We start from the raw sequence: 144,179 nt of genomic DNA, 5'->3' as shown, positions 1-144,179 counted from the left end.
ATTCCCCTGATTATGTACAACATTTGTTTTTGTACTTCCACATCATGGCTCTGTCTACCGTCTAAATCAAAAGAAAAGAATGTGTTCATGAAATTGAAAACAAGCGCACACACACACACACACACACACACACACACACACACACACACACACACACACACACACACACACACACACACACACACACACACACACACACACACACACACACACACACACAATAGTCAACCAAGTTTTGATTGGATGGTTGATTGCAGGGACCAAAAAAAATAATAAATCAAGCTCCACAGGAAGTGATGGCACAACTATTGTTTACATGGCTGCTCTCTGTGGTCATTAGTATTCACATGTCGGGTATGAAATCCAAAGTGTGGGTGCATTTCTAAAGGTTATGAACCAAAGACGATGACATTCAATCTCTGCAGGCAAACAGCCGCCTATCATTCATCAACCTTATTCAGACATTAGCCACTTAGCATGACTGCTCCCTCTAGCATTAGATAGTCTAGATTAATGTGCTATACGGCTCAGGCTCATAAGGGTCATATGTGAACTTTTAACAGTTGTTCTCAGCCCTGCGACTCAAAACATTTTCTGATGTCTCTCAAAAATATATATTTAAATGATGAAATTAATATCAAACGGGTGACGTCTTTGACCAATGTCTTGAACTAAAGACTATTAGTCGACTTGGAAAATCTTTGGTAAGCCGCGCACACACACACACACACACACACACACACACACACACACACTCACACTCACACTCACACTCACACAAACTACACAGGGCATAAAATGAATTTCACAAAAGGGAACAGTAACCCAGTTACAGAGTTAGGCAGCCGATTCTCAGTCCCACACATTAATCTTCATTTAGTATGATTCCACCTTTAAATCCAGTAGCTCATCACTGCCTGTGCTGCCTATCAGAGCTCTGCACTGTTGCCATAGCAGTGACTGAGCTCTTCAGCTCTCTCCTCTTCCCAAAATGAATCCGGTTTTATTCATTCTTTTTTGTTGTTGTTTGATGTTCACATTATTTATGTTGAGTGCGTGTAAAGCTTGATTTACTCCACTTGAGGCCATTTTCACAACAGATGCTATGACTTGTCACTGCATGAAAAGCACACGTTACTATTAACCTGGACCAAAATAGGTGAATTAAAATTTCACGTGGTTGCATTTGTGTGAGTGCATGATAATCATCAGACCGATCGCCTGATTTGAAAACCACGTAATACATTATAAATGATATGCTGGGTGCACGGAGATGTGTGGTAGATGTAGGTTACTGTAAAGTCCTGAAATGCAGATTAGATTAGGACCTTGAAACGCCAGGGTGTGCATTTGTGTGTGACAGAGCAGCTGGTGGAGAGGGAGACCCGACGAGAGGTCCTGACTCAAACAACAGATGATGAGAGAGCAGGGTCCAGGGAGAGATGGTGAAGAAGAAAAAGTTAAACTTTCAACCACAATGCATCACGTAGTACCCACGGTTGCAGTACAAGGGGGATGCTATGCCATCCGTGTATTATAGGAAATGTATTTTGCAGATTGTAGAAACATAAACAAATGAAAAAGAACCAAACTAGCCTACATCCAATGACATGCATGCCGTTATGATTTTATTTTATTTAATAACTAATTATACGAGTTTGCATGTTCTCTCCGTGTCTGCGTAGGTTTTCTCCTGGTTTCCTCCCACTGTCATAAAACATGCAGTTTAGCATAATTGGAGACTATAAAATTCCCCGTAGGTGTGTGCATGGATATTTGTTTGTGTTTCCGTATTTCAGCTCTGTTTTGTCCAGGTTTGTGTGCCCTGTCTCTGTCAGATGGGATAAGCTCCAGTCCCCTGCCACCATCAAAAGATAAACTGTATAGATTATTGATCAAGGGATATTTGCTCGATTTTCTTTTCATATTATTTTATTCTATTTATTTTATTCTATTCTGCTCTTCAGATTGAAATGTGATGACTTAGCGTCACTGAATGTTATCATTACATTCATCTCTCTGGTGTGAAAGGTCCTTTATGCATTTTATAAGGGCTCTTAATATGTTTTCTATCTCTCAACAGAGAGAGTCTCATCCTTAGGTGCTCATTGAGAGTTAACCAATTCTCCCATGTCCTTTGTGTAAACTAAATCTTACCCTGTACCTTCCACTTTTGGCTTAATGAGAAATGATGTCAACTCCACCATCTGTGCCAGTTTGTAACATCTGTATTCCTAAACAAAGAAAGTGGGTGGGGACTTTTGGATCAGTTGCAACACTTGCGCTGCAGCTAAATCGGGAGAGTGAAGCAGCAGAGGAAAGTAGGTAAGGACAAAATGTGCTCTTGCTGGTAATCAGTGGCTTAACTGCTAATCAGGACTCAACTGATTTATAGCGTTGCTCAATGTGCTCCCGTCGCCACTCAATCACACCAACCCAACACAATACAGTAGAGCAGTTGTTAAGACAAACATCCCATCCCTCCATTAGTTCAACAAGAGTTATTCATTTATTTATTTATCTGGGCACTCACAGGAGCAAGGCCATGGAGATACAGCGGAGGGAGCTTTTTAATCAAGCCCCAGCTCCCAACCGGCTGACTGATGTGCAGCGACGCGTGTTTGTTTATCAAGGGTGCAGCTGCCAGAGGGCAAGGTGATGAGGGAAATTCTCCCTCACTCCCCGTTCCTCTCCTCCCTACACATTGAGAACAGTTCTGGGAGAAAGAAAAAACAAAAAAGGCAAGGAGGATCTTGAACTTTTTCTAACCAGATATATAGCACTGAGTGTAATTAGAAGCTGTCGGGAATGAGGACAATTAAGTGTGGTTTTGGTGTCCCCCAGGGTTCTCTCAATGGGCCAAATTATAAAACGGGTGCAAAAAGATTGATGAGTTCAATGTTTTCCAAATGAGCAGCCTTATACACATAATTACACCACGGAAATGAAGGGATCATCACGATACAAACTCAGGCGAGGGTATGCTAATTGCTCATCAAATGGGAAGGCTGCGGTGTCAGCTACACAACCGCAGTATTCAGAGTAAAAAAGAAGGGCTGGGGAGGGGGCTCTGCTGCTCAGATTAATGTGATCCATCTTCCTTTTGTCTATGTTCATTATTCTATATTCACACCCTAACCCCGGTTATCTAGTCCTGCACTCCGCAGCAGTCGGATGCACAAGGACGTTGAAACAGCGCCGTAACATGTCTGCTATTCATCGCTGCTTCAGTGTGAGGCAGGATTTTTCTGCCGACTACATTTGGCATGTTCTGGATTTTGGGGGAGAAATTGGAAATTACACATCAGTATAAGTGTTGTTGGAGTAGATTTGCTGATTTGTCTGACAGTATTTTTATGCATCTCACTCCTGTGTGCAAAGTTAACATTCAGATTAACTTTCCCCTGGGTTGGCAATGTCACAGTGCAGAGGAGGACATTTTGTCACCAACTAGACATCAGTAAGTAATATTTAGTGGAGTGATCTTGGGGATAATGACATGACTAATTTGAATAAATCCCTCCTCTTCGGTATGGGGGTTGCAATTATCATTAGAGGTTATAGGACGTCAGAAGCAGCTGCCAGAATGCCTGTTAAATTGGTGGAAATGGTCCAAATGTAACTTGGATTTAAAATGTGAGAAAGTTAGACCTTTGATCATACAGTTCTGATTTTGATTTTTAGCATCCACACTTTTTTCTTCTTCTTTATTTGACCGTGGCGAGCACAGTGGAAAATATTCTGCATCGTCTTGGCTTCGGTCCTCGCTTGACCCTGTGTAATTTAAATGAGGAATTATAGTTCTTTTTTGATTTAGTACTCGAATTCAAAACAAATGTAAAATTCTCACTGCCATCAGACCTTTGATATCCTTGTTCTAAGCCGGAGGTGTCAGTGTTACGGGCGACATGTAGGCAGTGGTCTACTTATCAAATCCACAGGAATGGATGGCAAATCCCTTTTTCCCTGACCTTATCTGATATCTGTCCTGCAAACCTTTCAGCTCACTCCTCCTGCATTACATTAGAACATATAGCCTTCAGCTTACCAGGCCGGCGTGTATCCTTCCAGTCTTCCTCCCACATCCCCACATGAATAAGTGAGTGGCCAAGGAAGGGTTGTCTAGATCTCTTTAGATTTCCTCTGGGATGCCCAGTCCTGCCTCGTGGAACACTGTCCATTTAGAGATGCTTGCAAAGGCAGGACTCACATTGCACAGGGTTCGTATGAAAAATTTCATGCAGATTCAACTGCATATTTAATTAGTTTTTCTATGGTTCAAAAGATATGCAAAGGCACTGAAACACATGAACTGCAGCTACATAAGAGCAGTGTTTAAATTCGTGACTAGCGCTGGAGGAAGCTGATTTTAAATGTTACAACAAAATGCTTTTTAATGTGAAACTGAGCTGACGCAATGTGAAACTGAGCTGACGCAAAGCTGTAATGTGAACGAGTGATTCCGAATAGAAAATGAACAACATACAATAAAGCAACAAAGCGGAACATTCACTGGCAACTACAGCGCCAGCTAACAAATATTTTGATTGAATAATGTAATACAATTTTGTGGTCTATAAAATGTCGAACAGCAAAAATAATTCATCCCCAGGTTCAGTTGTTCAAAGAAAGGTTTAAATTTCTTTTTTTGTTGTTTCAACAATTTAAAACTGTTAACAATTATAATATGAAAAACAAAAAAACTGAACTTTACAATTAAAGCTTAAAAATTGCTTAAACAATAAATCAATCCAAATTGTTTCCAGGTAATAGTGTATTGATAACCAAATTGGTCAACCTCAGCTTTATAGGTATATATCTTAATAATCTTTTCAGTCATTACTCCAAGCAAAGATGCAAAACTTTAACTCAATTTTGATTTGCAGTTCTTCAGTTAAACATAAATGTAAAATTAAAATTTTCGGTTTTGGACTGACAGACTATCTCAGGCTTCTTAATAAGTTTCTCCTTGATCCAATAGTTATATCAGATCAAGTAAGGGTATTGTAGCAAAACCCTCAAATTTATTAAATTGAGAATGAAGATTTCTTATTAAATAGAGAGTAGTGTAATTTTCTCTTTATATACACAAGATTTAAAAAATTAATTTCAAAGCCAACTCTCAGTGAGGGTTGTTATCCGAGCCCCTGTGTCCTCCCTCTGAGGCCGCTGGCCTTCCCCATGTTTATAGAGCTTGATGGCTCCAGCTCTGTCCAGCAGTGAAGTAAACATGACACCCAAGTGGACAAACTAATTTTCCTTTTTTTACCCTGTGACGTCCTTCAGAGCACACAGCCCTGTAAAAACCTGTCCCCTGCCCACCACAGTGCCGTTAACCCAGAAATACTGCAGTTACGCATTATTTTTGGCTGGACTGCAACAGCATGATCGGCTCTATAAAAGCCAATGTCCATGACTGAGAAAGAGTGAGCAGACTTTGTGATATAGTTACACAATTAATCAGCCAAATACTACATGAATGTGGTGAGGAGTTTCCCCAACTGGCCGTTGCTCTTTCCAAATGAATTGGCACAAGCAGCTCCAACCACATCAGGGGAAATTTTACCGGCAGCGTTGCCAGATAAACCGACATTTAAGATCCCTTTAGTGATTTTATTTCCAATAAGAACCAAGGAGCAAATCTAGCAGTTGCAAAAACCTCATATATGGGCAAAGCCACTTTTCATAGAAGAGAGCCACCAGTATTGCTCTGCAAGTACGTGCTCAGGCTTTCCCTCTGCATGCATACCTTTCTATGTGTCTCATTCAGTTGACCAGGCAGCAGTTGACACACAATATAAATGAGCTTCTAACTTTCTCCCTGGGTGATCATTTCTCAACTAAATATAGAAGAAATCACAGCACAGCCGTCGTCCTCAATTTAAGTGAAGTGATTTTGTCAGGCGATGTCATGGTTGTAAAATCACAATTTTAGCTGTGCAAGGCTGCAGTGTGGTAATGGCATGTGACTGCTGGTTAACGTGTAGTCATAATGTGCTGCTGTTACAATCACTAACTCATGCGTGTTCCACTGTCAGAGAGACATTGAATGAGATCAGATTTATTGGGAATTCAGCTCAATTGAAATTCTGTATATGTGAACGGTGACAGTAGGAGATAAGCGATAACAACACTCAATGACATCAGTTCCACAACAGTTTCAATACGCCCTCCATTATGTACATTAACTGAACTAGGACCAGCCATATACTACACAGAGCACTTCATGGCCATGTTTACAATACTGGCCAGGTTATTTCCTTGAATAAAAGAAGGGCTATGTACTCAACTAAATGCCAGGACTCTACGATATAAAGCGATGCATCTGTCAGTACTGTATTGACAATAAAAAACCTTATTCAAACAATGGAGCATGGAGCACACAGTGAAAATCTGGTGAGACACCTAGTCTCTAGAAAAGCAGCGCAGCTCACACGTGTGAGATGCACCTGAGACGCGTGGCTAACGTGGGCAGTGTGGCTAACCTGATAACATGGGCGACGCACTGGTGCCACTCACCCATCCAGCACGTCCTGGGCAGAACACCCATAGACTGTACAAGCAACACCTTGCTGAGAACACAAAGGAAGGGGGGGTTTGTGGGCAAAATATCATGCATTTTAGTTCAAGATGCTGGTGTTGGTGTCACATCTAAAAGGCAGTAAATATCAGATATATAGCCTTAAATTAATCTGTCTTTTGTTATATTTCTAGCAACTCAAATGTTCCTTCACTGTTTCTACACTACATTATTTCCTTCATTCATTTAAATGTTCATGAAATGTTTTTCTTTTATGCAGAAAGTTATGAGGAAAGTTAAGAGAGGACTGCTCTTTGTCACTTGGAGTATCATCGGTGAAATAGTGGCCGTCGTACAAGTGGAGTCCAGTTTGAAGTGAAGGAGCAGAACGGGGTAAGAAGAGCATGAAAAACACACTGAGTTCTAAGGTCAGACGTGTCACACTTGGACCCAGGGGTACTCTCCGACTTATCTGCCAGCTGTCACATTCACACTGAAAATCCTGGATTAAATTTAGATATATGTAGGGCTCCATTAATTAGTTTAATTAGTGTGTGTGTGTGTGTGTGTGTGTGTGTGTGTGTGTGTGTGTGTGTGTGTGTGTGTGTGTGTGTGTGCTTGAGACAGAGTCAAAGGAAAAGGGAGAATTGGAGAGGAGGAGAATGAGTGTATTGGCATTAATGTTTTTTCCCTCGCAGTATTTGTCAGTCAGGACCATGGACAGCGCCACAGAGAAATTCTAGCCAAACTTTAATTGAGTATAATCCACACTCTTATGATGGAGGATGAAACCAAATTAAAATGTACCCCTGGCAGCACACTGGCATCTTGAAAAGTATAATTTGCACGTGTATTTATGTGCGTCAGACAGAGCTTTTCAGAGACCTTCAGCGAACTACACTGACATCCATTCGATGCAGGATTTTAACAACAACAAGAGGGTTGTGACTAATAGTTTGGACACATGTGCTTTAGCTCGTGACAACTGAGCTCCAGTGTTAATCATGTCTGGGTTTAAATCTCAAATGAATGAAAATTTCCTTTGTTTAATTCTGGCCTTCAGTATAGAAAATTAGAGACTGGGAAGACATAAGCTGTTGGAAGGAGGATAATCTCTCACACCTGCAGGATGACACATTCTCTAAGTCCCTTTAACAAATATGTCCACAAATCTCTTCACTTCTCTTTAAATTGAGGACAGTCTGAAAGATTCTCTGAGTGGAAATGGAGGAGTGACAAAAATATGTAGAAAATAAGAACACAAATTTGTATAGTACTTTTCAATACCAAGTGGTTGACAACAAACAGACTTTAAAAATAATAAAGATACAGATAAAAAAGTAAAAGACATCATACGATGAAAGCTTTTTTATAGATTCATGTCCTAAGAAGGGAGATAAGACAGGTAATCGATTCTGCTAGTCTAATTTCTTCTGGCAGATTGTTCCAAAGTGTAGGGGCCCTCACGGCAAAGGCTCCATCTCCTTTGGTTTTCAGCCTTGATTTTGGAATAGCTAGCAACCAGAGGTACCAGAGGATCTTAGACTGTGTCCTGGCTCGTAGGGCAATAAAAGGTCTGAAATAAAGGGAGGGGCCAGCCCATGTCTAGCTTTATGCTTAATTAAAATAATTTAATAATAAAATAAACAGGCAGCCAGTGCAGGGATGCTTAAACAGGGGTGATAGGGTTACATGTTTTGGATTGTGTTAAAAGTCGTATATAAATGGAAAATAGAATGGGTCCTAGGATTGAACCCTGCAGGCTACCATACCACATGTTTGAGGGGGATGAGATTGTCAGAGTCACTGAGAAACATTGGTTGGAAAGGTATGACCTGAACCAGGTTAAGGGCATGTGGGTGATTCCTGCCTACTTCTCCAGTCTCTCAATGAGTATGTGGTGGTCTACAGTATCGAAAGCAGCGCTGGGATCCAAAGGAACAAGGATGGAGGATTTATTTATTTATCTTTAGTCAACAATAGGTCATTGCAGACTTTTAAAAGAGCGTTTTTTGTGGAGGGTCTGAAGACCAGATTAGAATGTTTCAAATAAGTTAAGTAGATAAAGGCTACATCCAAACTACTGCATTTTTGTTTCAAAATGCATCAACCTTGTTACAGCCTGGCATCCACACTACTCCAGAGTCTTAGAGTTTGGCCCTGTTTTAGTTTGAAAACTGAGACACGCACAACCGCTTGTAGCCTTTGCCGATTCGTCAGGCTCCTTTCACATGACCCCCTTCTGTAAAAAAAAATGTCACACTTTGCAATGACACTAGGAGATGACAAATTATTCAAGCAAGATGCAACAAATCCTGTGTGTGTACTCAGGCACATGCATTCCCAGTGTACGCGAGTGGTCACGTGATATGCATTTTAAGTCGCGTTAGAATGGACAGGGATTTAAACTGATACAGAGCCAAAGTGCACAGAGATTCTTTTAGTTTGAAATCCCTGTTTGGATGGAGCCATAGAGACATAAACAAGACGGACAGAAACAAACAGGAAGGATTGGGCTGTGCGCCCCTTCCTAACCTCCATGCTTCGAGGGCTGTGCATTGGTCAGGTTAACCTACCAGCTGTCTCAAGGCAGCTCTTCAACTCAATGCCCAAATGCTGGTGTCTGCCTCTGAGCTTATCAGGCTTTCCCAGATGGTGATTTGAGCGCATGGAGGGACTGAGAGGCGCACTGAAAGGGAAAGGGGAGTGGAGGTGAGTTTTCGAAGATGAAACAGACTCTACACTTGGGGTCAAAAAATGTGACTCCTTCTTTTTTTTCACTCCTGCACTCTTAAAGAAGGAAATGGAAAAAAGTGGGGGAAAGGAGCTATGATGTTTCAAAGTATTTAAAGTAAGGCAGGGGGCATCGGTAATGTTCTTTTAAGAGAACAAAAATTTGTCTCCAAGCTTTTGAGAAAACAGTTCACTACAAGTGAAGGGCAAGATATTGTGCATCCACTGAGGTGTTATAATCAAATCTTCCCCCCAACACTGTCAAAGTATTAAGTTATGTTCAGTCTGCTGCTCATAAGATTTTTAAATGACATTTAAAACATGCTCTACCATTTTCAGGGATCATTTTAAAGCTGGCAACAGTTCGATTTCTTGATTTACCCATTATCCCAAAATTATTTTATAACCACATTTTACCCTAAATATTTCCTATGAACATAAATCTGAATAATTTGTTTACAGAATGTTACACATGTTTGTGACAGCGAAACAGCAAAGTGTCATCACGATCAGCGGGGGTTCAAGTGTTGTGTTACCAAATGTGGTGCTACAGGAGGCATCCATGCACGCTTAAGAGCTAATTGACTGTAATGTAATTTTATCTGCTTCAGCAGGTTATTGACAGCAACATCCCAGATGCCTGTTCATCCTTCTGTCAGCTCGTAAGCATGGGAGACGCCATTATCATCTCATTACGGCTCACGCTTTCATATAATCCTGACATTTCCTCTCGCTCTCTCCGAGCTTTGGGAGCTGCAACACTTGGCTGTATTGCAGTGTGTTGTAATGGTGGAATGCAGTCTGTGTGTGTGTGTGTGTGTGTGTGTGTGCGTGTGGAAGAGGATGAGAGGTAATAAAGACAGTTTGAATTTCCTGGAGCCACTCAGACAGTCCTTATCCATCTGCTTCTTCTGTCTAAGAACCTCGCAGCCTTTAAATCTCCACATTCTTGTACTTCAGCATAAAAGAAAAACTGCATGCTTTAATACAACATAAATGCTGAATCCACACCAACTATTTAAAAAGAGTTGGCAGTGTTGTTTGTGGAAAGTGGATCCTCGAATGATGCCTAGTTATTACGGAAATGACCATTGTACACTCGGAGAAGAAAAGGTCACCGACAGACATGAGGGATGGGAGGTGCGTTGGGCCGATGGGAGGAACTCAAGAGTCGTGTGTCCGGGATTAATCTTTTCTTCCCAGAGTCACCTGGGGAATTAGAACATGCTTCATGCTGAGAGCAGAAGAAAATCCACAGAAAACAACAAAAAAGAACAATCACATGTGATTGTGTGTCTTTGAAGAAAGAAAATGTATCTGCCCACACAGAGTTAGCCGTTTCCCCATGTGAGGCAGTGATCACATGGTCTTTTAAAGGTGCGCAGGGTCTACAGACGACCTTCTCTCTGAACCGTGTTTCTTTTCATCTGCTGTTTCCAGCGACTCGCCGCTGTGCCCCTTATTAATCTTCCATGGAAAAAAACACTCAGTTTCATCCGAACGCCGGGTGCAGAGGGATATCAGCGCAATCGATGCGAGGAGTTTCTGTGAAGGAAGCAGCAGCGGGTGCCGGTGATGTGGGCGAAGGTGAGAATCTCAGTATGAATCTACAATTCATCCTGTACAGGCTGCAGAGAGAACAGAGGGAGAAGTTCCATATTTCCACTTCAGCAGCCATCAATAGCTCGCAGGCCGTCTCCCACAGCACTGCTCCATGATTGCAGCTGTCATAGGATTGTTAGGTGGACGTCAGGCGAAACTGAGGCAGGTCCCGATCAATGAGCAAACATGGGAAATACAAGCTACTGTAAGTTGTATTGTATGATAGTGTTTGAGAGATATTTTACCCTCAGCGATAACGGATGAAATAAATTGAAATTAGATTACATTTCTGAATATTTAAGTTATTGCATTTTGCATGTATAATAATATGTGACCATTTATTAATCTTGACAGGGAAATAATCAGACACTGCAGGGGATTGCCAAGCGTCTTGCTCAAGGGCACTTCAATAGAGTTGAAGTCTCTTGCATGAAAATCGATAAAATTACAGCTGTGAGCAGCAATACAGCAGAAATACAGCATTTTATAGGAATTGATTCACACGTACAAAGTTAAGAGTGAATTAAATTGTTCAGTGTGTTGAAGTTGAACGGGATCTATTGGCAGAAAATGAATACAATCAATGTATTAATACAAGATAATTTCAGTGATGTTGTCACGAGTGTGTAATCATCTAAATTGTAAGAATTGTGTTCTTTACCCTAGAATGGGCCCTTTATATTTAAATACTTTATATTTACATCAGGAGCGGGTCCTCTTTACAGAGGCTGCCATGTTTTTTTACAGTAGCCCAGACTGGACAAACTAAACACCTTTTGAGTGTTTATGACAACTGAAGGCTACCACAGGTTCTCTTTGTGGAAGGGGAGGGTGAGAACGATAGCGACCAAAAGCATCCTGAGCAGACAACCAGAGCATCTGAGTAGCAGTGTGTGGAAGTATTTGGGTTCTACATTGTAAACGGCACAGTAACAATCAAAGGTGAGGCTCTTTGTCGTCTTTGTATCATGCAACTACCTTATACCAAATCTGTGGGCTCACCTGTGTAGCAGCAGGCACCACAGACGAGCGGAGCAAGTATTCAGCCTTGTCTGACTGCAGCACTTGTGTGTCATCTCAAATTTGTTCGAAATTGATTTTTGGAAAATGTCCACAATGTGGATCTGGAGTGGCAGACTCACTTCATGACCAGCATGATTGTGGTTAGTTAGATGTGTTATAATTTGCAGTACTACTGATACCTCTCAAAACATTGGCTTTCCAGATTGTAAGTAGCCACAGAACTTGTTGGAGGTGGACAGCTTAAAATACCTCCAAACTGTTGACGCTTATTTGAAGCAATGATAGATTTCTTCCAATCAGAATATACAGAGCAGCAAAAGTAGTTTTTGACAGCGGGTATATGCATATCTGGAGCAAACATACATAATCCATCAAAAGTGGATCATTTGGATTGGATTGGTACAACCCTATAATAATCGATAATAACGGCATAAGAGATTAATGTAACATCAGGGCAAAAATGAACTCTGAAATCTATTTGCTTCTGCTCCTGGGAGTCTTTGCACGCCACAGCTCATGTCACGGAAATCACACATTTTATACATAACATTCAAAGTGAGACTTTCCATCATTCAGATGGGAGCTTATCATGTTTGCCATATGCTTGCATCTGCATGGCCCAACTCAAAAGCAGAGCATTTTAGTATGAATACATATGTGTCTACCTGCACGGCTTCATAAATATTCTTGACTTCACTATTTCAAATCAGCAGACTAGAACTGAACTGATAGATGCACTGAAACAGATCAGCATAACGTGTCTGCCGGAGGAATATATTATTCTTCATATCTGACAGTTATGAGTACATGGATTTGTGCTTCATACTTGCCTGCTCGGGAGTACATTCTATTGATCTCTCAGACTAACGCTCCTAAAACCTTGCAGGACAGAAAGACTTCAGACACAATCCATATGCAAGAGACAGGATCACACAGTACACGTTAGTTGGGCTTAGCTCAGAGATACACTGATATGATTCGAGTGTGAGAGCATGCACCATGATGCTGATGACATTCTCAGATTCCTGCTGCAGAATTACATTTCCATCTTCCTACTTTACCGGGTTTAATGGCAAAATGAAAATATTGGGACATTATTAATTTTTCTGCTCGCACACACTGATTATTTCTTTCAGCGGCAATACCAACGTTCAAAGCATCACAAATGTTTATGCACTCCAATTTATTTAAATTGTGACACACCAATGACAAATCGAAGAGAAAAAGAAACTCCCTGTACAAAATGTGCGACAGCTTGCTTTAAATTCACATCGGATAAATTGGACCAATTATTCTCCTCCCGTCATGAATAAATGGCCCATTCGGTTGACTCCGAGCCTATGCATAGCTACTGCTGTTGTTTGTACTGCTATTCTAATGTGCCACCACAGGGCTGTGTACTACAGATGTGCCAGAAAAGCCAGGAAAGCTCAGTTAGCTGGCTCCATCCCATCAGGAATACCAAGTACATGTTCAGACTACTCGGGGGATGTGAATACAGATGCCTGTGTTCAGCCTCAGCTCGCTGGCTGGAGGCAGAATGCCACCATATTACAAAAAACAAAGTCTAATCGTCTGACTGTGGTGCTCATCAGAGGAAACATGATTCCTCTTGTTCTGCAGAGCTGCAGCTTGCTTTAGCAGCACGGTGCCTCCGTATGCATTTAAACACGGACTGAACACACTCATGTGGACACAGACACACAGGCTAACATACAGTAGATACACACACACACAATGTGCAGTCATTATTGTATTCCTGAGGCGGTGGAGAGGGCAGCGTGCCCCTGCTGTCGTACATGAGTTAACATGAGTGATATGGCTCCGTGCCTCCGGCCTGGGTTGTCACTCTGCTAAATTGTTGTAATTTTCTTCTTCTGGCCTGGCCTGCAGATGTGCAACATTTTATATTTCACCTCCCCACTGTCCTTAGGTCAGAGAGGCTTTAAAAAACTGCAGCCTAATCCGTCTAATATGGACAAGAGTGTCAAAGGTCGCCTTGGAAAAAAAAGATTTAGCTTTTTAATTTGTTAACCTCTATTCTTCAGATGATATATAATCATACACTGTTCAAAGACACCCAATTGAAGAAATTGCAATTCAATAGGGCATCATGTCAAGCTGATGCTTCCCCTCCCCCTCATTTATTCAAGCCTGCATGCAGTCTTTGCCCCCCTCTGCAGTTATCTCTGGTGCAAAGTGTCATACAGAGAAACATAAGGATTCATCCCAAACTGTTCCACTGCTCACCACTTCTGTTCTGATCTGACTAGAGGTGATGGAGTTTTTTTATTTTTTAAGTATTATTTGAAAACAGACGTCTGAAACATGAGGATTTTCTGAAAAAGTTATTTCTTGGCCTCTAAAACAGATAGAAAGAGAAAACATTTAGCTTTTATTGCAAATCAATGCATTTTCCTTGGAAAACTGAATATGAAACAATCTGCACATTTGTCAACATATTTTCTTCAGTTCAATTGTTTTATCAGGGTTCAAGCCCCTAGGGGCACAATGGAGCAGAAGTTTTAGTTCATTATGAAACCGCCACAGTCTATTGGTAGTTATTGGGAAAGACTGTGTAGCCCTGTTGGTTTATTTTATTCCATTTTCACAGCAGCACAGTAGGTGTGTGAATTCACAATTTCTGTTTGCACATGTAGAACTGAAATTTAATCAGTATTTTTTGAGCTACAGAAACTCATTCTGAAAAGAACATTTTATTCTTGTTGATTACTGCTAGTGGTCAGTTATTGATAATCGGTAATTGCTAAAGAAAAAAACTTACATTCCTTACAAGGTAGAAGCTTGAATACATCACATACAGTCTTAATGAAAACCCTGAGTCTGAAAACTCTGTTTGCTTATCCATGCTCACTGCAGAAGACTAAACAGAGCGGCCCATGGCTCAAAAGATCTATCTCGGCTTATTTCAGCAAAATTACTGGAAGTAGAAGTAAGCGGCATGTTGTGAAGTCTTCTTTGCCCATTTCCATAATCGAAGGCTGGAACATGACTCGGTGAGAAAGTCAGACACACAGTACGGTCAATATAAAAGCAACTTCAAGTCATTTTACAAGGATCTTTTTACTGGTTTGCCGTCTTTACTTGGTTTCATGACCTTAAATGAATCTTAGAATTTTTTACAAACTCAAGCTTGTAAGTTTGCAAGATGGGCCAATGTGTGTGTGTGTGTGTGTGTGTGTGTGTGTGTGTGTGTGTGTGTGTGTGTGTGTGTGTGTGTGTGTGTGTGTGTGTGTGTGTGTGTTTTCAAGGACAAACTAAGAAAAGTTAGAGCAACAGAGAAAAGGATGATGAAGAGGAGGAGGGGGATGCAGAGTGAGGTGGGGGAGAACAGCAAAGTGTCCATGTGTGCGCAGTCTTGTACTCAGCTGCTGAGTGTGGCTCTCAGGTCGCCATTTGCCCATTCCCTGTTCCAGAGAGAGGGGCGAGGCTCCCTGCAGCAGATGGCAGAGTTATGCTCTGCAGAGGTGAGAAACAGCCCATTAGCCTCACCAAAAATTACAGCCTGCCTCCTCTTTAGTGCTCAGCCTCGAGTACACCTGACCAGACGGGGACTGTGCCTGGCGTGATCATCACTCTGTAATCGGACTGTTGAAAACAACAACTCGACAAAAACAACTTGATCGGCTTTAGCTATACCTCCATATTTACTATATGAATAGGGTTGGGTATCATTTGTTTTTTTCAGATACTGCTGCTAGAGCGATACTTCTTAAAACATACCAGCGCATAAACAGTCCCAAAACCAGTGGCTTTTTATTGCTAAGGCCCGTTGGAAGTTGAAATTCAACCTATTAACTGTTAATAGTTTAAAGTATACTTAGCTCCAATATACATATTTCCCAAGCTCTTAAATTAACAAAACAACAATTAATAAAACCAACCCAACTACAATAATACAACACTAAATAACACTTTCAGTGCTTAATACAGCAAAATACTCCAGCTCCAAACTCATAACCAATTGCCTCCCATAGCCCGGGGGAGGCACGCACACACTGGGGACTGATGTGCTGGACACGGGGTCACGCAAGCAGTCAAACAGGGAGCATCGCTCTGCTGTTAAATGTTTCCGTGCGTCGCAGGTGTTTTATTAGATATGCCGTGTTGTTTCCTCCCTTGTTTTCAAACATTTGCTGCATGGTGTCAGAATCAATTCACGTGAAATACAGCCACGCTTTAGACCATTTAGTTTTAGGCACTTTGTTGTCGTGTCGACTCGAGTTTGAGGTAGCTACTTGCTGTGGGCTAACATTGTGCCGAAAGAGCCGTGTAGAGAGAGTATTGCCACCAGAGTTAAGTGTATTGTCAACTAAACACATGTGGGGATGTTCACATTGCCTGTAAGCACGGCAACTATTTCAGTAAAGAGCTCAGGCACCGAAATGAGGCGCCAAAATCTGCACTGTGATTCGGTACTGGCCATGTAGGAACAGGTTTTTGGTACAGAGCCCTATGATCATCCACTCAACAAGGAGGAGAGGTCATCTGGAAACAAACAACAGTATATGAAGTATTAAGAGGGCAGAGGAGAAATATTGTAGCAATTAGATTCCATTAATGTCTAGAATCGCTGCCCTTGGAGTGTAGAATGCCTTCCACTCAGCATTCACGATACTTCCCATAAACATATTATACCAGAAGGAACAAGATGAGGAAATGTGAGTTGTCAGCTAATCTTAAACGCCTGCGTTTAAGCACTAAATGTTTATGCCCATTTAGAAACTTATTAACTTCTCGTATTTTGACTGTAACAGCTAAAATATAAGCAATCTGTAAAGGCGAAGCTATGCCCAAGTGGCAGTTATGAGCCTTTAATGCAATAACAAAATGTAAATGACCCTTTTGTGTGTCATCAAATGAGTGTGTTGTTGCCTCAACTATTTAATCAGCTGATAACAGCAGCCAGTGTGCACGTGAGAATGTAATAGTCTTGCTCTATAGGATTTTCTCTTCAACAGCAGGGCGTTTTATGGAGCCTCTTTTTGAATACGATTTGTGGCAAATTACTGAAATAACATTTCCATTCACACTGTAGGTATTGCAGTCGGAAAGAGGCACAAAAGAACGAGGGACTTGGGAGACTTTTAATGCTTTCCCATTCACTGAATCAGTTGAGACTGAATTAATGCGGCAGCTTTCCAAGCAAAAGACACAGCGTTACACTGTGGGGACTTGATAAGCGTAGAAGGATTAGCTTTCGTTACACTGGAAGAAGACAATTCGAGGAAGTTGCTTCAAAGGGAATTAAACTACCATAGATAGTATATGTTCTACATGAGTTTGGGTGTTTATGGCAGAACCCTCTGACCATTAGGAGGAAACCCACGGTGCACGTCTAACAGACAGAACTGTTAACACCACCCACATCATCTGTTGAGTATGGTTCTAATTTTTACAGGAGACAGCAGTCACACTGAGGCAGCCAGGGGACACAGTATTTTGGGGGGAAAAAGGTTTTTTCCTCTCTGATACAAAGTGAAACAAGAGTCTTTACTACCTGAATAGGAAGATTAAAAAGGCCATTTTGATCGGCTTGAACTTTAAAGGGATAGTTCACCGAAAAATGAAAATTCCCTCATTATCTACTCACCACTATGCGGATGGAGGGGTTGGTGAAGTGTTTGAGTCCACAAAACACTTCCAGTGTCTCAGGGGTAAACAGCATTGCAGCTTTTATGCTCAAAACACACTGAAATGGCCTCGTTTCAAATCGAATATGAATGTCTGGGCTTGCAGACACTTAGATGACACCACACGAACACTATGGAGGAATGTTATGTTTTTTTCTGTTGTTTTATTACATCTGAAGAAGAGGCCGCCTTGGCTGAAACACTGTTTACCCCTGAGACTCCTAAATTGTTCAGTGGACTAAAACACTTCACCCACCGCTCCATCGGCATTGTGGTGAGTAGATAATGAGTGAATCTTTCATTTTTCGGTGAACTATCTCTTTAATGGTGTAGTAAATTATATTTTCATTCATAAATGAATGTATGGTGTCACAAAGGTCAACCTCATTAATTTAATGGAACATTAGAAATGTCAATTCATGTCATGAAGCCAGGTGCTGCAGACTGATAAGAATTTTTTTCTTAACAATAAAGAAACAGAAACAACAGCACACTGAACGACTGCGCACTGCAAATCTTCATGACTCGTTAACTCCACACATTTGGCCAAGGGAACATGAACCACTACAAGATCAACACTAATGTGTGCCTCCATGCTACGGATCCCTCGATGTGGAAGTGTTCCCAGTGGGTAATAATCTTATGACAACACCGGGGTTTCAAACCGCACCAGACAAACAAGGAAAGATGTGTGTGTAGAGCGCTAACTTTGAGCTTTAATGTTAGATTTCACTGTGGGCAGCCTCACTCTTGTGGTTCACTTGATGGAGTATGTGTGTAGATTACAAGTGTCACCTCAAGATGCTGCCACCTCCAACAGACAAGTTTCCACATGCCTTATGTTTGTTATCAGGTTCTGAGGCGATTTTCACTTTGACAACAAATCCTCATCCACGTCGATCAACTCTCCTCTCGTCACGAGATTTGTTACATCTGTAAAATGTAAGTTTTCATATCGATTAAAACCAGCAATCATAAATACTGACACCTACTCTGGGAAAGGTTCATATCAGCCGTCTTCATCCGTCAACCAATAAATAGGTCGGCCTCAAATTAAAAAGTCACATTGCTAGATAAAAATTAACGAATGGGTTTTACATTTATTAAAAAATTATTAAAGTAGACAGTGGGAAAGTTATGTCCTTTGTGTAACACAGGTAACATTGACTACTGCAACCCCCTACCAAGATACACATTGCTGTGTTCTGAAATTACTGGACAAAGCTGCATGCTGATAACCTGCACTCACACACACAACTTGCATAATGGAAAATGTTGAGCTTTTGTATTATTCAGACTGTGTCACACAAAAAAAGTCAATTGAAGCTCATTTAAACCACTGGTCAGCTGTTGTTCTAGTGGTGCCACTTAAAGACCCGGAAACTTAATGTCCTAAGTTATTTTAGCAGAAAAGATTTATCAGAAAAACTGTGTCAGAAACCCAAGTTAGAAAGACCATCAAATAAAACAAGCTGTAAAGTAGGGCTCTCTTTCATTTACTGCTATAAAGATAACAGCAACAACAGCAACAACGACAAACAACAAACTAGAAATGGAACAATGAGTCTTTGTTGGGGGGGCTGACATGAAATTCATCACCATTTTAATGACTAATAAATCATTTTACAAAATATGAAAATATTAGTTTCACAAACATGTGGATATGAAGCTTTTCTTTGTCCCTTAAAGACGCTAAAACTGGATATTTTTTGTAGACTGCACCGTATATAGACGACCATTTGAGAGTGACTTCTACACAATGCAGGCTGTCACAGACTGGAAGTGGATATGAGAAGTTGGAGCCGTATACGCAGACTGGACGTGCGTGTTTCTGTGAGACTGGCACACAAAATGAAGGACCCCTCACACAGGATGTCCATAAGAAATATGGACCCGACTCCACTAAACTGAGTTCACTTGGACACAGATAAAAGAACCTTAGATATGTTACCATTCATGTCTTGTAACATTAGCGTGCCAGTAAGCCTTCTAGAGTAACTGCACCTTTTAACAAATATTTTTGTTTGTTTATGTGAATGACTTTTATATTATTTGGATCCAAATGTTAAATCTGTGAGTGTCACTAACATAACAAACTAACTAGAATAGAGCAAAGATGTCACCTTGGTAATGGTAATGAAAACAACTGGAATATGTCACCCTGCATTTAAAGACAAACCACAGAATGAAATGTGGATTTAAAAAGGGAAAGATGCCCTCCAGAGTAGATAAAAGGACTTCTACCTGGATTTAGAAACTTGTAAATAGTAACTACAAGTCCTACAACTACACACAACACAGTCAGCAGCTACTTACAATTAAGTAAAAGTCAACCAAGGCAAAATAACACAATGTTTACAACACAATGTTTCGCCTCTTATTGTCTCTGTTAGCCAGTTCAGTCCATTTGACCAACAACAACACAAAGACACACACATTCACCGTGTAGCTTTCAACAGTTTAGCCCCAATAGAGAGTATTATATTTGAATGTTGGACTCACAGTTGAAGTTTAAGTGTCCTCACTGCTGCTGCCATTGGCCGTTGTCTTGTTTGTTCACCGAACAGTTTCCGTTTGTCCTCCGGAGTCCGACATCTTCGTCACCAGAGGCTCATCAACTCCACCTGTCGCAGCATCTTCCGGGTGGGGGTTTATCAGCAGCCTGCAGGGGGCGCTGTTTCGCCACCAGCAGAGAATTAGTAAACAGCAGGGGAAACGTATAGAGCACATGGCACTTGTGCAATAGTTCAATGTTTCATCACTCAAGCACTTTATTAATAGTCACCACTCTCAAGTTTACATTTACTGTTACTCAATAATCCAACAACTGGGAAATGGTGAGCAAGTTTTCAATTTCCGTGGCTTAGTTTGTCTTTAGGTCTATAAGTATATGTATCCTCTGTCTATTTCGTCTATTATGTCTATTTTTGTTGTGTTAAGTGTACTTGCCTTTCTATGTTTGCACGTGGAGCTGGGAGAAACGCAATTTCATTTTCGATTTTGTTGACAGATAATTCATCACCATTTTAATAACTAATAAATCATTTTACACATAATTTAAGCATAACTGAAAAATGTAAATTTTGCAAACGTGTTGATATGAAGCTTTTCTTTTCCCCATAAAGACACTGAAACTGAATATCTTTGAATATCATTCACTGAAGTGAGGTGAAGAAACATCTAAAAAGGATTTGGAAGAGCTCACTGCCGCCATAATGATGTAGACTGCTGCATTAGGGAATAGGCTACACTCTGCAAGTACTTTTGCATGTAATACGTAAAGTATATTTAAAGTAAGTATTTACTTACTTTTACTAAAGTAGAAAGGTAAATGCAGTACTCTTACTTTTACTTCAGTACATTTTTGTTATTTGTACTTTCACCTAAGAAAAATATTTGAGTACTTTCTACACGGCTGCTCTATACTATTTGTATTTGCTCCAGCTAAATAAACTTAAGATAGTATTATATGCCTGAAAAATAAAAAATTTAAATATTAAAATCTGCTAGATTCATATATTGATATGGATCTTCACAAAATTATACATGCTCTTAAATAATAGCCCACTATCTGGCTGTTTTTTAAATCAAGATATGTATATTAAATGAAGATAAATGTTGAAAAATGCCCAGTGTTCCCACGCTGAGTTTAGTGAGGGATGTTAAGTGGGCCTAGTTTTTCCATAATCCTGCAGGTGAGGCGAAAACATAACTTCCCTGTTGGAGGGAACTTGAACTATCTTGAACTAAAAGCAATTGTTTTAAAGAGAAAACTGCATTTGGTGGGTACAAGGGGATCCAATCTTGAGTGAGTGAGTGAGTGGGAGGACTTTTAGTTTAATTATAGCCATTACTAAAGGCAAATAGCTGAGCAATTCACTGCCTCTGCTATTATGTTAATAAAAAGGTAGCAATTTAAGCTTTAATTCTGAAAATAGGTCAGTGCTATATGAAGAAAATTACTCCTATTATCAAAGGAGAAGCCATCACACTGTAATGGCAGCTTTCTTAGAATTGCCATTCAAAATCCCCACAAAAATGTTTGCAGCTAGGTGCAAATAGATGTGTGCAAGACATCAGCAGCTGTATTAATATGTTCTGAACCATTTGTCTGGTTAGCAGTTACAGCATATTAAAGATTAGCTGGGAGCAGATGAGGGTATTTTGCCACACAAATCCACACGTTGGTGCCTAAATGAAAAAGTGGAGATACTTATAAGTCTTTCCTGAGTCTGTGAATGATCACAAGCAGAAGAAAAATACCTAATTGAAGTAGCTTACATGCATTATTTACCTTCAAATTGGAACTTGTGAATTTACAGTATTTTTCCTGAATTTTGAAACTCTTTTAATGGTGAAAAATAATGCTTTTAATTAGCACTTTTCAAGTCTTAAGTGCTGAAGTGCTTTAAAGTGCAGTTGGCATTCAACCATTTACATGTACAATTACACAGCCCTTCCCTATGTAACACTTTGTCTAGGCTTCAGTGTCTTGCCCAAGGACACTTTGGCATGCGGATTGGACAAACCAGAACCAGCCACCCCATAACCACCCTCACTGCAGCAGCAAACCATGGAGTATATCTCATCAGCAAATCTGTATGAACTATCCCAATGGCAGAGGGACATACTAAGACATGAGAAGAATTAACCGACCATATGAAAAGCATGTGCACACCCTGTCTACACTGTATATACTCAAATTACACAATGAAATATTTTCATTGTATAAATCATCATCATGATGTCATTTATACTATATGATGACGAATGACTGGTTGATCTATATAAGCTGTTGATCGTGTCTCCAGTGTTAATTGTAAAAGTAGAGGCATCGCTGCACTATATGAAAGTACCATACCATGCAGATACCATGATAATGTAATTCCTACCATATGATCCTGAATAATTTTTTGATGTATATATAAATATATAAGCTTTAGGTCATGTCTATAGTCCTGTAGGATACAGATATACCCTAACAAATGCATTTTTCAATCAACTTTCTGACCTCTTTGGCCCTTCTTCATAACTTTGAATATATTATGTGATTGGGAACAATTTTCCAATCAATGTAAGCTTGAAATAGTTTCTCTTGCTCAGTTATATAGTATTATATCTTGCAGAATGTGTTTTTCAGACCATATCTCTGTTTAACTTTACCTTGACTTTTGTCAGATCACCTCCAAAAGTTATCATCTGGAGATATCCTCCCAGTTAATGATTCCATCAAGTTCGGTAAATATCCGTCCATGCATTTTTGAGTTGTTTTGTACACAAACACACACACACACGCTCACACAGACACGTGCACACACACACACACAGACACACACACACAGGGGTGAAAACAATACCCTGCTTCCGGCTACTCCAGCGCGCAGGGTAATGAGAAGAGGACAGTATAGATTTCCCCTGGGCTGAGCTGGGTACCTGCACTGTGTTCAAACTGTATACTGCACAGCTGGAAGGTTTTTACAGTTAAACAGCAGCAGAAAGTGTTGAAATTAATATTGCAGGGGAGTAATGGACTTTCATTACAGCTGTGAGGAAGCTTAACCAAGGGGAGCTTATGAGGAAACAGTGAGGCCCCTGTCTGTGAAATGAACGGAACAGAAGCAGGAGGAGTGTAACTGTTACAACAGTGCTCAACAAAGTGAGTCCTTTAAATGTCACAGCCGCTCGCTCGCCTCCTGTCCCGCGTGCATGGCCGCACACGCTCAGTTGACCGTGATGTCATTACAGCTCAGTCAAGAGCAGCCGCCGTCACACCGTTGGCCTGCTCACGGGCGGAACGCAAACACCGCAGAATGTGTTATGAGTCAGCTGAGAAATCACCTGCAGAGAATGGGAAATTAAAACGCAGTTTGTCATGAACCTCGCTGGGCTTTAATGTGCTGTTTAGAGCCGTCGGAATGGAAATATGGTGCATTTGATGAAGTTAAATATGCGTAATGGGAAAATAAGAACACAGGTATGCAGCCTTAGCAGCGCAAACCTTGGTTGATGATCTGGCATAGCACTGCAACATATTCTCATTAAGCAGACAGTTTATCCATTAGGAAGGAAAGCAAAGGCTGTGATGGAACATATCAGCAAGGACAGTACATATCACAGGGTAGCTACACGAGCGCGGGCAAGCAGCGAGAACCACTCCTCATGTATACAAGAGATGCAAATACAGTCCAGAAGATTTCCCTTTTGTTTTCTTCACTTCTTTATGCATAACTCAATTCTGTTTGTAGAAAATCACAGATACAGGACGACAGTATAATTTGATAATGATTAAGACCATACAGGGTCAAAGATCTCCTCCTCCACATGCTCTTTTATTCCTCTAATCCCAAGCTCCTGCTCGATTTGTGTACCTGGCACTCGTGACTCCTCAGCTTTGACAATGAGGGGTAACTATTGGCTGCTTCCTCCCAGTGTAGCCAAAATATTCTGAACATGAACGCTGCTGTTTGCGCATTTAGAGCCAGATTCTTTGCACTAACCACCGTATCAAGGCCCCGATGATACTCGCACGTGACCAATCACGAGTCCGTCTCACGTGTCAATCACGAAGTTTCATCTGGTTTTTATAACATAAAAAAAACGAATTAAAATCAAAATCACCAGGAAAAATTGCATCAGTGTGATAAAAATGACCTTAAATGACATTAACCATTTATATGACTTTTCTATTTCGTCCATCCGTTAACATGGAGAAGGCAGTGTTCATGACCTATACTGCAGACAGCCACCAGGGCGATCGAGACACTTTGTCTTTACTTTGAGGGGGCTTGAATGTCGTCCATCTCAAACAGGCCTTTAAGGATCTCGAGGTTATGATGCCCTTTTCTCTTATTGGCTCTGCTCACGTATAATTACATGTAATTTTTCTAACTAACAAAGTGTTGTGCTTTATTAAATGTGTATTGACAGAAATTAAAGCTCACAAATTAACAATTTATCTACTTTATCTACAATGACGTGTAGATAAATATGCACGAAAAGTGTCTTTGCAGAAGTAAAGTAATCCTGTGCATCCCAGCAGGAAGGCCTTAATGAAAGGAGTCGACGATGAAAACTTCAAATGCTCAGTGGGACTGAGTCAAATCTCTGCTTTTTTATTGCATCGCAAATGATGGGATGTTTCAGAGAAACTCAGAGTTTCTTGTCAAAGTTTTGACATTTCTTACATCCCCGATGGTTTTTGTCTTTAAATAAAAGGGCCGTCGGCACTGGCAATTTCCCCCCCCCCGCTGTAATAAAAGTGTTCCCAGCTGCAACTCCAGCGCTGCGGTGTGTTATTGTTTCGTGTGACTGTTCTGAAATGTTCAATCTCTGCTGCATTTTGTCTTTATTTTCTTGTTTCATTCCTTCCTTAAATAGTTACACAGTGGAATAGTTATATCAATGTATTATCACAGGTGCAGATAACAGCACAGGAAGGAGCTAAGCGCAGACAGAATGAAGAAGTGAAGCAGTCTCTCACTTTGAAAATAAACTTACAGGCAGATGGGTTTATAGGCAGGCAGGGTCTAGGAAGGAACGTGATGAGAACAAACCGACCAGGAGATGATAGCTATAGCAGCTTTAATATTGGCCTGGAGACTGGAAACAGGAGTGTGAGTGGCTGATTGAAGACCACAAACAGGCGAGCTGGTGGACATAGAGACCGAGGTGAGCGCCGCCAACTGGAGATCAGGCAGACGGCAAGAACAATGGACTGAGGGTTCAGGCAGGTCAGGGGAAGGTGTCAGCCGGGCCGCAAACTGGGGACCAGGAGCAGACAATACGCCATCCGAAACAGCCGAGTCAGGGTCCAGCTCAGGGTACGGCTCGGCATGGATGATGGCGCCGGGCAGCTGAGGATCTAGGTTGCCGGGCAGCTGTGGCTCTTGGTCACTGGGCAGCTGAGGCTCTGGTTCGCTGCAAGGGCAACTGAGGTTTTGGATCGCTGGACATCTTAGGAGACAGACAACCACAAGGCTCATGCTTCCTTCTAGGAGCTCAATATATTTCCTCCGAAAAAGCAAGGCAGGTAGCAGAGAAAGAGATTTGAAGAGGATTTCAAGGGTCAGAATGTGCAGTGGGCCCATCAAATATATGAAAATGCATTTATTTATTCCAAAAGCTTTGTCTTCTGAATTGTAATGCACACACATTTTCATACATTTCTTTCAAAACAATGTATATTTTCATGAAGTGTCCTTCAATAGTTCTATTACAATGAAGGAGTAGAACAGCACTCCATTAATCCATTAGTTATTGGCAATGAGTCAATGAATTAATGAAGTGCTGTCCGGGATTCAACACCGAGTTTCAAGGCACATTGTGAGTTGAGTGCATTGTGTCATATCTTTATTTGTTTTATACAGAGTAAGGTTTTCACTGAATGGAGAAAAGGTTTCGTACTGTCATTTTAAACATACACATCAGCAGAACATGCAATTATGTAATTTTAAAGTAATTACATGTCTTTGAAATTATGGTATTTTCTCACTGACTTTACCAAAACTATATTTAGTTTTTCTACATATTATAATGCTAAAATTAAAGTGTACTGTTTCTCAGGGTAATTTAACGTATATGTATTACAGTGAAATACTATTTTAGATTCTATTGTCTTTAACTGTTGCTTTTTACCGTAAAAGCATTTTTTTATCATAAACAAACAACAGAGGAACTAAAGCAATAATTTCACATGACTTTTGAAAACAAACTCACCGCTCAGCCAGCCACATCTAAAGGATGTCAATCAAAATGTTACACCCCAGTGTGAAGGTTAGGAAACCTTTCACTTGTCTTTAAAGAACCACATCTTGAGTTCAAACTTCCTAATTCTGTCGATTTTTGCCCTTTTTTTTATTTTCTTGAACTTGCGAGTTGGCAGTAAACAAAAAGGCGTCACTTTTCATTTCGCAGGGCATGTGAGGTGAATTTGTGTTTTACAGCAGCACAGTGGTCAGCCCAGGGTCAGACTGACGTAGGAGGCAAGAGCCAACAGACGACTGAACTGAACCAAAAACAAGGTCAGCAGAAGCAGCTGTTAAGTGTGACTCCAATCACGTCAATGAAATGGAACTACTGATGCTCTCACACACACACACACACACACACACACACACACACACACACACACACGTAAGCATACTAAAACATAGCCATTACATTGAGGCTTAAGTATATCAGCTAATAAATTCCAGCTAAGTAGCCAGAGGGACCTATTGAGACAATCCTGGTTGCATTTTGTTTACCGTCCTCATTTAGATGCAGATGGAGCAGACGACAGACAAACATTAGAATCAATTGTAGGTGCTGCTCTGATTCCAGATCCTCAGGCAATGATGCCAACATGTGTGTGTTGACTTCCAAAAACAAAGATGTGGCCCTAAAACAGAGGTTCTCTGTTTTTTCTTTCAGCAGAGGCTGGGCTAAAAAAGAAAAATTCCGGGGACCTCTTCATTTATGTCCTTTGGAATAATTTGCCTATTTTTTACACTTCTACAAAGGTGAGAGATCAACAAAAGAGAAATAGCTATGTAATAAAAATATTCTTCTTCTTCTTTGTTCTGTTTATTGGCGGGTGGCAAACAACGTCCAGGTGCATTAACGCCATCTAGTGTGTTGTGCTGTTCCTGGAGGTACTGCATTCACTTATTTATTTTTTATGTATTCTTACTTGTATGTCCTTTATTTGTGAAGCACTTTGTAACTATATTTTGAAGTGCTATTGAAGTATTATTATTGTTGTTGTTATTATCATTCTCAATATTGTTATCTCAGCACAGAATACCCATATCATGATAATTTTAATGGATGAAGCTGGAATCCTTTCATGGACCGCCTGGTAGTGTGCCATGGACCCCCAGGAGTCTTGGGACCCCCATTTTCACCACTGCCCTAAAATATCTGGTCTGTGCACACGGGTGCTGACCATGCGTGCGTGTGTAAATGTTCCTGTATGAACACGATCCATCCTACCATCTCTATCTAGTCGTACCTTTTTATATTATTTTGAACACTCCCCTGTTGTAAGCTGCAGCACTGGAGGAATAATCTAGTTATCAAGTGGGATTCACATTTGGATGAAACATGACAGGTTGCCTTTGAGGATTCCTCAGATCAAAAGATGGGAAGAAAAAAGTGTTCGTTTTGTTCTAACATTAAAGCTGAATAATGCGACCGACCATGCAGGACAGAATCTGTCCATCAGCCTCCGCAGACGTGTTCTTGTCTTCTCCTCTCCCAGGTCTGACATTCATCCCTCCATAGCCCACACCCTTCTTTTCAATCATGAAGTATTCCTTTAGCACCCTACAGTAGATCTGTCTTTATTGCAGTCATTTCTGCGGTACAGAACTTCCCTTGAAAGCAGTCTAATTGGATGCCCAACCTGAAAGAGACTCTTGATATACCTTGAATCCGGTGAAAAATATGTTTCCTTAATGAGTTGCTTTCATGTCCTGCAGGTTCCAGCAAGACATTCAAAAAAAGAAGAGGATTGCTTGGTGAAATGACAGGGGAGGTATATACACTGACCTATTTTAATGCCCCCAAGGTCAAGTTAAACACCAATTTGAGGTTGTCTTTCAGTATGAAATCTATGAAATTGATTTCCTCAAAAGCAGCTGGGCTGATAAAGTTGAGGCAGTGCTCGGGTCCACTCTATGAAGAGCTCTCTTCTTCTTCTGTGCACTTAGAAATGGGGAAAAAGCATCATTCACTTCATGAGAAATAAGAGTGGATGTCTGTCAGATGATTTTTATACTGAAACCTATAAAAATACATCACCTCACATTTCTGACATCCGTGTGTACACTGCAACCATATACAAACTGCAGTATTTCTTATGTTCAGCTTTAATTACAGGATCCCCTTCCATACATGATTTATTTCAATATATTCACTTGTGTTTGCTGTTGTTTTTCAGTTTTATATCTGTGACTGTGAACAGTTGGTGTCTGTTTTATTAAATTGAATTCTCAGCCATTCTCTGCTGACAGTCACTGCTCACCGTGTATTGAAGCGCCCTCATTATGCAAAATGACTGCGGGCAGCCAACATTGAAACCTTGTTGCGAAGAGGCAGCAGCACTTTTGACGGTCGTGCAGCACAGACTTATTTCCTCCAGCCGATGTTTCGGCAGGAGCGTGACGTCTTCACGAGTTGAAGAACAAAACATGTCACATGAAATACGTTAGGTTTGACTTCATGGTGACGATAAGAAACGTGGTTGAGGTTGCAGATCAGTGACGGTTTGTTTAAGCTTAGGAAAACCTCCCGGGTAAAGTAAGAGCTGAGCTGCGTTGTCATGGTTGCAATAAAAAGCACGCGGTTAAGGCTGAAACAACATTAGCTTTGTGTTTCATGCTCCTGTTCTTCACTCGGGCCACTTCAGACTCCTCCACTTTGCTCCTCTATTTACTACCTCACCTGACCTTCTCCTTTCCGGTCATTATAAAATAGCCACCATAAGTCCCCTGACATTAAAAACGTAACAAAGGGTCATTATGAGCTACTTGCACAGAAGACATATCTTGTGTTTTGCACAGAAGGACAGTGTCATCCTTCAGCCCTGAACATGGAGGATGGTAAACAGTGAAAGCTTGGCTAAATATCCCACAGAGCAATGCAAAAGGTCAATGTACTGAGGGACAGATATCAATTGTAAATGGGATAGACATCAGAAGAGTGCACGTCTCCGCCGAGGACCGACAGTCTCCGGAGGAAACCACATTTGAATCCACTAGATCCAGATTTTTATTTGGCTCTGCACCAAATTGCTCACACTCAAAATCAATGAATTATTCCCTGAGAAATCAAGGGAAATGTTTAAAAAGCACCCTGAGAGGAAATAAAAATCCTTGATCCGGATTTGCACCGAACTAACAAGCAGATGCAAACACAGACGTAACCACCTCGGTGGAAGTGATAAACGGCAGAACCAAATGTGGGCGCACGTAAAAGAATCCAAACGTGTTGTCTTCTCAAAACCAAGCAATATTGACAGTATATAAGGTTAATATTTGTGCTTTACCTCTGGTAGGTCACAGAGGTAAATACATTGTGTGTGTGCGTGTGTGTGTATGTGTGTGTGTGTCACGTTCAATCTATGAAACATGCTGCAAATCCAAACAAACACACACACAGACACACACACAGCAGGCCCTGGTGTAGGAGGAACACAGGGTGAAGGTCCACAACAAGCCTTTTCTTTCATTTTTACCATGTTTATTTGTTTTCACCTAGGGGTGGGTCTGATTATTTATCATATCTAGTTCTTAAGTTTGAGGTAAAACAATCAGAAAAATGTTTTAAAATCTGAACATCATTTTACTGTTTATCTTTTAGCTAAATTGTAACAACCATCACTTTAAATAAGGAAAATCCAAATCAGATCTCATGGTGTTAAGATGGGAACAAGTGTCAAACCACCGTGATGTCACCCATTGTTTTTTTTGTCTGAGGGCATGGTCACACATACGCGAATGCAGCAGGTCAAAGTTCACCAAAGTTCTCTCTCCTTGAGAAGCCACACTGTGGATTTGCTTCGCCACAGGAACAAATGTCTCACTCGCCCCCTCACTTGCACAGATTGGAAGGTTCGCCACTTCTCCATTTGTGATGTGTGACCGTGCCCTGAGACAGATTAACATTTGTTTACTACAGTGTTATGGTGGAAATAGTGTTTACTGCTGATATTTCGCCCCCGAAAATGGCACGGGGGGGGGGACATGTTGACATGTTTTAAAAGTTGATTTTAACTGGAGGGGGATTTTAAAGGCGGTTGTGCCTCAGGAGGTAGAGCGAGTTGTCCGCTAACTACAAGGTCGCCGGTTCGATCCCAGTCTCCTCCACTCTGTGTGCCGGAGTGTCCTTGGGCAAGATACTGAAATTACCCCTGATGGCTAGTGCGTGATTGAAGTGCGATAGAGAAAATGCTGCACATAGATGCACTGTATGCACGTGTGTGTGAATGGATAATTGGAAAAAACTGTAAAGAGCTTTGAGTGGTCTTCAAGACTAGCAGAGCATTATATTGCTACAGACCATGAGACCATTTACTTTAACCACTTTAAAAACACATGTGTATATATATATAAAACATGGTAGCAGGTGACAAGAGTCTGTATTGTGCTGGTGTCCAAGGAAGATATTAAAAAAAGGGTGTCTCTTACCCAAGGCTTTAACAACTGTGAGCTTCATACAGTAAAAAAAAGAAGTTTATTTTTCTACAACTGTGAGAAACACAGCTGCCTTTGGACCAAGGACACTAACAGTATATAGGCTGACTCTGGCTGTAACTCTTTATAATTAATCAATGACACACTCAATTGGTCACATTATGCATCGGGCTATTTACTTCAGAAATGAGTATCTGCTCTCTTCATCTGCTCTGCACGCCATCTATTGATTTGTTGTCAGCAACTTTCTCTCTTTCTCACACGGACAGTTTTTTTATTTGTCATTAACACATACTGCCTCCCTTCCCTTTTAATGAAAGACCAATCTGAGTGAGCGTTTAAAATCGTATTATTTTACTTTGCAGTTACTACATAGTGTCTCTCTTGGTTGTACTTACTTCCTGTCTCTGTTTGTCTCCCTGCGCCTGTGCCCTGCCCTGATGTGTTTCACCCTTTCCCAGTTACTCTTGCCATCCCTATGTATTAAAGTCTGTGTTCCCTTTACTCCTTATCAGTTTCTGCAATTTAATCCCAACCTGAGGGAGGCAGCAATGTGCCACAGAACTGCAGAAGAAGAAGAATTTCTAAGATGGTTTGGTCTACAGAGGAAATTCTCTGATCGGCATCTCCAGCTTGTGCCGCCATTATTGCTGTCGCCAAGCAACAAAGATGCAGAGAACGTTTTGTTGCACCTTGGTTTTTAAAATATAAGTTGTTCGAGCATCAGACGTCTTGTCGCTTGCCAGCAGCATTACCTCTTTGGAAAATGGTTTGTCACCAAAGCGCAATGAATCCTGGGATAGGATGGCCTGAGTAGGTTCTGTGCGAGGGCCCCTTCGTCGCACTGGGATGGAAGGACCCATTTGTTGGTGGCATTTGAAGGAGCCTTCGAAAAGGGACGCAGTTTGTATATGAAGAGGGACGACTCCCTGAAAGTGAAGCAAAAGTGATAAGTTTGGTTTTAATTTGTTATTTGAAAAAACAAGATGATTGACAGGTAATACAGACTGGCGATTGGTTGAGCGCATGTACTAGCGGGACCTTGATACACTCCAGAATGATTACTGTGCAGAATCTGGCTCCAAATCACGTCTTCAGTGCAAGATGGCAGCGATGGCAGCGATGGATCCAGGATAGTTTGGCTATATTCCTGGAGAGTGGGAGGAAGTGGCCACAAGTAATCCAATCTTTACCTATAATATATGAAAAAGAAGAAGAAGAAGAAGAAGAAGAAGAAGAAGAAGAAGAAGAAGAAGAAGAAGAAGAAGAAGACTACATGTCAATTTGTCTGTGTTAGTTCCCTCTTGTTTCCCTGTGGATTATATCCCTGCATTGGATTTCATGGATTTCCATTATCCACTTGAACAACTGTGTTTTTCTCATTTATTAAAGAGCAACTTCACTATAACTCAACTTACCTAACACAGTATTAAGTATGACATGTGTTACATAATGCAATCAGCTTTTCTAGATCACACACACGCGCACACACACACACACACACACACACACACACACACACACACACACACACACACACACACACACACACGCACACACACACACACACACACACACATACATTATATATATATATAAGGATGAAGACAGCTCAGAATTTCACTGCAAAAAGAAAAAATAAATGGGTTTTTAAGCTGCTTGAGTTGAGATCCCTTATGCTTTATGCTCTACAAATCCTCTTTTCCACTACGACTTAAAAAATTAATTAGGGGAAGCAAGTATACATGGCAGAAATTTGCATGTGGGCGATCCATATAATTTTCACAAACACCGACTGTGTAAAAGTAATATTCATCCTTTGTGCACATCTATTGCTCATGTACAACGTTCATGTTGTTTTCCCTGTGAGCTAAAGGAGATTATCCAGGTGCACAGCGAGAGTCACTCTCCTCTCATTCTCTCTCTCTCCTATTAGATCAGAGCGTCAGTCTGATCAAACTGTTTCCTACTTTAAGCCCAGACTTGTCTGTTTCTGTCCATGTCTCCACAGTGCCCTCCGCAGGGCTCCACCACACTGCTGTTAACAGTGCATGCTGTCACACCAATTCTGGACATGGAGATGTGTCGCACATAGGATGATGTTCTACAGTGCAGACGGCGCTTAAAATTACGGGCTGTCGTTACTGCTTTGAAATGGCAGGGTCTAATTAAAGCAGAGTACACAGACTGTCAGCCTGCTTTTGTTTATTTGGCACTGCCTCGGGATTTTCACCGACACCACCACCACTTGTTTTGGTGCTGCTCAGTATGTATCCACGGGGACTTCAGTGCTGCTAAGTGTTTGTGTATGCCAACGGTGCTGCACCGCCACAGCGAGAAACACAGAGTAAACAGAAAACTTTCAAATCTGTACGGCCATGTCATGCATACTGAGTTTCATCCTCGGTGTAAACGAGGCAAATGCAGCTTGATAGAGCATTGTACATATCTGAAATACATTGACAGGATTTGACTTCTAAGCTTCGGTCACACAGATGCACACGAGTGTCGAACATTGATTTTCTCAGGCTTTACAAGAATCTAGCAATGAATACATGAATACTAAACCTGAATGAAAGTGTTGTTTTTATAGGTTATAATTTATTTTAATTATGACTATTCAACAACCTAACCCTGCTTTGTCTTAACCACGGTGACATAGGTCTTCTGACGTTAACAAAGTACTATTCTAACTAAAACCACAACCTTTCTCTTAATCTATCCAGGTTATTTTTGTGCTTAAACCTATAACCACATTGTGACCGTTTCATAATCTTGATAACATAATGTATTGTAACCATGTTGAAGGTCAGGTACACATGTTGCTGTAGGGTTGTATGACTGTATGGAAATATAGAAGACAGGACTACTCCTTAAAAGTGGAACCAAAACATTTAGATCCCAAATACATTTCAACCTCACTGATGTATGTCTAAGTGTTCTTTTTTTTCCATACGTCAGATGGCACCATTCATATCCGAGGTAATTTGGGAGATGCGTCGTCCATCTTTAGATACAGTCTACGATGGGGACATATAACCTGTATGGTCTTTTCAGGTCGGAGGACTTGTTGGACTGAGCCTGTAGTTGCACATCTGACCGGACACATTCCCCATCAGGTCAAGTTCTTGCTCAACTACACAATTTGTGAGCATCAAAATGCTAAATTGTTAAATAATCAATAACATAGCTGGCAATATACAATGTTGCCAAGAAGTTTAATTTCTTAGGCTCAATAAAACATTTGAAACCCAACTGGATTATATGGAAAGTAAACTGTCCCAAAGCTAAAAACAGGGCTGCTAAATTTTGGGAAATTATTTTGGAAAAAAAGTGGGTTTCAAAAGACAGCAATGTTTGAAATGCATACATTGTCTGAAAAGATGCTAAACCAGAAGAACCAGATTTGGGTCTAACTAGGTCACCAAACAACAGCTATTTCAGGGACAATTTATTCACATAAGTTGCACTGTATTATAGAGGCCTGCTCAACACAAAGCAGACATTAAAACATGTGGTTTGTCCATTTGTACACAGATCGAAAAGAAAAGAACATAAATGCACACTGCTGCATTTTCAAGCATATAAGAATACAGTGAAAAAGAATAGGCAAGTCCCATGGTCCAGCTAATTAAGATGCTATGTTAACCACTTGATTACCTTTTGAACTTAAGATTGGAGCTTAGGAACAAGCGGTTCATAGAAAATATATTTGCAAAAGATTCTTCTTCGAAAAGCTTTCACTGCACATTTGCCATTAAATCAACCTCAACACCTAACTGCAAAATCAATACATCATCAATACCGGGACAGGAGACATTTCATGAATGCAGACAGCTTGTCTCCCGATAGATCCTCTCACTATCATAGCAGGATAATTTAATGCATTTATGCACCGCTGTGTGATTGGTATTGTAAAACTGGGGCTGGTGAACACAGGAACATATTCCAACTGACATTAATGAGGTATCACAAATTTATCTACACACAAATGCGTTAGCGACAATCGATCAGTGCTCCTGATGGTCGTGGGACTTTGATGAATTTGTCTTGCCGGCTCAGCTGATTATCAAGACGAGAATTGTGTTCTGCCAACATGTCGGTGAACAGGATGTTTCCAGCGCCATGGTGGGATAGCGAGGGACGAGGAACATCTATGAACCAACTCACTATGCTAAATGTCCAACTTCACTAGTCTCAATTCAGGGGCTGCATCTTTCGGAGAACGCAGTCTACCTGGTCCAAGGAGACCACCTCCTACATGGGCCGCGTAGACAGAGAAGGCTGAACCGAAATGAGACCATGTGGTCTACAGAGTATTTCACCCATTCATCCCACCCTTTTTTTTAAACATGTGTACTGTTAGCTATTCAGGAGAGTTGAAGTGTGATACTAAACCATTGAACGTCTCATCGCTTGCCGGCGCAATTAACCCTTGTTACTGCACAATGAATCCTCGGATAGGTTGGCCCGAGAAGGATCACTTGTCAGAGTCTTTGTTTCTTAAGCATTGAAGGACACATTTGTCAGCTTATTTGAAGGGGCCTTCGAAATGGGACGGACAAAAAACAAACGCAATCAGTCTTCAAATGCAGCCTTTGAAGGATGCAGCCCATTAATTGAGACGCAGCTAAAGTCTCACCAGATATGAATAATTAGCTAAAGGTTAGCAGTTAGCTTAAACTATCTGGAAAACAAAAGACATGCCTTGCACATTCAATAATTATAATAAATGATCAAACTTTACCAGTGTTTAACATTTGCATGCTAACAATAGACTGTTGACCAGTTAGCAAGCTCAATGAAAGAACAAGCATGTGGATATATATTATCACAGTATATATATAGTATTGAAATATATAAATATAAATATTCTGCATCAATGACTTCTCTTGTTAACATATTTGGCCAAACAAATGTTTCAAGAGGTTTTGTGCCTGTTGTGGTCAAAACCAACATTGAATTAACCCGTCGATTTCAGGCCATAAAACCAAAACCAATAGGTTGAAGAAACACTCTGCAGAGCTGAGATGAAGTGCAGAGCAAATAATGATTCCCTGCTGCATTATCACCCCCAGCGACGCCTTTCACATACTGTACAAGCAGTCATGCGATCCATGAATATGAAAATTGATTATAGCCACCTTACCATCAATTTAATTGATTTACCCTCACGACATCAATCATTTAAAGGTGCCTTTCTTTTACAATCAGGGTTTTGTGTTATCTGCACAATATCGCTGCTAAAGAGTACATGTGCTGCTTGTTCTGTCCTCTTCTATTTTATTCTTCTATCCCTTTTTACTGTCTTTGTTTCTCTCTTTGTGCTCCTCCTTTCTTCCCTATTGTAGCTCTTCCCCCCAGCTCCCTGCTGACAGCTGGATTACCATGTATCAATGCAGTGCCAGAAACTGGCTGCCAGACAAAATCATGTTTTGTCTCATCCTTGGCTCCAGCAGCGTGATGAAGGCCAACAGCGTATGACATTGGGAACAAGAGAGAGAAAGCCAGGTGTGACCGGAGACAGGAAGCCGATGTTTCCCACGCACACATGTATGCAACATTCATATAAGTGTGTGTGTGTGTGATAGTCACGCATTCGTCTGTATGAATACATTGTCAGGATAGAAAGTGACCAGTCTTAAATCAATGAAGTGAGACTTTTATTGGAAATGTATGATTCATTCTAAAGCTGCAGCAAGTTTATGCAAATGCAAATACAGTACATCAGTATCTACATTTGTGTCCGTGGAGATCTCTGTGTATGTGCTTGCATGTGATGTCTCTTCGAAGGACTTATAAATGCGTATTGTCCCAGAGCCCAGGGTGAAATTGCACTGCGATGAGAAAGATTCTCACTGGCTTGCAGGCAGAATATTGGATTTTCCAAAAAGTCAATAAAGGGCTTGATCATTAGCGAATAAATATTCTCTTCCCTCAAAGCTATTTCAAGACTTGCAGTGTCCTATCGCCACTGTGGCTCTTTTATTATTTACAGTGTTGTGCTGACACACACACTCTTACTGCATGTATGAGATGGAAAAGAGGTGCAAGGAGGGGGAAAGTTGCCAATAATATAGAGACAGCTCTATTAAAATGGATTACTTTCCCCCTCCCCCCACCCTCACTCATCCTCTGCACCGCCCCCCCCCCCCCAAAAAAAAAATGTATAAGATTTTCTGCCCAAGCTTTTGCAATAGATTGGTTTTTTTATATATATAATACTGTTTCTCTGAAGAGTATGAGAGGTTATTTTGAATCATTTGGTAGATGTGAAGGAAGCAATTTGCTGAGGCGGTAAAACTGTATCATATGGGAATATACAGTATTGCATTCATTATTTGCTGCTCATATAACCGACTCCATCAGTGACTTCTTCCTGCTGCAGCCCTCTGACATAGGATACTCAGTGTCAATGCCCAATTAATGACGTACTGTGTTAAAATTGAAGACGTTTCCTCATTGATTTTTAAGTTTAAACTGTAGTTGGTACAACTTTGTAGTAGATCCATTACTATTCCCAGCCCATAATTCCTTGATTAATCTGTAATGAAGTTCTTTCAATTGTTCATGAGCTTATAATGAGGAAAAAACTCTGGCTGCTGTTTATCGCCTCCGCTCCGGTGACAGACAGTGGCCGGAGGCATTATGTTTTTGGGTTGTCAATCTAATTCTTGGGAACGCAATTTCTCTGGAACGCCTTGAGGGAATCTTTTAGAATCTGGCACAAACATTCACTTGGACTCAAAGATGAACTGATTTTAGTGGTCAAAGGTCAAGGTCACTGTGACCTCACAAAACCATTATATTGCCAACATGTTATCTTAAGAGTGCCTGGAGAGAATCATTTCAGATTTGGCACAGATGTTCACTTATACTCTCAGATTACAGTAAAAGATTAGATTTGGTGTCAAATGTCACAGTGACCTCAGAAAACATGTTTTGGACTCTTGAACTTGATATCTCAAGTCTACTTACAGGGAATTCATTCAAATTTTGACCATTTCGCAGTTGGTGTCAAAGATTAATGGTTTACATTTCAGTGGTTAAAGGTCAAAGGTCCCAGTGACCTCATATACATATGTAAACTAAAAATGCAGCAGCTGGCAGAGGAATACAATGGCAGGGCGGTAATTCTAGTTTTAAATAACTTGAATGAGCTGCTGTTATTTGATTCAGATGCTCTGCAGCTCTTTTCCAACAGAAAACATTGCCCCTAGCCATTCCTCTGTTACTGTGTAAAGTAACTCTGGACTTTCCGGGTCCTTCATATGAAGACATAGCCTACAGTAAAAAGCACAAATATTTAATAGTAGAATATCGTCATCCCTGAAATAATACTTCGTCACTGTGGTTGAAGTAGGAGTTACAGTGCGACCTCTGCCCACTGATGACACACGGCAACACTAGAGTTCCCCCAACTGTTTATTGCCCATATCTGTAGGTCTTTTGTGATTTCTCTTCTTCCATTTGCTCGGATATTGTTTCTGATTATTTACCAAGCTCCAATCCCCTAAACCCAGACAGGCAGGACAGGACTGATTTGTATTCATCTGGACTTCCACACAACGTGACAGGTGTGGAAGGAAAGGAGGAGTGAATGGGATAGAATACTTGAGTGTATGTGTGTTTGGGATTTATATATATATATATATATATATATATATATAGGAGTATATGTGCATGTCCAGCTGTGCACATCCATGGGAATATCTGTGTGCATGTGTGGGTTAGTTTACTCCACCTCTACACACCCAGCACTTTCCCAGACCAAGTTAATTGGTTTATTTATGAGGCGAGCGGCAAGAGGAGGCAAATGAAGACTTAGTACTGTTACTTATCCTGACAGAGCAGGATAGTGGAGAGATTAACTATGGGCCCAGGATACAGCTCCTGTGGATTGATGACTACTGAGCAACTGGGAGACAGTTTCAACAACTCTTAATACTAACAAAGTCCCATGAAAAGCTTGTTACCTCCCATGAGTGACCTCCAGTCAGAATAACACACATCAGTTGTCGCTTCTACCCACAACATGGACATCGAGAGAGTGGACTGGTCCTGCAGTAAGACTCAAGTTAGGGGGTTTAAATTTAAAATGCTGCGGTGTGAAATCGATTTTCTGCTTGATATTCGGAAACTCTCGTACATAATCTGCTTAAATGCCAACATTTCTCAAAGACCTGATTAGTCAATTAAAGAGTGAGGTTGTGGGTCGGGGTTTCTGCTACCGCTCTCAGTTTATCCAGTTCCTCTCTAATGGGAAACGATAATATCGGAATCAAATGCTGTCGACTCCGACTCCTGCAGAGTCCCCAGAGGAACCATCCGTGGGCCAATATTGTTTTCTATATATAGGCCATGTTACCCTGGAGTTACATCAACAGTTCATCACAATGTCTCAAGGATTTGGTTTCACCGTTTTTTATTTTATATAGATGATACACATTTGTACCTTTTAATCCTAATAACCATAACAGTCTATTGATTCTCCATGACCGTCTTTAATTTCTGCAATTAAATGGGTTTAGCCTTCAATTACTCCGGTTTGTGTTATAACTGTCATATCAATAGACTGGTCTAGTTATATTTCCTGCAGGAAATTTCTCCAAATATGATATCGAGAATCTCAGGAGAGGATAAAGTCATCCTTTGTAAATTCCATGTTGGACTGCTCAAGGGCTTATTTCAATATATAAGTCACTGATCTCCAGCTTGTTAAATGTATTTTTTTATTATTCTATTACCATTTTATGTATCTTACTATGTGACTGTTTATCTGAATCCCGTGTAATCTAATGTTGAACATTTTGCATTTTTGGAATCTATATAAATAAATACAATTTTTGTAACAATTATTTCTAAGTAAGATTCCAACCTTAATGCTTTGGTTATCAATTAGAAATTATACCTTAACTATTATCATTATTATTGTGTTCTGACATCCTTTCAATATTTCATTATAATCTTTAATGGATCTTAAAGTGCTTCTGTTGACATATGCAGTGCTGGAAATCATTACATTGGCTTTCCCCACACCCCATCATTCAGCCTCTTCATCCCTCACCCATTCTGCCTACTCCAGTTGCAGGATGTTGTTAGCTTGCTGAATCAAGGGGGGAAAAAATCTGCAAGCAGCAGAGCATTTTCCTCCCCAGTTCCTCATCTCTGACTTCAAATTCTGTTGCAGTTAAATAATTGTGGAAACCCTCAAATCCAGAATCAAACACAATTATTCTCTCTGTACTCACATTATTGGCTCCAGTGCTGTATAGTTTAATTTAGACAGAATAGATGTGGAAACCCAGTGTTAGTCATGGGCAGGGTTAGGATTCTAGTATTTACTGTGCTTATTGTTCTTTTCTACTGCTGCATACTAACTGATTCATTTGTTTCTCTCTCGGTAAACCCAGACAGGTAAAGCCCTTTGAGACGTGCTTGTGATAAAAATCATAGAATTGCAGAAGAAATAAAGGAAATTCTGTCTGTTGATAATGAAACTATCCCCAAAAAAAAACAAGCTGAAAAACCTATTCGGAAGCGGTCTTCACGAAGGAAGCAGTGTTTGTGGGCTGCGTCGCTCTGGTCTACAGACGCCTTCTGTGATCGGCATCATCAGCCTGTCCCACCCTTATTGATGTTGCTTGGCAACAGAGCGAAAGTTGGACACAACAAGAAATTTGTAACTGTTCCAAATTGTACGTCTCATCGCTTGCAGACACCATCACTTGCTGGGATAGGATGGGCCAGCAAAGGATCCACCTGTTGGAGCCTTCATTTCTCCTGGATGAAAGATGCATTTTAAGGAGTTTTCAAACAAGGACAATATGACGCTGTGATGCAATTGGTCTTCAATTGCAGCCCCTGAATTTAGACACAAAGGCTGTATACTTAGTCAGAGTTTTTGTGTGATGGTCATGGAACAACATCTAAAACACTGGCTGTCAGGACTGCACATCATACAAACTAGTTATCTTGAGCATATTGCTGAATGTAGAGCAGCAGGGCCACATCCACCTGCAAGACGGTGCAGGGGCAAAAAAGAACTGTCAGCCCCCCTCTACACTGTCACACTACCCTGCATCAGGTTTGTTGTATATCATTTGATAGTTAGGAACTACACTTTCCATAAGTGACTACGTTTATATGGGCACTTATATTCAGGACTATTAACCTTTTTCAGAATAAGACATTATTTTGATTATGGTGTGTATGGAGTTGATGATAGTATATTGAATTCATATCCCGGTTTATATGTTACAGACCATAGCCCAACTACAACTCTCATTCTGTCCAATGTCATTCAACCAGTTTTAAAACTTCACCCTGAGATAATTAAATTTAAACCATTTTGGGTGTTTCTGTCTAATTTTGCAAAAGCTCCTTTTTATTTTTCCATCTTGTTTACAGCCAGGACATGCTTCATCATCAGTTGGTAACCGCTGGGTGTAGATGTCACAAAATGCTGTGGAAACGATGGGATGTTATACGACTATTAAGATGAATACATGTCAACATAATGCACCTAAGATCGTACTACTCCACATGTCTTAGTTTGACTATTGGTTGTTTGGGTATGACCTTATTCGGGTTATGGTAATCGGAAACTGCAGTTTATAAGTCAGTGTCTTTTTGAGACTATTGTTTATATCAGGTTATTATCAGAATAATGGTGTCCATATAAACATCAGGGGGGGATGTTGCCATGGTGTCAGTGTGCCAGAGTTAGCCCACAGGGCCACAACATTGGATGAAAATGCAGGCGACACCTTTTCTGTTTCACTTAGTAATTGTTTTTGGTGGTGCGAAAAAGGTCGGCAGTTATTTTAATATCAAAAACAGCCCCACAATCCAACTGGGGGGCAGGTATCAACTTTTTCCCTGTACACAATCTAGCCTTGAGGAGACTACAGTGCTGCTACAGCGGGTAATAAATAACCTCGAAACTGGGAGTTTGACTGTGACACAAGTAATATAAGGCTCCCGGGGAACGAGAGTGTCCCGGTGTCTTAATGTTTTAATGGTCCCATAATCTCTGACCATATTGTTTCAGTCGTAAATGTTACTAAAATATATAACAAGATAGATTTTCGCACCACTGAACTAATTTTAGACGCGTTTTACGAGCTCTGTGGCATTTTATGAACTTTCAAGGGTGTTTTGCCCCGTAGGCCCAGTGAATTTCCAACCTTGACACGGACTAATACACACACTGAATTCAGTATATTAGACAGTTCATTTACAGTCCCCCGAACTACACTTTCTTACTCCAACAAACGGCCAACAAATCAGACTCAACACTAATAAGAGTGCTTGTGGCGTGATTGAAGAGTTCCCTTTTTGAAGCAGACAACGGCAGTGTATTTAAGTTAATGCTGTTGAATAATTACCCACCCTGGTGAACAGACTCGATAGTGACTGCCACTGTTTGCATTCAAATGATTTGCCGGCCAATTAGTCATTATGCAAGGACTTTAAGCACAGACACTCTGGGTGAAATCATCAATCAATTTATGTCCTTGCGACGCACGGAACTCCAGTTTGCAAAACTAACAGCAGACTGGATACCAGTGGTTCACAGATGGGCAAGTATCTGAGATCTCAATGAGTGATTCAGCTGTTTGCCGCAGCGAAAAGAAAAATGGAGCAGAAATGGAGCATATCTCTCCATGACAGTATAGTAGCAAATCTCTTTTAGATGCAGGGCCCGTCTCATCTCTTCTCGTGATTTTGTGCAGCCTGTCTTTCCTGTGCCGGAACGCCTCCTCCGCATCTTGCTCCACTCAGTTGCTCGACTCACTTACACCTTGCACGCTTGACCTTTTTGACATTTCGCAGGCATTGTTGTAATTTGTACGCCTGTCACATTGTCACTGTGCCGCAAACGTCAGATGATGCACAAAACTAAACGCCCTGTCTACACTAATGTGGATATTTTGCAAAACAAATTGATTCCCTCTGCGTTTGTGCCTCTCGTCCACACGCAGCAGTGCATGCACCTTTGCTTTGTGGGATGAGCTAGCTCCAGCAACAATGGCCGCTACATACTGGCTTCCCTACGTCTGATTTCCACTGCTTGGTCTAATTACAAATTTGCAGCTACATGTAGCATTACCTCACCACACCATTACGCCACACCCAATGTTACTTTGACAACAGAATTCTTCTCTGGTATTTGACAGATCGCTGTTGTAGACTTTATCGCCACCTATTGGCCCGTATACATGTTGGTAGTAGTTTTTGTTGTTTCGTCTGTTATTTTGTAAAACCAAGGTCATGTGGACAGAGATTTAAAAAATATATTCGTACAAAAAATATCCATAGTAGTGTAGATAAGGCATGAGATTAAAAACAAATTTTGATAGCTAATGAATTATTTATTTATTTTTTCATCGGGTATTTGGCAGCATTCGCATACTGATTAGGACACCAATTACCATGGCAACAGTGGAAGCTTTGAGGCATTCAGGTCGGCCCAACAGTTTCCTAAGGCATCTGTGGTTGTCTATAATAATGCGTACGATATCATAACTGATCTCAAAAACAACGAAAACATGTATTCGCATATTTTTTCCTGCCGTTTATAGCTAGTGACTGTCAAAGTTCCCAGGAATATCTACGATGCAAAAAATGCGTCTCGCCCCTCTGTTTGACACGCCCTAGCCTCGACTAATGACAGACTGACAACAGCATACTGTGGCCACAAGAGGGCAGTGACACACGACATAAGAGCAAACAGGTGATATCAGATCCTTTATGAGACCAAGTGGTGTTCTGAGAATTAAGTTACGACATTGCCTCCATTTATGTATTATTCAGATATTTCTTAAGTTTTAAGTGGTTGCTGCCTTTGTCCTGACAAACCTTTCCAAAGATGCAAGGAAAAGGCCTTTTGTTCACATGCAGCCATGTTGGTGAAGTCGATGTATCAGTATATGTTCCTTTGTTGAGCTGCGGGAAAAGCAAGTGCTGTCAGTGCACTCTATATTCATAATAGACCAACTGCATTCAGGCGGTATAAGTACACACAGCCACACACACACACACAAAAACACATGTACAAAACCCGGCACTTAAGAATGACACACACTCTTCAATATTCCATACTAGTGTCACAGGCCTCACTCCTTTGCTACAAATGACTTTATAGAAAAGGTAGAGTTAGAGAGAGTAGTTATCCTCCCACTCCCTGTTCTAATGGCTTCTGATGGCTGATACATAGGAGCTGGGTAATGACATGCAAACTGCACACCGCGGAGCCAAGGTAATGGATAAAATCTATTTCCTTGTTTCATACATGCCAATTTGGAGTTGCTGGAGTGAGCTTGTTTGGCTGGAGCCATCTACAGTAGAGCTGACAGTAATGAGCACATCAATAAGAAACCTAAAATCTGCCCCCTCAGCCCTCCTGTCCCACCCTCCTGATGAATCGAAGCCTCCCTGCAGACTTTCGCTCCTCGGCCAATTTATACCGTGTGGAGCCGGAAAAGTGTTGCATCCACACGGACACATAATGGCCATAAAATGGATTTGTTTGATAACAGAGCAGGATGTTAAATTTGTCGCCTGGAACATCCCAGACATTCACGAGGCAGTGGGAAAGAGCAGTCATGACCAAGCATGTGAGTGTGTGTGTGCGTGTGTGCGTGTGTGTGCGTGTGTGTGTGTGTGTGTGTGTGTGTGTGTGTGTGTGTGTGTGTGTGTGTGTGTGTGTGTGTGGGTGGGTGTGTGTGAGTAGAGAGAGGTACAGACAAGATGCACAGACAGAGAGCCCTGTACACACATGCTGTCGTCGCCATGCAAATAATGAGGGAAAGTGACATTTCATTCCTGAATGGGCTGCCAACGGAGCGGCGGTGGCAATAAAGTCACGGCGATAATGAAATCTCAAGCAAGGGCTCAAACTGAGGTTTTGCAGCTGTATATGTGTGTGACTGTGTGCATTCATCCGCTCATGCACTCAGGCCCACTGTGGGCACATCTGAGTGAAATTAATATCTAGCCGGAGAAGCCTCCGGTGGGTTATGGCTGGGTCGGTGTCGTTCAGGGAGGGATATGCAATCAAACACACTGTAAAAGAGTGACATTTCACCTAAGCTCGCTGCCGCGTGGCCGGCTGGTGCGTGCAAGCACGTCAGATGGCACCTGTCGACGGGGGGAAGCAATATCACTACTTCAACTGTGCTCTGATAAATGGATTAGCTCAGATTAGCTGCTGTCCACCACGGCAGCGTCACATGGGTCAACCAAGTGTATCGAGCCTCAGGGAGGAGTTCAGGGATAGTTCCACCAAGGAAGTTATGTGTTCAACTGAATGTGTTAGATATTTAACAGGATTACACAAAAGGTGACGGATTAGCACGAAAAAATGTAACTCTAGGTGCGGGTCAGGGGGCGGATCCAGGACTTTTTTTCTCACTTTCTTTAACCAGATTTTCTTAATTTTTTTTTAAGTTTAGTGGATTTCTCGGTGAATAAGATCTTTATGAAAAAAATCTGCCTGAATTAGCGGACTGATATTTATGAGTGTGACAGAGCGTTTGCCACCAGGGCCTACCTGCCCCTCTGGAATGGTTTGCTGGAAGAAATAAGGCTGTCTGAGATGGTGACGTCTATTAAGTCTCAGCTAAAAAGGAAAGGCATATTCCTGAATTTACTTGGGGTGCCAGGCTATTTTGGTCTTTATCTCTATTATTATTATTGTTATTATTATTATTATTATTATTATTATTATTATTATTATTATTATTATTATTATTATTTATTTAGAGTGAGGGTCTGTATTTTAACCATTTTTCCTTGTACAGAAGTGTGCACTCTACTAGTGTTTCTTGTTCAGTTATAGGTTTTACCACATGGTATTAATATGATTTTAAATAGGTATCATATGTGTGCATGTGATGTTCTGCTATTTAAAGAAACTTCTCTGCTACTTTATGCCTTCAACTCACTGTCAACCAAACTCTAAATGTAGCCTGTATGCCATGATTGAAGCTGCTCGCCTGCAGGTGACGTGCAGCATCAGTTATCATCTGCGGTCAGCCATATGCAAATGTGAAACTTATCTCTCTTTTTGGTTGTCCCCACTTTAATAATGAGAGCAATTAGGGATTCAGGTCAGGTGGCTGATTGAGCTGTTGTTATCTCCATTGAGTAAACAAGCTTTCTTTCTTCTCATCCCTCGGCTTCATTAGCAAGCACACCACACGGCTGCATCCTGGCACTCACAAAGGCATGAATCTATACCTCAAAGTGGAGTCCAGCATAAATGGATAAACCCTCACGGAAAAGGAGGCACAAACACAGGCTTTTATTTGAATAAAGGTTTTAAAAGGAGTATTTGTCCTGCTGCACTGCGGCATGTTTACCCACCTCAATCTAACTTGAGTTGAGTGAAGATCTAATCTAACTTAATCATAAAGGGATTTGAAGGATTCCTCCAGTGCTACTTTTAAAGTTTTTATAAAACACCCTGAAACTCCCTGGGACTGGAAAGAACTGGTATTTATTCATAGGGTTAGAGATACATTATTCTTGTGCTCTACAGGGTCACATATCTTTGATTGTACTCTATCACTCACATGCAGAGCTACAAATAACCCCTATGTGTAGAACAAAGCCACGTGAACGCATATGTACAGTGTATTATATGGGTAATAATCAGTTGACACAGCTGATTGTCAGCCCTGATAAAACCCTCAGGATATGAAAGACATCAGGAGCAGTGATGAGGTCTTTATGATAAACATGAATGATACTCAGTAGAGCTCGTACCTCCGCCAAGGCCCAACAGCCTGTTTAAATTCAATCAAGCTGCACTAAAGTGCACAAACTCATAGTTATCAGTCCCCTTAATGCTCCTGATTCTTTTCATCCCGATCCATGAATCATTTCCTGAAAGAAAATGTGGGGGGAAATCCTGGATTCGCCCCCTTGTCAAGATCCACAGCAAATTTTAACGGCTTCTCTCTTCGCCCATGTCTCATCTTTCCACCAAGTTCTGTGGGAATCCGCTCATTTACGTAATCTTGGTGACAAACCAACAAACTAGAATGGCACTCAGAAGAGCGTTTCCCCAAACTAAACTGTCCTCTTATATTTTAATCAAGCTGCACTAAAGTGGACATATTCATAGATATCAGTCCCCTAAATATGCCTAATATCTTTTTATTCCCAGGGAAATGAGTGAAAATGTAAAAAACAAATTGTACGGCTTCTCTCTTGACCCATGTTGCATCTTTCCACCATTTTACATTATGTTGCTGACAAACAAAGACACAAACAATTTTCTTTTTCACGATTGCATTTTCTTATTTGCTGTTGTATTTTCTTATTTGCCTTTTTTTTTTTTTTTATTTCCCGTTGTTTTTTTAATTTGCATCGTGTTTTCCTATTTGTCATCCAGTTTTCATATTGTTTTTGTGTTTTACTATCTGTTAAGTGTGTTAATAAGTTTAATTTTGTTTTTTTTATTCATTCAGATAAAATAAGAAACAACATTTTACCCTAACTGGCCATTTCACACACATATGACACCAGACGTGGCTTCCTCTTTCATCACCTCAGCCCCCCCTCCCACTCTCCCTCTCCCTGTGTAAACTGGGAATGCTTTTCATGCTTCATTAAGACTAGCAGTGAGTTTCCATTTAAATCCATTACTTTATAAACCTCAGCGACACACAGCGGTGATGATGTTCTCATAACCCCATTTAAGATTTCATTGCTGCTGAAATGAGCTCTGGTGTAACTCATAAGTAATAATGACATTTGGACCACTGTCGCTACACTTTTGGGCCTTTTCCCTCAACGTCTGTGGCGAAAAAACGTGACACTGATGCTTCGTTGCAGCCAGATTCACAAACATCAGCGTTAATTCTACATAACACTAGAGGACACCAATTCTGTATGTTCCTCATCAAGGGCTGAGAAATGCACTCGTAAGAAAAGCAACGCTAACTCCCAGAAATGAGCAGATTTAATATCTCCAGTTGTTCGCCTGCGCCGACAATGTGAAGTCCATTTGGACGAGTGAAGGCCGGCAGGCTCCCTCCTGATAGAGCTCGCGGAGGAAATGGCCGTAGCATTTATTGGCGGTGATAAACCTCTTACCGGTGCATTCGTGTACCCCTCACCTCTTAATAAGCTCCGTTCCTCTGAATTCCATTTGGCCACAATCAGCCACAGCGATTTCTCTCCCTCTCCAGGCTAAATTATGCCTCGTACATCATAATTTCCTTGAGCCACAGCAGAAGCTCTGAGCGGAATGAGGTTGGGAAGGGTGTATCGAATTAATCTAAATTATCGGTTGTAGCTTGTTTGAGAAGGACTCTCACGCTGATCTCGGGCGACGTAATGACGTCCCCCCCCCCCCCCCTCCCACCTCTAACACGAGACAGGACAGTTGGCAGCAGTTCATGAGTAGCATGTGTCACGGGCACAGTTAAGTGGTCACATCCAAGGTGAGGAGAGATGTGTAAGGGGTAACCCCTGACCCTCACCCTCATGAATCTTAAACTCCATATTGTCGCCTTAATCTCGATTATAAATAACACGCTGGGGTCCACAGAGGATGAATTATTCATGTTTTACTAATGGTAGTATTTAAAGTTTGTGTCCTGCCTCACATGTATAATGTTAACACTTACCACGTATGAAACATTTAGAAAAGGACTCCTGGGATGAATGCAGACAGGACTTAGCAGAACCTAACAGAATTGTCTCAGTTAGGAAACAGTAATAGAGAAAGGCCAGAGCTGCTATCAGGGGAGAACATGACATGATGATTTTTTATTTTACAGAACAAACTGTATGTGTAGTATTATCATTACTGTGCCATTAAGACATAATCTGGTTTCATCTGGTGGCTCCTGCTGGTTTATTCTTAAGGTTATGTTCCTGGTTATTGGCAATCAAGTAGGATTTTAAATGAAACAATATGAGTTTTTTTGTTTTATGACATGTTGTCCCAGGTTATACAGCCTCATGACTTTATTCTTGTAATATTACAACTTTGTCATGGTAACATTATGACTTTTTCCTCATTAAATTATCACTTTTTCCTCATCAAATTATGACCATATTTTCATAATATTATGACTTTAGTCTCATAATATTTATGACTTTTTCCTCATTAAATTATTTCTTAATTTTCTTAATATTATGACTTTTTTCTCATTAAATTGTAACGTTATTCTTGTTATATTAGGACTTTTTTTCATTCATTTATGACTTTACTCTCATAATATTTATGACTTTTTTCCTCATTAAATTATGACTTTATTCTTGTGATATTAGGTATTTATCCTTAAAATCTTTTTTCTACAATATGGTCCTAATGCTCTGTCACAGATTCTTACAGCTGTTGCCATGAAGCACATTTTTCAGCAGTGGCGTCTTCAATCGATATATTCTAATAAAAAATTGTTATAATTCACATGGTTTTGTCTATAACATTTCTTCTCTTATCAAAACACCCCTTCACCATATTTGTCCTCCTTGTCTGGTGTAGCAAGAGAAACAACACCCCCTCCGCCACATGGTGCGTGGAGCATGACATTGGGTTTAGTTGTTATCTTCTGCTGTGTTTAGCCAACGGGCAGCTCACAACTGCATCCAACAGCAGAATGGATGGAGATGGGACCTCATGTGACCATTAAAGAGCTGCCTGATACATTTCATGCAGGAAACATATATTTGACCTCCTGCAGGGAATATCTAGGGGAAACGAAATAGTACGAAAAAATTGCCTTTATGTGAAGAAAAACTCCACTACTATTGCTTCTCGTCGATTTTCATTCAGGCACTTTTGGGGGTTGATTTCATGGAAGAAAACTTCCAGAATTTCACATTTTACACAAACCAAATGTACTGTTGGGCTCTAGATGCTGCTGGAAATCATCGTAGGAGACAGAGCAGAAATATGAAACTCCAAACTGAAACAGAAACAGCAATATGAGGGTTGATGTGAGTGGAACACAAGGATGGAAATACCTTGAGGGCAAAACAGATAAAACTGCCCTGATGCCTGAGAACCCAGCTGCCCCCAAAAGACCCAACCTCACTTTATTTGATTCATTCAACGTTTGAAGCACAAATATACAATAGGCTTGTTTATATATTATACACCATAAGCAAAGACTGCATATAGAGATGAAACCTTCGCAAAAGTGAAGCAGAAGTCCCTTGATTGCCCCCTGGTGGCTGGCTGCAGTATGAGTCATAAACCACCTCCTCAATGTTAGTAGGTGAAACATTAGCCGAACTAAATAGATGGTTTGCAAGTTTGGTTTTAACATTAACATCTTGATCCCACCTCCTGCATGCAAGGGGCACTCCAAAAAACATTTACATATCAAATAACTTTGCTATCCCACTGATTTCCGCATTTTTTTTTTTTCTTTAATTATTTATTTGATGCTATAAAATCGGGTGAAACATCATGATTGCCAGCTGAGACTGACTTGCGATTGGTCGAGGGTACGTATCAACGCGACCTGGATACCATGGCTCCACTCGGCGCAAGATGGCGGCGTTCATATGCAGGATATTTTGGCTTCATTTCTGGCTAGTAACAGGAAGTACAGATACGTCGTCCATCCTTATATTCAGGTTGTAACAGAGAGAGTATGACGTTATGCGATGATTCAACCTTTATCTAACATCTTGTGCTATCTAGCTGAAATTATATAACACAATTATGCAAATCTAACTGGTTTCTATCTCAAAGTCTGCGGTTGTCATGTCTCGGTCTTATACAACACCATTTGGTCAGGGAGTGGAACAAAACTCTTCACCTCAGCTATTTCTCTCCATGGGAGCAGCATTACCGCGGATTGTTTCAGGCAGGAAAACAAGACTTTCCCATCTGGCTCGGATCTTTGTCAGAAATCAAACTGCGGCCTCAGCGGAGGGTTTGTGCTGCTGTTTTGCCCTGAAGCAGCTTTGAGGAAGTGTACATAAACCGGTGATTGATATGGAAAGACTGAAGTAGTGTGGGGTAGAGCGAGAGAGTGGTGAGGACAAACCCGGATTATCGAAGCGAAGAGTGGGGAACAGGCTGTACATGCGATGCTTTTCTTTAAATCACTTCTCAGAAATGAGACTATAGGAAAATTCCCTGAACCTTTTGTCTCTGGCCCACGGTGATCCTCCCTGACATTTATGAAATTATGAGAAGACTGCAGAATGTCAGACTATCTATTTGTAGGTTTGCCCAGAGAGCATTTGTGTACACTATACTCACCCGTTGTCTAAATGTAACACACATGCATTTAAAACATACACAGATATACACACTTCCACAGTAGTGGGAACACAACACGTAGCCTGTTCCACTTTGCCCTGCATAAAAAATGCCCTGTTTTGTTTCGTGAGCTGTGGAGCTGCAGACAGAGTTTGGATAAATGGAGGGAGCTCTCACTGTTCTTTGAGCAGGGGCGCAGGAGCATGCTGAGCGTTACTGTGATTTGCTGTGACAGCCGGGCCTGAGTGCAACATTCATTTAAAGCACGAAGTGCGCTTTGTCCATTTGTTTCTGTTGTTGTGGGTGTGTGTGTAGGTGTGTGTGTGAGTGTGTGTGGGTGTGTGTGGGTGTGTGTGGTTGTGTGCAGGGCGGGGTACAAGATTAACGTCGTGTGCGTTTCCCAGCCAGGTGGACAGTGTCTTCTTTTAAATGACAGATGGGCTCAGAGAGCATCTACATATCCTGTTTCGCCAGACTGATGAGGAGTCTGAGTGGGAGCGAGAAGGAGAAATCCCTGTAGCTCGGGATCTCGGACTTAATAATTTCATGAGAGGCTGAACACTGTGAGAATTACACCCGACAGACGGGAGCGCCTGCTTATTTTCAGCACCAGTCAAGTGGGGTTTGGTTCGCCCAGGCATCACCGTCTGACTGCTTTTGCAGGGTCAGACAACACGAGAGCTGTGTTATTTTCTCCATTTTGTCCCATCTGTTCAACATTGAACATTACTTACACCATCAGCACATCCTGGCACAGTGTGTCCCAGACACCGGTGGAACTATAGTGCCGCTGAAACCTGTGTATTTACACTGCTATCTTCTCTCATTTGTCAGTAGATCCATTTAAAGGTGTTAATACTCCTGTTGGGGCTGAACAATATGTTAAACCTTTGATTTATTCAGGGTTTTATATGCAAACAACTGGAGAAATGTGGAGGTTGTTAGCAAACACAATTTATGGGGTTGTTTAAAATTAGAAATCTTGCTATTTGTGAGCTACATGGCACCTGGGTGTCAATGTTCGCTAAATTCATATTTATTTGTGTTTACAAATGTTGTTTTCTTTTTTCAAATCATAGTCTGCCTGTTTGGAAGGGTCTGTTCTCTTGACCTGTGTTAATGTTCCAGAGCTACTCTAGAATTATTCCTTGTCATTAGTGAGTCCTCCTCAAACAGTTCTACAATAAACTGTCACTTGTTATTGTTTGTGTGCTGGAAGTCGTGTGAGGAGCTTTTTATAAAGAAAACTTTGTGTTCATCCTACCTGGTTTATCTGCAATGAAGTCTTAGTCTGTGTTTTGTATAAAATCTAACTGAATTTGCTTTATTAATGTTCACGTGTGCGGCTTTTTGATCGATGCACTGAATTGGAGTAATTCTTTTCATACATTGCATGTCGGTTATTTCTGAGGTCTGTTAAGCAACCGTCACAATCTTCAGACCCAAGTTAACAAGTTTTCAAAATAAAAGCTCAGTAATTGATATAAAGCTTTACAGAAAAACAAATGTTGTGCTTTTACTTTAAAGGCAACTTAGCTAAAGAGGGAGTAACTCTGTGAATGTTGGTGCCATGACATAAATCAGCACCCATGAATCCCGTGAATGTCTGAGTCAGCCCGATTTGTTGAAAATAAAAATAATCCAAGTGATTAAGAAGGTCAGATATCATTGGTTGAGGGCTGCCCCGCCCCCCTGACATTTACAGAGCAGTGCTCATCTGTTTAATAACGTTTTTTTATTTTTATTGAATGTATCGCGTGCATAAATCACACCAAAATCAGCACAGTACTTCCCCGGGCAATCTACAATAGACGTGCCAAGTGCGAAGCCAATAAGATGAATGGCTCATGGGATATAAATTCCACGTACAAACAGACAGACGTTTGTGGAATTAGTTGGACGATGGGTGGGAAATCTGTGATAAGCATTATGTGAGCTACAAGGCAGTTACACCCGGGTGCAAATGTTCCCTAAATTCGTATTTACTTTCCCGCCTCTTGTTCTTATTTTTTTTCTCCAATCTCAGTCTGCCTTATATAAAGCACTTTAAATTGCCTTCATGTTTGAATGCCTCTCTATAAATATAATTCCCTTCCCTGCTCGGCTTTGTTTGTGCCAGTATGTCTGAATTCTTCAACCTTTCTATCTCTCATGGCACCGACCGTGTCCGCGGCTCCCACAGCCATTTGTTATGCAGGTTCACGAGATCAAGTGGGTGTTTGTCATTCGCGAGCACACTCCTTCACAGTGGTTGGCTGCCTGTCTCCCTCTGATACCACGGCGAAGACAGAGCGGCATGACACAGGCCGTGGTCGTCTGCCGAGCAGGAGACGGAACGCACAGAGGCCGCTTCTCGTATGTGGCTCCGTTTTGCTCCAATATTACATTGATTCAACGTCGAGATGGTCAGGCAGAGGGATTCTGCTACAGCGGTTTGGATCCTTTGTAAGTCATGCGGCGGCTGCTCGTGCAGATAAGGGAGGAAGCGGAGGGGGTTTTCTCACACACACACACACACACACACATGCATTGACAGTCACGGCAGGCGTGAGAGTGACCTCACAAATGGTGATGAGGTCATTGCAGCTGACACAGCCGGTGGGCCCGGAGCCAGGAGACTGTGCGGCGGTGAAAACAGAAGAGAGTACAGCGTGTTCTTTGGAAAGGCCAGAGGTCGGGACGTGCTCGTCGGCCCCCACGCTCGTCCTCGGCCGCGGTTACAGAGGAACGGGTGACATCACGCCGGGCCACTCGCGGTTACTCACAGACACTAATTATGGTTCCAACCTCCTGCTCTCTCTCAGTTTGACTCCTCTCCACCTCGCCGCTGACATTTCCACCTGCGACATTTTGACAATCTCTCTCAAATCTCTCGTTCTCTCCTGCTTGAACTCTTTCTCTCACCTCTCTGTGTTTGCGTGTCTCCCGCTTTCTCTCTCTAACACACACACACACACATATATCTTTTATGCAATAATTAAGTACTATAGCAGAATTTACATTCACCTCAGTTCCCGTCATCTTTCCCTCAGTGGACCTTTCCCTTTTTGCAAACCAAATTTTCAGCTCCTGTCAAAGCAGGGGAGCCACTGTGAACTGCGTCTAGAGGAAATGGACTCGATAACATGCCTACACTTGAAGGGACAAAAAGGCCTTTGGGTAAATCTAGGCCCCTCTATGGTCAGGTCTGTTAAGGGATGATTCACTCCTCATCCGAGACCGGTGAATAGACAGAGGTGGAGCGGCTTCACAGCGGAAAAGCAAGATGGGGGGGTTGTCTGTAACGACGGGCGATGGGTGGGTTTCTGTTTACACTCCCGGTTGGCTCTCGGTTTGCCTGATATGAAGAAGCCTTGGCAGAGCAGTCAGCCAGCAGCAGGCACACCTGAGGAGTAAACATGACGGATGCTGATAGACCCTGACACCGACTGATAAGCACTCTCTCTCCCACAATCCCCCAGCGCTGTCCACAGTGATGCAGAAACCTTATCATGCCGTGCACCATGCCAGGCCTGCCTCCCCCCCCCTGACACCGCCACCGCCGCAGTCGCCGCTCGGCCACCCCGACAGGCAGGCGCCGCGGTGCGATCCCCTCTTCCTGTAGCGTGACGCGGGCCACGCGCACTTGATCCCAGTGGGGGCCTGGAAACCACACTTGACTCCCACGATTATTCATTATATCTTGGTAACCAGCATGTTTTATTAACATCCTGCGGCTTGATTGAGCACCACGCCGAAGCCGAGAGTAATGACGTAGGAGGCGATCGTAGACAGAGAGGATCATGAATGATAAGATGCCAACATTACACCGGGTATATGGAAATTGGCTAATAAAGATATCTGTATAAAATGATGTATAGGTTGATAAATACAGATCAGATCAGCTTGTCTCTGTGAAATATTTAGTAGAGAGGTAGTGGAAGTGTTACTCCTACTAACTGTGCAGAAAACTGAAGAAACACCTCAGGAAGTACATGCAATAGTAACCTAACCTGTCAGTAGGTACATTTTACCGAGGACCAAGTACCTGATGCAACTCAGAACCGAAGGTGGTTTAATAAAAGTGTGTTTTTATGCGTCTGCAGACTTGACACCCACTTGCTGTACACACTGCCAGGGTTAATCCAGTGTTGGACCACAGAGACCAGGTCTGCTCCACAGTTATTCAGAATCTATTTTATTTACAGTACTTGTCTTTATTCTTACCTCTGCCAAAGAGATTCTTTTTTTACTCCTGTGCATTAGTTTGTTTGTTTGTCAGCAGGATTGTGCTAAAATTACAGAACAAATTTCCATGAAATTTGGTGGAAGGATGGGACATGGGCCAAGAAAGAAATCATACAATTTCCGCACAGATCTGACTAAAGGGCTTTCTGTGTGTCTTTGTGTACAAGTAAAATGGAGACCTCACTTTGTGCATCCTCACTGTTGCTCTCTGTAATGAGCAAGCTCCAGGAACCACAAAAACAATGGCGAACAAAACAAAACGTTTTGTTACCTTGAGTGAAACAGTAGATTTCACTGGGTTTGAACATTGTGGGAAACGTTTTGAATAATGTACGTACACAAGTCGACAACATATATAACACGGGTCAAGTTGTTTTTAGACATTTTAATGAAGAAATATTACATATTATATCTTATGTAACATTGCAAGATGATAGACAACACAAAACTTAAGACATTTTCACTAATTTCCCAGGGAATAATTCATGGATCTGGATGAAATAAATTAAGGAATATTCTGGGAATTAATATCTTTGAGTGTGTAGAATTTGGTGCAGCGTGATTGAATAAAAGGAGACGGTTTCTTGCTTAAAGATGTTTTAAAAAGTTAAAAATGAATCTTGTAAACTGTATTTACTGGAACTGGTGAAAACCAGTGGCAGCATCATTTATCTGGTCGTTAAAGTTTAAACAGACTTTAGCATGAATCCATACCACCTCTTAACTCTAGGTGTTGCTCACTGGTCCTTGTTAAAATGCTTATAATTTCCATTGACCTGTCTCCACTGATGCCTCTATCTGCTTTTACACACACACCGAATCAATTTTGTACCTGGATCCAACTGATCCCTATCGCTCTCAATTACCAATCAGACTGTGGTGTGCTGATACCCTGCAGCCTCTAAATCTGTGGACTCTGCATCATGTTAACTGGTATCGGATCCTCCGGTGGGCGGACAGGCTGGAATCAATAAAGGCAGAGAGGATCCCAGAGCAGTGGTAGCACGCGGCAGAGAGTGGGCAGGTCAGGCCGCCGCGGGCGAACAGACGGGGGAATCTACTGGGAATAACGCGTCTCCGCACCAAACAACAATGTGCGATCAAATCCTTTTTCTGCGTGACTTCTTAATCCTGTACCTTGCATCGCTGTGGGCAAGAAACCACTTTGCTGTAACCGACTGATTTAACCTCTCCAGATCCCTGAAGTCGCGGAAAGTATCTAAAGTTAAGAGCAATTTCAGTGAATAAAAAATGCCCAAAGAGTATATATCGCGGTGTTGAGTAATAAATAGAGGAAGTTTACGTAACCTCTCATCTAAAGCACTGTTCTCCACGAGAACATGTTATTACAGCTTTGAAAATGCTCAGAAATCCTCTCTGACAGGCTGTCTGTGGAAAGACGTCCTCTCAACACATCCATAAAGGGAGGCTTTCATTTAAAAAACACAAACATAATCAGCGGTGAGTGCTGTGAGGTCAAAGTGGGCAGTTCATGCAGAGAATGTACCCGACAAACACTTGTGGATCTGCATTTCAAATGCAGCTCTGAGTGGCGACTAGCTGTGCCGGTTTAAAAAAAAAAAAGCTGCTCAAGCAAAGGACAAAGGTGAGAAATCTCATAATGACGCTCAACTTCCTGTGCGTCTGCGTCCTGAAAGGCGGTGGTTGGTTATGGATTTCTAAAAGCAGAGCAGGGGAGAGGAGGCAACTGTGAAACTTAGATGACTCAAAGTCTGCATTGGACCTGTTTTCTTTCTTTTTTTTAATAAAAAAAATCCATTCTGCACCATCCTCTATTTCACTCAAGAGGAAAATGGCCCCTCACTGCAGTGAAGCATAAGGACTGTGTGTCATATTTAATGCCAGTCATTTTCTGACATGTTGGTCGGTCCGCAGAGATGTTCTGCGTAATAGCCAGAGGCGTAATGGTTGTGGTAGGAGTGCAGTTAATAAAAAAGTAAGTGAGGAGGGCTAGAGCTGGAAAAGTCTGCTGCTCTCTGTGGCTCGTATCAGTCGCTCTGATCAGCTCTGGCTCGCCCGCACATTCATCCCCCGGAAAATAGAGCCGCATCCGTCACATTGTCACGCGGCAAATTTTCCTGCGTCTGAATTACCTCCCTCAAACGTTCAAAACGGGGGGGAAGATGGATTGGATGGAAACGTCCAGCTCCACCGGTAGAGGTAGTTGTCACGGAAACCAGCAACCGAACACGTGTGACAGCTCATTCGTCCCGTTGTGGTGTGAGCGGAGAGAGAAAGCAAGGCCGAGCTGCGGCAGAGCGTGGCGATTTGCAAAGACGCCTCAGAACTACAGGCACAGCAGAAAGAATTAGTGACTGCTAATAAGATCAGTAGGTGGCAGCTGCTCACTCGCTATCTCAAACATCTGTTTATCCGATCAAACGGCGCGGGAACGCAGGAACCCAGAGGAGGGCGAATTCTTATCGTGCTCCTGTTACCAAAAATGGAAATCGCACATCAATCCTTCATCTCTGCATCTTCTTCCTCGGCGGCTGACGCGACCCCCCTGCTTCTTAATGATATGCACTTCAGCACAATGCACATGCAAATCGTGTTAAATATTCATATTCCGCTCAGGCTGTCTCCGATATTTCATAAATGGGTTCCGGTGATAGTGTTAGCGAGGGTCATATTCAGGCCGCGCATTGTGAATTTAAAAGGTTAACACCCAAACCAGTGTACAAACGAGATTGGCAGACGTGGTTACGGCGGGATATCTCCACACGGCATTAAGGGTTATGGTTATGTGTGGTCCCTCGAAGGCATAAAGTCTGAACACACGTATAGTCACAACCTCCGCCTCCGGTGGAAATACGCCATATATGTGCAATGGACCGTAATGGGGGATTACGACAAAACAGCAGAACGGCAAGTAAAAGTATACGGTGTGATTTCCCGGCCTAGGACCTGTGCGAGAAATAAATACCAATGCTGACAGAACATCACATCCTCCTAGCCCGGGGAGAGCCGCGAGACGAGGTCCCTCCGTGACACCATTTCTCTGCGGATTGTTAAATGGCCACTATTTGATCTTTTCCAATCTAGGAGTAATAATTTCTTTCCCCTCCCCCCCCCCCCCCCCCCCCCCCCCAACACTTTCCCCCCTAAGCGCTGTGCTGTGCTAGGCTACATATGGTAGAACAGTCAGACAGCAGACCTCCCACCGTCGTTTTCATGCCTCGCGTGAGTCACCCGGCCGAGTTTGCGGTTGTTTAACCTGCTTTGGAATCAAACGCGTGACTAATGCCTCCCTTTTTTCATCATTAGGTGATGAAAACCGACTGGAAATGAAGACTGATAATGGCTTTATCTGCAAATGCCACCGTTTCCCTCGTTCTCCTTCACCTTTCATTTATTGCTTCAGCCAACTTGACTCGACCAGACTCCTCCTCTTCGTATTTCATCCAGCCGACAGCAACATCGGCGACAGTGGGTGGTGTCCGAACAAAGAGCAAGATCCAGGGCTATCGGTTTGAGCATCTTGTGTTTGATTTCTGTCTTTTGTGTGTGTGTGTGTGTGTGTGTGTGTGTGTGTGTGTGTGTGTGTGTGGTTTGGCGAAGGCTGCTCTCCCACAGTGTCTGCCCTATGCTGGGCTTTTTTTCACTTCAAATGGCGCGCCGTGGCCTATTCAATTAGATCTGCCTGGAGCTGACAGCCTGATCAAGGTTGCTTCTTACCATTCTGCATCTCTCTCATTTCTCTCCCCACTGGGACTGAAGAGCTCCTCCCCAGAGAGGCCCACACGTCTCATCACCTTCCACTGCTCCTGCCTCCTCGCTCTCTCTGCTGCGACGGTGCAACGCTGCCCCTGCAGGCGTGATTCGGTTTCGCAGCGTCTCCTCACCGGGGTGTAGGCAAAAGCAGACAGTGATTTATCGACTGCGCTATTCGACTGGAGAGTGATGGGGCCATATATGAGATGTTGAATCCCACCAGCTACAGTGAGGAGAACTATCAGGCGTCTGCTGAGATGACTGAAGTGATAAGTGAGGTTCGGGTTGCAGCTTTCATCTGTTCATGTAAAAAAACAATACTCGCTGCAGCCAGTGCTTTGAAAGAAAACATCTACCTGACATTTTAATGGTGCATCAGCTGTGTTTGATGGTTTCAGTTGCATGCACGGTGTGATCCATGAAATTAACTGAGAGCATGCAGGATCCTTTGATCTGTCTGTCAGATTTGGTGAGCAACGCTCATCTTTGGATCACAACTCTCAAACCCTCCAAGATCAGCATGTTTTTATCTAGACGAAACCTAGAGATCGTCAGTCAGGCCTTCCTATCGTCTCGTTTGGGTAATTGCGAATCTCTTTTCATCTTTTGAGACAACAGAGTCGAAATAAATTGCAGCTCGTCCGAACGGCAGCAGCCAGACCTCTTCCCCGAATCTGCTAAAAGAGAGCACATCACTGTATTGACTGTGGCTTCTCTTTATACGCTTCCACTTCGATTTTAGAATTGAGTTTAAGATTTTATTGCTGACTATAAAGGCCCATTCTGGACTTGCTTCTTGAATCTTTTGACCTGATTCCACAGAGGCTCCCACTCTTTGGCTCAATCCTCCCTGAGGAGATCCCTCTGTTAAACCTCCATATCCTCTTAAATTAAATGTCCCTCTTGAAGACACATTTTATAGGTGCGCTTTCTCCTAGTTCTGATCATACCATCTATTTCAATCATTTATAATCTATATCTTATATTGTTTTTCACTCTTTTACTCATCTGTAACATTTTTTATTTCAGATTTCTGATCTTCAAATTGCTTTTAAATCGTTTTCATTGTTTCCTAAATGACTGTTTCCTATTTAACTTGCAAAGCACCTTGTAACTGTGTTTAAAAGTCGCTTTAAAAAAGTTTTCTATCATTACTTCACATGTGAGAATTACACAGTTTGCTGAGAGGTATTTGAGTGGCAGATGCTCCACCTGACTCTGCAGTGAGGTGACACATTCTTCAGTCTTCAAGCAGATCCCGGCTATTAATATTCATTATGTCATTCCTATGTTTATACAGTACAGCTGTTTGAGCTTCAGGGTTCGATACACTGCTCTCAGGTCTGTTGACTTCGAGGGTGTGATCAACATACAGGGGAAGGGAATTAGGTCCAGTCTCCACCCAGTGAGCCTAAACTCTGATTTATTCTCTTTATAATTTATATTACTGCTGCATCATTTAGGCACTTTTGGTATAATCCATGAGTTTCTTTCTCATTCTCTATATTTTTCATAAAATCTTTGAATGTCATCTCCAGGAACTTCATGCTATCACAGTTGTACCTTCCTGAAATGTTTAAACATTCATTAAAAGCTGCGGTTCCAAGTCTGAGACGCAAGACAAGGCTGGTTTCAACTTTCATCTCGTTCTTTTACAGGCAAATACCGACGGAGCAATTTAGGAGTTTTGACAAAGTTTCCCTTAAATTAAATTTGCCCATTCTGTACATTTATTGGTTTTACTTCATTGACTCTCTTTTCTTTGTTGGTGGTGTTACTGCCTGACGTCTTCTTGCCATATCATCGCAAGTAGTTTTGCTATGATCCAGTGGAACTCATGGTTTACCCTAGAATGGGCCCTTTATATTGAAAATACTACCATATGTACATCAGGAGCGGGTCCTCTCCACGGAGGGCAGCCATGTTTTTTACAGTAGCTCACACTGGACAAACTAAACACTTTTTGAGTTTTTATGACAACTGAAGGCAACCACAGGTTCTCTTTCATGTTTGAAGGGGAGGGTGAGGTGAGGGGTATTCAGCTAGCAACCTGCAACTCTTCACCACTAGGTGTCACTATATTCTGCACACTGACCCTTTAAGTTCTTGGTGCAACAAAGTCACAACAAACACTCACTGAACGGATTTCAACCTCTTCTGGACTAGAAAACACATCCTAGTAGATCCTCTTTCACGGCAGCCATTTTAACCTGTCATAGCAGGTAAAGAGCAGGTGTAACTAACAACACTAATAGTGGCTCTGTTCCATGTAAATGTCCCAGTAAGCTTCAGTGAGCCAAACTACAGCAGGACCCCGGAACTAGCTCACCTATAACGAAGAACAGCCACCATTAGTGTTATTAATCACACGTGTGCCCGTGCTGCGACACATCAACCATGAAACAGTCATATGCTTTTACTTTCACGAGTCTTTCACGAGCGGCTGGCAATACTGACTCTTCATCATTTCACGTGTCATTAGCCCGAAGATAGATGGACTGCACGTTCCTCTGTGGTGCAATATGGACCGCACAGTCGACTGGGGTGAATAAAGTCTGGACCTGTGCTCAGCAGCTGGAGCGAGCCTCTGTTTCCCTGTTCTCCCCTTGAAATCTTCAGAGAAATGAATGTTTGCTAAAGTCATCTAAACCTAAATTGAGGCCTTGCAGCAGGAGGAGGCTTATCCCACGGCGGTTTGAGAGTTAGCCGCTACTTGAGTGGAACAACTGAGTCAGCCAGGTGCTCCATACTGGGCGGTAATAAAGCTTCTGTGCCGTGCACGGCTCACATCTCAGGGGGGGGTGCACAGAAACAGAGGGAAAACCCTGCAGTCTGCAGATTTTTGTGGCTAACGACATTACTAAAAATAGAATAAATGGATGTATTTTTTTGATTTTCTTCACCATCATACTCATACTACATACTAATGCCCGAAGAAATTTAGGGCATCATGAAGAAAACATCGGGTAATTACTAAGAGCTGCTTACACTATAGTCACTGTATAATTTCTCAATGAGAATAAACTGCTCCCTTATTTACTGATGCTCATTTTTTAAATTAAACTTTTCTTTATTCGTTCTTCCTCTGGCTGCAGAATTTTGTTTTATTCGATTTCCTTTCCTTCTTTTTTTCTCAGTCAACGCTGACCCCACTCAATCAAAACTAATGGAGAGCAGGGGATGAGCCGTGTGTTTGTTCACAGCACTTTTTAAGGAACCTTGTAGCAAGAAGTGTCTCTTTTGGTCCAACAATTGAAAACAGGCAATTCCGCAGGGAGGTTTCCATGCCAACTGTGCACCACAGCATTTGCGGCCCACTTATTTGCCCAATGATCTCGGAGATGGATGTGAGCCCTCAGTCTGAGCAGCGCTGAGACTTTGGGTCCCAGACCTTCACACGGGCGCTGACCTCTCATTTGCTCGGACTGTAGCGTCTCATTCAGGTGCGCTTTCGATGTTGAGATGTGCTTATAACCACAAAGTGAGCGCACAATAATGTGATTATATAAGGAAGCGTGTTCAAGCTCAGCATGAGCACATGTCCCCACATGGACGTCCCCCCCTGCAGCCTATTATTCACTTAGGGCCGATAACACAAGAGCACACCTGTCTCACCAACAACAACAAAACTGTATTATCTGTATTTGAATATTAACAAAGCCATATTATTTGTGTTGACAACATCTCAAAAGATGATTTACCATGTGACCTTGGTAGGTCACAGTAATCATGTTGTTAGCATGCAGCTTTACTGAGCATTTTAGCCTCTTTCAGCTTCTTGTTTTAGTTTCATGGCCTTCACACTTACTGATGATGTCATTATCCCTGCTTGAGCGTGAAATTTCAAAAGTTTAAGGGAGCATATGAAACAGTATAAAGTAAATAAAAGCTGCAATCAAGTTGCATTATAGGAACTGTGGGATCCAGCTTTTGGTACTTAAACCCTATCATAGACTAAAGTGACCTCGGCCTCTGCTGCCTCAATATCCACCATTGTTTTTGTTGTTGTTGTTTTGTTTTATTTACCTCTATGACCCCCCAACCTTACGGATCGGCGGTGCTAAATCACTGAAAAACCTTTCAAGCCCTTTTCCTTTTTAACAGGTAAAAGCTACTTTCAACAAACAAACTCTGATAAACTAAATCAGGAATAGTCAGGAATATTTGATCAAGTCAGAGGCAAAATGGCTGAGTTTAAATTGGATCATGATAAGAAACATAACTTTTATTAAAGCTCATGTAACTACATGTTAGGTTGATGTATAAATACGCAGAGATTGTATGTGAATCATGTGTCTCTGTTAGCCGGCTGAGGAGTTATTCTGCCCCCATGTGGCCAAAACACAGACATGTTTATACAAAAAAGTGTTACCATTTTGTTTATGTTTTACAAAAGTAACATATGATATTTCCATTCAACTGAAATCATGACTTAGAAAACTAGTTTCCACTGTCGGTCAGGTTATGTTTGTCTGTTATTTAACAGAATCACACAAAAACTACTGGATAAATTATCATGAAACTTTGGGAATACTCATTAAATGTTGGTTTGGATCCAGATCAGTGGAAAAGATCCAGGTGGTTTTTCGCTTTATTTAACATTGCAGTTTTTGACATTTTCACTAATTTCCCAAGGAATGATTAATAGATCTAGATGGACTGATATCTATAAGTGGGTGTAATGGGGTGCGGTTTGAATGAATATCAGGGGACTACTACAGGGGGTTAAATTTCCCTCAGATAAAGTGTCTATCTATCTATCTATCTATCTATCTATCCATCCATCCATCCATCCATCTTTCTATTTATCAGGACTTGCCATTCAGTGCCATTCTAGTATGTGGTCAGCGATGAAAAACATAACTTTAAATAAATGGCAATATTACCACATGTCAGGCAGATGTATAAATAAGCATGTGTTTGCAAACAGATAGGTGACTCCAACTTATCAAGGTGATAATATGTATGCATATGCCAGTTGAGGAGTTCTCCTGCCCCCATGTGGCAAACAAAAGTCTTATGTTCATGCAAAAATGTGGTAAGAAACATTATTTGCCTGTTATAGACTGAAGTGTTGCCATTATCTGAAAGTTGGATCCAGCCTTGATTGCGTCTCAGAGGTGGAACTGTAGCTTTTAATGAATGTTTAAACGCTTCAGGAAGGAACAACTGTCATAACAAGTCATTCCCCAAGATGATTTTCAAAGAAGATTTTGACAAAACTACTGAGAAGGAGAAAGAAACTCAGAGTTATTTTCACATTCAAACTTTAAATTAGATTTTGCTGTTTCCTGGATTTTCTTAATCTTTTTTATTTTTACATAAGTGGCATATGTCGATTGCGGCAAACTGAAGTAGCAAATGCAATCATGACTTGGGAAACTGTTTCATATATTGTTTTTCTTGCGACATACAGACTAGCTTTTCCTCTGTCATTTGAATACAACAGTGTTTGTATAAAGAACGTTCCTAAAAGGGCTGAGTTGGGATGAAACAGACGTCTCATCATGTCCCATCAGTCAGTTGTCTTGATGGTGTCGCTCTGAGGAGGCAGAATAACAAGAGCATTAATATACAGCTGGGACTGAGACTGAGGCGAACATCAAAGACAACACCTTCCACCCGCCTGCAGAGCGGACTGATGCAACGCTCGTGCGTTCAATTCCCTCTGTCCAAACAGCTGCAGCCTCCGCCAGCCTGTGTTCACACAAACTCCTTTTTATGCATATGAGTTAGTGCTTACACAACACAATACATACATATTTGATGCACACAGACATCCTGCATCCAGCAAAGCACCCAGCCTCACAGACTGTGCTTCCATCTCTAGCTTTTTATGGGATAATGAAATTTGACTGGAATTTCACATTATGAATAACTTGCTGGATTTAAAATGTAAAGTACGTCCTCCTCTGCATGTCATGTGTATCCGTTTCCTGTTGCTTCATCATACATGTCATTTCCTCAACATATTTTTGAACGCACATTACATCTTCTGTGCATCATCATAAAAGACACTGCCTCTGCGATTCTGCACACTTCCATTCTTTTTCTTCCATCTTGTCGTTTCCATACAACATGTGAGAGTGCCGAGATTGTACGCTTATGTTTGTAAAACATTCCCTTTGCTGTACTTATTGTTTCTTTGTGTGGCCTTGGATTAAACAGGAGAAAACACCAAACCTGTGAGTCATGATCTAAACGGATGAATCAAAATAAATGTGTCAAATTATTTTAAAAAGGAAAATCCTATAAACAGCTTATATAGATGACATGAGTCAAATATTTTCATTTTCAGAGGTTTATCTTCATCAACCTGTGAATTCATTTCTTAACTGTTCACCATGTGGCCAACAAGCCTTTAAATTAAACTTCCATAAACATAACATGACAGTGGATAAAAGGAAATAGGTATCTGCATATGATGATTGCAGAAATGCCATTTCTAAGTGCTATTGTGCAACACTTTCCATTGTCACCAGCCCTGAATCATGAATGTGAAGTCATGCTGCCATCTAGTGCTTCAACCTTCTGTGTTTACGCCAGAGGAAAAATTCGGTAAATCCTCAACAAAGTCTTTATATGGATCATCTGCAGAATCCCACCTGCCACGCTGCTGCTGAGCTGATTCATTATTTAAAGTTTGGTAACCCAAGTCACTGGCACGATCCAATTAGCCACACTACAGGGGACCTCCGATTTCATTAATTTTGAATGAGACCAATATCTCAGCGTGTTGCCAATTTCTGGGATGTAAAGGGGGCCATGTTGTTTCATGTGGATCCACGCTGACTTGGAAATTAATCTCTTTATCTAATAAAAGTTAATCAGTTGTTCTTTGGTGCAGTGCAGTTTATTATGATGCACAGTCTAGGTGATCAGTAACAACTTCATTTCTTGTACAGTGTCAAAGCAAATGAGTCTTTAAGAATTGTGTACAAAATTTGACTACTTGATCACAATTGTAAATACATTTATATATTGTATACTGGTATGGATTGGTTCCAGTTAGATTGGAAGAAATTATCCATCTCTTACTTTTTCTTCTGTGTAATAACCCTTCTGTATTGTCTCTTACTTGAGTGCCCACATAGAGCAGCTCAAACAGTGGTCAGACCATAAATAGTGTCACTGCTAGGTAATAGAGGCAAGGACACCTTTTAAGATGTGATGCTACAGGCTTACAAAAACACCCCCTCCTTAAAGTGAAGTTATGTGGCATCAGGCCCGACACTGTGCTGTCATGACTATTTATATGCATCTAGACACGTTACAGCATCTAAATCAACACCATTAACAAATAGCTTAGTAGAAACTCCATGTGGCACAGGTCAGGTAGGTAGAAATGGAACCAGTCAAACTATTCAAGTAGCACCCGTGTTTTGACTTACATGTACAGTGGTTCTTCTAACTTATTTTCTATGCTCTAAACCTTATACAAATAGTCCCATCAAATATTGTGTGAACAGCCGCAACGCCAAATTTAACTAAAATTAGAGTTACGTATAACTTCTCGAATTGTTGTTCACAGCACACTCATAACATCCTTTGAGAATTTTAAGTCTTGGATATGTATATCTATATCAGTGATTTACATTTCAGCGTTTTAGATAAGTCACTACTTTTATATTGCGACACTCAGTTCCCATCTTTCCTGCATGTCACCAACCAGTACCACCATGCCTGTGTAATGTGCAGAGAGCGATGTATAAAACAACACACTAAACAATTAAGCTTTGGACAAAAAAACACATTTATTTGCAGTGCTGAATTATCCCCATCATCTCGGCCGGTGCTCCAGAGATCAGGTGACACATCTGAGGAGGCGTCAGCACAAGAGATCAGTCCATCTGTGTGAACAGAAGAACCAATGCATCAATAATGACAAAAAAAGACAGTTGTTCCTAGACAGTCATAGGATCAGACGATCTACTTTAGACTGATAATCAACTCAACTCTTTACTAGGATACTGGGTTCTTGCAAATGTGCAAAAAATTCTCAAGAGCAGGTGTCCTGCACTAAATTAATTTGGCTTTTCAGAAGGTTTCTTAGAGTCAAAGATTTAACAAATCAACACTACAATGGAACTCGAGGTGTCACTGTTGACAATGAGTCTTTACGACTTCCTCAAAGCTTGCCGGCAGCCTTTACTAACACCAATGATGGCAGATGCTGTAAAATGTAACACGGACACAGATCACACGTTTTAAAAAGGTGAGTAGTTGTTACCTTGACGAAGCCGATGTCTTTCGCGTACTGCCTGAAGCACTGGCGGCACATGTTCAGCCCGTATTTACGGATCAGACCGTGTCTGTTCGAGCAAACCCGGCTGAAAGAGAAAGGGAAACAAGGGATCGGTTATTTATTCACATTACATGTTGAGCATTACTGCAGCTTCCATTCATCCAGCTACACACAGGGTTGTGCACAACAGGTCGACACCGGGCAGCATCGCTGTGCTCCTGTCCGATCATCGCGGCTAGCCTAGCTTAGCTCAACACAGAATTTGGAGCTAAAGAAATTAGCAACGCGGTGTTAAGAGACAGGATTCACATTGAACACCTGCGTCTTGTGGATGTTTGAACAACACACAGGCTTTCAACGGGGGCAGCTTCATTTCAACTACCGTGTGCGGCGGCCTCCACACCACTGTAGCACCGCTAAGCTAACTCGACGCTAACGCATCCTCCGCCGCCATATTGGCTCTGTATTAGCTCCCATGCGGTGGGAGTCCGCGGCTAAATTACCACGTATCGGAGCCAACAAACACATTCAACCCGAATCTTTCCTGCTCATAAGAGGCTGTTTAACAGATTTACGCTCAGAACTGACCAGGAGCGGGATCCCTGACCGAACTTTCTGGGGTGACTCCAGTAGAGCTGCTGGTGGCCCATCTTGTCTCTTTCGCTCGGATTTCGGAAAGGAAGAATGGAGGCCGCGCATGCGCAAATGAAGCGTCCACACGAGGCGTTTCCGGCTGTGGCGTCTGAGTATGCTGCCCCCTGCTGGTGGAGAGGACGGAGGCAGCCTGTAGGGGGCGCTACGTGCTGCTGTAAGCACACAGTCAGTGAAGAGAGGAGGCTTTGAGTTCATCCAGGAATCAAACTGTAGCTGCTGCTGTCATATCCGGGGTAAACCGATTATTTGTATGACTGTGAGAGAAGATTAGAAGTAGTGAATTAACATGTATCTATAATAATATATTCACAACTCATGTTTAAAACACAAGTTAAAGGGATAGTTCACCCCAAAATGAAAATTAACTCATTATCTACAACTAGGCCGATGGAGGGGTGGGTGAAGTGTGTGAGTCCTCAAAAGACTTTTGGAGTTTCAGGGGTAAACAGCGTTGCAGCCAAATCAAATACAATTGAAGTAAACGGTGACCCATTCTTCAAACGTAAAATGCCTCCATACTGCTCATGTGGTGTCATCCAAGTGTTCAGAATCCCTGACATTCCGATTTGACTCAAAACGGCATCATTTACACCATGTTTTTGGCCTAAATGCCCTCTGATATCCTCTGGAGCCACGTTCGTGCGTAGATCACAAAGGACATTCAGGCTACAAACATGATGTAAATGAGGCCGTTTGAATTTGAATACTTCATTGTATTGGATTTGTCTGTTCTCGTTTTAACAACAACCTGCCCGGGACTGCAGATGAAAATGAGTCTAAGAGACTAACTCTGGAACATTTATATGAACCAGGAATTTATCTACACTGTCCCTTTTACATAAAAAAACAACAACAAAGAAACACCAAGAAGACAAACAAAAAATATATATTCTTCATACATTGCGATCTTCAGTAGGTCTGATTTGCAAACATTGTGACTCATGTTTTTGACCATTTTCAATTTGACAATAATTTATATAAAAGACTAGTATTGGTGGTTGTTTTATAGGTGGGTTGAATATGAAAACAGATGAGATGTGATGATTGTATTTAAATGCGTTATCGTAACCTTCATTTTTTAAACATATAGAGCAGTGTTAGCCCTTTTCAATAAAGATAGAAAATATTATTTCATACAAAGTAATTTTTTATATTTTCAAGAAGATGTTGTTAGTATAGAAGAAGCTGTACAGCAATGGGCACATTTGGTTGTAAATGCATGAATGATGTGTTCATATATCCAAAGTCAAAGTCAACTTTATTCTCACTTCTGCAATATGTACAGGACATAGACAGGATTGAAATGCCGTTCCTCCCTGATCCCTTGTGTAAACAAATAAGTAGACATATAAGTACTAAACATATAAGGAACACACTCAACATCTAAGTAGCACAACGTACAGTATAAGTACACAACATGTTAAGTACTCAAGTGACATATAAGTAAACATAGTACGCAGTCAAAAGGCCGAGGATAGATAGGATATGAACTGCATGGTATGATTTGACCAAATTTTAATACCTAAACTCCTTCAGGCAAAAATAAAAAATTCTAGTGTCATGACAGAAGATGGATAAATTAACTCATTTATATTGTTGTTGTGAAAGATTTCATCTTTTACAAATTCACCCAAACAAACTTTATGAGTATCAGATGTAGCACAGCTGGGAAAAGATAAGGCAACACCTGAAGCGGCTCCATAGACAGTGAATAATGGAACCACCCCCAGGTCACTGTGACAGCACCCGTGGAGATTTAAATAGTAAATCATTTCTCATTCACAGCTGTGAACCCAATATTCAGTTTAAAATGTTAAATATAACATGAAATATTCCACCATTTAAAGTACTGTTGCTCTGGTTTCCAGTTTAGGTGAACAGATGTTGGTACTGACCAGCAGCTCTGAAAAATCCCAAGTTAATTTAGCTTTCTTTCTTTCTGTCAGACTCATAGGTCCATATCCGTAAAAAAAAACAAAAACATAAATAATATACTACAACTACTACTAAAGAACAGCACAGCACCAAAATAAAACACAATATATGTCAAACATTCATCAAAGCTTTGCGAAAACACATCCACACATCTGCTCCAGTAGTTACAAAAAAAAGATGAGTACTTTGTATCACATGTTGTCTCCGTTAAGGCCCTTATGACCAATCAACACATACATTTGTACATAAAATTCCCCAACAAAGCATGAAAGGTGGAGACATTTCTAGCCACAGAGATATGGCTTGAACTTGAACTATTTTGTGATGAGTTTTAAAAAGCTCTGGAACTCCCTGCCTGAGGATTGGAGGCTTGCAGATTTAGGGACATCTTTTATACCACTTCTCAAAACGTATCTTTTTTCGAAAAGATTTGTATTGATCCCTATATTCCTATTGACTATAAAACATATAAATGATTGTTGAGGGGTTATTATTTGATTTTAATTTTGTATTATTGACTAATTGTATTTGTCCTGTCATAATTGATCGTGTTTCAACTTTTGTAACTTTGTTTTGAAAAGTGCAGTATAAAAAGAGTTTATTATTATTATCATTATTATTATTAAAAGTGGGATATGTAGGAACTCCCCTTGTTGTGAGCGTTAGGGCTTGCTCTTGGAAGCTTAAGCAAAATTCTCAGTACATTATTATATATCATTATTATTGGTATAATAAATTAGTATATGCCACCTGAAGCTTTTTTTTCATTATTAATAATCTATTTCGAACATGTTAATAAAAAAAAGGATTTATCCAAACAAGTGAGAGTGAAACAAGTATTATTTATAAACTGATGAGGGGGAAAAAATCAAGGGCTTAATGATTTCAACAACGTGTTCGAACAGGAGTGAGAAGAAATAAAACTTATTTAATCTCACCCCCTTCTCCATAACTCAATAATTCATAATTATTGTATACTTAATCCAGCTTCCTATGTACTGTATCTAATTGAGCTCTAAGTGTGGTTTTAGGGCGGGTTTCTTATTTAGATCAATATTAAACCTTGGTGTGTGTGTGTGTGTGTGTGTGTTTAGTGATCAGACAGTAAACACGCGACGTGACAGATCATGAATCATGTTTGGGTGTCTCGGGTGCCCCCCTCTGGACCGGTGCATTGTGGGACAGCGGCAGGAGCAGGCAGTGGGTCCGTATTTGGGGTTTGAACAGCGGCTAGCTTCGAGTCGCGTTCCCCGTGCAGCCCGCCGGACGGAATGGAGGAGAGCCGGAGTCCAGCGTCGACGTTTCTCGGTGAAAAGACCTCGCGGCTTCTCCAGTACTAGGTAAATATGGCGTTTCTGTGCCCGCAGCTGGGGTGTGGTGGGGGGGGGGGGGGGGGGAGTTGTTGACGAGGCTCGCTGCGCGGTGGACGGAGGCTGCCTGGCAAGTTGCTAACGGAAGCTAACTCACAGCTAGCATGTCCGTGGATGCTCGTCGTGGGGTGTTTTTTTAAAGAGAGGGACCGACACGGCAGCTTCTCCAGCTTCGTGTCGGTGACTTGGTGACGGTAACGGGTTGTCACGTTAAAATGGACGGAGGCTGTGTCCGTGGTGTGTGTGTGTGTGTCCGTACTGACAGCGGCACATTCAGGACAGTAGAAGTCAGCGCTGCGGGGGCTTCAAGTGAAACATGACAGATGTAAACGAGCAGAGGAAACACGACTGATGCGGACAGAGATAGAATCAAACCACTGGGACGATGGTTCCATTAAATAGAGTGGAGACAACAGCAGACATCTCTGCTGCAGGATGCACGTTTCAATTGATCCATCAAGCTGTAAATATACCGAATAAAACCTAAAGGTACAAGCTGTAAAGGTCTGATTAGGTAGATCTGGAATCTAATCTCCAATACTCCTATCTATATATATATATATATATATATATATATAGTCTAAATCAAGTATTTATATGTTAAAGTGCGTGTTAACTGGTAGCATTAGATTGTCTTCGAGTTAAATAACAGCCACCAGGAAGGTTTGTATTGGGGCTGAACCATTTGTCTGAAAATCATATCAGGATATCAGTCGATATCGGTTATTATCATGATAAGATAAGATAATCCTTTATTAGTCCCACAATGGGGAAATGTGCAGTCATACAGCAGCAAGAGTCATAAATAGGCATCAGTAAGTAATACTAAGTAACTTAAGTGTAAGGATAATGATACTTAAGTTTAAGAAAATAGAAAAATATGTTCAGTGATGGTAATTCTCACATTATTGTTTTGTTGAGTTTAAAGTGGGGCTGGGCAATGAAGCAATATCAAAAATGATCAATAGTTTTCATCGATGGCAATGTAACATAGGTTCACTATATATCGAGCTAATGCTTATGCATAGGAGTACAATACACATCATTAATTAAACTCGGATTTGTTAAATGTTTTGCTGTTTATCAAGTGTTTGTCATTCTCTGCTAACAATCTGTTTTTAACCTTAAAAGAAATAATAATGTGATAGTAATGTAATGAGTTATTGGATATCAACCACCGAGCCCTAGTTTAAAGACAGATCTTTGCTCCGGAGTGAAGGTTGTGGTTTTAAACTCTTCCTACTGAGCAGGAAATTACAAACTTGATCAACAGCAAAATATTTAACAAATGGGAGTGTTGTGTTTATACCTCCACACTGTGCTTACACGACGCACAAGCAATAAACTGAGAGCTCTTTAACCTCAATGCTATTGATGAAAATTACACTGCGGTACTTATTGATATTTTATTGCCCAGCCCCAGTATTTATTCATGATATCACAGTCTCTTTTGGTGTGTACTGCCTGTACCAGGCAGTGTTGGATCCACACTAAGAGCAGTCAGCTGAGGAGTGTGCAGGCAGAGAGGAGACCGATGAACAGGGTCAGTGAGGAGACCACTAACTTAATAACAAATGAGATGTGGAGGCTTGTTCAGCTGACCTGAGCAGAAAGGACGAATCAATATTTACGAAGCAGTTAACAACAGAGATTAACGCCCAAGGAAATAAGCATGTATTGAGCTATTATCAACATTGACAATAAGACTAAAGAGTGAGTGTATTGTGACGGGGGGGGGCTTAGCAGTAAGTGAAAGTCCAGCGTGATTAATGCGTTGAATAATTTATGGTGTTTTTTTTCATGGAGCCTATTGGATTTTCATGCAAAATGAAGATAGAACTATTTTTGCTGATGCACTTACAGTAAGGAGGGACGATTATATGTTGTTTATTTTTAATAAAATCATATAAACCTATATATATATTGTAAACATGTTGTCATGGTACAAAATATCAGTTTTTCCATATCATGACTCAAAGAAAACAAAAAAGAAAATTAAAAATATTTATTGTTGCACAATGTTGTACATCAAATGATACTATTTACATGCATTAAATGAAAACTTCAGGAAGCAGCAGTTTGATGAAATAATTGTAACTTAATGGCCAATAACTTCCATGACATCTCATGGTTTTCTTCTCTGAATTAAGTTAGCGTTTTAGTCGTCATGGTATTGGGTTAATTGTCGACTGTGGGGTGTTGAAGTAAGAATGCCATGAAATGTTTGGACTCATTTAATGTATAATACATCTTTGACACCAAAATAAGAGGGTATATGCAGGTTTTTTTAATATATGGATTAACCGCTGAAAAAATTAGTTGACTTTTCCTATTGCTAGAAGAGGAATTTTCCTCTCTTTTCTTTTCCATTCCTCCGGTTCATTGGTGATGGGAGAATAAAACGAGAAAGACGTTCATCCAGGTGTAACGTTCCCATCACTGCCGATCAGAGCCGATAAAAACCTGTCTACTTCTGAGTCATTTGACCCGGGAGTGAATGCTGATTGAATCAACATCAGTTTCATTACTTTATAAATTTGTGAATACTTCCAAAAATATTTTTATTTTACATGTAGTAAATTTGCCATGTTATGATATGATGTGTAATTACAAAACAATGCTAATGATTTAAACCATTACTCAGCTCTAATTATTTCCTGTTTTGTTTTTCATCCAGGTGGTTCATGCACACTGCAACCCTGCTGCCTCCCAGCACCGGTCATGCCTTATGGAAGATTCATTCACCACCAATGACATTCCAGTGGAATCCATGTTTACAGCAACTGTTCATTTTGCCAACAATTAGCCTCGTCACAGCTTCTGTTTAATCAAGCCTGCTCCCCGTGCAAAGCACCACCAGCTCCACTGCAACCCTCCACAATCAAGTTCTCTCCCTTCGCAAGAGGCTGAGCCCCTATCATGAGATTCCGAATCTACAAGAGGAAGGTGGTGATACTGACTCTGGTGGTTGTCGTCTGTGGCCTAGCTTTCTGGAGCAGTGGAAGGCAGAAAAAGAACGACGCTGCATCAATCCCCAAGGAGGTGGAGCCGGCGAAGAAAGGCAGCAGCGTTAGCAGCAGCAGCAGCAGTAGCAGCATCAAAAACAATATCCAGGTGCAAGTCACGCCCGCAGTGAGCCGGGCACCTGTTCCACCTCCTATTGTACAAGTAAATGACACACTTCCGGAAAAAGTAAAGGAAAAAGTAAAGGATAAAGAGAAGATCCCCAAGCCAGAGGTAGATAACACCACTTTAGTCTACCGTGGCATCGTCTTCCAGCTTAACTTTGACCAGACAATAAGAAATGAGGAGAAGTTTAAGACCTCACGACAGAAAGACAATCTGGTTGTGGTGGTTCAGGTCCACAATCGCCCAGATTACCTTAAGCTATTAGTGGACAGTTTGCGGAAAGTTCGAGGTGTGGAGAGCATACTGCTGATATTCAGCCATGACTTCTGGTCCCCTGAGATAAATAAGGTGGTGGCTTCTGTTGACTTCTGTCAAGTCCTTCAGATTTTCTTCCCCTTCAGCATCCAGCTGTACCCACAGGAGTTCCCAGGACATGACCCCAGGGACTGCCCCAGAGACATTCCCAAAGACGACGCCTTAAACCTGGGATGCATCAACGCAGAGTACCCCGACTCATTCGGTCACTACCGCGAGGCCAAGTTCTCCCAGACCAAGCACCACTGGTGGTGGAAGCTGCACTTTGTATGGGACAGGGTCCGGGTTCTCAAGGACCACAAGGGTCTGGTCTTGCTGATCGAAGAGGACCACTACGTGTCTCCGGACTTTATCCACCTCTTAAAGCTGATGTCCGCTCTCAAGCGGGAGCAGTGCACAGACTGTGACATCCTCACACTTGGAAGCTACAGCCACATTGGCTACTCCAGCAAAGCAAACAAGGTGGAGGTGAAGGCGTGGAAGTCCACTGAGCACAACATGGGGATGGCTCTGACCAGAGAGACATACCAGAAGCTCATCAAGTGCACTGACACGTTCTGCACTTATGATGACTACAACTGGGACTGGTCCTTGCAGCACTTGACCGTGTCCTGCCTGCCCTCTTACTGGAAGGTCATGGTGAGCGAGGCGCCACGGATTTTCCACGCCGGCGACTGCGGCATGCATCACAAGAAGGCTTCGTGCATGCCCCTCAGCCAGAAAACCAAGATAGAAAACATCCTACAGAGCAGCGCGAACCAGCTGTTCCCAAAGAGCCTCCTGATCGCTAAGAGACTGCCAGCCAACGGGGTCGGGGGGGTGGCCCCGCACGTGAAAAACGGTGGCTGGGGAGATATCAGGGACCATGAACTCTGCAAGAGTTACGTTCGATTACAGTGACCTTAATTGCTACTAATTATATATTATTGTCTCTTTTGCATCCTCTATAAAGAAAAAAGCCTTTTAAAAGTAAATCTTTATGGAATATTCTTCATATTGCCTGTTTTATTGGACTGTTCTAAATAAAGACGAATGTTGGATTTTTGGCTTCTTTAACAGAAATTTGACTTTCCAGTGAATTATTTAAGCGATTCTGGGAAAATCCACTTTGGTTTACAACTTGTTATTGACAAATAGATATTAAACAAGGCTTTCAGATTACAATATCAGTTACTTCAAGTTGACAATAATGTAGAACATGGTAAATCAGAAAGCGCAGGCAAGTGCTCATCAGGGCAGTCATAAATTTGGGGGAATCTGTGGACTTAGCATTCCCACTGCGCGTGCATAATTCATTTGAAGTTATTTATATCGCACAAATTTGCTGAGATCAAAAGAGATCCCTGGAGACACCTTGTTCCATTTAAATAATCTCCCACTTAGGTCCCTCTTCAACAGGTTTCTCGATCACAAGAGTCTCATTACTCCTGTGACTGCAGAAATATTTAAACACAGCGGTGATACTTCAATGACAAGGCAAACAGAGGAGTAGTGTTTTCATCATGCCACGTTCCACATAGGGAGCATTATTATTAGTTTTATTTTATCGCACTGTCCGTGGTAATAGGTCTTTGGTGCAGAGGTATTTGTTTCACAGAACCCGGAGAGCTCCCAGGACACTAATACAACTTCATCTTTGCCGTTGTTGCCACTGCAGACACATTTTCATTTTAAGTGTTTGGACCGCAGCTCAGTATCGACGCTTTCCGCCGAGCTCAGTGGCTGCTCTGAAGCTGCATTGATTCCCCCATCCCCCCACCCTGCTCCGCCAACGTTTAACAATCGGTTCTGCACACTGTTCACAATCTGGAGCAACTGCAAAGTTATTGCTGACTGGCCTCTCCGTACAGTACATATTAAATATATCCTCTGGCAGACTCTGCTGCAGGGCCTTTCTTAATGTAAGGCATACAGTATATCCCGAGCACTTAACTGAGAGCTGTTTCCACACAGAGTCTCACACTGACAAAGCCCAACAAAGCTTCCTCTGTGGATCTCTGCAGGGCAAGAAGTCCCGTTTTATTCTCTATCTCGTGAACTTTTAATTCCTAATGCGGTGTGAAGACGCGATGCTGGGACCGCTCAAGCTGAGGTCATGTGACAAGTCAAATTGTGCAGCTGCTCCCATGGCGGAGGCTCAGTAATTGGGCCTGCACCTCGGGGGGACGCGGCCCAGAATAGAATTGAGAATAGGAGGAAGTGGCACGGCGCTCTCGGTTCTTGGTGACTAATGGTTAACTGATGCTGGAGCCCTTGAAACTGTAACGTGCTGTTGCCACTGAAACCACGTTCTACTTAGTTTGTTTGAGGGCAAGAACGAAAAGAACCCCCCCCCCCCCCCCCCCCCCCACAAAGATGTGTGTGAAATGTACTGGGTCAGTTTCTGCACTGTCCATTCATCAGTAAACTTAAAGCTATGGAGCTCATTTGTTAGTGAGACAAGCAGAACATATTGAACACTGACACTGAAGATAAATAAAGGAATAATTTCCGTTTAAGATAAAGAAATATATTCACTATTTTGATTGTACAAATCTGTATAAAAGCACAAGGTATCCTCTGTTATAATATGAACTTAATCATTTACTAGTGATACGCCACAGTTTTAATTATTTCTCTGAATTAATTAATTTACAAAGTGTTGATTCTCCTAACTTTGTTCCAGTAGTTCGGGAATAAGCTACCGGATTTTTCATTAGGGGTAAATTGAACCATGACTTGGCAGCGACTTTGGTAGATTTACACTTTTCAGACCGTGACTGGAGCTACAAACTGGGCTTGATTACATATTTTAAAACACACACACACGGACACACACACAGACATCGGCTGCTCAGTCAATTATTTTCTAACAACCTGGACGTGACGTTAACTTTAAACAGCACACAGGTCTATCGTAACAACAGCGGTTCGTTTAGCAGCTGATGAGAATGACGATTTGTGGGTGGAGACCAAAACTCGAGCTAAAAGTCGAAGGAATACCGGACCTGGTTGCATAATCATGACTCCAGTCACTGGACTTGTTTGCTTAGAAGGTAATAATGTAGTAATACGTGTAATATTCCCCAATTAAATAGCCAATAAAACTGGTGGAGTTGAGGGCCAGTTTGCAGTTGATTTAGCGCCTCCTGTAGGTTCCAGACATCTGTGCACCTTTATACCCTTTACCTATTTTTGGCCCTATCTCAAATTCTTTCAATTTTTTAAAGCACGAGAAGATGAACAAGGAAATTAGACTAAAGTACAAGCTCCTCTGTTTTCCAGTATCATCTAACACAAGTCAATCCATCACTGACGCATGGTTAATTCCATGCATTCATTTTTTCTCCATCCACTATCTTAAACCCTTTTTTTGCAACACATCGACTGCAGCTCATTTCCCAGGCTTTAAGCTGTTACAGCCATCATTCATCATCATAGCAGACTTTTTGCTACGTAAACAGAACCCGGGGTCAATATGTGGAGGCATGCAGACGAGGGAATTGCATCACGCCGAGAAGATGATTAAAGCGGGGCCTCGCACGAGCGATGGGATTCTCTCTCTCTGCGTCTATTGAATTCCTGTCGAGTGGGACCCGTTTCCCCCGAGGATGCCAGATTAATGCAGCCGTTACTGTGTATGCCATGGCAGTTATTCAAACGGCCACTGGGATGAGAGGGGGGGTCGACCGGGCTTGTAAAAATGAATAAATGTGGTCAACAAAATGTAGATTAGAGGAAACAAGACCAGAGCATATATACGGGATTATAATTAGTATGATGGTGCTTTAGAAGACATCTGTCAAAGCACTGATCCAATACCAAGATGGCGCCACAGACGGCCGCCTTGGTGCACACTTTGTCTCGTTTTCCTGTTCGCCTCCGGGACTCTGAGGCGAGCTGATTAAATTGTAGCCGACCCCTCCGACCCTGGACATAAACACTGAAGGCCACTTCCCTCTGGCAGGAGGCTGTGAGCCATCAGGACCAAAACCATTTTTTCCCCCAACTGCTGCTGACCTCATCAACAAGGCCCGGGACCCCATCCCTCCCCGGCATTAATATCCCCACCCAGAACTTCCCTTGGCCAAAGACGTCCATACTGTACATACTTCAATTTGTAAACATCTATCATTCATATTGAACAATCCTTTTTCTATATACTATATTTTTATACTGTTTCCTTTTTTATCCTCCAAATTCCTTGTGTGCTTGGCAATGAAGCCCGATTCGGACTCTGATCCTGATTGATGGCTGCTCGACACTGAGGCTCACAGCCCAGGGGAGAGCAGAGAGTCAGTCGGAGCCTGTCGAGTGGTGAGTGACACCCTGTCAGGATGAGCAGGGCCTCTCTCTCTCTCTCTCTCTCTCTCTCTCTCCGGCCTGCTGATCACACCTCCCACCCCTCACGCTGAGGCCACAGGCTGCTAATGGCCATGAGTGCTAGTGTTTCTTCCAAAAGTGACTCATAAATTATGGAGGAGCAGTTTTACTCCCCGCTTGGAGCATAAAGTATATATAAGGAGCAGGATGAAGTGGTGGGAATACATTTATAAAGGGGTAGGGGTGGGGGGGGGGGGTGGGGGGGGGGTAGGTAGGATGTCCATATAGACATATGCATGTTTTCCCTGTTTGATCTAGTGAAAGCTGATCAAATGTAAGTTAAGTGCTTGCATTTGTCCAAGCAATGCTGCCCCCAACTGGCCAACTGGAGCACTAACATGCGGGGATGCTGCAAGTCAGTCAGTTTTGGGTGCTGAGAGAAAGTTGATGTTATGACATCATGATAAATGCAGGGCTGCAACAAAATCCACTTTTATGTATTATTTGAACAGCCAACAACATCTTTTAGCAGACTTCACACAACAATAGACAGTAAACGTGGCTTTAAGGCTATTAAAGAAATATCTAATCAATTATTACCACCGTTCAAATCTTTTCACATCACGGCGTGAACGTTAGGTTATATAAATATAATTTAATATGGAAGGGGCATAAAACAATCAGGATCAATTCTTACTTAATTTAGTATCGAGTTAATAATAGATTTGAGATTTTAACACTAATGAATATCACTTCCATTACTTGTTATTGGCCTTGGCTTCATATTAAGTAAACCCAGGAATATTTGCAATAGTTTAACATCTCAGAGTGTATGTTGTATTCAGCTGTACATAGAATGTAGTCACCTTTAATAGCTCGTCACTGGTAAACCACCACAAGAGTTCCCACGATTTCCCCCCTTAACCTTTGCACAAACTACACCTGTGTCTTTTGTTTAATCAAATTCAGTGACTAGGTTTACATGGACACCGACAATAGTCTGAATAAGACACTGCCATGTAAAACAGCACCATCTGATTGTCTTGATAAGGTCATACTCGGCACAGGCAATAATCAAATTAAGACATGTGGAGTCTTTCAATCTTAGTTGCATTATGTAGACATGTAGCCTTAATGTCTTTAGCTCAGTAGAAGAGCTTAATGTAATTTTCACTGCATTTTGCAACAATGACGTATATTGACTTCATAATCGTTCTACGCTCAAAACTATCAGCAACTCATGTAAACATAATTGAAATGTGTTATTCAGAAAATGGTCAATAGTGGGAATATTGGTGTCTATTTAACGTAGTAGGAATAATCTTGTGTGTTGAACCTGACCTCTACTCTTAATTGAAGGGAAACATGGGGGTGTATTCACAGTGAAGTAGCACAATCAGTGTTACACACAAACATGGGTTTCATGTGGTGATTACTGTATCAACACTCTGAAATAATAAACACAATCAGAGCTTTTAAGTCTGTCAAAGCTGTTTTAATAGGCGTCACATGGAGGAAAAGGCTCCTACTAGTTTTAAAATCCTCACTCTTCCTTTTGCGGGTGCTTGAAACAAACCACCCCCCCCACACACTCCAAGCACTCATCTACCATCCGGTGCTGACATCAGTCAGTCGCTGTTCAACACAGTGTCAAAAAGAGTTTTGTTCACAAGTTCAGCATCAGTTCAGTTAATTATTACTCACGACAGGAGTCACAGAGTTCAGCCCTGTCTGCAGAACATGGTTGTCAGTCTTATTCGTTAGTTCAAGTGAATTCACACGCACGTCGATGGATGGGACTAGTGCTAACGGGCGAGCGTTAGTTTTCCTGTGGTTTACCTGAGCTCAGAGTGATGGCTGAATTAGACCGCTGCGTCTGCGCCTACCTGCCTACGTCGTAAAAGGAATCTGCAGCGACAGGCTAGCTAGCATTCAGCACTACCTGTTAGATAAGATTTCATAGATCTCTTATACCAAACGTTTCATTAATAAAAAATACACCTGAATTCTCTTTATGTACAACAGAAAAGAAACATTTTCACCTGCATATTCAAGATTCTTTAATATTAGGTATAGATTTTTCTGTATTAGAAATATCACTATTTTCTGAAATGAGGATCTTTCAACTAATGTCATGATGGTTTCACCCAAAAATCATTGAAGTACAATATTTACATATAATACAGGGCCCATTTAATCTGAAACAATATTAAAATAAATGTTCAATAGATACAAATGTTTTTTTTAAATTCTATTTATATTTCAACCTTGTCAGGGGAGTCCTTACACACTCCAAAAATGTAAAGCCATTCTCCTCTAACTATTAAGTGCAAACAATTTTTTTTCCATGTAAAAAACTAGGATTGCAGCATCCAGCGTTGAGACAGGAGGCGACAACGCGCCGTTTCCTCAAGTGCTTCCAAAACTGTCCAAAAAATTATATCGCTCATCCTCCACTGTCATGATTTCAAAAATGGGGAAAAAAGAAAAAAAATAATCTGTGCAAAATACACTTTTAAGTGTGATACCTCTGACTGAAATATTTCTAAAGGAAGTGAAAACAAAAGTTTCAGTCTCTCTTGAGCAGGTGTTGAAAGGAATGTGGCTGCGCGAGGGATCACCCAGGAGGTTAGAGAATGAAAGAGACTTGGCGTTGAGGATATGCTGCTGCTCTAAAAACAACCCCTCCTCATGTTCCCTTTATCTGTGAATGCATGTGAAGAAACAGGTACGACCAAATTAAACCCATGCCAAAGGTAACGTTGAGGCGTTACCACGATGCTTGCGCCGTCTTTAGTCTTTTCAGCTCGGGTACGAGAGTTTGTTATTTTCGGATTAGATGTGACTTGATATGACCGTGGATGTAACAGTGAGCCAGTGAGCCCCTTTCATGAACCTCCTGGATGATTTAGAGCTCGCCCTCCTACTTCCAATAACACCCTTTTCGCCCCCCCGACACAAAAGGAGGTGAAGTTTCTAACCCTGGCTCGGTCAACGTCGGTTTATCTGATCACAAGCAGGAACACAAAAGAGGGCATCTGGGTGGTTTAAGGATGAGAATGAGGGTGACACTGGAGGTCATGTGGTGTGTGACAGTGTGTGAAGAAGCGCTGCAGGGGCCGTGGCCTTGGTCATCCCCGTCTCTGCTGCATGGAGCTGTCATTAGCAGCACCAGCACTGGGGCTATACTACTGTTCCACTGGGGGAGTTGGCTGGGTTGTTTTGAGATGATTGCAATCCCTGTGGAGAGACAGATAACACACAATGATAACAAACAACAGCGTAATGTGAATGTGTTATACAAGCGGCAGAATTGTGAGGCCATGAGGTTTACTGTCGGAAGAGGATGTGCGCGTACTGCGATCTCAACAAAGCTGAGGGTTTTTAGTGTAAATCTGAAATAACCGAGACCGAAACACAGTGGCATTAACAGCGTCTGCCTGCTGCGAGAAAATTCCTGTACTAGAAGCAATGTGAGTTGAGAGGTGTCACATGACAGTATCCTCGAGAGGCCTGTCACTCACCACTTTCCCCGGCCTAGCCCATGTGCAAACGAAACCCTCCTGACAGGCTGTTACCAGACAGTCCTCAAGGAAGATTAACACAGTGAGTCTCTCGTGAGCGATCTTCTTGCACACCAGCGGCTCGAGCAGTGGCACCTCATCCATGCGCGGGCACAGCGTCGTGCCCAGAGTCTTAGCCGCGTCGGCTTTTGCCGTCCGCGTCGAGCTGAGCTGGTTGAGCTTGTCGCTGCTCTTGCTGCTGATGTGACCCATGCTGTGGTTTCGTTTGTGGTCCTTCTCGTGGCGCTCCTTGCGCGAATCGTGCAGCGACAGTGTTGCGAACTTGCTGACTCCGGTGGCGATAAAAGCACTGTCGATGATGCTGTTGCCCTTGGTGGATGTGGTGGTGGTGCTGCTGTTGCTGCTGCCTGTGTGACTGTTTGGGGTGCTGCCCCCTGCCGGGTTGGAGGAGTGTGGCAAGCTATTGGACCGAGGCAGGGTGCTGGGGAGGGAGTTTGGTGTGTTACCACTGGAGCTGCTATTGCTCACATTGTCTTTACCATTGGTGCCACTGGGATTAGTGGTGGTAGTGGTGGTGGTTGTGGTGGTGGTGGTGGTGGGGGTTGATACAGTAGTAGTAGTAGTAGTAGTTTGTCCAGTGGCTGGAGGGCTTGAGGCACTCATAACATTAGTGTGAGTCCTTGTGCGAGATAAAGGAAGGTGAGGGAAGAGAATGTCCTCCGTAAGGTCCCACAGACACAGCTGAGTATCCTGCCCCACTGAGCCAAACCTGTAGGTCACACTAACAGGCCTACTGTCTGTAGAGTTTCTCTTAGAAAGCCGAGAGTGAGCGCTGTTCGCTCTGTCCCTGCCTGCACCAAAGTGAATCTGCTCATGGAACTCCTCGTCACTACCGCTGAACTCAGCGGGGGGGTCACCGTCTTCCACGCTGGTGGTACAGTGGTCAAATGCCACCACACTCACCCACGACTTGTGACCGTGCCCCCGTGCGATCACTCTGCAGTCTGAAAACGACCACACCGTCACCAGGTCATCCTCCCCTCCCGCCACAATGTATCGTCCATCGGGGCTCCAGCACACACACAGTAAGCCACCGAAGTAGCTCTTCATTGTCCCGTGGAGCTCTGCGGCGTCAAAGCCAAACACCCGCAGGAAGCCATCCTGGCTCGCACAAGCCAGAAACTTGCCATCCGGGGAGAAGGCGAACTCATTGAGCGCACCTTCACCCACTGTCCAGCGGAGTAACGGGTTACGAGCCGACTTGCTCTTGCAGGTATGCACAGCATAGTTTTCACCCTGCTTGAGGAGCTGGTAGTGAGGCGCCGTCGTGCCACAGGTGTTCTCCACGTTGTACAAGTACATGCTGCCGCTGGAGTGAGCCACCAGGAACAGACTCTCTGAACCAGGAACCCATCGTACACATGTTACTCTCGACTTGTCTATAAGTCTCTGGGGGAAGAGGGAGAAACGAAGACAGAAAGAACAAAGACAAACAGGTCAGCCAGTTATTCCATCACTGAAATAATAGTAGTTTGATTGGACTAATCAAAACATAAGGTAACGTTGGAATATGTTCTTTAATAACGCTGACTAAAACCCACCTCTTCATTGAAGAGTTTGCTGGTTTCCTTCTTTATTGGGTCTATGAGCTGCACCTGACCAGCTGAGAAGCCCACCAGCAGGGAGACGCTCTCTGCTGTAGCTGTGAGTGGGTTGAAATCATGACACGTGGGCTGCGTTCCTTTATATATCCTCTTGTCAATGGGCTTACTAAGGTCAGCAGCCTAGAATGATAACAAGTGCAAACAGATGAGTACATTTTAAAATAATCATTTTTTGATTTGCTGCAGTAGCTGTTAGATACTGCTGAGAATAAACAAAAACCACGAAAGCTTGACAAAGATACACCACAGGTTATGTAGATTGAAATTAATCCTGGTCGCGATTTACTCAACAAGTGACTGAGGTTACATCTAGTTGATGTAGGGCCGGGTGATATGAAAAAAAAAATCTGTCTATATCGATATATATTGCGATATAAATCAAATCAGCGCTCCTGAACTGAGGCGCATTAACCTCTGCGCAGGTCAACAAGTGACTCTGATCCTCTGATGTTTTCTAATCACTCACACTTAGAACTGATCTTTATAAAAACCTGCTGAATTCATATTTATGTTCCTGTATAAACGTGGCATCACTTCTTCTACAACAATGAAGTTAAAACACCTTGTGTCATAATCTGCAGGAGGAACTTCAATTCTGTCTGCAGGAGTGTGTGTGTGTATATTGTGTATACATGTGTGTGTGTGTGTGTGTGTGTGTGTGTGTCTGCTCATCTCTGTCCCTCTTCACACACAAACTGATAATCACATTTATTTAGTTATTAATCAATGGTGACGGATCATGACTCTGGAACGTTGTGGTCACTTTTACCCTGATGTCCTGACTGTGCGCGTCACGTTATGTCTCATGTTGTGTAGCAGGTTAAAACATGTGTCATAAACTCTCATATACTCAAGCAAAGCGAAAATCAAAAGCAAAACAAACACAAAGTAAGCGTCAGTCCTGTACGTGTCCTAATAACTTCTGATCAGTGCTGGTGTTTATTGTTAAAGTGTAAAGTGAGTTCAGGTCAGAGGGGGCGTGAGGAGGAAGCAGACTCCGACAGGAGACACAGACACAGGACGACCAGACCATTTAATGAGCGTCTGTCCTGATCCTGAAGCAGCACTGGTTATAATTATTCAGCAGTGGAAACCCGCTAAAACAGTGAACGTAGCGGAAAACATGAATCAATTATGTTGAGTAACTGCATCGATGCAGAGTCGTCCACCTCTATGCGGGAGCCAAACATTAGCACGTGTGCTGCTGCTTCTCCATCGCTCTGTGCTGTGTGCGTCAACCTAACTTGAAGTGGCTGTGACTCTATTCCAGCCACATGATTGGGTCGGCGCGGTGCTATTCTCATTATCATTGGCTGTTTGTGTTGTCTGTCAAAACATGGATGGAATGAGTTTTATCCACGTTGTATCGACCATGTCTTATATTTCTATCGAGGAAAAGTTATATCACGATAATTATCTTATCGTTTTATCGCCCAGCCCTAAGTTGATGTAAATCAAACATGACACTGTGAAGCTTTAAGAAATTAAAATGTGGTGTTTTAAGTTTGCCAAAGGAATACAGCAGGATATTATCCTTTAAGCATGTGCCACCAAAAACAATATTTGAACAGTACTGCTAACCTGGAATATATGCAATGCAAATTTGATTCTTGCTTTTTATTGCTGCAACTCTCTTGTGGTCTACTTTTGGAACATTAAAGAAAAGCTTGTAAGTGTTTCCAGAGCGAGACAGCTCTAAATAAAATAAGGAACTGGAGGGATTTCAAACAGGCGTGCAAGAAATATGTTAATCCTGCTTAACAGCTATTAAAGCTTTTTTTGTTAAAGAAAAATAATTCAGGAACAGCTAACTCATCAAATCACCTTAAGTGTAATTCAAGACCGATATTTTTACTTTGAAATATCTCAAGGAAGCTGCACAGCACAGATAAATGTATGGAAATCTCGAATGAGGGGGAAAGTTATTTGAAAACTATTTTGTCCCATATTTCACTACACTTTCATTCCCCTCAGTTAGTAATTGAGTGATTATTTCAGCATGTCCACAGTTCAACCCCCTGGCAGAAGTGAATTTGTAAACTATTAAGCTGCCATTTCATTTTAACTCACTTTCTTTTTGGAATGTTTGGGATTCAAACCAGTGATTCTAGGGGGCAGCCCCAAGCTCCTCTTACCCACATATCAAAGTGTGTTTGAGTATGATATTGAACACTAAATTGATCCTAGCGTTGCGTGTGTGAAAGGGTGAATAATAAGAATAAGAATAATAAAAATAATTGTAAATTGTTTTGTCCATGCAATTAATACTGCCTACGTAAAACTACTTGTGTTTGAAAGGTGTCAATTTTAACGCAGTTCAGGGTATATACCATATTTTATATACAGATACAATAACTGTTTTGTCAACTTATATTGTCCTATAAGATATTAACATAGATAAACTGGTACAACAACATTTAAATCCCACCTTGTTACTTATCAGCATTCAAAACTACACTGGACTAACTTGTACAATGCTTTTAAAAGCAGATGTTTACTGTATTTTTACTGTATCAAATGATTTCTAACAACTGTCTGGGCCTGGTTTGACACCACCTCTACAAAAGGAGGAATGTCAAATCATTGCCAGTTGATCTGATCGTTTCTACAATTGGATAAGATCGTATCTCACAGGATTTCAGGCTTCGGGGATTGACCACAACATCATCACCGCTGTCAATGCGCTGCCACTGCAATGGCATCACCGCTGTGTCCAAGCCACAAAGTGGATCACACTGCATTACATTCAAACCCTGACAGTACACTGCACTCATTGTTACATCACAACTGTCTTCCAGTGTGAACTCTCGGTCCTGCGAGGGGGGGGGGGGGGGGACGGGACACTGAAGCTGCCACCGCTGCTGAGCACTGTTGACAACTTGTGCAGATGTGGACCGTGTAAAGAAGGAGGGTAAACAAACGCATCATGTACGACATGACACGACGAACATTTTTCCACACGTCTCTCGGGTCACTTGTGTCACAGATTGTCACACACCGACAACTCCAAACAACCGGAGGGACCGCGAAGTGCACACGAGTCCCACCGAGGCAAAGACAACAACTGTGGCGATGTTAGCTAACGAAGCTAATTAGCTCCTAACTTAGCTAGGTCTGCTACATGGCCTTGTCTGCGCACTTCAATGACAGGAGCTCGGGGGGTTGACAGCGGCGGGGCGGCGCGTTTGGAGACCCCGAACGGGCCGGCGGCTCCCGGGCAGCGCGGGCTCCGTGGCCCCGGTGGAGGGTGTTTACCTTTCTCACGCCTTTGTAGATATAAAAGTAGAGTTCCCGGCCCACATTGAAACAGATCCTGTCGCCGTTGCCGGACTGGTCGTTCACGTTGACGAAGGAGACCTTGACGGGGTTGGAGCCCTGCGAATTGAAAGGCACCCGGTTCGGGCGACTGTACTCGGAGTGAGTGAGGAGTTTGTAGACGCCTTCCCGAGTGGTGAACTGAGTTTTAATTTCGTTCATCTCCTTCCCTCCTCCCTCCGCCGCCATCTTGGAAACTTGCGTTCATCCTTGTCCGATCCCCGGATGTTAGCGACTGCGCATGTGCAAGAGCGCCGGAGCCCAGCAGCCATGCGTACAGAGAAATAAAGAGTCAGAGTCCAAACTAGAAATATAAACATACTTACCCTTCATACACGATCATAATACAAATGAATACACCTAAAGTAGAAAAATTGGCAGTAAAAACACACATATTTGTTTCTGTTTATTAATAAAAAGAAAAGAAAATAATAATGATGGAATGACATGCAGAATGTCTACGGAATATAACCAACCATTGTTTTTTGTACATGTTTAACATTGGTGAAATAATAATGATAATAATAATAATAACTTTAGTTGTTTAGCTCTTATCTCTAAGTGGTGCAGGGCGGTCATCCTCTAACCAAAAGGTCGGTAGTTCGATCCCAGTCTTCCTCATCTACATGCCGAAGTGTCCTTGGGCAAGATACTGAACCCCAAATTGCCCCTCGTAGAAAAAAAGAGGTGAATGGCAAAAAAAAAAAAAATGTAAAAGTGCTTTCAGTGGTCAAGACTAGACAAAGTGCGATATAAATACATTTCACAATTTTAAACAAGGTTATAAAGTGCTTCAGAAAATACCTGGCAATAAAAACAAATGAAAAAAACTAAAGGCTAGCAAATATTATGGATATATTCAATTTAATTCACAACATATTATGTTCAAGACCTTAAATATTAAAGAAAAACAAGAATTATATGCGATTTATATTTTTCTTTAAGCACACAACTCCCCCTAAATTAAAATGAATACATTTTAGATGACTATTATTTTTATTTTTATTATAATAGAATAGTAGGCTATTATTTATGTCGCTATAGTCTATAGTTAAGTCTCCTAAAGACCAAAGCTAGTTAAATAATAGCTAAATAAAATAATTAACAGGGGACATAATGTTCTAATTTTAATTGAACCCTAGAGGCCTTTGCTGTAATCAGATTACTCAAGAGTTGCCCCGGGATACAACCTATAAATGCACCATCCATCCTAAAATCCAGAAATATCCATTTGTTTATGCACACACAGCTCACACATGCACAGTCCCCATTTTAATCTAGCAAACTATGTAAACTATGGGGAATGTGGCTCTCTGTGTCAGAGAATATCACCTTGCAGTGATTGCGACAGTTCTCCATGTTTCTCACTAACACGGACAGTCAAGCTTCTAGCAGCGTTTCCTGTCGAACTGGAAACATTTGGATTACGTAACTGTTGTAGCAAGTGTCACACACTGCCATCCTCTGGTCAGATGAAGTCACCGACACCCACAGTGGACCAGAGAGTTCTAGTCTTGTGTCTTACAGAAGGCTGAGTTTACTGTGTGGTGAGTTCCTTTAGGTACATGGCAAGTTTCATCAACATTAGTTTTCACAAATTCATAAAATTTAGAGACATGTCATTTTCATTCCCTGTATGATAGAATTCCCCAGGTTCCCTTTTATAGCCGTACCACACACAAGTGCAAAAAGCTCACAGTCATGTTTCTTTTAACCGCAGGAGATCCATCCTGTATTTCGTAATACTGATACAGGGTTCATGCCCTCATGTTGTCCCCAGATCCCATCCCTGTAAAACCATGTGACATACATGTGTAGCTTTATTGTAATGGTCACTACATTTTAGAATAGATCCTTACATTATTTTAATTACTACATGGTATCTGGCAAATCCCCCAGACTAGGGCCTATTTCTCTGAACTTTTTAAATATATTCTCACGTTGTTAGTTGTCATTGGACGACTGCAAACTGAACATCAGATAAACTAAGCATACATTTAAAGAGATAACATGCTTTTGTTACCATGGCCCATTTACTGTTTAGCATGTTATGATGGCTATGTTTGTTTTGTGTAATCTCGAGTCACTGATGCAGGCCATGAGATTATCAGAACCACTAGTACAAATAAGTTGTTGTCAAAACGGGATAATAAAGTTTCTTACTCTTCTCCTCTATGCACAGAGGACCATGAGAGTTAGTTTCATTCTATGTGAATCTCAGCCTCTCTACAATTTGCGGCACATTAGCTGTTCTCTGCCCTAAAACACGTGAAAACAATTTCCACCCCAATCTTGCACACCAAAAAAAGACCCAAGCGTGCCTAATGGTCTTTATATGTGTGTGTCCTGTGGGGCCAAACGACAGCAGCTGATAGCAAAGGCAATGCACAGCTGTGACGCTTACGAGCGGGGGTGCAGGGCCTACCAGCCAGACAAGCTATCAGGGAAGCTCTCATTGTGATTGACAGGCACTCCTTGTGACTCTGCGGCCCTATAAGGACACATAAACTTTAGGACTCTGCTGTCTCACTCACCAACCAACCCCCACCCCCTTCCAGGCCTTTCCCTGAAACCCCCCCTTACTGTCGCAAATGTATCTTCTAGAAGCTTCTGAATGGGAGCTTCGCGAAACCACCCCCAGAAGTATAAAAAGACACCGGCAAGTTGTGTTCTTTTCACACAGTCAAAAGAAACTTACTGCCCACAGGAGCAGCAAAGTGCACATTGGGGCCTTTTCAAGAAGAGAAGACCGGCTCAGTGATACATTTGACGGCCAGAAATCACAGAAGACAAGATCACACTCAAGGTAATTACAATTGACTGCAGATATTTTTTCACATTACACTTATGCTTTAAATGAAAATTGCAAAAATGTAATATGCGGTATATATGGATGTTTAATCGGTGGGAACACAGAGAGGCAGAGAGGCATAAACATTTTCTACTCAATCAGGTTACATAAGAAATACAACAATTAAATGATAAAAAGTGCAAAAACTAATTACATTTAACTTAATTCAGATGTTTAATGCAAGTAATTAATTTGGAAGTGTAGCGTCTTTACCATCAGTGTCTTTGTGAGTCTGTAACGCATAAGGAGCACATGGCAGGAAGGGTGACCCTGAGTGTGAGAGTAATGGCGAATGGGCAGAAGACCAGTTGGCACAAAGAGTAGATGCAGCACATTTCCATCTTAGAACAGTCAAATGAGTATTATTTAAAAAACACACACACAATTCGTTTGAATGCAGTCGAACCAAATGGATCACAATCTTTAATCATGAATGGACTGTATGTAAAACCAAACTTAATTTGTCTTTTATACTTTTAACTGCAAGCCAATACTCCTTCCTTTCACACAGAGGTGTAAAATGACACATGTTGCATGTAGCCCTTTGGTGGGGGGGGGTTGGGAAAAGCATTGGAGCTCCACCCATTTTCCCAAATGGCAAGTCCTTGATTGACAGAAGAACCATGTGTTCATCTAGCACCCCACCCCCCTAACGCCATGAGGCTGTCTGCGACATGCGGGGGAAGAGATTTCAAATATCACACTAGGAAATTATTTCCAAGATACTTAGTATATAAATTAAAACTTGATTTCAGAGCAAAGTAGTAGAATGAGATGAGAGGTATATTTAAGATTTTATTTAACTTAACATGTGTGTTCTGTTAGATGCCTGAGAAAGCTGGGCACGTGATGGAGGAGGAAGCCGAGACCTTCGCCTTCCAGGCTGAGATTGCTCAGCTTATGTCCCTTATTATCAACACTTTCTACTCAAACAAAGAGATCTTCCTCAGAGAGCTCATCTCCAACTCCTCAGATGTAAGTATACTCAGCATTTTATCACCACTGTAAAAAATATGTATATGGTTTGAACAGCCAATTTTTAACTCACTTGTCCTTTCTTGTTAGGCCTTGGACAAAATCCGATATGAAAGCTTGACAGACCCCAGCAGACTCGAGTCCTGCAAGGACCTGAAGATCGAAATCCGACCTGACCTGCTCGCTCGCACCCTCACCCTCATAGACACAGGTATTGGCATGACCAAGGCCGACTTGATCAACAACCTGGGCACAATCGCTAAGTCTGGCACCAAGGCCTTCATGGAGGCTCTGCAGGCTGGGGCCGACATCTCCATGATCGGCCAGTTCGGCGTGGGTTTCTACTCCGCCTACCTGGTGGCCGAAAGGGTGACAGTCATCACCAAGCACAATGATGACGAGCAGTACCTTTGGGAGTCTTCAGCTGGAGGCTCATTCACAGTCAAAGTTGATCCTGGTGAGTTTTATTTCCCTTACTGATATATTTGTACATTGAACAATTTACATGATTAATTTAATTAGGTTAATTTCCTGGCACTGCTGTCATTGATTATATATATTTTTTATTTTAGGAGAGTCCATTGGCAGAGGCACAAGAGTGATCCTTCACCTCAAGGAGGATCAGACAGAGTACTGTGAGGAGAAGCGCGTCAAAGAAGTTGTGAAGAAGCACTCACAGTTCATTGGCTACCCTATTACACTTTATGTAAGTTCTTCTAACGGCCCTAAATGTAATAACTATCAAATTTAAGACCTGATTATACAAATTTTAACAGTGATAGTGACACAAAAAAAATCTAAAACTCCCTTTCCTTTTATGTACTTAAGGTGGAGAAGACAAGGGAAAAAGAAGTGGACCTTGAGGAGGGAGAGAAGGAAGAAGAAGTCGAGAAAGAGGCCGCTGAGAACAAGGACAAACCAAAGATCGAGGATGTCGGCTCTGACGAGGACGAGGACTCCAAGGACGGCCAGAACAAGAGGAAGAAGAAGGTCAAGGAAAAGTACATTGACGCTCAGGAGCTGAACAAGACCAAGCCTATCTGGACCCGAAACCCTGATGACATCACCAATGAAGAGTATGGAGAATTCTACAAGAGTCTCACCAACGACTGGGAGGACCACCTGGCTGTCAAGGTGAGCTAAATTTACTCACAATAAAACAGTGCAACCCATGTATTTTATCTATCACATTTCTTCTTAATAAATTCATACCTTTTATCTTCTCTCCGCAGCATTTCTCAGTGGAGGGTCAGCTCGAGTTCCGCGCCTTGCTCTTTGTGCCCAGAAGAGCTTCATTTGACCTCTTTGAAAACAAGAAAAAGAGGAACAACATCAAGCTTTATGTGCGCAGGGTCTTCATCATGGACAACTGTGAAGAGCTGATTCCAGAGTACCTCAGTAAGTCATGTATTAATACTACATTTGACTGATTTCACGATATGAAAACGAAGCATTCTCTTCACGTCTTTCGGTGGCTAAACAGTTATTATCTTCATTCAGATTTCATTAAGGGTGTGGTGGACTCCGAGGATCTGCCCCTGAACATCTCCAGAGAGACGCTGCAGCAGAGCAAGATCCTGAAGGTCATCCGCAAGAACCTGGTCAAGAAGTGCCTGGACCTTTTCACTGAACTCTCCGAGGACAAGGACAACTACAAAAAATACTACGAGCAGTTCTCCAAGAACATCAAGGTAATTTGATCCATCTTCTTCATTCATTTCTTTTACCTTAACCCTTCAGCTGAAATATTTGAAGGTCATGTTTAGGTTAGGTTAAGTAACACACAGTTTTGTGATTTAGCTTGGCATCCACGAGGATTCACAGAACAGGAAGAAGCTGTCTGAGATGCTGCGCTACTTCACCTCCACCTCTGGAGATGAGATGGTTTCCCTAAAGGACTACGTTTCTCGCATGAAGGAGAGCCAGAAACACATCTACTACATCACAGGTGAGCTATTCAAATTCACAGATTATTTTTTTGGTGCTTTTGCTTTACGTTTCTCACACACATGGTATTATATTAACATATGGATGCAATGAATTCAAATCACCGTTCACAGGCGAGACCAAAGACCAGGTGGCCAACTCCTCTTTCGTTGAGCGCCTTCGCAAAGCCGGCCTGGAAGTCATCTACATGATCGAGCCCATTGATGAGTACTGTGTCCAGCAGCTGAAGGAGTACGATGGCAAGAACCTGATTTCAGTGACCAAGGAAGGCCTGGAGCTGCCTGAGGATGATGACGAGAAGAAGAAGCAGGAGGAGCTCAAGAATAAGTTTGAGAGCCTCTGCAAGATCATGAAGGACATCCTGGACAAGAAGATTGAAAAGGTAATGGACACGGCGTTCCAGTAAAAAAAATTCTATGGTTAATTTTGTATGATCGTGACAATAATACCAGATTTCATTACTGACAGGTCACAGTCTCCAACCGCCTGGTCTCCTCCCCCTGCTGCATCGTTACCAGCACCTATGGTTGGACGGCCAACATGGAGAGGATCATGAAGTCTCAGGCCCTGAGGGATAACTCCACCATGGGCTACATGACAGCCAAGAAGCACCTTGAGATCAACCCCATGCACCCGATCGTTGAGACCTTGAGGGTGAAGGCCGAGGTTGACAAGAACGACAAGGCTGTTAAGGACCTGGTCATCCTCCTGTTCGAGACCGCCCTGCTATCTTCAGGATTCACACTGGACGACCCACAGACACACGCCAACCGCATCTACAGAATGATCAAGCTTGGTCTTGGTACGTTTTTTCTTTTACTCTTCTTATTGTACAATAATCCGAGTATTTGTGTTTGCTAACGAATGAATTTCCCTCTCAGGCATTGACGACGATGACTCCGCAGTGGAAGACCTCATCCAGCCGGCCGATGAAGACATGCCAGTCTTGGAAGGCGACGAGGACACATCAAGAATGGAGGAAGTTGACTAAAAAAAAATGACACTCGTGTCTCTTTCCTGCTTTGTTAATTTTTATTTTTGTAAGATATGTTGCGTCTTCAAACTGACATTTCATCCTAACACACCTCGAGGACTATTAACGAGTCAATAGGAGTTAATCAGTGGAATTATGGCGGCCACAGTGTGGTTCAGTCATTTTATCAGCTGCTTACATATGGAACTACTGGCAGCCATTAAGAGTAATATAAAGTCACTGTGGATTTGACTTATGTCTCTTTTTGTTACAGGCACACTTTTTTTTAATGAAATGCATTCAAATTTGTAATAAAATCTATTTCAGAAATAAGATATGTGATCTGACTGAGTCTGTTGTGGTGGATGTCGTTGCTTTGTTCGGGTTCCTGCAAACTAATAATACTATTATTATTATATAGATTCAGAAGTAGTGAATCTAATCTCAACTCATCCTGTTGATCTGGAAGTTTCTTAAATTTCCAGTGAACACACACTCCTGCCGGTTTCAGTTTCCAAACCCGGAACAAACAGGCTTGTCCATCCTTTAATCCCGCCTCCTCCAGCCAATAAGCAACGGGGAGGGCGTTCTCTCAGTCGTGATCGACAGCTCCGCGGGCCTATGGGCTGCGGGGGGAAGATTCCAGATGGTTCTGGAAAGCTCAGGATTTCTCGACAGCTCGGGGGAGAAGAGTATTAATCCTCTTCCTCCGTCGCCACTAGAACCGACCTCCGCGCATTTATCACTCCTCCAGACACAAGGTAAATGATATATTTTATAATGCCAGCTCAATAACGGACATGCTAAATATGACTTACTCTGACATGCATGCTAGAATAGTTGTTTTGATGCTGTTCTCATCGAAGCTTGTACTTTGCAACATAACGATGGCGTGCATGGATTTAAATAGTGATGAGGTTCAGATTAAGACGATGCCATAAACTCGGGTCTGACATGTTTAGTTTGTCCACATTTTGACATGACATGTGAATGTCAGAGATGCTTATTTGACATGTCAGCTTTATTGGGACGTTAGAAAAACTTCTCCCAGCCTCATCCTGGAGACTATTTCCACCCTCATCACCCTGTGTCTTCCCCGGCAGCAGCAGCAGCAGCCACATGGACCACATGCTGCACTTGTCAGGCAGGAGCTCCTCAACCTAATGAATCCTAATCAGATTTCCTGAGCAGATTTGTCTCTGATGATCTGTTCATCCATCCATTCATCCGTCCATCCATCCGTCCGGTACAGTGTAGTCAGTCACTTCTCCTCGGATGGTCAAGAGGAGGAGCTTGCGATTCCTGTGGAAGCTGCTAGAGGGTTCTTTTTGGTTATGGTACCTTCTAGAAACTTGCATTTCGCCTGGGAAACCGACAGGTGGAGTCCTTTTTATTCCTGCCGATGTCAATATGCAATTCAAGCCACTTGCTGATCCCTGATCGAACGATAGATAATCGTGTCAATAACATCTATTCACGACTGAGGTCTCAGCTGTGAATCTCCTAATAGTGATTCAGACTTTCTATTTAACACACTACCATCCACATAGTTTTTCTTTTTATTGCATTTGCGGCTGTCAAGAAGAAAAAAAAAAAATCACATTATATAATTTCCTTGAAGGCAGAAGCAGGCGGATTTAGTCAAAGATGGATTACAGAGAGGTGGAGCGGTGACCTGGACCGGCTGTCACACCACCTGTCTGCACGAGCAACACGTGCTCACACTTAACCTGACATTGGTGAGGAGAACCTTACTGCAACTTCATGTAACTGATGCAGATATTAGACAGTGTCAAATGGATGCACGTTCTGTAACATCCGAACCATGTGCTAAGGACAAGACGATTAAGGCGATTAGTGAGGTTGGTGGTTCACGGTGACATTTAGTCCATTATATAATATTGTAAGGTGCAACTCTTCATGACTTGAACATAACCTGAGGGGGATCGGCAGGGCTCCTTATTGGTCTGCCAGTGTGGTGACTCACTGTGCCGCAGCAACCAATGAACACGGTCATGCACACAGGACCTTGAAATGTCTGGTTAATTGCACAAATTAGATGAGATCAGACAGAAGTATGTGGTTAAATGTTAGTCTTATGAAAGCATGCAGAGTTATTGATTATGGCAATGCAGTTAGCTTTCTAATCTTAGTCAAAGAACTGAGCAAGGATAAAATTGCACTACAGGCAGAAAGCTGATAGGATGTACTACTATGTTGCAGGTATTTGCATGTGTATTCTATGATTTATGCACATTATAAAAAGCAATATTAATTTGTCTTCTTTTCTCAGATGCCTGAATCACACGACCAACCAATGGAGGAGGAGGCTGAGACCTTTGCATTCCAGGCTGAGATTGCTCAGTTGATGTCCCTGATCATCAACACTTTCTATTCCAATAAAGAAATCTTCCTTAGGGAGCTCATCTCCAACTCCTCAGATGTAAGTTTGTCATAGTATTAGTCCAAAGCCTAATATCTTAATTTAATGTGCAAAACATGTGGGTTGAGCTTGTTTTAAGAAAGTAAAGTTAAATGCCGTGACTATAATGCAAAGTAATATGCTGATAACAAGGAATTAAAGATGATAAATACTTACAAACAACTTAAAGTGCACTTATTAACATTTAATGTAAAATGTTTCTTTTTTTAACCTCCAGGCCCTTGACAAAATCCGCTATGAGAGTCTCACTGACCCCACCAAGCTGGACAATGGCAAGGACCTCAAAATCGAAATAACCCCCAACAAAGAGGAACGCACCCTGACCCTGATCGACACAGGCATTGGCATGACCAAGGCCGACCTGATTAATAATCTTGGCACAATCGCAAAATCTGGCACCAAGGCCTTCATGGAGGCTCTCCAGGCTGGAGCCGACATCTCCATGATCGGCCAGTTCGGTGTGGGTTTCTACTCCGCCTACCTGGTGGCCGAGAAGGTGACGGTCATCACCAAGCACAATGATGACGAGCAGTACGTCTGGGAATCCTCCGCTGGTGGCTCATTCACAGTTAGAGTGGACAACGGTAAGTAATGTAGCTGCCATTGTTTTGTAGTTAATTAACAGTTATGTTTTTACAATCTAAGGAATGAAAGGTGCCATGGTTATCTCTGTACCTTGCACTAACCTGTCTGTACCCTGTGCAGCTGATCCAATGCTTCGTGGCACTAAGGTGATCCTGTACCTGAAAGAAGACCAGTTAGAATACATTGAGGAGAAAAGAGTCAAAGAGATTGTGAAGAAGCATTCCCAGTTCATTGGCTACCCCATCACACTTTTTGTAAGTGCTCATTGAAACTGATAAACAGATTGCATTCTTACTTATCTTGAGCGTTAGTAGAGAATTTGCCTTTAAATACATAGTAATGTGTGATTTTAGGATTTAAATTGACGTCTAAATTAACTGCTGGATTAATACATTGTTTTAGCAACACATGGCTAAAAATCAGTTGTTTACAAATTAATCATTATTTCTTTAGGTGGAGAAAGAGCGAGACAAGGAGGTGAGTGACGACGAGGCAGAGGAGGAGGAGGAGAAGGCAAAGGCAAAGGCAAAGGAGGAGGACGAGGAGGACAAGGACGAGGACAAGCCCGAGATTGAGGACGTTGGGTCAGATGAGGAGCATGACCACGACAAGTCTTGCGACAAAAAGAAGAAGAAGAAGAAGATCAAGGAGAAGTATATTGACCAGGAGGAGCTGAACAAGACCAAACCCCTGTGGACCCGTAACCCCGATGACATCACTAATGAGGAGTACGGAGAGTTCTACAAGAGCCTTACCAATGACTGGGAGGACCACCTGGCTGTCAAGGTAGGTTATTACTTGAACATGCAAAAGTTTTTAATGCTTTTATGTATCAATATTATCAAATGTGAAAACTGACAGGAATCTCAACTGATTTTACCCGCAGCACTTCTCAGTAGAGGGTCAGCTGGAATTCCGGGCCCTGCTCTTTGTGCCTCGCCGCGCCCCTTTCGATCTCTTTGAGAACAAAAAGAAAAAGAACAACATTAAACTGTACGTGCGCAGGGTCTTCATCATGGACAACTGCGATGAGCTCATCCCTGAGTACCTCAGTGAGTATTAACCCACGTTTGGAATGACTAATAGCTTGAGCACTTTGTTCATAGATCAAATAATCAGCTGATATTATTTCTATAATAAATAAATGAATCATCTTAGAAACGTTGTTGTGTTGCTGACGAGGTTGTTTGTATCTATCCGTCAGATTTCATTAAGGGTGTGGTGGACTCCGAGGATCTGCCCCTGAACATCTCCAGAGAGACGCTGCAGCAGAGCAAGATCCTGAAGGTCATCCGCAAGAACCTCGTCAAGAAGTGCCTGGAGCTTTTCACTGAACTGGCCGAGGACAAGGACAACTACAAAAAGTACTATGAGCAGTTCTCCAAGAACATCAAGGTCAGCGTCCTCTTCTTGCACTGTGCAAGCTGCATGTTTTTTCTAATCTTTAAAACATTTCGCAGCAACTTAGTGTTAAACCCTGCACTGCCATGGTTTGATACTGTGTTAATGTGATCTGAGAGAAACCCAAGTATAATTTGAGTTAAAGCAGTTTGCTTACTATTGCTTCAAGTGCAAAGCTTGAAAGAACCATTGGAATTTCAGCTAATCGTCACCTTTGTTCCTCTGACCTTTTACTCATTAGCCATCTGTCTGATCCTTAGGCCATATTGTCCCAGTGAAAAGACTTGAATACAGCCCCTCACTGCCATCCTCTGTTTAAATGTAGGCACTGTGGAAGTCAATGATTACACCTAATAGGCCCATAATAGTAATTTGCTTGTAACTGCAGGGTGCTAACAGTTAAGTGTTTTCTTTATTTTTAGCTTGGCATCCACGAGGATTCACAGAACAGGAAGAGGCTGTCTGAGCTGCTGCGCTACTACACCTCCGCCTCTGGAGACGAGATGGTTTCCCTAAAGGACTACGTCACACGCATGAAAGATAGTCAGAAACACATCTATTACATCACAGGTGAGGATTAACTCTAATTTAGTTTAAGATCAAGTGAACTGAGTTCTTGTTATATTACATTATATTACAGCATTTCCATATCTGTATTTCAGGTGAGACCAAAGACCAGGTGGCCAACTCTGCCTTTGTGGAGCGGCTGCGCAAAGCCGGCCTGGAGGTCATCTACATGATCGAGCCCATAGATGAGTACTGTGTCCAGCAGCTGAAGGAGTTTGAGGGCAAGAACCTGGTGTCAGTGACCAAGGAAGGCCTGGAGCTGCCTGAGGATGATGACGAGAAGAAGAAGCAGGAGGAGAAGAAGTCGCAGTTCGAGAACCTGTGCAAGATCATGAAGGACATCTTGGAGAAGAAGGTGGAGAAGGTGAGCAGATGAAAACATTAATAAAAAACTAATACAACCCATATTGTTGTGCAGTAAAGGAAGATGATGTTAATTATTTTTGTTATGGTCCACACAGGTCACAGTCTCCAACCGACTGGTCTCCTCCCCCTGCTGCATCGTCACGAGCACTTATGGCTGGACAGCCAACATGGAGAGGATCATGAAGGCCCAGGCCCTGAGAGATAACTCCACCATGGGCTACATGGCCGCCAAAAAGCACCTTGAGATCAACCCTGACCACCCCATCGTGGAGACCCTGAGGCAGAAGGCAGAGGCTGATAAGAACGATAAGTCAGTGAAGGATTTGGTCATCCTGCTCTACGAGACCGCCCTGCTCTCCTCAGGATTTACTTTGGACGACCCCCAGACCCACTCCAATCGCATCTACAGAATGATCAAGCTGGGTCTCGGTTAGTTTCTGTGGTACAAGTTATGGCTGTTAAACTATCATTCAATGTGTTTGACGTTCTTATTTAAAATTACCTGGCTCCACTGACTCATCATCATCTTTGTCTTCTAGGTATTGATGAAGATGACCTGACATCAGATGAGCCCACTGTTGCTCCCACCGAGGACATGCCGCCTCTGGAAGGTGACGATGATGACACATCCAGGATGGAGGAAGTGGACTAAGTCTGTTTCTATTGCCCGCTAGCGTTTAGAAGTAGTGTACTTTAAGAAAAATTACAAGTTTAATGTTGTAAATGAGCTTGGAAAGTCCCCCTCCTCAACCTCTTTTTGACCAAGCTCACTTCATTTCCCCTCAAATTGACAATATGCAGTTGAGAGCCATTCCCTTTAGAACTTAATTTTTTAAGTTGTCAGTTTTTGTATCTTAAGTTTTATCGATGCGTTTCTTTTTTTTTGTATTTATTGACATTCCAATGTTCTTTGTGTTCTTACATTAATTGTAAATATATGCAAATTGATACGGTTCTTTGAAATGGTGGGACCCATAAATAAAAGTTTATCATGTTAACAAGCCATGTTTTGTCGTACTTAGTGAACATATAAATAAAAGGTACTTATTAAGCGATAACATAAACACACTGATGAATATCACTCCCTTAAATATACTTTGATTCTTTCAGCTAGACCTGTGCATTATTCCTATTGGTGAAAATGTAAATTCCCTATCTCACAATGTTCAAAAAATGAAAATACAATCCTAGACCTGCCCCCTCTGGATCAAAACAAAAATAAATGGGTTCTTCCCTGACCCATACCACATCCTTTCACCAAGTTTTGTGGTAATTCGACAAAGAAACAACAAACACTGATGAAAACATTACCTCCTTGGTGGAGTAATACACTACATGTAATGGTGTACAAATGAAATAATCCTGCATTTCCAGCAAAAATAAATTAAAGGGATAGTTTTACGAAAATTCTTAATTCACTCTTTATCCACTCACCACTATGCCGATGGAGGGGTGGGTGAAGTGTTTGAGTCCACAGCTACAGTGGTCGCCATTTTATTCAATTGTATTCGATTTGGCTGCCACGCTGTTTACCCCTGAAACATCAAAAGTGTTTTGTGGACTCAAACACTTCACCCACCCCTCCATCGGCATAGTGGTGAAATGGGTGAATTTTCATTTTTGGTGAACTATCCCTTTAACACAATTGCACTGACAAATGTTTAAAGTGGGATGAATGAGGTGGCGAATCTGTCTGTGGCTGAAGGAGCTGCCCAGTGCTGTGGTGGTGCCCTGCAGGGGGTGGGGCTGCTTGCATTCTATACAGAAGTAGAGATGATGCTATATATAAAGGCTGCACCCACCTAAAAACCCTCAGTTGGCATGATCCCCCCCCCAACCCGTGTCATCTCCAGAGCTTTCCCTTTTCTTTTTTTTTCACAAAGGTATCGCCCAGTCCCTAAAACACAGCTTGAGCGCCTGCTGTCACGTGTTGTAGTAGCAGCTGCCGCCAGCAGGGGTCCCCCGCAGCGCAGCGTGTAAAATCGGTGACGCCGGGGTGGGTCAGCTGACGGGTCGCAAGCCAATCACGGAGCGAGGGCGGGCTGAGCCGCCCTGCGGTTTGGTGCCCGGAGAGTTGTCAAGGTTTCTGGTTGTGGAGGATCCGAGAGAGGAGCGAGGGCGGAGACGCTTCTACGATGCCGAACAAAACGAAGAAGGACAAGGTGAGCGTCCCCGGAGCCTGTGGCGCTGCAGGAGAAAGTCCGCGTGCGGTTTATTTCACCGTATTTATCCATAGGTCGGTGTCAGTAGGAGACATTTTAGCTGCAGCATCACATTAGCCGAGGAGCAGCTAGCCGCAATCTCACCAACATGTTAGCACTTGGTGCGTTAGCTCAATTAAAAAACCGTTATGTTCACTTTGAATGAATGTGACAGCCTGTGTGAGTTGGTGCCTCTTTGGGTTGTCTCTCGTGTTGTCCGCCTGGGGTTCGGAGCTGAATTCCGGGGTAACGTGAGCTAGCTTACAGGAGAATTGCTCATTGAAGAGTGAGAGACTGGGTGGGCAGGCGCTATATTTAGCCGGGGATTTGTGCACAGCGGCGGCGGCACACTTGCAGACTGCTGGCTGATGTTGTCAATCTGCTTATGCCAAGATGACCTCAGCACTTACACTTTTCCTTTTCTCTCTTTCTTTCTCTCTCTCTCTCTTTCTTTCAGGAGACCCCTAAATCTACCAAAGTGGGCAAGAGTGGAGGGCAGGAGAATTCCGAGCATGAGGTAGGCTGATGCAGGACACCTCAGGAGGCACTAATCATGGAACAGTGGGTCAAGTTCAAATGCCACCGATGCTGCACCATAGACACCACAGTGTGTGTAGTGCATCGTGGCTGTTTGAGAAAGGAGTGCATTGTCAGAATCAACACGCCCAATCCCTGCATTATCAGTCACCACTGCAGTGCTCTGATGTGATTCTGTTCAAACATGGGGATGTTCAGATTGGATAAAATCATGCCCTCCAAACCTTAATGTATCATACCCATGATTTAAAGTCTTGGTGATATGGTAGAAATATCGTATACAGTTATAGTTCATAGCTAATATGAGTTCTATATCATTGTTATTATAGAAATGACCTTGCAATATCCCACAGTAGTCCACACTTATTATCCATCCATCCATTATCTACCACTTATCCTGCAAGGGCTGCAGGTGGGGAGCTGGAGCCAATTTCAGCTAGCGTAGGGGCGAGACCCTGGACTGGTTGCAAGTTTATCGCAGGGCCAACATAAAGAGACAAACAACCGTTCACTTAATCATTTACAGCTATGGTCAATTCAGAGCCTCCAATTAACCGAATCAACCTCTGGACTGTAAGAGGAAGCTGGAGTACCTGGAGAAAACCCATAAAGACAAGGGAGGAACATGCAAACTCCTTGCAAAAAGGCCCCTTGGCCAAAAGAAACCTTGTTGTGTGGTGACAGTGCTAAAATTGAGTAATTTTCATTGAAACAGTACTCCTGTTCTTTAGAGTGTAGTCTGTGCCCTTATGCCAGTGTTTAGCTCCTGTGCAGTGTAGTTTTCCACCATTAACAAACCCCAAGTGGAGCCTCATTTCTGCTGTCCAGCTCCTGGTAGCCAGTGATGAACTGTTCCACCTGTCATCTAGTGGAGCCGGTACTTGCATAGAGGATAAACAATCTGTGGAATGGGCAATGTTGCCCCCGTACGAATATGAGTCAGATTCCGACCGTGGTGAGATGCCCATGATGTCTTGTAGCTTTAATTCCATGTAGTGAGGAAGGATTATCACATGTACAAGGTTGGTGTCCTCTTAATCAGAATTTCAGATGTAATATCCTGTTTGTTATCAGGCCTCTGGTGGACTGTACAGGATTCATTGACAGGACTCGGTTGTACCCGCACCATGGTTTTCCTTCTCCTGCTGTTTGTTGTTAACCTGGTGCTAAATGATTTGTGGATGACTTGAGTTTAGGGGAGCCAGCCAATCAAATTCACGAGTGGCTCACGGCTATTTGAATTGCCAGAAGAAAAATGACAGGCTTCAAAACACTTTATTTCCCTAAACATTTATCTTAGTTAAACGCTTTGCCTCAAAGCAATAAAAGTTATAAAGAATTTAGATATGTCTTGTGGCCTTGTTGACCCTTGCTTTGTTTTCTCTCCGAAGATGTGTTATCAGCTCTCTGCCGAGTTCATGCAGGGCAATAATCCTGCATGTTTTATGCCGAGCAGCCATGTCGCAGATCCACTAATGCAGCAGCCTTGTGTCAAATTGAAATCAGTGGGCTCTGAGCTGTTGACACCACCTCCCACCATTCCTATTGTCTCATATTCAGTGTTGTATGAAACTGAGGGGAGACAGGAGGGCTTCATCTGCTGTTTTAGGAAGCCACAACTGTGATGAAGTACAGTCTGAGCATTGAATTAGAAAATAATTGACAGATGTCTCTACTTTTTCTTAATGAACTTATGAGTACAGAGTTAATTCCTGTCTTTGTATTACATTAGTATGTAATCTAGTCCATAACAGCTTAGCTCAGCGTGATTTCCCACTTTGCCTCGACAGCTTGCTCGCAGCCCAGCCTAAGCTGCTGTCTTGCAGCGCTGCAGACTGTGGCCAACTTTATCTGGGTCTTAAATGAATTTGATGAAACTGCTGTGACTTAGACAGACACAGCTCCACAGCTGCATCTGGCGGAATAAGCTCTGTATCGAAGTGTGTGTTTTTCAGTGGATTTTTTTGAGAAACGCAGTTGGATGGCTAAATGGAATGATGATAATCATGAACCATTTACCCAATGTAAGTCTGTACATTGGGTAAATGGAAGTTTATGACCCTAGTTACATAATGCAAGGTACTGTCTTATTGAATAAATGGTGACGCATTGTATATAATTAAAATGCCGATAAAGCATACGGCAGCCAAACTGCTTAGCCGGTGGCTACGTGCACACAGTTTCATCAGATCCATAAAGAGATACTCTTTCACACTGTGTGCGCCACAGTTCAGCATGCGCCTGCTCTTACCTCACTGTCACTAATGTGTCTCTTTTTTTTTTCCGGTTTCAGCAGAGCTCGAACAGGAAGGCTAGCAATAGCGTTCCTCCCACCACTCAGCTGCTAAAGGGGAAACAGCCAGGTTCCCAGACGCCTGTCAAAAAGGACAAAAGGCAGAGCTCCTCTCGCTTCAGCCTGAGCAACAACAGAGAGCTGCAGAAACTGCCAGCTTTCAAAGGTATTTACCTGTACAATTCCTCGGTCCTGTCACCTAATCACCTAATAAACTAATTACCCAGTGCCCTAGGATTTGGAGCTGTCGTCTGCACGTATTGTGCCGCTGTTTCTAGGCTGGAGCAGTTTGCATTTGGTTGAGGAGTTTTAGACAAAATGCCTTTTGGGTTTAGAAGCCTTTAGGAGGACTTTCTTTAGTTAGGTTCATAAAATAGATGAGTTGGGCATGTGAATGGGTAAGAAAATGCTGTATTCTCAACAAAGTGCAATGTTCACATACAACAACACACTCAGCTGAAATGAATACTGAAACGTCTATGAACATCCCCGACTGCATCACCCTCATTTTAATACTAAGCTGAGCATGACATTACGCAATCCATGGAAACAAACAGAGGACGTACATGGGATGGACTTTGCGCTGGATTTAGCCCAAGTGTCTATATTTAGTTGTAATCCATGAGATAAAGCTTTAATTCCATGGTCCTTGTGTTTCAGGATGTTACCAGTGACCAGACAAGCAGTGTCTGTCCTTCCCTCCTCTTCCCTTTGTGGAAAAATTGGGTGGATCTTTGCAAATGCATATTGTTAATGTATTATTTACTTTACTGTGAGCTCAGTTTCAGCAGAGCACCAGATTGAAAAGCAAGGACTGGACACTGCTGTTCTGCCTCTGGCTATATTGTCTATGCATGTGTCTGTGTATCCATGCATGAATACACACAACGAGGCTGGCCACTGCCCTCTCCCAGCTAACTTGGCAGTGAACTGAAAAAAAGTCATTACATTATGGTCTGTATTTATATAGCCATTCACCCAGTCACACACACATTCATACAGTGCGTCTATGGGCGGCACTTTTTTTTTCTATGAGGGGCAATTAAGGGTTCAGTAACTTGCCCGAGGACACTTTGGCATGCAGATAGGTATCGAACCGCCGACCTTCTTCTACCCCCACTCAGCCACAGCCGCCCTCAATGGAGTGTTAAATGCATGTACAAATACAAAAACAGTTTTTGTAGATGATAGTGGCTATAAGACTGAGTCAACTGCTTTGTGGAATTAAATATATTTATCAGTGCAATATAAAGTTATTTTAGATCTATGTCTAGTAGAAAAGATGAAAACTCAGAGGAAATGAAGAAAAAACAACCAGCCGCAGTTTTCTAATCGAACAAAGGATAAAAGTCTTTCAGTTTCAACTCCCCTCATGACTTTACATTTCAGTAAGCGAAGCCTAGTTAATAAGCTTGGACACTGTCAGTGATGCTTGGGAATTTCATCTCAAAGACAAATCGTTTGAAAAACACAAGTCACACAAATTCCCCCATCTCACAAAGAGATAAGATGCTTGTCTGCGTTAGCCTACTGTTTCCCATTGATTAGTCAGACCGTGGCGACCTGCCACAGTCTAATTTGTCCCACTAATTTATTTTATTTTCTACTTCTCATAATAACATAAAAGATCTCTAACAAAGTGTTCAGCACTGTCGCTTTATTGCAGAACCTTGCACAACATATTTATCTGCTCAGTCTCTCTCTCTCGCAATTTAATTAAATGAATGTGAACAATATCACAGAAAAATAAGCCATTAACAAGAAAAAAAGGGAAAATAAAAATAGTGTTTGAGTGGGTGTGTCTGTGTGCGTGTGCTCTGTCCTTCTTGCCCTCAAACCGAGAAAAGAAATCCCTGCTCTTACTTTTCACCATTGCCGTTACTTGTTTGCTGTATTTTCTGCAACCAAGCAACCAACTGCAAATAGAAAATCTGCTTTCTGTTTACACCGGCAGACACATGACCATTGTACGTGAGTGGTCATGTGAAATGCATTTTCATGTGTGTTAGCATGGATAGAGATGACTTGTGATATGGAGCTAAAACGCTTGTCTGGACAGAGAAGGATCTCATTTTAAAAGCGTTTTTTAATGATCGCATATACGTGCGGATGTAGCCTTGGGCTGTGACATGCAGCAACATATCTTGCTGCTGCTATAGCACCGACACTATTTCCTTCAAGCAGATTTTGCATTTTAGTCTCTTCAGTGTAAGACCTAACATTTAAAATTTATATGAAAATCTTAGTTCTAACATGCTGCTGTATCTCCTGGAGGCAGCCAGGTCTGTGTGTGTCGGCCAGTCTCTTTGTTCAGGCTGTGATCCCCGAGTCTGTACAGTTTCTGATCAGTGACGGTGGTCGGATAATCTGCTACCGTGCCCTTTCTGTTGAGAGCCAAATGGCACTGTGGGCTGCTGTGGAACTAACCAGAAAGTCAATAATTCGATCTGCAGCTCCCCCAGTCAGCATGTGGAACTGCGTGTCTAAACCCAAACTGCCTGATGTGTGAATGGATGAGCGACAGAGAAATGCTATATATAGAGGCACTATATATAGAAGCGCTGTGCGAATGTGTGTGTGAATAGGTGAATATGACTCATAGGGTAAAGTGCTCTACGTGGTTGAAACTAGAAGGGGATATATAACTGCAGGTTTTGTGGTACACGTTGAATAGTTAATGTAATAATATCCGTCTCTTCTGAAGCCTGAAGCCTCAGGATCAGCTGACTGAGGGGACTCTCTCTCACTCTCTCACAAACACATCTATCTATCTTGTAATACCAGAAATCTCCGTCTCCCATATGTGGAATGAAAATATCGAGAATCGTTCATCTCATCGGCTTCACACTTTGATGTGTCTTGTTGAAGCAGTGTTGAATTCTGTGTGATGTGGCTTCACAACCTAATAAGGCGCAATAATGAGGCGGAACTGAGTAAACAGGAAACCAGCGCCCTGTAGCAGCAGGGGCCGGGGCTCATCAATGCGACTGACGTTGTCGATCATGACAACAGCGCGTTCACGACAATAGCAGCAGCAACAACTGATTCTCCAGCGCGGGGGTTTCTGCATTCTAAGTCGAGCTTCACTAGACTTTGAATAAACAGGTGAACACTTTTACAGTTTCAAAAAGAAAGCTGAAACCAGCATTACCACAGGCCAAGCAAACAGCCCAGTCCAAACAGGCAAGTTTAGAACAGGTGCTGCACAAGTTGACTACGGATCCTGCTGCATCAGTGGCCCGTTGCACCCTTTTTAACTTCTCGGCTGGCACGCAGAAGTCTGCAAAATGCAGTTTTCCATTTTCACACACACGCCCTCCTTTTTTCTTTATTTAGTTTTCTTTGCAGCTCTTTAAGTGTGCTCACTCTACTTCCAGTGAGCCTCTTGCGACTTTTTTGGAGACAATGGAGCAAAATGTAGGAACTGTAGCAGCTGTGGTGTTATCGTGAACCATTTAGTTTTTACTTTTGGTTTATAAATAATGGACACAAGAAGAACTGAACTCTAGCATAAACTATACCTTTGCCTCGGTCCTGGTTAGCCATTACCCCCGGGCTGCGTCAGGCATAACTTAATTTCTGATAAAGGCTGCTCACTTCCCACACCCCAGTGAGAACTTTGATAACATTCTGCAAAACATTATCCCACAGTGGCCCGGTAGATGTTATCACTCAGTCCTGTCCAAACAGGCTCCGCGCGTGGCCTGTTTTCATTCCAGGCATGTTCACCTCCTCCTGATGGAAACACATGTCCGCGAGCCTGTCCCGCAGAGCCACATGGTTGAGGTGAGGATGAAAAACCCTGACCAGAAGGCAGGCCTTTCCCATGAGCCCACCAAATGTACTTGTTGTGACTCCAGAGTACATTTAAACTCTCGCAGCTTTCGGGTTTGGCCGCACAACCGTTTAATTGCTTTCTGTCGAACGCTTCATATGGCGAGAGCCTGTTTCAGACTCTGGGTTTTACAAGGCTTAAGAAAAGTACACAAATCAGGAATTTTGTGTACTGGTTAAATGTTTGCTGGAGATATTCTCACCGTAGAAAGTAAAGAGAAGATAAGTCTTCTACAGGTGCCTGTTAATTTCCTTCTGGTCTCAGTCTAGTATATTACTTGCCAAAAAACACAGGACGACAGTTGTTCTCTGTATGTGTTCTCTTTGACAGCAGGACCTGTTCTGCACGAACCCTTGGCCTCAATGGGTTTGTCGCCATCTGGTGGTTAGAGAATGAGAACAATTATTTTGCCCCTCTGGAACGAAATATTTGAATAATTTCTAACTACATTATAATTTAGCCCTTTTATTATCACTTTACTAAAATGCAGAGTGAGAGGTGAAATCTAGCTTGTAAAGTCACTCTTTTATTTGTGGGTATTGATTTAATGCTGATTTGAAAAAGGATTTATTAAGTGTTTTAATATTAGAGTGCAGAAACAATCCCCATGCATAATTTACTACAGCGGTTACGGCACTTCTTACAGTGTCTTTAATATTGTTTGTGTGTGTATTACAGTGTTTGCTTAAAATGTGTGACTATTACAGGAAGACAAACGCATTGCACAGCGTTGATTAATGATGTATCATCTTTATGTTTTCAACAGCCAGGTTAAAACTCTAGAAGGGTAGAAAAGTTTGAGGAGAAACTGAATCTTTTGCAGGTATTTTTTAATGTGGTCGACAGAAACATAAAGCAGGTTGTAGTAGAGGAAGAGACTCGCATCTCATGAGAATGACATCCCTGGCCAGACAAAAACCAAACTGAAAAGCATTGGAGGGTAATTATCTACACTGTGGCTGCCCGACATTCAGATTTGTCTTGCCACCAGTTCATAATCATACTTTTTTTTTTACACAGCATGAAAGATCTTAGTGTTTTGTGCTGTTGCTCCATCGTAGAGCGGTGTGCAGAACTCTGTAATCCGCTGTAGCTCTCTGTCACACACACACAAACACATAAACCTGTCTGTGGAAATCAGACTGAGCATAGGCAGCAGCAGGAGAAATCACCTTTGTGCCTATGGACAATTAAAACATTGACTTGAAGAGGAAGGTTTGTGTCCCAGAATAATACTGCGGATAGGAATCTAGGAATCTGTTGTTAAATTTGTATGTGAAAGTGGTACAGTTATGCCATAATAATAAACATGATGTCTCTCATTTGATTTGATCATCCACTGTTAGATAAATGCTAATTAATTCAGGATAACGTTAGAGCTGTGTTTCTGTCATTGGAAGCTGCTTAATGGGAAAATTAGGTTCAGCTCCTTTTTAAAAGCATGTGTGTCCTCATGCTGCATGGATCGGTCTTTTTCTCCAAATAGATTCAAGCCTTAAGCGTTTATTACTGGGGGCCATGACATTGCAAATCAGCAGACCTCATTGAAATGAACCGCACCACTGTGTATTTTACGCCGGCCTACTCCTATCTATGATGAATGTAGAGAAAGCTCGACTATGAGCAAACATCCCGTACAGACTCATGATGCCTCACAGGTTAATTCTCTTCCTGCTGCCAGAAATATCAAAGACACTGTAAAATGCACAAGCCCGATGAATGCATGTGGCAAGGGAGCATTTGGATCGTATTTGTAACAAGCGTCTGTATTTAGCGTTATCTTGTCTTGGTCAGAACAACAGGTCTTTAGATGGGATGTTGCCTCATGACTCTGGAATAGAAAGGCAAGAAAGAGCCCTTTATATGCTCAGATTAGTCTCTGCTGCTGAAATGCCCCATTATTGTATATAAGAGGACCAGACAGACTCGGTGTTTGAGTTCATTTGCGCTGCTAAATTGTGTTTGGGGACTAGATCATTATGTTCGGGATGTACTCATTCGTATTCGTACAGTGTAGCCTAGTTTAAGATGTTTTTTAGCTGGCTGACAAACATAAATGACTGGTTTATAGGGTCCTGCCACTGCAGCGAAAGCAAACAAAAGCAAGCCTGAGACTAAGGAGAGATTAATGTAAATGTGACATCCCGACTCGTACCACCCCAACACGTCCTGCACCTCCTAAAGCAGAAGTAGCAGCAAATAATGCATTTCTTTGTGTTTATATAAAGTGACTGTAGACAACTAGAATACAGTAATTGAGCTGCACAATTGTGGATAAAAAGAGGCATGGTTTTCTTGAGGGAGGTAGGTACACATACTGAAACGTAAAACTAAATATATGAATACATCTTGTTCTCATCACTATCAGTGTGATTTCCCTCTGCACAATTAGTTTTTTTCTAAATTTCTCCTCCCACTACTTGCCGATGTCTCCCACTCCCACTTCTTTATTTTACTCACTGCCAGTTTCTACGACGTGGTGGAAAATCGCGTTGTCATTGGTTGAGAGGAAAGTTAGGGACGCTTGTTTTGATGCAGCTGATGTCCCCAATGTGAAAATAGCATTAAATGTGCAGCCCTAAGTCAAAATAAATGTTTGACCTAAAAACACATGGCTTTGTTTGGAAAACTGTACATGTCGTCCAACTGTGCGATACAAAAGTGTTTTTATTTAACTTGTCCAAAGCCCTATTGACGGCTACATCTGCCGGACAAAGGAAACATTATATGCAACACATAATGAATTCAGCAGCATAAAACTGATATGAATTGGACTTTGTACATCCAGCACTATATAACTGAACTTCATCAGTCCTTTCATATTACACAGGCATTTTTTGTGTGTGTTACCTTTATATAATGTTGACAAACACTAACACTCACTGAATTGCTCAAATTCATTTCGTAAATTATGTTTAGACATATCTTTTCTTGAAATGTCAAATAATGCCCTTTTCTTGCACAGCTTTAGCAGCGCTGTGTTTTGTCTCCAGCGCTGCTGGGAAAGACAGTGTGCTGCTTACCGCACATGCACATCCTGTGTTGCTCACATTGGGACTTCCTGCCTTCCTGTTTCTCTGTCACATACACCTGGGCCCGGGCTGTACTCCTGGAGAGCCATCTGTCATGCAAAAACAGACACACATTCACACAAAGGCAGCTCACACATACAGGCGGTCACACAAGTACAAAGGGCTTTTATCTGACACGCTGCATTGGGCACATAACCTCGGCGTATAGTTTTCCTGTTTGAGGTGTTTTATATTAAATAAAAACAGCTATAAACTTGCAATACTTGTGGTTACATATGAACTTTTTTTGTGTGTTGAAGTTTGTTGCATTGGATTCTAGACTTGTTATCTGTAAGATCATTTGTGGTATTAGAGTTTGTTGTTATAGGCTGCCAATGAGATATCACCTTAACCCTCTTCTGAACTGATTCTTATAAGCTGCTCACGTATTGGGTGGGAATGGATAGTTCCTGGTCCTATTCTTAATATTCTCTATTTATATACATTTCATAACAGGCTGTGGTGAAATCGGATCTGTAGTTTGTGTTTTAAAACTCCTGACAGAGGTAGCTGCTCTTGCTCCAATCACAGTCACTGTCCCTCCCCTTCTCCCCCTCAGCCCACCAGCCAATCCCTTCCCTCATGTTTATTTATTCTGACAGCCAGCCCATGTGACTGCGTCCGGCCAACCGGGCGGCTGCAGTGGGGGATGACATCACTAACTAGCTGGTTCCCTCCAGCAGCAGGGGAGCTTCATTTTCTGCTCCGAGTGTTGGTGCTAAAATGGAGGCTGGCTCCTCGCCTTAGCCTGGGCTGCCTTCTTCCCCCCTGCCTCCTGCCTCAGCTCACTGATGCTGGCATGTGCTAGAGCTGCCAGCGGGATGGTTCTGGATGCACCGAGCTCCAATGGGCCTTTCCAGCCTGTGGCCCTCATGCATTTCAGAGGTGAGAATAGGAAATCAGCCTCCTCTGCTGCTCTGTGCTCCTGCTTTTTTTTTCTCAAGGGATGATGGGCAAGAATGTCGTTTTCATTTAGTAACTGCAGCTGCTAATTTGGATGTCATAGAGGAACATGTCTGTGCCAGGGGACTTTTGTAAAAGTTACTGCAAGAGTCACATTTATCTGGTGTTGGTGGCACGAGTGTTTTTGGAAGAGGAAGCAGGGGATTGTGTTTGTGTGTCAGCGAGGAAGAGTGAGGAAGGGTTTCTGCCAAGACATTGCATTACTTGGCTTCAGACGGGGAGGGAGGGTGGGAGAGTGCTAGTTTGGAGTCTCCCCATCCCCCATCATGACTGCAGATGTCATAGGAAGTGAGGTCAAAGCTTGTTGTCAGTTTGTGTGGGACTGTAACGGTGCAAGTTTGCTGTTGCTGAATTTCCAGTAGTTTTTTAGTTGCTGACTTATCAGATGAAGCTTGAACCTGGGAGCTGCAGCAAGTGTGCTGGGCTGAGCAGGGAAAACAGAAACTGACTCTGAATGAATGCTGGGAGTGATGCTGAATGTTACACTGTCAGAAATGAAAAGCTAATATTTGTGTTTTATTTTATTTACATCAAACTTTCTCTAGAAACCAATCTGGCAGTGTTCATTTAACATATAGGCTGTTATAGCACATGCATACCACTGCCATGAGATGTGAGTCTCATGTTGTGACTTGCATGGGTTTCCAACGGTTTCATAATGTTAAAAAGCAAAGGGATACATAAATTAAAATAATAGCTACCTGTCTCGATTTGTTTTGGTTGGACTGATTCTACATTCACCCAGAGTTTGCACTAAGTTTTTTTTTTTTGTCACTGGTGCTAGAGTTACATTAGTTGATAATATATGCAGCAGTAGATGTTGTGGGATTGGAGATTTGTTCTTCAGAGCAATTTGTTTCCGTGACTGGTTTCCTGTGTGCAAGCTTGAGCCTTTAGATGAGTAAAGGTTATTTGCCCATCCATGCAGAGAGGTCTGTGTGAAGTCTGCAGTTGCACAGCATGACTTTTAATATTTCAGGCCTGTTCAGAAACCCTAGTGCTGTTGTGTAACAGGAGCTGCCAGACCTCTCGGCACTCGGGGGGGCTGATGAGATGAGGTGTTCACGGTTCAACCCATATTTCAGCATCAAAGTAACAGGTACACACCACTTCCATATACAGGTGTGCTTGACCTAGAAGTTTCCCTACTGAGGGTTTAGGGGCATTTCTGATAAAACCAGTGAAATATTCTGTGTTCATTTTGTGTGTCTACATGTTGTGTGTTTTAATTTGAATACATTTGGAGAGCTTTTGACATTAAAGGTTTTCCTGCTTCCTGTTTGTGCTAGAGTTGAGCAGGCTGAGTCGATAGTACACGTCTGGACACAAAGTTGTGTGCTTTTTCCTTAGAAAAGTTACATGGCTTAGAAATAGCTGCTTCATGTTTTAAACATTTTTGGGAAGTTGAGACTACAAGTATATACTTACATAAATGGAATGCAGAAATATGTAACACATCCCCATTACTGTCCTCTGTGGATGTGACTGTCGAATCTCAGGGGTGAACTAAATTCCCACTTGTTTGACCTATTTATGCTTCTCAATTAGATCCTGTTTGTGGCCAGTAGTTTGGTTAGAGAGAATGAAATATGACGTCAGTGCAGAGCTACTTTGACTCCTTGTTCAGAGGTACTGTACTGCAGAAGCAAACCTCAAGTATCCACCACCTCTGGAAACCGAAGCTTTAAATGCTGAAGTGCGCTGTTTCAGTGCATTTATAAAGAAACGGTTATTAAATAGGTAAAACTCTTGACATTTCCAGGTAGCACACAGGCAGCTGGATGTGGAATTGTGTGTTGAATACCGGCAGTGCTGCTGTGACTCACAAACGTGGAGGTGTAGGGAAGTCCGTCTGATGATGCCGTTCATCCAGGATCAGGCGCTCGTCTGTGTGGGTGTTTGCACAACCTACACTTCTGCAGCTCTTAGAACTGATTCATTTCATCAGTGAACAGTAATTACATTTTTACTGGTCTCATATCTGATTTTAGTAACATTGCGCCAACATGCCATAGAGGAAACATTCAAAACGGTACTGCAAAAAAGTACTGGAAATTAATATTTACAAATATTTGTGATTATTGTTGTGGTCATTGTTTCTTTATTGCAAACGATAAGGTTTGTAACCTGAAATGATGTGTTATACAGACATGTTAAATGTTTTGTGTGCTAAAGGCAGATTATACAAAGGATGAATACAAAATGTTGGGTGAACTGAAGTTTCCAGGAAAAACGAGGTCATTCTGTGTATAGAGGAGTGTGCATGCACATGCAAGTCATATGAGTCAGTTTATGTAGAGATTTATGTATGCATCTATTATGCATCCGTTTTCTGTTCATAGGAAAGCACCTAAAGAAAATTGGAAACTGCCTTTTAGGGTTATAGAGTTAATATAGGGGGGTTTTGTTTACTGTTATGTTGTTTGTGGTTAACTTGTGTGAATAACATGGCGTCAGTTGCAGTTACATAATTTAACATAATCAATTATTTTGGCCTAACCGTCTTGTAGAGTCGGAAAAACAATGTCTCTGCCCGGAGTGCTAAATGTTTTCTTCAATCTGACATTCGGGTTCACTGACTGAATTTGACTCTGTTTGTTTTTTTTATATGATGTTATGCTACAATCATTTGACTTGTGGCATTCACAGGCTGATCTATGCTTATTTATTTATATTTCAAAGTACATATTCTTTTCATAGAGTCAACCCACTCTTTAAAACAACATCGACTAGACAATTTCCCGTGTCCCAGTATCATTCTACATCCTGTTGTTGGAACCAGACGGACCCATAACCTCTCGCCTTCATTCAGACAGGCTGATCTGTGCTAATGCAGGTTTCTGTAAGAATTCAAAATCCTCATAATGATTATTTTTTTCATTTTAATAAGGCCAGTAGCCCTATTACACTTTCTTGTAATTTTGTGGTCCAACTTTAGGTTCAGTTTTTCTGTGTCCTTTGGGACAGTTCTAGCCTAATGGTACAACAACAACACAGTCTTAGTAATTAATGGGGCACACTGCATCACCTTGGGCAGTGAGAAACTACCACTTTAAAATATTTTCAGACATTTTATAGACAAAACGATTGATTGATTATCCCAGAATTTGTTCTAAAAATACTTAATAGTCATGATTGATTGTGACAGTGATTGATAATGATAATACTTTCTAGGCACAGCCCCAGCACATCTGCCTTTTGTATTGTTTATAGATTGTGAAGTTATAGAAAGTACTGACAAATTGTATTGGAGTTCCTTCTCTTTACTCCCTGTTGGTATCTTCCATGTTTAACAAGGTCAGTCGTGCCGACTCGTCTCGTGGTCGCAGCTCTTAGGCTCAGCAAATCGGCAGCATATGATTCCAGTGTAGCAGCAGCAGTCTGCTTTCATCGCTGTATAGCAGCAGTCAGCCCCTCGTCCAAAGTCCTGTCTCTGTCTGTGGTCACCATGGCAACCTACAGTACACATGACGATTGTTCATGAGGAGTTTGATCATCTGAGGCAAATTGATTAGCTCCTGGGTTGCTTGTGTACATTTACATTTTGAGCAAATTGGGCTTCACACACAGTTTGTTCAGTAATATTCAAACAGTCAGACAAGGTTGAACACGTTGCTCCGCTCGTCTGGTGCCTCCTCAGATTTGTCATAAGGTAGTTGTATGATACACAGATTACAAACAGCTTCACCTTTGATCGTTACTTTGCATTATTCGGTGTAAAACCCAAAATACTTCCACACGCTGCTTCTCAGATGCTCTGGTTTCATGATTGTCCGCCATTTTCATAGCAAAACAACGTAACATTACTGACTTAGTTTACTGATAGGTCGAGAGGGCATGCAGTAGGTCACCCTTTCACAGGACACCAACTACTTCAGATGGTCTGATGCGCTTCTAGACTTTATATTTTTTAACAGGTCATTACCCTGCCCTTTCTCAACAATACCCAAAAACTGGCAAGAACCAGAAGGAGAGTGCACGTTGTAGTTTGTGTTAAATCCTTGCAGTGGTTACCGGTTAGGGTTTAGCATTGTTTTAAAATTCTTGCTTGGACAGCAGTATATAGCTGTACAGCTTGTGTGTCTGAAACGTTCTTGGTGTTGGAGTAGGGAAAGCCCTCTGGGTCCTCTGAGACTTGTATCAGTTTCAAAGTGCAGGAAAACCTCCTTGTGCTTCTGTATTTAGCTTCTGTGCGCCGAGCTGTCTGCTCTGCATCAGTGTGCGAGGGTTGATGAACATCTTTATGCATTTTAACATACACTCCAAACTTACCTTTTTAGCCATTTATATTATTTGTGTCTCATTTTCTTGATAAATAATTTATGCAATTGATCATATATTTGTGTTGAGTGAGGGATTTGTGCTGTTCATTGATTTATTAGCTGTTGTGCGGTGATGATGCAATCGGCTGGAGACCGGAGTCTGTAGACTGGAGGTTGGCTCATTGACGGTTGTGTGTGCTGTAGTGACAAAAACATGTAATGATTTTTAAATTGCAGGTTAGTGATTGAACACAGACAGGTGTGGCCCCGTATTGCTCCAGGCGTTACTTAGAGCCTAATGCATCATTGATGTGGTGGTGACACTGTCGTTTTAAAGGCTAAATTATTGATTGATAAAGTCTTTGAATGAAGTCTCACTACATGAGCGCCACAGTAGCAAAATACGAACTCAACACGAATAACTCTTAAAGCCTTGTTATCAGTGAGTGCTTGAAAAGAGGAAAACATAGAAAAAGCTTTGTACAGTGATTGTTGATCATGAAAAAAGGCTGCAAAGCATAGAAACCACCATGAGTGCAACATTTTTCTGCAACGTCTATAAAAGATGGTTCAGGAGCAACGGCCTCATTTAAGTGTTTTCCTTTTATATAGAACTCCTGCAAACTTTTTGGGATGCTTCTCTATGATGCTGGACTCAATTGAAACATTGCTCATTCACTTTCAATGAGGTGATGGCATACTTTGTGGAGCTGCAATGTGGTTCCATGTGGAGCCACCAGCCAATCAAATCACGTGAATGGGAATGAGGGGGCAGCTGGCTAACCTGGTGTGTCTTCATCTGGTTTTTATTTCCTGTGTACTTCTCTTTAGCATTGCATTGATAGCTAGCATGGCACATTAGCACAAAAGCTGGCTATGCTGTGGGTCGTTATGACAAACACAAGTGTTAATGCAGTGTGATCCGTTCTGTTCTGTCTAATTTATTATACATCATTTAGTCAAGCTTTAGTTAAATGTTTCATAACTTGTTAGAATTACTTCTTATCAACAGTCGCCTCATCGCTCTGAGAAGGACACACACATTTATACACTTGAATCCATGGTTATCACAGTGGGATAAAACATGATGGTTGATCCGTGTTTCACATGGTCAGTTTGGCCGACACTTCTCGTCAATTGGCAAACCATTGCTCCAATAGAGCGAGGGATAATTTCTTTGACAGTGTAATTAACTTGAATTTTAAATTTCATTTCACTTCTGTTCAATTTTCAGTAAAATAAACTTTCTGTACTTGTGTGTTGAAATGTGAAATCTGAACACACACTGACATCTTTTAATTTCCGTCTTCCTCCTTTTCTCTCTCGTAGACGTTCCCCCTGCAGAGCAGGAGAAGCTCTTCATCCAGAAGTTGCGGCAGTGCTGCGTCCTCTTCGATTTTGTCTCAGACCCACTGAGCGACTTGAAATGGAAGGAGGTGAAACGGGCAGCGCTGAGCGAGATGGTGGAGTACATCACCCACAACAGGAACGTAATCACCGAACCCATCTACCCAGAGGTGGTTCATGTGGTCAGTATCCAAACAGAGTGAATTAGGGACTTGGATTTGTGATTGGCATTCACATTGAACAAAGTTGACAATCAAGGACAGTTTTTGAACTATTAAATGTTTCACAACAGAAAAATCTGTTGTGCCGTCTGTATACTCTACATGAGTCAATGAATTGTGTTGAGAAAATTAAGCCAATTTCCTTCACAATGTGAGCTCAGACTTCTCTGTGTGATGGTCCGGAATGGACTGTGTGTTAGTTATGTTTCGGTTGCTGTTGCAGGTTTGTGTGGATTCAGATTAGTGAGTAGAAGCAACAATACGTTTTGTATCTACTACTGTTTTAAAAGAGATGGTTACTACTTTCACCAATGTTAAAATCCTATCCAATCCTTAAATACGATAGGTCGTGCATCTTGACAAAGGAACAAACATAACATAACCTTTACACAGGCTTCTAGAGTCTTTTATGCGGATACAGCTGTGAGTTGCATTCTTTCCTGTTCTGCCTCATTAATGTCTTGTGGTCAAGACTGGTGCACCAGATTGTTACAGTGCACCAGATTTTCATAACCCATGTCGCGACTTTACAATCAGATTACAAACAGATTTAATCATGACACGTCTCGTAGCATAGATTACCGTTTTATAGGTTTTATCTTAACACTGCATCTCAAGCAGTATTAAACATAAAATACTTTTAGCATTTATTTTATCACCACTGTTCCCCCAACAACTGAGTGCCTCTCTTAATTTAGATTGGCATCCATAAAATATTATCTATATCATAGCAGCCTTGACCTCCCCAGGGATGTCATTCTGTGGCTTATGTCAGATAATTAACATTATAAGGCCACAGCGTTTAGCTCCATAAAACAAACCATGTCTGTCTGGCTCATGTAGTTACAGCAGGTCGGTTAATTGCTCAGTTATATGTTGATGAGAGTTACCATGTGTATCTGTGGTGACAGGGAGTTTCTCTTCTTGTCGATGAAGTTCTAAGACCGTGACTAAAGCTCTGCTGTATTTTAGCGAATACATGTAACCTTAAAGAGTCATCTCACTCTATAAGCTGTACTTATTGCTTTAATAATGCACCAATGTCCTTAATAATCTGGAAATGGTTAAGAAGCTGCTTCATTCTATTTCCTGTGGGCTTTATTTTTGGGCTACGGGTTTTGGACGCACAAAGGTTCCCACTGCCAATAGTGCTTCCTGGTTTCAGACCCTGTAAGTCTTTATTAGCTCCTTGCTCACTAAGTCATAGGAAACTCACATGAGCATCACTGACCTCTGTTAGAATCCAAACATCCACGTCACATAAACCTGATTCAATACTTTAAATAATTGGTAAACTATTAAGTGACTCATTCAGTGGTCAGTGGGTGGTATTTATTTAAATACCCCTCATTCATGCCCATTTGAGGTCAGTAATCCGAGGTCTGTAGATGTGAGCTGTTGTCAGTATGGCTGTCACTGAGCTGCCGCTGTATATTTTTTAGAGACCGGTCCCCTCTGAGGTTGTGGCCTGGCTGCGTTCAAGGTGCCAGGTTTGCTTTCCCAAGCCAAATAATTAAAAGGGCTTTGATGTTAATCAAAGACCAGCCTCAATGCCACACGGTAAACTGCAGATGATCAAGGTGCAAATTTCGCCCCATCGTTGTCGCCGTGGCTTCATTTGATCAGGGCAGCAGAAAATGCAACAGAGTGGCCAAATCAGCATGAAAATATACTCTTATTCCCGGCAGCCCCTTTCCACTGCCCCCTTAAAGACGAGGGCGCTTTGAAGCCAACTGACCGCTTTCATCATCAAAGTATGGAGATTGACACGACAAACACTTTTATAGCCATTAAGAGTGTGTTCTTATGTTAAGGCCGCATGCATTATTTTCTCCCACGAACCCTCGCTCTGTCAGAGCACGTTTGATGCCTCTGCGTCGGGGCTCTAGAACAATATTTTGGCCGACCTTTGGTTGACACAGCACTGGTTGCTCCATTAGTTCTATTCCCTGGGGGGATGTAAGAAATGGGTTCTGCTTAGAATATAAACACAATGGTGAGTGACTGTCCTGACCTCTTGATGACTGCTCTCTGGAGGGAGCGTCCAAGCGTGCTGTCTGGAAAGTGATAATGGACTCGGAGGGAAAATGGACAGATGCTTCCTAGTTTTGGGAATTGTAAAGGAAAGAAGCTCTTATCACTACCCAGCACCAGGGAGAAGATTAATTTATCTTCCTCTTAAAATACATACAATATGTGGAGTATGACAAAACTGTCAATAAACCAGTTTACATATAGAACATTGTACCAGTGTGTCTTTAAACTTTGTGTTTTTACTGTGGTCTGTGCAGTATAATAACCTGGATATCTCACACTCTTAGTCCTTTGTCCATGGAAATGTTTCTTGACAGAGCCGCATAGAGTTTTGTTGTCTGTTGCACCACAGCCCATCGATTATTTGTCTTATTTGCTTGTCAAATACTGAGTGATGGATTTCAGAACTCCTCATTCAGTTTCATTGTTTCTGCTGTCAGGTGTGTTTTAGAAGCAAACACTCGACTCGACCACACCAAACTGAGCAGCGGGGGGTCATGTTTACAAGGGTTTAATAATAGCAGCTGTTACCTTTCACTATGGCTCAATAGAAGGCTAAACACAGTATGAAATGTGATAATAGGTCAGTGCACAGGGGGGGCTGCCTAATAAAGTACACTAATGATGCTTTCGTCACTTGTTTATGTGTAACTGTTGAAAAACGAAGATCATGGCCATTGCTTCCTATGTTTACCTTCACTGTCTGTCCCTCCACCAGCATTCATAGAGAGCAGCAGTTGTCTGGTTTAACTTTAAGATGCTTTTCTTTCTTCTTCATTTGTTATAAATGGTAATTTACGAGGCATCAACAGCAACGTAATTGTATTTTCAAATGATCAAATATATATTTTTTAAATGTATTTCTAATTTCTATCATATACTTGATTTGATATCAGGCTAATGTTGGATTAAAAGACACGTCATGGTCTGCATGTTAACTAATTGTAATGGGCTTATTTCTTTTGCACTATAAGCCTTTGGATATAGTTTAATATAGTTAGATACTGTTTTGAAAATGGGTCCTTAGTTGAAACATGGTATCATGAGTCCTTCGTCTTAATTGTGAATTAACTAATCTCTCTTTGTCTGTTGCCCAGTTTTCTGTGAACATGTTTCGAACGCTGCCACCGTCATCCAACCCCACGGGTGCTGAGTTCGACCCAGAGGAGGATGAGCCCACGTTAGAGGCCGCATGGCCACATCTACAGGTACACACGCAAACATGGACACACAGACGTGTACTCCAGGAGAACGTTTTACTCATTCACTGTTGACTGGCAAGAATTAAATCCATTCAGCTTTCTTTCAAATCTGTGAACGTCTCGCTTATCCTCCACAGCTCGTCTATGAATTCATCCTACGTTTCTTAGAGTCACCTGACTTTCAACCAAACATAGCCAAAAAGTATATTGACCAGAAGTTTGTAATGCAGGTAAGTGCATAATGATTTGCGTTATTTTCACTTTAAACATTTGTGTCTTTGGTTCTAAGTAGTATTTTCTATTGGTGTATAAGCAGCTTTTTCTTGTGCTTAGCTCTTAGAACTGTTTGACAGTGAAGACCCCAGGGAAAGAGATTTTTTAAAGACCACTCTACATCGCATCTATGGCAAGTTCCTGGGCCTGCGAGCGTACATTAGGAAACAGATAAATAACATATTTTATAGGTGAGTGCTGAGTTAGTTGACTTGGACATACTATTGTTGCGTGGGTTGTTGTGGAACTTGGTGAACTCATTGTTTCTGGTTGCTGTTTTTCAGTTTCATTTATGAGACTGAACATCATAATGGAATAGCAGAATTACTGGAAATATTAGGCAGGTAAGAAGCAGTTCTTTGTATACTTCTGTGCTTCATTTCCAGTAACTGTCATAATGATGCACATGCAGTAGGTACCCTAATGTTCCCCAAGTCAATTGGAGTGGAGCTCTACTGCAGCACTTATTTCCTTCATGACCATCTCTCTCCTTACAGCATAATCAATGGATTTGCATTACCATTGAAGGAAGAGCACAAGATATTCCTCCTGAAAGTTCTGCTGCCTTTACACAAAGTCAAGTCACTTAGTGTATATCACCCACAGGTAAATATCTTGTCAATGTCTTTATAATACTGGCGTTTTGTTAGAAGTGGAACACTCACTGCATGTTGTCTTTCTCCCTCAGCTGGCCTACTGTGTAGTACAGTTCCTAGAAAAGGACAGCACCCTCACAGAACCGGTGAGACTTTGATTTATTAACATTGTTAAGTTGTTAATATAGTTGATTGAATTACCCCTCAGTATCCGTGCTGTTCAAGAAACAACTTGGAACAGTACGGACCCGAGGAGTCCGTCGGCCAAGCCGTGTTTTCATTCAATAATTCCATTTGTGTTTCAAGTTGTAATTTGACTTACCAGGTACTCATGAACCCTATTATTTAGCTAGTCACGAAAAATACATCAAGCAGTAGTTTCATTATGTCTTCAAAAGCAGAACAACTAACTAACTTTGAAACCATTAAAGTCAGATCAAGTACCTTATTATTATTTATATACATGTACAAACACACACACATACATATAGCAGTCTGTGGTTTTCTAAATGTGTTGCTTATTGTATCTGTCGTGTCTTATTTACTTAACAGTAGTCAGCTGTCCAAACATTTGCCGTTAATAAGCCTGTAACTGGGTGCATGTCTGTCTGTGTGTGTGCGTGCAGACAGTGATGGCTTTGTTGAAGTACTGGCCAAAGACCCACAGTCCAAAAGAGGTCATGTTCCTCAACGAGCTGGAGGAGATCCTGGACGTCATCGAGCCGTCCGAGTTTGTTAAAGTCATGGAGCCCCTGTTCAGACAGCTGGCCAAGTGTGTGTCCAGCCCCCACTTTCAGGTCTGACATCTATTCCAGAACATGAATGTGTGTTTTCAGTGTATTTGTTGCAACATACATGCTGAAGTCGTTTGGGCACATTTTCTATCAAAATAAAATGTCTACATGAATCTGTAACCTGATGTGATCTGATGTGTCATTAGGTAGCGGAGCGAGCTCTGTACTACTGGAACAATGAGTACATTATGAGCCTGATCAGTGACAATGCCGCCAAGATCCTGCCAATCATGTTCCCGGCCCTATACCGCAACTCCAAGACCCACTGGAACAAGTGAGTCCCTCCACTGGCTTTGCCCTGTGTGGGTCTGTGTGTGTCTGTCTGATGATGGGTTGTGATGATAGTTAAGTACATGAATCCAGAGACGAGTGGTTGTCTTTGTGCGTCTGTAGGACCATCCACGGGCTGATCTACAACGCTCTGAAACTCTTCATGGAGATGAACCAGAAGCTGTTCGATGACTGCACCCAGCAGTTCAGGGCAGAGAAAAGCAAGTAAGTCACAAGGGAGATGTCATGTATGGATTTCCAGAGCAGCCTCAGCTCTCTGTGTCTTATTACACTGTTACACACGATTAAAAGCATCATATAAACATCATTAGAAATGGACCAAAACTGAACCAAAACCTCCTGAAAGGCAGATTTTTGTGTATGATGGGTGAATTTTTCTGAAGTTTCCTTTTAATGATGTTTGTTTTGTTTGGCGTCTTAGAGAGAAAGCTAAATGGAAGGAGAGAGAAGAAGCGTGGCTGAAGATTGAGAATCTCGCAAAGTCGAACCCACAGGTGAGTAAAGAGATTTTAAACCCAGCAGATCTGCTGCAGACATCTTACTGACTGATTTATGTCAAGAATTGCCTCATTAACTGTAATCTTGCACGCCACATTTATGTTTCTGTGATTACAATGAGCAACTGCTTCAGATTTTGAGTCTGCATGTAAATCAACATAACCAAAATATGCTGAGTTCTATGGACACCTCTCGGGTGCATGTTAGCATGAGAAGAAAGCCCTTTGATTGACCACATACTTGAAATCAAAGGCTGCAATGACTGAACACACAAAAGATGTTACATGAGTGGTTGAGGTGCTCTCTGACATTTCCTTTCCTTCTCTTCTCCCCGTTCAGTTTATGACGTACGTGGACTCGGTGGGCTCAGGCAGTCCAATGGACATGGAGACAGACGGGCCACTGCTGGACGATGTCAATATGCTAAAGAAAGCCGTCGTGGAGGAAGCGACACAGGTGAGGAATGGTGTGTCAGTGTGTAGTGACTATGAATAAGTGAATATGCATACGTGTCTTTTGCTGAAGTAGGTTTGAGTTAACTTGGGGGGGGCAGCCAGCCAGCCAGCCAGCCCAGCTACATGAACGTCCATCGAAATGTATTTGATAATGTTTTTAAACGATTATCTAGTCGACGATCTCCTCTTGCTCACAGATATTCAGATGTGGTTTGACCACCGCTCACACATTTGAGGCTATTTCAGGCTATGTTACATAGCCGGAGGAAAAACAGTCTCCTCCATCCCATGAATAATTTCATTTGTCAAGATTACTAAGATACGTGGGTCACGTGATTCACACCAGGCGTCTTCCTGCTGCTTTAGATTGTTTGAGATAAATAATATTTGCCATTTGTAATCATGCTCTGTTTTTTCTTTTCCTTTTTCAATCTTTGTGTTGCAGTGTGAGGTTTGTTTATGTAAGGATCTTTACTTTGGCCTTGCAGCATCAGTGCGACATGTGGATCAGTCGTGTTTTCTTTTTTTTGTGTTGAAAGTGTGAGAACAGTGTGCGTGCGAAGGCAGATGTGTTTTTTGTTTGTCTTGAGAGAGATTAATGTGGCACATTTCTGTTTCTCATGGCAGGCAGGAGTTAGATGTGTGTGAAGCAGGGCTGGAGAGAAAGCTTCTAAAACCACTCTGTCTCCATGTGTCCAGATCCAAAAAGACCAGAGGAGAGAGCGCCCATTGATGCGAAGGAAATCAGAGCTCCCCAGGGACATCTGCACGCTCACAGCCTTGGAGCTGCACCGGAGAGCCGAGGAAATGTTGACGACGCATGACGGCCACTAAGAGACCACCCCGGGATCCACCATAAACCAGCAGCAGTATCCACAGAGGAACCCCAGGCCCAAGGCGGGCCCGCACAATGACAAGACATCTGGTATCTCAGTCCAGCCCAGCACAACACAGAAGTGAAACAGTCCCTGCTCCCCCCCCCCCCCGACACAGAAATTGTGTAAAGCCGCACATCGAGGGCCTGATTCAGCTTTCGGACAAGCGGCGCCCCGGCCCTTACTGATCCCTGCCCCACCCACCCCACCTGGTTGTCGTCCAGCAGAGACGTCCGCGGTGCTGGACGCTCCCGCACGACACGCACCGTGAACTTCACCCCCAAGACACTGTGTCGTTCTCTCCTCTCCTTCTGTCGTTCTCTCTTTTATCCTGTCCTCTCAACCTGTTGTGTTTTCGGGGGTGCTGTGCTGCCCCCTTCTGGTCATTTTTCTCAGGTGTTCTGTTCTCTGTATGCGTGCGTGTGAGCTGTCTTCTCTTCTTGCCTCTTCTTTATAGATGTCAGGTGCTTGTACAAATTAAAACGTACTTCATTGGTTTATTTAAAAGAAAAAAACAGCATCATCTGATGAAAAAATGCCGGTTGTTTCTATAAACTAAATATTAGCTATTCCTCTCATAACATAACGCTCTTTATATATTTTCTTTCCAACATAGTATATTAGGAGCTCGTCTCACGTTAAAACACACTTCCCATCTGTACAGCTCTTCAGTTTGGCATTTTCAATTTTCTTTCTCGGTTCTTTTTTTCCGTTTGCTGTGAGGATTCATTGATTGGTCTGTTAATCAGGAGCGGCGATGGAGCGTGTGTGAATTAAAAGTGCTGCAGCTCATTTCAGTTCATCGAGCCGTGCGTGTGCGTGACAGAGGTCCAGGTTTTTTTTCATCCACCACGTGTATGTTCCTGCGCAGAAGCGTCATTCGGTGCCAACTTCTCTCAATAATTCAGCTCCTGTATTTAAAAAGGTAGGCAATAAGTCAACATGGGCTGTGGCGTGTGTCTGGGAGTTATTACATGTTCGATCAGTCGTCGGGATGAGTCCGGCTCAGGCCCCCGCTTTGCTGCAACAGTTACATGAGAGGGGGGAGATTGTGGGATTTATTTTGGGCTCCTCGTTCACGTTCAGCTATTGTAGGAGCGCGTGTACCACGGCCATTAGCATTCAGTACAAGTCACTGTCATTCATGTGAGGCTTAGGAGAGGTCAGAGATTCACACGGAGTCGCTGTGTGTCGAGAGATGGCCAACAGGGGCAGACAATGTGCTGATAGCCATGTCTTTTTGTACTCTTCTCAAGCAAGACCCTTTTATTTATAAAACACTTGTTAGAGATTAGACCGCGTCATGGGTGAGGTGTGTTTGGTTTGAAGAGGTCAAACATGAGCCTTTCTTTTCACAGTGCCTTTTATAGTCTAAGGGGATTTTTGCTCAACTGAGAATCGAGTAGTAGCATTGACGAAAAAATGCCAGATCATTCAAAAATAATACGACATTAAAAAACAAGGACGCATGTTTAAATCCGCACTCTGCACACCTCGGGGCCCTTGGACTCCAGCACATGCCTTGTTGAAGCTGCAAAGTCCATTTTGTGGTTTAGCGCTCGAGCGGAGAAGCAGAGTGGTCGCCCCAAACCACTTCAGCAATGAAGCACTTCCTGATAAAACTTGAAAAAGAAAATAGAAACACAACTGAAAAAAAACAAACGAACAAAACTCCTAAAGAACTGAATTCTGTGATGCTGTCTGTGCTGGTGTGTGTGAGGGGTCGCCTCCCCTGGGTGCCTGTGGATAAGAGCTAGCCTCCACGGGAGAGCCAATCACCTCCCATCGTAACGCTGTCCCATTCCACTTCTGATTTGTACCATTGTTCCACCCCCCTCGCCCTTCCTCTCCCCTCCCTGTTTAAAGCCGAGTGCTACCCTGTAAGGCATCTGGTTGTTCTGCTCCTGGATGCTTGCAACTTCTTGTTTTTGTTGTGGGCTTGATTCCTCCTTTCGCCCGCAGAACCTCTTCGTCAGTGTTTCAACTGAATGTGCAAATTGTAAATATTACTGCAGTCACGTTGTTCAGTTCTCTCCATGTTTGTCTTGAAGAACAACATTCACCAAAGGGCTTTTTTTTTTTAAGAAAATGAAAAAAAACTCATCCCCTTGTTCCCTGGGTATTACAGTGGATCTGCTGAAAGGAAAGTGATTCCATCCCTGCAGAAATCTGCGTCCTCTGATTGATGGTGTTAAGGCCAGTTTATACTTCAGCCTTGGATCAACTCCACGAGTACGCTGTGGCTTCATAGCCTACGACATAGTGCAGATGGACACAACTTGTGATTGGTCCACTCTGGTTCGTGTCTCGTCCACGTCTCTCAGTGGCCAGACTCAACTCCCCCTTCTTCTGCCTCAGACGTCTTCTCTCGTCTCTGTCGAACAACATTTATTTCCTCCAACTCCAAAAAATGGCGACTGAAACTGAGCAAATCATGTTGGAGCGCGCACCATAGACTGTATATAAAGATGGTGGACACATGAAGCAAAAAATATCCAGGATACAGGTGACGCCATCTTGTGCTTTAAAGCCATTTGGAGCCAGTGTCTGCGCAGTAGTGACTGTTGTATGGAGCCACGGTACCTAGGTCCCACCATTACGTTTGACTAATTTTGAGTCACAACTGTCAATCAAGTCGTTATCGCCATTTTTATAGTAACAAATAAATAATTAAAAACAAACTTACCAGAAACATGAGCACTTCAATCAATGTGAAAAGGACTACCTATAATGACAGAAACCATCTTTATCACGTACTTTGACTTTTTTGTTTGTTTGACCCGTGTCCAATCCACTAACGAGGAGTAAGGACAATTTATGACATATACTGGAGCCAACCACCGGGGGGCGATCACGCTGATTTGGCTTCACTTTTGGGGAGCTGTCATGTCATCCATCTTTTATACAGCCTGTAGTACACACACATAGGAACCTCATGTTCAGTGTCAACCACTGATGAAGACTTGGCGTCGATCCTCCATTGGTGACTGTTGTTCTTCTTGAAATGGCTTTAATATTGGCTTCTTTGGAGCTCTCTTCATTTTACATAAGCTTTGTTTTCTTTTTCTCGGGAAAAGAATGATTATTGCAAGTGTCCTTTAGTATATATCTCATACTAAATGGCTTCATTTAATATTGTACATATAATGTACTTTTATTTTATGTTATAACTATTATTCAATGGTAGATTTCATATTTTGTACAAAATGTCACGTGTACAGAATACAGAGGTTGTTAGCAACCGCAGACGGTTGGTATGTGGCACAGACTTCAACACGTGACGATTTACATTTAGAAAACCATATAGAATTTGGATAGTTTTTTATCTACTGTAATCCAACATCTTTTTTCCGTTTTTGTTTTCCACCTTCAGACATGTGTTGAGATCCTACATACATGAGCTTTTTGTGTGTGCTTTTATCCAAATCTCCAGTGGTGTACATCTATCTATATACAGCAAATAAAGAGAACATGTGAGTTTTATATTTTCATCCTAAAAAAAGCTGTTCTGTGAGTCGTTATTAGTTTAATTCAAGATGTCGGCCTTTTTTCCTTGCAGCGCTCTTGATGGACATCAGCCCACATCCGGCCCGGACGGCCTTTTTTAGAGGGTTATTAATCAAACAAACACACATTTCCCTCTGGAGAGGTGATGTGCATCTTTTTGTGTCCGTCAGGTTACCACCATCATGTTTCTCCATCAAGAGAGAGGAGGAGCTGACGTAGATGGAGGAAAATTGTTGCTGCAGTGTGCACAAAAAGATTAGAATTCTAAACTTTCTCTAGAACCACTTCATGATAGTTTCAACTATGAAGCTGCTTTACAAGTCTGTATTATGTTAAAGGAAATGGACCGACGCTCTGTAAGAGACATCATGTAGCAGCATCCTGTTTGGATAACAGCGAGGCTGCAGACAGAATCTTAACCATTCAGTTAAACTTTAAACAAAAATGTACTTAATATAGATGTGTTTTTACAGCTTGTAGTCAATCAATCACTGTGAAAGTCAAACGAACAGCAAGTCAAGGTTGTGCCAGTGTTAAGTGTGTTTCACCACAGCAGCTTCTAACTGCAAATTCAAATGATTAACTAACCTAATGTTTAGAAATCTGAATTGTTGAAGTTTGTGTCGGGTCTAAATTCAAATGAATTAATAACAGCAGGTTCAAATTCAGATCCTGTTATTGTTCATTTATGAATGCAGTTTATAGTAATTTGTAATTATTAAAATCTAAAATTTCAAGATTTTAATCCTTTTAAATTTGAGAAACTAAAATGATAATGCAGTTGTTTGCTGCCACCTGCTGGACAAATCTAGTATAGAACATTTAAAATGATGAGCACCCCCGATGATTCAAATCACTTATTTAACATTTATCCTAATCACAACTGTAGTGTGGAATTAAATTGTTTTTATCCGTTTACTGTGCACATGTTAGCAGAGCAGTTTCCAGGCAACAGAAGAAAACAATAACTACATATAATATATAATAAATGTGAAGTGAGAGAATCTTCTCATGAAGCTGGAGGCCTATTTTCTTTTCTCAAAACTTGTAATTAATGTCTTAATCTGAATGTACTTACACATCATGTCTCTGTCTCCCAGCTGTTATGTAATGTTACACACTCACACAAACAGGCCTGATTCCATTTGACCTGTTGCTTCTTGTATAAGCAGCTGTTGTCATGTGTTGCCTCACAGCCCTTGGACGAGGACACACAAGCAGTTCATTCATTCGAAGCTGCCTCTGACACTGTGAGATTCATTCATACTTTTATCAAATCTGAAGGACGCTGCCGGTTTTTCTCTTGAGGACATGTTGCTAGGTGCTGCCGTCGGCCAGTCGCCCTAACGCTCTAAATTGGCTCGTCTGAGGTCACTTAAGTTCCCTCTATTCATGCGAAGACAACGGGGAGGTCTGGCACCCGCCCACCCCCTTGTGTCTAGCACCCCTGCTGGGATCCGAGCTGAACCCAGATGAACCTGCAGGGCTTCAGAAAACAAACACAACCGCACTTATTGCACCTCTGCAGCACAAATATTGGGCTGCCGGTGATGACGCAGTGGAAAATTCAATATTGTATCACTGATTGATTCCACAAATTGATATTGGACACAATTAGATCATAGAAATACTTTCATCTCTTGTTTATTTGATTGGCTGGATTCAGCCCGGTCGCGTTCTGCAGAATCTATTTTTCAGGGTCAAACTTAAATTTCTGTATTTACTGTAAACGAGCAAAAATGCTGCAGAATAATAGCCCCTGTCTCTACGTGACTGCCCTAATGAGGATGCAAATTGTCTCCCAGCAACACCCCCAATTCGCTTCATTATAGGGACATTGTACCCCAATTATAAGAGGAAGTATTCCTAGGGGCTGGTTGCGTCACTGAATATCAAAATACGTCAGTGTTTTTTTATTCGTGGGTCTTCTGCTTTCAGATGAGGTCACTTGGGTTCATTGTCTTTGCCTGCGGTGACAGTTGGAGTGCTGTGCGTTGTCTTCTTGAACCGTCTTGTTGCTTTTTTGGATATTATTCCTGTGTTTTGATCAGGATGATCTGACAGCCTTCTTTGACTGTCAACCTCTTGCTGTGCAAACCCACCCTCCTCCTTTCTTCTCTTCTCTTCTCTTCTCTTCTCTCTTCTCTTCTTCTCCTCCTCTCTTTTCCTCTCCTCTCTTCACCTCTTTTCACCTCTTTTCTTCTCTTTTCCTCTCCTCTCTTCTCCTCTTCACCTCTTTTCACCTCTCTTTTCCTCTCCTCTCCTCTCTTCACCTCTCTTCTCCTCTCCTCACCTCTTTTCACCTCTCTTTTCCTCTCCTCTCTCCTCTCCTCACCTCTTTTCACCTCTCCTCTCTTCTCTTCACCTCTCTTCTCCTCTCTTCTCTTCACCTCTCTTTTCCTCTCCTCTCTCCTCTCCTCTCCTCTCCTCACCTCTTTTCACCTCTCTTTTCTTCTCCTCTCCTCCTCTCTCCTCTCCTCTCCTCTCCCCGCCGGCCCTTGCAACCAAAACACATCTTGTCACGACAGGAGATGTCAGAATCCATCGCTATGGAAACAGTGCTCAAAAGTTTGTGAGTGTCGACCCCCATTGTGACTGCATCCAATCAGATTTTAGGAGAAAAGCTTTCAGCGCTGCATTACTTTACTGTGTGGGTACATTTGTGTGGATCCGATTCTGTGTGTGTGTGTGGGGAGGGGGTGTATTTACGAGGAATGGGAGCCAAGTGGGAGGAAGGTGACTCATCACACCACCCCAGGGGTCTGAGATCTGGGCCCTGGCTCCCTGGTCTCGCATCCACCTCCTCATCTGTCCTCTTCTGCCTCCTCAGTGGCACCTGAGCTCCTCTCAGGCAAACTGTCGAGTCACCCCTCGCACCCCTTCCCTCCCCTCACCCTCCTCCCAACGTCCCCCACCCCACCACCTCTGAGATACAGGGTTGTTTTGGGGCGCGGCCCAAGTCCTGGTTTCTTTTGATGCTTGACACTCGGCTTCAAAGTCCCTCTCATCAAAGCAAGAAATTTGGGATCGGGCCCAGCAGCTCGGCATCCTGCCCTGTGCACGAGAGAGAGAGAGAGAGAGAGAGAGAGAGAGAGAGAGAGAGAGAGAGAGAGAGAGAATTTCACCATGTGGATGCTGACTGTAAATGTTTCAAAATCTCAAAATGCATTACATACATTTTACATCATATTTCTTTTTATGTAGGACTATTTGTTTTGCTCGAGTAACTTTAAATGGTTTCTTGTTTTTTTTACTGTTATTTCCTACAGAGCAACCCCAGCGTCACATAAAGTCTGGGGAGAGATGAATCTGAGAGACCATCAGCCAATCACAGCAGCAGGAATGCATCTGTCAAAACCCCTCATTTATACCTCTGAATACTTGTTCTTGCAAGAATGTAATGGAGGGAAAAATCAGGTGAAGAAGAAGAAACTAACTACTTTGCATAAATCTGCACTTCCTACAGACAGCATGACAATGTGGAAGCTTAAAGGTCCAGTGTGTAGGATTTAGAGGGATCGAGTAGTAGAAATTTGAGTATTTCTAAATGTTTTTATTATAAATCATCTTTCAGTGTGGAGTTTGCATGGTTTGTGTGTTTTTTCTCCAGGCTCTCCAGCTTCCTCCCACAGACGCAGATCGGAGTCAGGTTGATGTTTCATTAGTGTAGAAACGGTCTGTCAACGGTCTGTCAAATCCTTAGACAAAAAAATATTTTCACGTTCATTCTCTCTGAGTTTATGTCAAAACTTAAAAAGAAACAACGTAAACTCTCGAGTTCTTCTTCTCTCCCTCTGATTCCAAGTTCTGCAGCAAAACACAGTGACTCCTGCCCCTTGTGCTGATTGAAACATGATAGTGAGTGAAACAGTGCAGTGGGTCTGTGGCATCTACAGTACATCTGTGGTTGCAGGAGCATGAATACTCTTATTTTGAAAGGACAATTGGAAACCCAAGAAACGTCGTAAGTTAATATTTGAGTTTTCATGACCGTGAAAGCATTTTGTATTGACATTGAAATGTTAATAGTGTTTCTAGATTGTCCTGCTGCAGTCAATTTGAAGAATAAGGTCAAAGTCATTTCAAAATCATCCCTGACTCACTCGGGTCTTTTAAACAGGTATCAAAGAAGAATCTGATCTTGGGGAATTTCTTTGAATCCATCTGGAGACAGTTTTGATTAAAGCTTTTACTGACTTTTGGTAGAAACAAACATTATCCCTTATTTTATACAAATAGAATTCAAGTTTGTACATAAGGATTTAAACATTTAACACAACCACAGTTGACCCAAGTGCTGTATAACAAAAAATATCAAGAGAAGTACAAGAATAGAATAAAATTTAATTTAAAAAAGGATACAAAAACATGCATGCTGCTTTGTTGACCAATATCTGGAGCTTGAGATGATGCTTAAAGATTCAGTGTGTAGAATGTATTGACATCTAGTGGTGAAGTTGTGTGTTGCAGCTGAATACCCCTCACCTCCCCCTCCTCTTCCAAACATGAGAGAGAACCTGTGGTAGCCTTCAGTTGTCATAAAAACTCAAAAGATGTTTAGTTTGTCCATTTTGGGCTACTGTAAAAAACATGGCAGCCTCCTTGAGGGGTGCTCCCGATGTAAATATTAACTATTTAAATATAAAGGGTCCGTTCTGGGGTAAAGAAAACAAATGTGTACAATTTAGATGAAACACACTAGTGAAAACATCACTAGTATTATTTTATATTCAATTTCTGCCAATAGATCCCTTTCACCTAAATCTTACACACTGGACCTTTATTTATCTGCCTTTAGAGCAGTTTCTAGATAAGTAAGTGGCTTAATGAAAGTCCACCATCACAGACTTGTTGCACATGGGTCCCGCTGTGATCAGGATGGAGTCAGCTCAGGTATAATCAGGCTACAAGCTGTGGTGCCGGATAAAGACGAAAACCTGAGTTCTCTTCCAAACCTAAATGTCACTTCTATTGCCTGATAACAAGTTTGTTATATGAGCAAAATCTATGGAGTGTTGACATGGTCCTTTACCCAAAGAACATGTGTTTGTGTGCATGCTCCACGTGCACGCTCATGCTTTTGTGTGTGTGTGTGTGTGTGTGTGTGCGCGCATTTGGGATATGAAACTGTGGTAACCTCTCCTGCGGTAATCCTGCTGCCTGTCAGTCTGGGTATAATGGAACCATACGCTTCTCCACTGTGCCTGTCTGGAACACACACACACACATACACGCACACACACACACAAACAACCTTTATTATCTTCCAGTATCTGGGCCACCTGGGGACAACCTCATTGTCTGCTGAAGCCACACAGACACATAAGCGCTCTGTCTGTACAAGGGACCCAGATAACTGTCTGACCATACGTGGGCCAGATGAACCAGGGCGGCGTAGACACACGGCAGCCTCACTTGACCGTCTGGAGCCCCGTCGCTCTCAGCACTCTATGTCAGGACACACTTGGGGGACGTTGGAGGGCAGGAAACAAGGGCCTCTATTTTGGAAATAAGATCAGGAAGACTTAGGAAACTGGGGAGCGAGGGCAACAGTCAAGCAGAGACACACACGCAGAGGTCTTTCACACTCTTCTGCCCTTTTTTGCACTCGGCTGAGCGATAGACGGATGCGCAGCGGGTGAGGGAGGCAACCTTTCGCAGGAGGGGATGTTCAGATGAGAGGTTTCATCTAAACAGCACGGATGGATGGTTTCTTGCTCAGCGTGTGCATGGGTGCGCTGGGGTTGTTTTAGCACTTTTTGTGTCGGGTCTCATACAAACAGTGAACTCTGACTGAGTGTATTGAATTTGGTGGAGGGGAGATAATCGGTTGGATGTTGACCCCTCGATATGGATCGTGTTGTTCTAATCTCTCAAGATAATTCATAGGTCACGGTTGTTTTCTTCCACACTCCACGTGTTGCGTAAACAAGTAAGAATGTGTCGATGGAGGGGTGGGTGAAGTGTTTGAGTCCAAAAAACACTTTAGGAGTTTCAGGGGTAAACAGTGTTGCAGCCAAATCTGATACAATTGAAGTAGATGGCGACGATTTCTTCAAACGTAAAAAACTCTGGCACCACTGCTCCTGTGGTGTCATCCAAGTGTCCGTAAGCCCCGACATTCAAATCCGACTCAAAACTACGACATATACATCATGTTTTGAGCCTATGTCCTCTGTGATCCTATGAAGAACGCAGGAGGAGATTGTCCAGAGATTGCACACAGTCCCCTAATGAAACCACATTTAAGTTCACCAGATCTGGGTTTTGATTTGGATCTGCACCACATTGCACACACTCATAAATATAAGTCCCCTGAACATGCCATGCCAACCATGGATTTTCATCGAAATCCATTATTTGTTCTCTGAGAAATCAATTGGAAAATGCTTTTAATGAAAAATAATTCCTGGATACGCACCAATATTTAACTGGTTCTTTCCTGGCTCACACCACATCCTTCCACCAAGATTCTTGGCGATCTGTCCGGTAATTGCGTAATCCTGCAATCCAACAGTCAGACAAACAAACAACGCAGACGAAAACATAATCTGCTTGGCAGAGGTAACAGAGGTGGTTTCTGGGTAGAGCAGCAGGACGTGATTTCTAAACTCCACTGATGAAATCATATGTTTTTGTTGACAGCACATTGACACTGACGTCTGCCCTGATCCCTAAAAGCTCTCGAGTCTCGTCGTCTTTCCAACTTGACATCTTCAACATCATCAGTCTACATGTATGGCTCCTCTTTTTCATCCTGAGATACTTGTATTTGTCTATCTGCTGAGGCTCCGTCATGTATTATAAACGTCATCACAAGCTCCATGGACCCACTCTGACATTTTCTAGGGGGGCTGGTGGGAAAAGTTCCAGGAAATGTCCGCCGCAACCGACATTTGCATTAAAATTGCATTAAAATGCCTTTGAGTAAAAGTGCACATCTGAAAGCAGCTTTACACACTGAGATTTAAGTTATTCTCATGTTTAAGACAAATCTACTGGAAACAGCATTCGAGGGCCATTTGCCATGTGTGTGAGTTCCCTGGAATAACAACATGCCACACTGAAAACCCTGTGTTCGACACAATCCTTATTTAAGTGGAACTAGGACCAGAGACAAGCGACTGATAATAAGATTTTGTGAAACAGGGAATGGCCTCGACAGGGTCAGTGAATAAATCTGTTTGTGTTGTCCCGGTCTAAATAAAGAGCTCGGATGATTTTCCTTGATGTTCTGTGAATCCAGAAGTGAAGTGAAATGCCACATTCCCAGTTAAGGAGGAGAAAAGATCAGTATTTGATCATCAGTTTCATTGACAGTGGGCATGTCTGCGTGCACGGCACCACAACAGTGCGTCCATTGATCCCACTTTAGTCTTTCCACACACTGGCTCCACCAAATCAGATGAAATGATAAAGTAAAATGTCAATTTGCTTTATAAATACAACACCCATTTCACTTTGGTGAAAATCCCTACAGGGAAAAGTGGGATCACCTGCATCAGCTGAAACACGACCAGGATTTAAATGAGTGGAGGGTGAGGCCTGTGTGTAGAAAACACTGTGCAGCACAGGCCCATCTGTGTGGTGATGGGTGTTAGGTTGACTTAGAAATAGGAATGTGTTGAGAATGATGTTTGTTGTTCCCTGACCAGCATGACAATCGTGATTGGGAAGCAGAAAGCGTTCAACTCACTCAATGAGAAACAAATCCTGTCGTTCTCGAGCCAGAATCGTACGGTGGGTTAACACCCGAGCCCCGAGGGAATTAGGCAAGCGGCCTATCAAACTGAACTTATTTGCCATACTTATGAAACATCTGTCAGTCGTGCACAGCCGAGGAAGCTCGAACAGTTCTCCCCAGTTTCTTTGAACTCACATGCTCATCGGCTGTTGATGTCGACTCTCGCGTTTCTCACAACGTGCGAGTGAAGTTAAAGCTCTGTGTGAATGAGTCTGTTGTAGAACTGCAGCTTCCGTTTGGGGGGTTTACACACGGATGAATACGGCTGAAGTGGTTACAACACGACACAGTTTACTCTCCCATCCATATGTAGTGGGGAGCTGGAGCTAATCCCAGCTGACATTAAGTGAGAGGTGGGCTACACCCTGGAAACGTCGCCAACGTATACTTCTTTTATTAGCTGGTATTCGCTAGTTGTTTAAACGTCTGTAAACCTGCCTAAAAAGGCAATCACTCCGTTCCCATTGCCAGTGGATCTGTTTCTCTGGTGCGTCATGTTCAACGTCAGCTCCCTCACTTTTGCTGTCTTGTCAAATTAGAGCGTTCGCCCGGGCGCCTCGTTTCCATCACTGCCGATCGTATCGATTTGCATTGCAGACAAAACCCAGATGTTAGTGGGTGTTAGTGTCTAGTTCGACCGTTGGAAAAAGTGGTTTACAGGGACAAACAACCATTTACTCTCACATCCAACCCAGACAATTAAGAGTCTTTTGTTAACTCAACACAGATAGACCTTGGCCAAACTGGGATTCAAACCTGTGAGGCGTCAGCGCGTACCGCAGCACCATCATGCCAGCCATATGTGAGTGTGGGCACAGAATTGTGGCACTTAAGCTTCCTATATATTTTACAAGATACTACCACCTCCTCTGGACCATCTCCACTGCTATGATTCATGTCTCAGCCATGTTTAGTTTGGCCTCCGGCTCCTGCCCTCCATCTGCCCACCAGGGGTCCTCAGACCTTCCCCCCTGTCAATCCACCTCACTGCCACATCCTCTCCCTCACTTGTCTCATTTTCACATGTGAGTAGTAGCAGTCGTATTAAAGTTCCTTCACAGCACCTGCCTCCCTGTGTGTCTGCACTCGGGTCCAGTGCTGCTATCTTAACATTAGATGAAGAGTTGCCCTGTCCTTTAGCTTGTTGTTAGCAAGTTTCTGAATGTTTATTACAGTTTTTCAACTATTTCTGACCCCTTACTTGTTGTTTCTCTGCTTCTTCAGGTTCAGAGGGTTGTGTTGAAATCTAATATTTCCAATAAAACCGATTGCTGGAGGAGACAGGCTTTATCTGGGACACGTGGAGAGTCGGATGGATGTGCATGGTCTTGAGCAAGCTGACTTTCCCAACTTTAGTAATGATTTAATGATTTTCTCAACGGGGGAGTGATCAATAAAACAGGGAGATGTAATCTCAGATTCAGCTTTTCAAGGGATACTGCTCTGAGAAAAACAAACTCTCTTGGGAACAACAGTCTGGTGTTGATCCTTGGGACAGTGGTATCACCCTCCTGGGCTGGGAGCAGAGGGGGGAGGCCTGGAACAGCTAACCAATAATACATAATCCAGCATAACTGCTGGTTCCAGGTCTGAAGTTTGGAGCTGACTAAGCAATGTAAAGCTGGACTCTGGCTCCTGATTGGTGCGTTTCGAACTGATCGTTGGACTGAGGACGAAGGAGATACTCAATCAGTGTTGTTTCCTTGCCTGACATCGCCTGACCAAATCCATTTTGCAGATAGGTCCGAGACCTTTAGTTCATTTTCCGTTTCCAGGGGCTGTGATCAATGTGTAAACAGACTATTGTGAAAATCACAATTTGTCTCATAGGGCTTAACAAGGTGCGACTTCCACTGTTCCTAACCCTCAACAAGAGTAAGGAGAAACTACTAAAAAACCCTAAGGGGAAAGAAACATAGAAACCTCCGAGAGCCACATGTGAGGGATCCGTCTCCCAGGACGGACAGAAGTGCAATAGATGCCGCGTTGCTGTTTCTTCTTCATTTAGAGAAAATATGCCATCCAGTAATTTTAATTCTGTCTTCAACAGACTTCTCCTGACCAGTGGATGCCGTCTTGCTTGTAACTTCAGTAGCACTCCCATTGGACCATTGGGTTAAACATCTGGGATTGGTCCATCCAATTTCAGGAAGGAATGCGTGTCAGACGGATTTGAGGGGTTGGAACCCCCCCTGTGAGAGGTCATAAACATGAGCATCCTGATTGGTCTCATTTCCTGGTTAGCTTCCCCCCCCCCCACACACACACACACACCTTGCCACTGCTTCTATTTGATGCAGGCGAACACAGTCTCTCAGGTTCGGTTCATGGGCAACGAGTGGGCAGTAAAGAGGGTCATCAACACTAATGGGACAAAGCTCGTCATGGACACACCAGTGTTGATGACCCTCTTTCAAAACTTCAGGGCATTGCATTGACTCATATTTCCTCCCTGTTGTGATCCTTCAACCCTTAAACAAAGTATCAATGTCGTAAATATTTAATACAGACTAAATATTTGTCCCTCGATGGGAGTGCCGAGTCCCCCCCCCCATGTGATGATGTGAACAGATTTTTTAATCGTCTAATGTTGTGATGACTTCAGGAGACAGAAGTGCAGTAAACAGATTTGCATTCGCAGCTCAGCGGTATTAGCGTCTGCAGAGCAAGTAGGTGGTATTCCCACTCCTGAGCAGATCCACACGTCAGAAGTGGGGAGTCGTGCGTCACGCAGGGCCCGCAGTGTGCAGTGCAGCGCTGAGGCTCTGAGGTGGAGGAGGATGGGAGATAAGAGAAGTTGGAGGGGAGCTGCTCAGGCTGCTCTTTGATCTCGCCTATATCATCTCATGGTATTCATCTGACTGAATACTTCACCGCGAGCAGGAGGATCAGAGGAGGGATGATGCCCCCCCCGCTACATGAACCTCTGTCTGACTTCCCGTTATTAAAACCTCTTCTCTCTCGTTTGGGATCAGGATGAAAAGTGCGAGTCTGAACTGTGTGTAATTTGACCAAAGCTTTGTTTTTGAGAGCAGTGCCCAGTGACATCTGCAACGGCCAGATCGCCGGATAAATTGATCTCATAGCAACCACGTCGCCGTGGCAACCTGGATACAGATGCCATGCTGAGGTGATATGCAGAGTGACTGGCTGCCGGGCTGGCATTTTTTCCATTCGAGGAAAAAAAAACAAAACACAACTGAATGATTCATCTAGTTTCCATCCCTAAATTATTGTCCGCATCACTGTCCTCCCACCATTTCCTGCCTGTTCTTTGTACTTCAATCAGTTTTTAGCGTTTCTCCAGCAGCCTCTTCTTCACTGTGGATCAGTGATGATTGTAAAAGTTGCTGAGCTTTGTAACTATATTGAGGTATTTATCCCTCATACAAAACAATGAGCTGAATGACAGTTTCGGCCTAAGTGGTTTGACGACATAGTGGTGTAACGTATTGACATTGAAATTGAATAAAGATTGCATGTCAATGTTATCAAACACTAATAACAAAGTGCATTACTCCATCTTTAAACTGCAATGAAGAAATAAGATATGATAATTAAAAAGATTTACGTTCGTGGTTCAATTAAAAGAAAAATAACCACAAATATATTTAATGTTTGATTCTATGCAAATCCAACCCACTCTTTCAAAATGTATTCTTAAAATTTTTATATTGATTATTGTAAAAACATATATTTTCATCTCAGTACAGTATTTCATCTTCAGGTAATTTCCCCAGTTTAAAGAGTTTTGCATATCAGTAGTTTTTATTCGTTTCAACCACAGACTGTATTTGAAGTGCATTTTGACTTATTAGTTTGGCCGATGTCCCATCCACTAATATGGAGGAGGCAGGGTTTATGACCTGTTCTGCAGCCAGCCACTAGGGGGCGATCAAGACGCTCTGACTTCACTTTAGGAAAGCTGTTATGATGTCCAGCTTTATATACAGTTTATGATTTCATCTCGTCTGTATTGATCTTTATCGGTTTTATTATTATGGATACTTCCCTGTAACAACAATAAAACCATCTATAATAACAATAATAACAATACATTATGCAAACCAGCCCAATAATATATTTCTTTGCACAAATTGCGATGAGGACAAATTAGAAAATTCCATCAAAGACACATAAAAGACACATTTTTCTAGTGTGTCTTCGAGCAACACACATGCCCATATATATTAAAGGAGAATGTTGTGTGTCTAAACATTCCTCTGCTCCATGCTGGTTACAAAGGGATGAAACACAATCCTCTCCTTGTTGTGCGCTCAGCTTCTGCACTTCTTTTTTTTTGTCACTATCACTCTGCAGCAGCTCAGCAAGGAAAACACCGGGCGTTTTTATGTGCATGTTTAGAGTTCAAACATGCTGTGGAAGCACCATTATGTTTGGTTGAGGTGGAAAAATATATGTAAATATAAGTATGGATAAAAAAGAAAAATCCACTCAGTGCAATGGAAACGGACGTCCATCCATGAAGCGTGTGGTTTGAACTCCAATCAAGCTTTGGGTTTCTATGAAGAAACGAGAACATGGCAGAGACGGGAACATTCTTTAAATTAATACATGAAAGAAACACAAATGCCACATTTCCCTCATGTTTTCCACGTGGTTCTCTGTTAATTTGAGCTTTGACTGGTGCTCTTTTAAATACGTGATCTCCTTGTGCCCTCAGCAGAAGAAGGGCTAAACCTATAGAAGGTCGAAGTGCAAACCAAGTAGCATTTTCCTTTGCACATATTAAAGGAATTTGGTTAAAATATAGCTATATGATCATGGAAACTGCTGACTGGAGGAACAGGTAAATCCTTAACTCAGACTGCTGAAGACTCATCTAGCTTCAGCTGAATGTTTGCATAGAAGGACTGTGGAATGTATCCCTCATCTATTAACTGTACTATACGTAGCATTAAGAAATCCCTTGTTATTAATGACACGTGCCTGCTCACACTCCGTAGGTAAGTGTGAGCGAGCATTGGCCAAAACAGTGACATGACATACACATGACTGAATGTGTATTGTCCAGTTACTGCACCACCACCTCCGATGCAGTTAAACGTCCACTATCTGAGTTACTCTTCTACCTTAGGACTGTGCCTATAGGGAGCGTTGCTGGTGCAGCTTTCTTCAGTGATGCATGGGTTAAAAGAGTTTGAGACTGAGGAGAAGATCGACTTGCTGACATAATGTCAGGTTCATGCTGGAAGGTATGTCATGTATAAACAATGGTAGAGATACGGGAATAATTTATGGCGACAGAAAGAGGGAAGAAAGGAACCTAAAGCCAACTATAGAGACATAGGGAGATTCTTGGACGGCCCAACAGTTACTTTCTCTGTTCCAATTACATTTAGAAAGAATTCTGAAAACGTCTGTTGAGTGCTCGAGTCCTCCCGTTCAAAACAAGATCATTTTTGTAACTGCCAAGCTGCTGCAGTGTGACATCACATCATGGACACCACCCATGATATATCCAAAGGATACCAGCTGAACCATGTGAATATATATATATAGACCAAAACGACTTTGACCAGGTCAAGTGCATCAATCAAAATCTCGCGGAGAGATAGGGAGTGCAGCCGAGATAATGGCATTTCGCAATAAAGGATTCGATGAAATTGCCCTCTCAGAATGAATGTCCTCAACATCAGCCTTGGCATCATTCTAAAGCATCGCTCCCAGAGGATGGCTTCTTTGTGTGACGCTCACGACCCGTTCTAGGTTATATCCATCCCCGGCACCCTGAACAGTGCAGGATGACGCACGGTGCCTTATGGACCGCTGCAGCAGGGCGAGCTTCCCGACCACTTTGCATTCAGAGCCTGCTCGAAAATCTGAAACAGCAAAACCCCTGATGGATTTGACCGAGATGTTCATTATGGACCACAGCAGCTCGGTGGCAGCAACATTTAATGATGTCTGCACAGTGTTGCTGTTTTACCTCCTCATACCAGTCAGGGTTCTCATTCTTCAACCTCAAGCTGATCAATTCTTATTTAAGAAGCAGCATGGGGAAGGAAAGACTCAGTGTTTGGCTACACTCTCAGTACAGAGCAACAAATCCAGGAATTTAGCCTCCTGCAGTATTTTGTACTTTGCTGATTGCCAGACCCGAAGGATGAAGGTTTCTCTCTGTGTTATGGAGAGAGATCGGGGAATTAGATCTGTAGCATGTTATACTGTTACCTCTCGCATGTTGGAAAATGCCTATAATGTAACATTTGGCCACGGTTCCACTCATGATATTTTGAAAGTTTAAATCATACGAGGCTTCTAATGACTTCTAATTCTTTTTAATCGACATTTCAGCATTAGTTTTGAACCTGAGCTTGGTCTCCTTCCTTTAGTTTAAGTCGCTGTCACACACTGAATCGTACCCGCTCACCATATAGCAACAACAGGCCACTGTGGCACGGAATGGAAAAGTGTATTGAAGCTGTAGCGTTAATAGTTGTACATGTGGTAAATGTACTAAAATGCTCATCTCGTCACATCCCCTTCCTCTGTTGCCACTGTATAGTAAACCTGCTCTACATTGGTTATTTGTATGCTGTACTACTTGAAATGCCTTTAATACAACTAAAGCTCACTGTTCAGAGAGAATGCGCTTTGCTTGGAGCAGATGACTTTGTAAAGAAATCCTCGGCCAGATGTCACCCTGTTGCAGAAAAATCACATCAAAGCTTCGGAGCAGTTTGTCTCCTGAGCTTCGCTTTCACAGTGATTACTTTCACATTTGTTTACTTGGTTATTCAAATGAACATCTGACTTTCCAACATTATATAAAAAGGATAGAAAATAAGGTAAAGCATAATATGTCCCTTTGTAGGAATGTGCTGTTCATCATAATCAGACACCATTCTGTCCTCTCTGGTGAGTCTCCCTGTTGGAAATGTCTCCTCACTGCCCCTATGGTTCTCCCAGTCTCATTATTATTGCGTATGTGGGTATGTGACGTGCACAGCTTATGAAACCCAGTGTCAACCCCCTAGTGTTAATGTCTTGCCTGCTCTATTTATTATTAATCTACTGCATGCTGTTATGCTGCCTATACGTTTCTATACAGTACATCACATACGACTTCTCTCTAAGGAATAGAACTGCTCCACAATGCTCAGACTTGATCTTCATTAAAGCTCTGTCTTGTTCAGTACAGATGTGTTTCAGCTGCAGCGTGTCCTCAGATTTCTCTCAAACTTTCAGCACCTGTACGAAGCTTATTGTACTTTCACAACAAGGCTAACCTCTCTCTCTCTCTCTCTCTCTCTCTCTCTCTCTCTCTCTCTCTCTCTCTCTCTCTCTCTCTCTCTCTCTCTCTCTCTGATGAACAGTATCACTGTAAAGTGTGTCATCGTGTCTCTCCTCACGGACACACTGTCCCATGGCTGAAAACCTTGTTTTTGTACATCATATGACTTCAAGGGCTCACAGCTAAATTTAAAGTCATGGGATTGGCCAGATGAAGAGATTTCATTTGAACCAGCAGTGGCGCTTCTAGCTCGTAGGGTTCCCAGGATCACCCCCCCCCCCCCTTCACCCTATTCTAATGACGAAACTGTGCGAAATTTTCTTCCAATGTTATGTAAGTTAGCTGGATATGACCAACACAACATTGTTGCCCTTTGTGTAATGACATAACGAGCATTACAGGCTAATAATAAATGTCATACTAGCCTATTTCTTTGCAAACATAAAATGA

At 42.2% G+C, this 144,179-nt stretch overlaps 6 protein-coding genes across 11 annotated transcripts; 4 read left to right on the top strand and 2 right to left on the bottom strand.

Annotated features, from left to right (window-relative positions):
- Nucleotides 1–66,640: 66,640 nt before the first annotated feature.
- Nucleotides 66,641–67,898, bottom strand: rps29 (ribosomal protein S29). The gene is made up of 3 exons (XM_034579959.1): nucleotides 67,745–67,898; nucleotides 67,142–67,241; nucleotides 66,641–66,761 (listed from the first exon to the last, which is right to left on the bottom strand). Exons 1-3 carry the CDS (start codon nucleotides 67,804–67,806, stop codon nucleotides 66,753–66,755), a joined length of 171 nt encoding a protein of 56 aa, XP_034435850.1. The 5' UTR covers nucleotides 67,807–67,898; the 3' UTR covers nucleotides 66,641–66,752.
- A 2,964-nt stretch (nucleotides 67,899–70,862) lies between these two features.
- On the top strand, nucleotides 70,863–75,621 carry mgat2 (alpha-1,6-mannosyl-glycoprotein 2-beta-N-acetylglucosaminyltransferase). 2 transcript variants are annotated; one of them, XM_034579957.1, is made up of 2 exons: nucleotides 70,863–71,085; nucleotides 73,793–75,621. In XM_034579957.1, exon 2 carries the CDS (start codon nucleotides 74,035–74,037, stop codon nucleotides 75,457–75,459), a length of 1,425 nt encoding a protein of 474 aa, XP_034435848.1. In that variant the 5' UTR covers nucleotides 70,863–71,085; nucleotides 73,793–74,034; the 3' UTR covers nucleotides 75,460–75,621. The 2 variants fall into 2 exon arrangements, with proteins under 2 accessions (XP_034435848.1, XP_034435849.1); XM_034579958.1 differs by lacking the exon at nucleotides 70,863–71,085 and adding an exon at nucleotides 72,570–72,658.
- Nucleotides 75,622–80,334: 4,713 nt separating this feature from the next.
- Nucleotides 80,335–87,644, bottom strand: wdr20b (WD repeat domain 20b). Its single transcript, XM_034579970.1, has 4 exons — nucleotides 87,305–87,644; nucleotides 83,987–84,169; nucleotides 82,386–83,834; nucleotides 80,335–82,101 (listed from the first exon to the last, which is right to left on the bottom strand). Exons 1-4 carry the CDS (start codon nucleotides 87,551–87,553, stop codon nucleotides 82,045–82,047), a joined length of 1,938 nt encoding a protein of 645 aa, XP_034435861.1. The 5' UTR covers nucleotides 87,554–87,644; the 3' UTR covers nucleotides 80,335–82,044.
- A 2,191-nt stretch (nucleotides 87,645–89,835) lies between these two features.
- hsp90aa1.1 (heat shock protein 90, alpha (cytosolic), class A member 1, tandem duplicate 1) lies at nucleotides 89,836–94,447 on the top strand. Its single transcript, XM_034579418.1, has 11 exons — nucleotides 89,836–90,170; nucleotides 91,041–91,190; nucleotides 91,281–91,647; nucleotides 91,763–91,896; nucleotides 92,019–92,324; nucleotides 92,423–92,588; nucleotides 92,691–92,881; nucleotides 92,991–93,138; nucleotides 93,251–93,519; nucleotides 93,606–93,939; nucleotides 94,019–94,447. Exons 2-11 carry the CDS (start codon nucleotides 91,041–91,043, stop codon nucleotides 94,126–94,128), a joined length of 2,175 nt encoding a protein of 724 aa, XP_034435309.1. The 5' UTR covers nucleotides 89,836–90,170; the 3' UTR covers nucleotides 94,129–94,447.
- Nucleotides 94,448–94,725: 278 nt separating this feature from the next.
- hsp90aa1.2 (heat shock protein 90, alpha (cytosolic), class A member 1, tandem duplicate 2) lies at nucleotides 94,726–100,473 on the top strand. Its single transcript, XM_034579417.1, has 11 exons — nucleotides 94,726–94,871; nucleotides 96,404–96,553; nucleotides 96,771–97,137; nucleotides 97,259–97,392; nucleotides 97,592–97,924; nucleotides 98,025–98,190; nucleotides 98,343–98,533; nucleotides 98,962–99,109; nucleotides 99,202–99,470; nucleotides 99,568–99,901; nucleotides 100,012–100,473. The coding sequence occupies exons 2-11, from the start codon at nucleotides 96,404–96,406 to the stop codon at nucleotides 100,122–100,124; spliced, it is 2,205 nt and encodes a 734-aa protein (XP_034435308.1). The 5' UTR covers nucleotides 94,726–94,871; the 3' UTR covers nucleotides 100,125–100,473.
- A 1,011-nt stretch (nucleotides 100,474–101,484) lies between these two features.
- On the top strand, nucleotides 101,485–127,297 carry ppp2r5cb (protein phosphatase 2, regulatory subunit B', gamma b). Of its 5 annotated transcripts, none has more exons than XM_034579906.1 (16): nucleotides 101,485–101,634; nucleotides 102,131–102,190; nucleotides 104,507–104,669; nucleotides 117,964–118,163; nucleotides 121,334–121,444; nucleotides 121,576–121,668; nucleotides 121,772–121,902; nucleotides 121,996–122,055; nucleotides 122,209–122,317; nucleotides 122,400–122,453; nucleotides 122,934–123,104; nucleotides 123,248–123,375; nucleotides 123,495–123,596; nucleotides 123,814–123,886; nucleotides 124,230–124,346; nucleotides 125,045–127,297. In XM_034579906.1, exons 1-16 carry the CDS (start codon nucleotides 101,608–101,610, stop codon nucleotides 125,177–125,179), a joined length of 1,734 nt encoding a protein of 577 aa, XP_034435797.1. In that variant the 5' UTR covers nucleotides 101,485–101,607; the 3' UTR covers nucleotides 125,180–127,297. The 5 variants fall into 5 exon arrangements, with proteins under 5 accessions (XP_034435797.1, XP_034435798.1, XP_034435796.1 ...); XM_034579907.1 differs by having other exon boundaries at nucleotides 101,495–101,634; nucleotides 104,504–104,669; nucleotides 124,973–125,105; XM_034579905.1 differs by having other exon boundaries at nucleotides 101,496–101,634; nucleotides 104,504–104,669.
- The last annotated feature ends 16,882 nt before the right edge of the window (nucleotides 127,298–144,179 follow it).

This window comes from Hippoglossus hippoglossus, chromosome 24 (assembly GCF_009819705.1).
Source record: "Hippoglossus hippoglossus isolate fHipHip1 chromosome 24, fHipHip1.pri, whole genome shotgun sequence".
NCBI classification, from domain to species: Eukaryota; Metazoa; Chordata; class Actinopteri; order Pleuronectiformes; family Pleuronectidae; genus Hippoglossus; species Hippoglossus hippoglossus.
Note: the sequence above shows the minus strand (reverse complement) of the source record. Positions and strands in the feature narration are given on the sequence as shown.

What these genes read in the sequence shown, in the direction of transcription:
- rps29 (XM_034579959.1), bottom strand. Translation starts at nt 67,806, where the DNA reads ATGGGCCACCAGCAGCTCTACTGGAGTCACCCCAGAAAGTTCGGTCAG. An exon ending in GGTCAGGGATCCCGCTCCTG is followed by an intron (nt 67,242 to 67,744) that starts GTCAGTTCTGAG and finishes TTTCTCTTTCAG; the next exon opens with CCGGGTTTGCTCGAACAGAC.
- mgat2 (XM_034579957.1), top strand. Translation starts at nt 74,035, where the DNA reads ATGAGATTCCGAATCTACAAGAGGAAGGTGGTGATACTGACTCTGGTG.
- wdr20b (XM_034579970.1), bottom strand. Translation starts at nt 87,553, where the DNA reads ATGGCGGCGGAGGGAGGAGGGAAGGAGATGAACGAAATTAAAACTCAG. An exon ending in TCTACAAAGGCGTGAGAAAG is followed by an intron (nt 84,170 to 87,304) that starts GTAAACACCCTC and finishes TTATCATTCTAG; the next exon opens with GCTGCTGACCTTAGTAAGCC. An exon ending in GCAAACTCTTCAATGAAGAG is followed by an intron (nt 83,835 to 83,986) that starts GTGGGTTTTAGT and finishes CTCTTCCCCCAG; the next exon opens with AGACTTATAGACAAGTCGAG.
- hsp90aa1.1 (XM_034579418.1), top strand. Translation starts at nt 91,041, where the DNA reads ATGCCTGAGAAAGCTGGGCACGTGATGGAGGAGGAAGCCGAGACCTTC. An exon ending in AGTTCTCCAAGAACATCAAG is followed by an intron (nt 92,882 to 92,990) that starts GTAATTTGATCC and finishes TTTGTGATTTAG; the next exon opens with CTTGGCATCCACGAGGATTC. An exon ending in ACACATCTACTACATCACAG is followed by an intron (nt 93,139 to 93,250) that starts GTGAGCTATTCA and finishes CACCGTTCACAG; the next exon opens with GCGAGACCAAAGACCAGGTG.
- hsp90aa1.2 (XM_034579417.1), top strand. Translation starts at nt 96,404, where the DNA reads ATGCCTGAATCACACGACCAACCAATGGAGGAGGAGGCTGAGACCTTT. An exon ending in GCTCATCCCTGAGTACCTCA is followed by an intron (nt 98,191 to 98,342) that starts GTGAGTATTAAC and finishes TCTATCCGTCAG; the next exon opens with ATTTCATTAAGGGTGTGGTG. An exon ending in AATGATCAAGCTGGGTCTCG is followed by an intron (nt 99,902 to 100,011) that starts GTTAGTTTCTGT and finishes TTTGTCTTCTAG; the next exon opens with GTATTGATGAAGATGACCTG.
- ppp2r5cb (XM_034579905.1), top strand. Translation starts at nt 101,608, where the DNA reads ATGCCGAACAAAACGAAGAAGGACAAG. An exon ending in TGTCCAGCCCCCACTTTCAG is followed by an intron (nt 123,105 to 123,247) that starts GTCTGACATCTA and finishes ATGTGTCATTAG; the next exon opens with GTAGCGGAGCGAGCTCTGTA. An exon ending in TCGCAAAGTCGAACCCACAG is followed by an intron (nt 123,887 to 124,229) that starts GTGAGTAAAGAG and finishes CTCCCCGTTCAG; the next exon opens with TTTATGACGTACGTGGACTC.